Source organism: Eleutherodactylus coqui, chromosome 10 (assembly GCF_035609145.1).
Source record: "Eleutherodactylus coqui strain aEleCoq1 chromosome 10, aEleCoq1.hap1, whole genome shotgun sequence".
NCBI lineage: Eukaryota > Metazoa > Chordata > Amphibia > Anura > Eleutherodactylidae > Eleutherodactylus > Eleutherodactylus coqui.
This window is the reverse complement of record NC_089846.1, coordinates 78,287,424-78,431,602: the sequence shown is the minus strand read 5'-3', so window position 1 is coordinate 78,431,602 and position 144,179 is coordinate 78,287,424. Positions and strand designations below refer to the sequence as shown.

Sequence of the window (144,179 nt, the reverse complement as noted above, 5' to 3'; positions counted from 1 at the left end):
CTCACCGCGGCCCTTGGTCACTGCTCCACACTCTTGGCTACCTTTAGAAGCCAGGAGCAAGGAAACTTTAAATTTCCTGGGCCCTTCCCAGCTTCTTTGCTTGCGTCTGCCATGTTGCCAACGGGCGCATGCACCAATTTTGGGGAAAGGTCTGCAGATAAAGATCCCATTGGGGGACATCGCCGGAGGTCTTAGGTAAGTAATTTCACCTCACCTCATGGATTGGTTCTGTGACTGGAGGTGAAATTTTAACTTATTTTTTAACTTATACATAATCGCCGTTATCCATTGGATAGCCACAATCACGTGACCAGGGACTGCGTACCGTGGCACCCCGTGAAATCTCCAGGCTCTCGGCTACATTTGGTAGCCAGGAGCAGGGAAATTTTTAAATTCCCAGGAAATCTGCGGCTTTTGTGCATGCGTCCGCCATTTCCGTGATGGGCCTGCGCACAGAAGCCAAATTAAGCTCCGCAGATAAATCCGGGGTCCTTAGCCACATAATTTCATCCTCCCTCACGAATACGAACTGATGAGGGGAGATGAAATTTAAACTTTTTAAACTTTGGTTTTTCTTTTGTTTTTGCACTTTTTTAAACCCTTCTGTGCACACGCCCGACGTTTTCCAATGGAAGGAGGAAAAACCAGATCATCACGGGACATCGCAGAGGATGTGAGTATTTTCACCTCCCCTCATGGATCCGATCCATGAGGGCAAGTGAAACTTTACCTTTATTTTACTTTTTTTAACTTTTCCGTGATCAGCATTATCCATTGGATAGTGGCAATCATGGGCCTGGGGACTGGTCACCACGGCCCCAGGTAACATTTCCTGCTTGTCACATACTGAAGGCAGCCGGAAGCCAGGAGATTTCAAATGTCCCGTGACGATCCAGTCTTCTGCGCATGAATTGCCATTTTTCTTTTGGCGCACATGCCCAGAAGACAGCTGAGGGTCCTTTTCAGACCAGATCAACACGGGACATCACGGAGGATGGGGGTGAGTAGTTTCAGCACCCCTCATGAATGAAACTCAAGAGGGGAGCTGAAACTCTAACTTGTTCTCACTTTTTATTTACTTTAATGCGATCGTCACTATCTAATGGATAGTACCGATTGCATGACGGGGGATGGGGGTCTTGCCGCGAACCCCCATGACAGCTCCAGGTTGTCAGCCACCTCCGTCAGCGTGAAGGTGCCATGTTTTTACGTCCCTGAGGATTAAAGCCCAGAGAGCCAGGACGTAAAAAGGCAATGGGGCCGTCACTAAGGGGTTAATAAATAAAGTGCTATAAATGAAAAAAAAAATTTTTTACTTTGTGAACACATTACCCCTAATAAACCAAAAAAAAACAAAAAAAAAATTCCGTGGAAAAAATGTATTAAAAATAGTGTTGTTTGTCACAAAACAACTGCAGAAAAAATTATTTTGGCAGTCTTAGAAAAAAAAAACAGGCCATAGAACCATTACATGGGTAAAATTGCTAAAAACTGTCTGGACTCTTAGGATTGAAACATTCTGATCTTTAAGGGGTTATAATAGTGGGCATTGAGGAACAACCTGATTGTCTGGGGTAGTAAATTCCAGGGAAATGGTGCAGCTCGGGGAAAGTCTTGCAGATAGCAGTCATGAGGTTAGGAATACAGAAGATGTCAGTCTAAAGAAAGCACATGAGGTATGATGTGGAAATTAAGAACTGCATTTGCAATTACAAGTGTCGGCCACTACACAGGGGTCAGGGCAGCACTTCAACTCTAATCCCGATGTATCCTGGCAGGTGCTTCCTGGATAGCCCCTCTGAAGGAATTCTACTCATCCCGCTTGCAGCTCCAGTCCGGCTGTGCAGTGCAGAGTCTGTGACAACTGACCAGTCTTGACTGCTGATGTCTGTGCCGGGGTGAGGAGCTGCCACCACCGGACCAAGACTGCCTGTGGAGAGAGTGTAAAGCCTGAAGGCATGCTGCATGGTCAGAGGCCAATACCCCCCTATTGGCCTCTGACCATACAGCATGCGTACAGGCTCCCCCCCCCCGCCCACACACACACCCATTGCTATTGGCCCCTGGCTGGGCAGAATCCCTGGGACTACTTAGGGGGCCAGTGTTACTACTGGAGCTACTGTGGGGGTCACTATTAGGGCTCATTCACATAGGTGTAAACACATTTATACTGCATATTGGCACAACCAAAAATGGCTTACACCATGTTTTTTGGCTGCTCTGGAGATTTTATATGTGTGCAAATAGACTGCGTTTTTGAGCATGCAAAAAAGAACACAGACAGGAAATGGTCCACAAATACGCAGGTTTCCTGCACATTTGTGCCTACCCATTCACTTCAATGGACTATTTGATGGGTGATATGTGTAGTACCCCAGAGTTGGGTTCTCACAGCACTTTTTATAGCTAACTCTACTGGACTGTATATGTGTATGTATGTATGTGTATGTATTAGTGTTTTGTTACGTGTATTGGCCTTGTCTGGGTCACTGAGAGTTAATGTCTAGTCTCCTCACAAACTAAGCCTGCATGACGGTGCAGAATGTACCCTAATCTGCTCTGTCCCTCATCAATCAGCCCTAGCTAATAAAGTCTTGGGGTGCATTAAAAGAGGTATAGGGGCGAGGGACAAGAAAATATTCTCCCACTATATAAGGCACTTGTCAGGCCTCACATGGAATACTGTGTACAGTTCTGGACACCGGCGCTCAGGAAAAATGTTGCAGTGCTTGAGGGGGTTCAAAGAAGGACAACTAAACTAATAAACGGAATGAGAGGACTGGAATACCCAGAGAGGCATCAAAATTAGGATTATTCACCCTAGGAAAAAAGACGGTTAAGGGGTGATCAAATAACTATGTATAAATACATGAGGGGACAATACAAGGATCTCTCCCATGATCTGTTTATATCCAGGACTGCGACGGTAACAAGAGGGCATCCGCTAAGTCTAGAAGAATGAAGGTTTCATCACCAACACAGAAGGGGGTTCTTTACTGTAAGAGCAGTGAGACTGTGGAACTCTCTGCCTTAGGACGTAGCGATGGCAAAATCCATTGAGGAGTTTAAGAAGGGACTAGACGTCTTTCTAGAGCACGATGATATTACAGGATATACACATTAGGTGACCAGTGGGTTTGTAGTTCCAGGTCTTACAGTGAGGTAGGAACTATGAAGGTTGATCCAGGGATTATTCTGATTGCCATTTTGGAGTCGGGAAGGAATTTTCCCCCAATGGGCTAATTGGCTCCTGCCTCTTGGGGTTTTTGCCTTCCTCTGGATCAACTAGGGGTTGAAACAGGCTGAACTAGAGGGACATTGTTTTCATTCAGCCTAACATACTATGTTATTCTATAGCTAGGACTGGAATTGGGTAGTGAGTTTTCCCGTAGCCCAGGATTAGTTAGTGGCTAAGGTAAAAAAGACAGGGTGTGGGTGGAGTTAGACAGAGCAGAGTGCAGTCTAGATGTGAGGGTATATATATATATATTGCCATATGTTTTTTTATGTTTTATACCTATATGCAAGTTTTATTCAATTCCAAATGAAAAAAACTTATATGTCGCCTTACATCAGATATTCCAAGAGGCCTTGCCAGGCGAAGACAAAAACGTATCTTGAACAAAATGTATCTTAAACACAGCAAAGAAGAACCAGACATGAAGGACGCGTGTACTTGGCCGTTTTCCCAGAAGCGCTGGAACAAGATATCAAGATGTTCAACCATGTACATAATTCTCACTGTCTCAGGCCGAAAATCCGGACTGCCCATATATGGTTATAAGCCCATCACCCCTTGTTGGGGATGGGACAAAGGGTATAAGATCTCATGTAATCTGTAATAAAGCAGGTCGGCAAAGCGCAGCCATGTCCCGTGTGAGGAATTATACCAGACCTCCCTGTGTGGTGTCTCTTCTTACCGCCGGCAACGGGGCAAGTGGGGTGGGCCCGATTGGTGCTGTACTTAGAATTTTAATACCCTGACATAGAGAAGTGAAGTGAGTAGCCAAGTCAAGCCTGAGAAGAGTGAGGAGAGTTCCATCTAAGGTCGGGTACTAGATGTTAGCCAAGGAGGAGGTCTGCAAAAGTGTCAGCCAGAGGAGAGCCTTTTTCAACCTGACTCAAGGAATCGGAGATAGGGCAGACCCTGCGGAGGCTGGAAAAGAAACAAGCAGCACAACTGTGAGTTTATCTTGTCCCACAAAGTCAGAAGTCAGCATCTACAGGAGAGCCTGCGCTATTCCCTTAATTCCTCCACAAATAACCTTGCAGCACAGCGCCCACTAAACGTAGTCTGGCAGCTGCATTCCTCAGGAAAACCATAAGAAAACGATTGTATGATATTTTGCCTACTCCAAAGTATGGTAAAGAGTTTAATGTTACTAACTGCAAAGTGCATACCTTGTATTTGGTTCTCAAGAATTAAGTAAACTGTGTGCCTTCAGTTTTACTAAAGCTCTTGGGACTGGTCTCTTTATTTCGTCACGTCAAAGAACGCACTCATTCAAAGCACTGGCGTAACATCAGACATTACACAAATTGCTAATAGTTATTGACAAGAACCCTGTTGCAATCCACCTGCCACACGAGCCACCATTTTAGGCGGAGTAACAACCACCCTGACAAGGCAGGAGGTTTCAGACACACTCGGGCAACTTCCGCCGACTTCTGCTTGCTGCAGTACAGGGATTTTTGGTGTCACGAACAGGATTATACCTCCGTGCCTTATATGCTAAAGTGTGAAGAAATAGCTTTTTCCTACCCTATGTTGGATTACAAATAATGGACTTAAAAATTGAAACCGCTAATTGTTGGGACTTTTGTCTTTAGGTGCAAATCCTTTATTACTTTGAGGATGCTATGGAAATGTGTGCAAAAAATGTACTATACGTTGAAAAGGGACTGTGTGACACTTCCAGCATTTAATGGTGCAAGATGGTGGCGAACAGCAAGATAATTTGTGCTGCGCCATGTCCTTCCAAGCTGGCGCCTATTTGTCTTCTTCACCACCTCCTGAAAAGTTGGCAAACTGTTGTCACCAAGAAGATCCCGCCAGCAGTTTAATCAAAGTAGGGCGCCGTAAATCCCCCACCCCAGAGTACAGGGAGAGTTCAGTCAAGACTCACCCCTGGATGGGGACTTCCTCCAGTACCAGGCGAGCTGCAGACGGCTGAAGAGAGGAGAAGGAGGAGACCACGGAGCAGGAATGTGAGCGGAGTTGCGCTACAGAACCCAGGATCATGATGGCTACGAGGGGACCCTGCTGGTTCTTCGACGATGAGAAGGAGGTCTTGGAGCTGTTGCTGCTACCTGCAGGCCCCGCTTCAGAAGGTGTTGCCATTGAGGGAGATCAGGATGCTGCAGCGATGGGACCCTCGGACGTTGCTGTCTGGAACTGGACCATGCTAATGCCCAGACTATGGGTAAAGTGACCGACAGAAAGGAGTAAGGAACTTCTACCCTGGTGTAGGCCTTCCCCGATACCCCTACAGGCAGATGCTGCAGCAACCCTGGCTGGCACCATGGGTGCACAGTCCCAGGGAGAGGCCATTGTTCTCGCTAAGACTACTCCGCTTTAGCAGCCTTCTTCTGAGCCACTCTCTGTGCTACCATGGCCCTAAGCAGAGACTGTTGCCCCTATCAGAACCCATCATTTTAGGTGGAGTAGCAAGCACTGTGACAAGGCCAGAGGTAGCACACTCACTTGGGCTAATCCCACCGACTTCTGTTTGCTGCATATGCGCAAAATAGGTCATGCTGCATATTTTGTCACCTGATTGCATATCACATGAAAAAATATGCTCATGTGAACGAACCCATTGAAATCAATATGTCCTCTTCACTGCGTATTATGTGTGCAAAGATTGCGCACATAATACCCTCATACGAACAAGCCTTTACTATACAATTACAATTGGCCCTTTGAAGGCAACCATAAAGCTGATGTGGCCCTTGGTGAAAATGAGTTGGACATGCGAACCCTAAGGACTTAATCACATGAACGTATTCGCACTGTGTATTATGCATGCAAAATTTGCGAATGTAATATGGAGGGAATAGAACACATTAATTTCAATGACTTTGTTCACATGAGCGGATTTTGGGCGCACATTTCTTTTGTGCCACAAAATACGCAGCATGTTCTATTTCCATCAGTTTGTCTGATTTTGGTATGACTGTTATGGGGTTGAGATTGTGAACGCCGACCCTTCCGTCTGCGGCCATCTTCAGGTCGTTGCAATTTGGGGCTTCTTTACTTGTTATGATCTGAACAGCGACATCACAACACGGCAAACAAAAACTCTGCAGTTCTTTTCACCATTCAAACTTTTGTTCTTTGGAGATTTCACCCTTGTGGGACTACGCTGTGCTGTAGAAGATTATAAAACCATGGCTCCCAGCCAGACAGTGCAGAATGGATCTCCTCATACAGGTAGGTGACCTCAGGCTCTGCTGCTCGCTGGCCCCCAATGATACACCCATCAGCCCCCAGTGATACAATAAGGCCACTATCTCATGTCCTGGAATATCCCACAACACGCAGTATTATATCTTGGAAATCAGCACCAAATGCCACAGATCACACATGCAGATGTGGGTGCAGACATTTCATGCAGTAGGATATTCAGCTGTGTATTGCGGAGTACTGCAGTACATGTGAAAGTGCCCCTGATCTGTCTTCTTTATTCTTCCTGCTTATTTTCAGCAATAATGAAATTCAGATGTTTTTACTATTGCATTCCAAGAGCCATAACTTTCTTATCACTTTACCCATGAATGGAGCTGTTTTGGGGCCTTGTTTACGTGTTTTTTTGTACATCTTCATTTTGGGATAGATAAGACTTATTGATTAGCTTTAACTAATAGTAATTTCATTCTTTTGTGTGTTATCATTAGGCTTCGTTCATACACTGTGTTGGACTGAGGGGCCCGCTAGTAGAATTTATTTGGGGAGCTCCTGTGCAGCTACATGCAAATATTACCTGATCCACATTCGCAAATTCCTCGCCGCTACGTTCTCAAATACTTGAGTAGAAAGGTCGCTGCGTTGGCATCTTCCTGCCTCCAATGAAGTGTATGGTGAATGCCGCTGACCATTTATGCAGTACGTGCAAGTCCTGTGTGCTGCTCGTGTAGGGGTATAGGCACTGGCGGCCCACCCCAGCTCTGTGCCTACTGGAGGATTCCCCTGTGGACCAGCCTGTTCACACAGGACTTTGGCAGATCCATGTCGGAGTTCTACGACAGATTTGCATTTGGATCTGTGTGCAGATTAAAGCCGCTCTCACACAGGGTGCTTTTTACTGTGATTAGTGCGGTGCCCTGAATGCCGCGCTAACTGCGATACAACGCTGCTATTGATTTCAATGGGGCCTCGCAGACCAGCGCTCAATCATGGCACTTCTAACGCCACAATTTTCATGCGCTGTCTGCTGTATTTTTGCGTGTTTTAGCGCTTTTTAACATATCACAATGATGGGGGGAATTAAAAAATTTTGTCAAATGCTGTAACAAGCATTCACAATCGCAGCAGCCTTAGACTAGTTTTACACAACCGGATTTCTGTTGCGCACAGGGGATCCGCAGCAAATAGCATGAATTGAAAGGTATGTAAAATAGCTTTTTCCTTCACACTCACGGAAACAAACTGCGGAATCCACAAGTGGAGGAAAAATCGCAGCATGAAGTTAATGGAAGCCTTCGACCCGCGGGCCATCCGCAATTAACATTGCAGAGAGGTTGCAGGCACCCGCGCCATTGCTGAGTGACGGCGTGGGAAATACAAATATTTTTAAAAAATGCTCTGTACTGCCCATGGCTGATGGCGACCATCTGCGGTCATCCACAGTACAGAAAGAGAAGGTGTGCGGGGTTGCCGGCTGGTGTCAGCTGGAATCCACTGTGGGCTTCTGCATGCAGAACCCGGATCGCCCGTGTGCAGCTGGCCTTAGTCAATGTGTGGCTGCATGATACGTTTTTTTTTGCGTCAATTTTGATGTAAGCCTCAGGAATGGATGCATCAATTTTTGTTTGCAGCTCAGATGGAAAAATCTGCAGCACATGAACTACATTGCAGACCTCAAACGCATTTAATAGTAATATTTATTTATATAGCGGTAACATATTCTGCAGCACTTACAATACAGGGGAAATAAAACAAGACCACATTTACATGAAGTAATCAATTGATGGAAACAGTAGGGGTGAGGGGCTGCCAATGAGCTTACATACTACAGATAATGGGTTGATACAGAAGGTAAAGAGGATGGAGATGTGCACGGTATGGCGGGCTGGAGATGTGCACGGTATGGCGGGCTGGAGATGTGCACGGTATATTCCATATATTTCATTTTAACACTTTGACCCCCTATGGTCTCAATGAGACATTAGAGAAAATTTGATTTAATATTTTATATTTTGACTTTCTAAGAGGACTAGAATTTGTCTATCTACTCACCCATATACTATATGTCATATATATTATATATAATTTATATAACCTTTATTCGTTTATTAAATCAAATACATTACCATATTTTAAATATTTTAATAAATAAATTAATCTAACTTTTTAAGGTCCCCCCCCTTTTAATTAACTATTATATTGGAGTGGGCATATAAGTTTGTAGAAGGATTTTTTTATCACCTTATAATCAATAATATTTGGTACATGATAACTATACCTCTTATTATGCGATGGTTACATTGTTATGCAGCATGATCCCATGAGATATTGCCATTATACTGCTGCTAGTCCGTTGCTATGTGGCGGACCCCACTGTACAATACCACATTATCCTTTACGTGATAACATCTCAAATAGATAAGATTATTGGCTATTAAGCGACATGTCATGTCACCGTTGCACTATTGCTTTGAGGCTTATGGTCCCGCCTCCCAATAGACTAATACATGTCACCATGTCATGTGATCTCATGACATGGTGTCATGTGATCTCATCACATGACACACTGGAAACCCTCCGCGTCACTGGGACCACGCCGCGTCATCACGCGAAGTGCTGTTCCCACGTGACCTTACTCCATCTGGCAATGCAACTCTACAACGTCACCACGTAGGCACTGCCGTCCCCACGTGACACTGGGAGCCCGCCGCGTCATTATGCGACGTAACGCCCCCACGTGACCATATCCCATCATGCACTGCAACTCTGTGATGTCATCACGGAGGTACTTGCCGCTCCCACATGACTAGCCGGGACCGAGAAGCCATGTCTATTCATTTCATAGAGAGGTAATTACCCTAACACTACTATATAAATACTGTATGCTTTGTATATTATATATGTACTTGATGAAGGCCTAATTTGTGTAAGGCCGAAACGCGTCTACTCCTTAATAAATATTGGAACCATCAATCCTGCTGCCGACGGGAATTTGTTACGTTTGCTGGGACTAAGGACGCCTCCGTGAAGTAAGTCCATTTCTCTTTACCATCTTCAATTATTATTGTACCCATATTCTGAGCGCTGAGTTTTTTTCCCCCTTTTTTCTCCTTATTAACGGTATGGTGAGGTGGAGAGTGAGGGATGCTATACACACATGGTCAGGCCGTATAGTGGCGGAATCGGAATGACTGCAGGTGCTGGTTGATTACGGCTAGCAGGGATTGCAGTCTGTGAGACAGGGAGCATGTTATCAGGCGGAGTACAGAGGGGTTTGGTTTAGGGGATATGGTATGCCTCCTTGAAGAGGTTGTTTTTAGAGCATGCCTGAAGTTTAGCGTGTCAGTGATTGCCCGGATATTTTTTGGTAGCGTGTTCCAGAGGACCGGTGCTGCTCTGGAGAAGTCTTGGATGCGGGAATGAGAGGTTCGAATTAAAGGGGCTCTCAGTCGGATTTCATTAGCAGAGTGGAGGGCGCGGGCTGGGTGGTGAATTGAGATGAGGGAAGCAATGTAGGGTGGCTCGGCGCTGTGGAACACTTTGTGGATGCAGGTACTGAGTTTAAATTGTATTCTGTATTTAACGGGCAGCCAGTGCAGTGAGCGGCACAGGGCAGAGGCGTCCGAGTAGGGGCTGAACAGGAAGATGAGCCTGGCTGCCACATTCAGGATGAATTGGAGAGGGTAGAGTCTGGAGCAGGGGAGCAGGGGAGGCCAATCAGCAACGAGTTGCAATAATCGAGCCGAGAGTGGATGAGGACAACGGTGAGTGTTTTAGCGTGTCCATGGTGAGAAAGGGGCGGATTATAGCAATGTTTTTGAGGTGCAGCTGACATGTTCGGGCAAGAGATTGGATGTAGGGGGTAAAGGAGAGATACGAGACAAATGTGATCCTAAGACAGCAGGCGTGCTGGGAGTTATGGCGCCACACACTGAGATGAAGATGACAGGATGAGATTGGTTAATGGAGGGCGGAAACAGGAGAAGGTCAATTTTTGAGAGGTTCAGTTTTAGGTAGAGAGAGGACATAGTGTTAGAGACAGACAGTCGGTGGCATTCTGAAGGAAAGGTGCAGAGATGTCACGGGAAGAGGTGTATAACTGGGTGTCATCAGCATACAGGTGGTATTTAATTGAATGTCAAAATGATGCAGATTCCAACGTGGAATTTGTCGCAGAATCTGCATTGGAATCTGCTCATATACTAAGCGGTGTGAACGGGGCCGTATTCTATCCGTCTGTATGATTACAGTGATAACAAATATGTGGTTGTTAATGAAAGCATAAAGAAATCCTGCGGCTCTAAGCAGCAGCTGCCTTCTCGGTTCAACAGGAGACACGGTGCTTCTAGACTCGACTATGCTCATGAGCGGACGAGCCAATGATGTCATCACCAGTGCGCTCGCCTGCAGTCTGCTTATACATCATTGATGATTCATTCAGTATCAGGGCTCAGTCAGACGAGCAGAGATCTGTGAGTTTTTCTGTGCGGAAATAAAAACATACCGCATGTGCTGGCAAAAATCTGCACCTACCAAAGATAGAACATACGGGTGGCAATGGACATGGTCATGCGGATTTTTTTCCGCACGCGATGCGGTTTTTTTCCCAAGCGGAAAAATGTGCGGATCTCTGATCGTCTGACCGAGCCCTCATTCAGTCACTTACATTCGCTGTGTGAATCCCTGAACGAATGCTCTTTAAACTGAGCAAGAAGCGAATGAGCTGATGATGATGTTTGTTTTTGCCTGCATAAGATGAACAACGAGTGAGAAGCGAACAATTCTCGCTCGTCGTTGCTGCGTTTAGATCTAATGATTATCGTTCACTTTCGCTTGTTTGAATGATTTTTTTAAACAATAACAGTTCCGTCTAAAAGCACCCATAGCCGGAAGACAAGTCCATGACACAACGTGGAAGTGCGAAGGTAGAACATAGCCTCTAAAGCGCCACCTAGTGGAAGGCAGCATTCCTGCAAATCTTCCTATTTGCATATTTCCCAGAAAGGCATGGATAGCCTTATAAGCCTCCTCACACCTTGCAGGTGCTCTCCTTAAGGAGAAATGATACCTTTTCTGACCCAAAGTGTAGAAGCACATGAAACACCATGCAGTATCTGTTCTTCGTCGTGGTGCTGCTCTTTCAGTGAACCAAGTCTGTGGCGGTGAGGGTGTGTGCTGGGAATTCTTCATACTTATTCACTTTCATCAAAGTTACTTTTTGAATTTGCTGGCTGAGCACCGCTGGGGCTGGTGCGGAGAATTCTGGGCTCATTCCAAGAACTTTTTGCCATTTTTCTGTGGATGTAGCGGTATGTAGGCTTGTTTTTGTGGGAAAAGTCATAGTTATTACCCATTTGGGGGTTTCAGAGGTATTATAGGAGCATCTTTGCCCACATATTACCAATATATGTCCCAATATGAACACGGGTCTACAGAACTAACTGAAACTCAAGGTATCACAGTGATTTATAATTCTGTGAGTTGAGGTCACTAGACCCATGTTGGTCTTGGACACTTCCATAAGACAGCCCCAAAATGCACACATAACATGCTTATCTGAAAGTTGGCCTTAAAGGGGTTATAAGATTTTGAAAAAAAAAACTGCTTTTAGAAAGCTGGAAATGGTAAAACAATAGAAGGGCCAGTACCAATTGGTTCTCAACCTGCCGATCCAGCCTTGGAACATCTACAGTCCCCTTCCAATCTCTGTTTACAAGCTGCCAGTGTGCTGGATTACGGTTTTCTCCAGCAGGCTTTGGGGTATTTTGTCGCTTTCCTAATTGTGTGGAAGCAGTATGCGCACACTGACCAAGTCAAACACAAGGTATGAATCTCATGTTAAAAATGGCTCTCCGTCCAGAAACAGCCAGACAGGGCCTTTTATTGTACAGACACACAATGGGCGTGCAACAGGTTACATCAGTAACATATAGGATTCTCATTTGTCGGATCATACAGAATCCCCCACCTCTCTGCCCACCTCTCTGCCCACCCTCTCTCACGTCCGCCATAGTATGGACTTTGTATTCTTTAGCATGCAGACAACCTTATCAACATGTGCTCAGGCTGAAGCAATTCCTTTGTTGTAGAAGTTTCAGGATGGGAGTGGAAGGGGGGCTAGATAAACACTCAGTATAGGACACAGATCTACACATAAACTGGTTGAGCAACTTCTTATGTACTTAGAGCAAATACATCCCCCATCCATTGGCTAGCAAATACCATGATTAGATTGTGTGTGTCCTTTAGACTCCACAGAGCTGAAAGTCATTACAACATCAATAGACATTTTATATTAAATAATTATCATGTCTATCACAATCCCCCCTTAAAATGTCTATCCTCTAATTTTCACAGTTCTCTGAGCATGAGCCTATAACTGGAGCGCGTTGAAGGTTCGTTTTAGGGTCTTCAAGGGGGTGTAGGACTTGTCCACTCCTTCTGGGGATGCATCCAGCAAACTCATGGTGGGAGCGGCTTTTCCAGCATCAGTTTCACAGGTCTCTCTGACACAGGGGATAACACAGCAGACTAGAACAGAAAAGGTAATCATCAGTTCACATACAACAGCGACGCCCGTCTGTGCCAGGATCCTTTACCACCCGCTCATCCATGGCGAGTGCTGGTCCCAAAAGTTAGCTCTTTTTAGTCAGTGTGGTCAGCTTCTTAATGACAACTGCGTCTTTACCCGCGGGTCACGTGTCGTCTAGGATGTAGGTACAACAAGTCTCCCCTATCATCTTTCAGACACTCCCCTTTTTAGCTAAAGTCGTCTCTAAGGCCATTCTATTTTTAAAAAAGTCATAGTCGAGGTAGGTCCTATTGGTCAACTAGTCCCTATAAGGCGTCTCTAGTATAATTTATAAACCGCTGCTAATTATAATAAACATAATTCATCCAGTCAACGTTTATTTACCATAATGATCAGGAAAATGGACTTGAATCTAGTTTTAACTTGGTCTCTAATTTTTAAAACTTGTCAGGTACCCCCCCTTGGCTATCCTATGACGTCAATGTACACGTGTAGATCAAAACTACCACCAGGGGTCTCTCTTCTCGCTCTAGCATAATGTTACAATACTAGTAGCGTGCACAGGTACGCACGGCGTGGGACTCCCTAATCTTCACCCACACCAATGTCCCTCCTGGAGATAGTCCTAATGGTGAACACGTCCAAGTCGCCTCACCCTTGCGTCAGGGCTTTCCCACTGCCCGTAAGTCCCTACTCCTAGGAGGCGGGGGGATCCCTACCTTACCTCAGAGGGAGGCCATGGATTCCCTGGGCTCATTTCCGGGCATCCATACCCTCTATCTGTACAAGTTAACACCCCACAGGGTGTGCCCTCGCCGGAACCTAAGGTCTTCTGCACTATCCCTAGGCAAATGGGAATTCCACTGACAATCCATCTTAGGAGATCGGGGCAGGCACAGTACTAGTACATTTCTCCTTTTCTTTGGTAGCGTATGTGGTTGGCATTATCGGAACTGGCTCTTCATCTTTTTCAAACAAGGGAAACGTTGGTGTCTGACAGGATGTGGAGGAGCATAAGGGCTTTACTAAGGCACACTCCCCTGTCCAATTACCCTCCAGGCGGGTCCTCTACCTCATGTCTCCACAAAGCCAGTAAACGTCTCCTAAGGACTGGACCTGATTCTGCATCTATTCCCCTCCTATCATACTGTAGGAGGAGCAATACCCGTTGGTGAGTTCCCCAAAAATCTGCCTCCACCCTGCCTATTTGCCTGGCAGGTGTGGTTTCCAGGGTAGTCAGTAATACTCTCTCCGGTGCAAAACACTTAAGTAGTTATAGAGTATTCCTTCTTCCATTTCTCACGGACAGTGTAATTAGCGGAAATGTTCGTGAAGAGACTAATAAACCACTCTTCAGCATCTACAGGGAGATTTAGGGGGACCATCCCCGAGTGTAGTCGGGCACTACCGCACACGCAACAGTTAGACTTGTTGCTCCTGTTAGCATTGTACCTCATCAACTCCAACCAGAGATTCTGGTCAGAGTAGCCAGTCGCTACTGTCAAGGTGTCCTCAAAGGTAGGGTCGGCTATGATCATCATGTTCGTCAAGGTCTTTATCTTACGGCGGAGGGGGTTAATTATGGGCACGGGACTAAGTGAAGGCTTCCATTCGGCTGCATCTACCATACCCCTTATTTTAAACTTCCCTAAGGGATCTATCCTCCCGTACCGGTATGTCCCCAGACTATAAGTCTCCCCGTCCCCCGGGCTTGGATCTCCCATGGTTAATGTAAAAACCGCATTAAAACCAAGCAACATACTAAGTTCAGCCTTCCAATACCTGCTGTCCTTATTATTCTCAAGGAGGGTTATACGACTAATTAGGGATTTCCCGCTCCTATTTTTCTTATTTAAGGCACTTCGCGGTTTATAGGACTAGTCTGTTCCTGCGTCCCATCCCACTAATCCCCAATAACGGCAGTCTTCTCCCCAGACGTTATCAGTGGCGCAAACATATTGTATTCCCCGGGTATATAAGTCATATAACCAGCTGGACTGAGCTAAATCTGGCCTGCGGTGGGATCTTGCGCCTAGACACGGGACCACAGTACAATAGTCGAAGGAATATGCAGCTACTTGAGCATTGGACGAGTTATACCAGAAGGTAACCATACCCCCATATTCTTCCGACTAAGGATTCCAGTTGCCACCCTCCTCTCTCACTAGCCCTAACCAGAGTAACGTCTTTGGCACAACTAAGACTGGTCTCCCGGATCTGAAGCTTTCTTACAGTATGAAGCGTGGATCCATGTAAGTCTTTCGGCTAGTTTCACAGCTGTGGCAGTAGTCAGAAGCACCTGGTAGGGGCCATCAAATCGGGGCTCAGGAGGGTGCTTCCTGGGGAACTTCTTGACGCACACCCAATCCCCAGGCTGCAAGATATGTGTCCCAGTGTCTGCCTCTGAGTCTGGAAGAGAACACCTGTGCATAGGCTTTGGTTAGTTCTTTAACAACGGAAATCACATACTCAGTCAACACATCAGATTGTAATTGTAACCACTGAGGATAGTAACGACCTAGCCTTGGGGCTAGCCCAAACAATCTCATAGGGAGATAATGTATAATCCCCCCTGGGTTCATATCTAACACTGTATAAGGCTATTGGATGACAGTCTTTCCAAAGTGGCGTCATTTTTAAGTATCTTACTTTTTAGCGTGCCACTACGTCTCTCCACCTTTCCACTACACTAAAGGTGGTACAGTATGTAAAAGGCCTGGGATACATCCAGAGCAGACATGACATGTTACATTTACCTGCGAAGTTTATACCTCTGTCTGACTCTGAATCACCTCTGGTACCCCATATTCACAGTTTACCTCGTTCATGAGCTTCTTTGCGGTTACCTACTTGTTTACCTTGGTAACAGGGTCGGCCTCCAACCTGCAAAGACATCAACAACAACAAGCACGTAGTCATACTTCCCAACAAGTGGGGAGCTGAACGTAGTCAATTTGCAATCCCTGAAATGGGTAGAGTGGTCCCGGCAAGTGTGGTGTGGCAAATTTACTTCTGCCCTGACTTACCCATGGCATAGATCATGCTAAACCGGACAAATGATGCAGCAGCTACAGAGAACCCAGAAGTCGCCCAACCTCTTTCAAGCGTCGTCGTCATTACTGCTTTACTAGGTGGGTCTTTGCGTCCATCAGCTGGGCCATCATGGGATACAGAAACTGTGGTGGGCAAGTGCTGTTGACTGTTCACCACACGCTGTCCTGTTTCTGCTGCTCCCATATTAGTCCATTTATTCTTTCCTTCCTTGCTGGCTGGTAACTGTAAAAGTCTTTAGCATATCAAAGTCCAAATTTTTGTCAATGTCCAAAGTTTTTTTACCACTGACTCATGCTGTCAGTACCTTTCTTCTTTCTTCCACGGCTTGAGGGCCGCTGCCTTTGCTGCGCTGTCAGCGAGGGTGTCGTCTCTCGCCTCTCCAGTGTAGGAATCGGTGCGAACTCTCAACTTTGTCAGGTAGAAGTAGGGCCTCCATGCGACTCTGTACCGTTGCACCATTCTCAATTGGTTGTCCTGCTAAGGTAAAAAACTGTCTGGCCTTCTATATTGGGCCGTAATCATGAGCTATGCCAAATGCATACCAGGAGTCAGTGTAAAGGATTGCCGGTCTTACCTCTCGCCACTCTACACGCCTCAGTGAGGGCCTTCCATTCCGCTTATTGTACTGTGACATGCGGAGGCAGAGCTTCTGCTTCTAGGACATCTTGTTGTGTGACCACTGCATATCCGATGTGGAGTCATCAATCCTCACCCTGGTACCATCTGCAAAAAGCTCAACATATGCATTATCAACAGGGGTTCTGGTAACTGTTTGCATATCTGCAGTTTCTTACTGTATTAGTACTAAATAATCGTGCTGATGTTCTATTTCACATGGCTCGGAATCTTGTAGCACAAAATCATTTTTTTTTTTTTTCAAACCCAATAGCTGATCTACAACACCTAGATCATCTATGACCCAGATCACCTATGCCTCCCCCCTTTTGAACCGCAATACTCAATGGAAAAAGAGTCATTGCGTTCAAACTAGTAAACCAAGAGGCACAAAAACAAGCACTTTGTAGGTCAAGGTGACATTGTATGCAGCGAAGTCTGAGCGAAAATCTCCTTACAAAAAATTTTTTTTTTTTTTTTCCTTCAGGTCGCAGTTAGCATTTTTTTTAACACAAGGGGGCGCCACACGATTCAAATTTTACGTCACCCAGTGTAATAGTATTTCAGGGTATGGCCAGCGTTTAGCTTTTACTCTCCTGTCGGAATATAATTATAGCTTCAGTGTAGACTGACACTAGAATATACAAAAGACTTAAAGAAAAAACTAAAGAATACGGATGAATTAACATCCTACTCTGGGCAATTCAGTCCCTCTTTCTTCACATAAAAAGTAAAATTACTTCACCAAATTGCATGAAAAAGTTTGCTGGGTGACTATAGTGAAATTATTCCATCTGTAGGAGCCTTCCATAACATCATCTGTCTGAGCATCCATTGGAGAAGCGGGCAGTGGAAAACAGAGCCCCTGGGAACATGAGAGAGCGTCCCCTGTCATGTATTCCTGGCCTCTGTCCCCCATGCATCAACTCCAATCTTCCATGCACTATAAACCAGCTTAGTCATCTACTATGTCCCAAGCTGCATCTCCACAAAGGTTTGTTTCCCTGAACTTATCACACATCCAAAGTGGCCACATCTTGGAGCGTAACAAAGTCTGGTCAAACGAAACCTTTGTTCAGACAATCATGATGTTAGCACTGGATACAGTGGCATTGGGAAATATAGGCTTCCCAAATGCAGCAAAATGGCCGCCAGAGGCAGAAAGGGGCGGGGCTACAAATCTCCCAAGTGAGGCAAAATGGCTGCCGGAGGAACGGGCGGGGCCAGGGGCAGCAGCACTCCCAGGTGAGGCAAAATGGCTGCTGAGTAGCAGCACGTCCAGGTGAGGCAAGATGGCCGCTGGAGGAGGAAGGGGCGGGGCCAGGTCCTGTCCCGGATGGGGAGGGACCGGAAGTAACATCACACACCCTGAAAGTGAGCACATGGGGGGAAATAACTTCAGGGTGGGGGCAGGCCTCACTACATTTACTGCAGAGTCACACTATGTTGGATTGTAAACATTGCAAGCACGGCCGCCATTACAGGGAGGGGCTGTAGTCAACACAAAGACATTACATTGTTCATTAGCAATACACATACCCCCCCTACATGCTTTCCCCTCTTCAATCTCTTAACTACATTATACCTCCTCCTAGCAATCTAAAAAACACCTTTCTTTCTGCTAGGCTTCCTGCTCGTCTTCTGAAAACTTTCTACAGTCTATCTTACCTGTCCATACTCATTTCTGCTTATCTGTCCATGACCTAACATTTCTTTCTGCAACTTTTCCTGGTCCTTTCCCATTGTTCAGTAAACTCTGCTCCCTTCAGCAACCAGATCACAAGCTCTATGACCTTTGTCCTTGCTCACTTTGCTCAACTCTATGCTACCTGCTTATTCTATTCTATTCAAAGTTTCTGCACACAGTACTGTTTCTCTTGTAAAATCTGCTTTCTTCAAATCCTTCCCATATAACCTCTTTCCCACTCAGATTACAATGCACATTAATTCTACAAAACACAGGGAACGACAAAGTAAACAGAAAGGGTTAATTGGAAAAAGCTTTCAGTTCACTCTTATCAGCAGCCCTCCCCCCAACAATAAACACTGCACATTCTTTCTATAATACCAGACAGACGGGATTACTGGAGAATACCCACAACGGCTCAAGGTATATATATATCTCATCCACCTTTATATCAACCCAAGGTATATATCTCATCTACCTTTATATCAACCCAAGGTCTACTAGCAATCCCGAAGAGCACTTCCTGTACACGTCCTAGACAGGACATTTTAGCTATACACAGAGACAGACGATTATTTTCAATGACCAAAACCTCAATAATATTCTGGAGAAATCAGCCGTCACAAAGCACGACTATACTTCATACGTATATACCTTTCCACATATGAGAACATAACACGCTCAATCATAAAGTTAAGTATACGTATCATAAATCTTCCTAACCTCACACTAGTTTTACCTAGGAGCACGTGTCACTGGCGTGTTCCCTCAGACTTAAACAGCCGAGTCCGCCCTCCCGACACATTAACCCTCACAGAATTTATCTCTTGGTCTTGTATACACAATTTTTAACCGTCTCAGACATAACAGCATACACAGCGTACAAAATACCCCTAGACAGGTAACGTGGTGATTTTCCCGAGTGGACAGAACTAGAGTTATTACCTGTCTTTCAGTGAAGGTCCAGTCTGGCTCAGGAACAGGCAGAAAAGCAGTCAGAACCCAGCTTTGACACAGGTAGATAAAGCAATCTTACCGTGTTCTGTAGATTTTCGGGCCCCTGAGTTCTGCGTGCCATCTGCCGATCTCTGTACGTTCCAGGCTGTGACCTCACAGATCCACTCGCTCACCCAGGGACTCCAATTGTGCTGGATTACGGTTTTCTCCAGCAGGCTTTGGGGTATTTTGTCGCTTTCCTAATTGTGTGGAAGCAGTATGCGCACACTGACCAAGTCAAACACAAGGTATGAATCTCATGTTAAAAATGGCTCTCCGTCCAGAAACAGCCAGACAGGGCCTTTTATTGTACAGACACACAATGGGCGTGCAACAGGTTACATCAGTAACATATAGGATTCTCATTTGTCGGATCATACAGAATCCCCCACCTCTCTGCCCACCTCTCTGCCCACCCTCTCTCACGTCCGCCATAGTATGGACTTTGTATTCTTTAGCATGCAGACAACCTTATCAACATGTGCTCAGGCTGAAGCAATTCCTTTGTTGTAGAAGTTTCAGGATGGGAGTGGAAGGGGGGCTAGATAAACACTCAGTATAGGACACAGATCTACACATAAACTGGTTGAGCAACTTCTTATGTACTTAGAGCAAATACATCCCCCATCCATTGGCTAGCAAATACCATGATTAGATTGTGTGTGTCCTTTAGACTCCACAGAGCTGAAAGTCATTACAACATCAATAGACATTTTATATTAAATAATTATCATGTCTATCACACCAGCAATGATGTTCTATGATGCCACAGCAGTCTTGTGTCATATTTCTGGCAGCATGGCCCCCATGCTGAGTGATGCCGCTAATAGCGGGGGCACAGGACCACTACAGCCACTGATTGGCTACAGCAAACATGGTGTCTGCATATAAACAAACACGAACATGACCCTGGGTTCTGCAGTGCTGGATCGTCAAGATAGAGGACTCATGAGTAAAAGTTCCTTTATTGTTTTATCATATTTCCAACTTTTTACCATTTTTTTTGCAAAACCAACTGACCCTTTAACTCCCTAAGGATGCAGCTCCCTTTTTTTCATTTTTTTTCTCCCACCTGTTAAAAATTCATAACTCTTTTATTTATCTATCAATGTAGATATCTGACGCTTGTTTTTTGTGGAACAAGTTGTATTTTTCAGTGGTACTATTTAAAGTACCATATAATGTACTGAAAAACAGCAGTTAATGCAATTTAATGGAGAAAAGCAGCCAAAATGATGAAGAACCCCCACAAATGACCACATTTTGAAAACTAGACTCCTTAACAAATTCATCTAGGGGTGTACTGCGTATTTTGACCCCACAGTTTTTGAATGAATCTAAGCAAAACAGAAGGAAAAAATTATGATTCTTCTTTTTTTGGCAATTGTGTCGCTTTAAAAACATTTTGTTTTGTACAGCACACATATGAATGAAGACTTTGACCCCAAAATGGATCCCCCTGTTTGTCTTGTGTTCAGAAACATACTCATTGTAGCCCCAATCTACTTATAGGACACATGTCTAGGCTTATAATGGAGGGAACACCCATTGGCTTACGGGGCAAAATTGAATAAATCCTAGGCCCCATTTGCACACTTGTGAAGAAAAAATTAAAAAAATTGACTCCCTAAAAAAAGAATCCTTCCCCTTTTTTGCCATTCCCTAAATCTTAGATAAAAATAATAATGTAAAACTGTGTGGTATGTCTCAAAACAAGGGTAATTATGGAGGCCTGTTTGGGATGGGCATATGGGGCAATAAAATTGGTTATCCCTTCTTCTCACATGCTTGCTGCAAACCCAACACTTTTTTGGGGGGGTATTTCTTTATCTCAGTGGCAGGGATGGGGTGTAAAAAGTGATGCTCTATCAACCTTTGCATCTCCTCATACTTGTAAGCTTGCTGAGATGTGGTAGTCCTAAAGAGAAGGCGCTCAACAAGCTGCTCCTAGAACTGCAGGAAGGTGATTGTTCCCAGGGACTTCTTGTAAATTATATAGGCATTACAGGTAGCAATCAGAATAAGGTAGATTGCTACTTTTTTATACCATTGGATAACAAGTGCATGCACAGGAACTGAGGAAGGTACGATTGAATCAGAGAGGGTCGATGGAGCGTAAACTGTTTTTAACTTTTCCATGATCGCCATTATCCATCCATTGGATAATGGTGATCATGTGACTGGGGACAACTCACCGTGGCCTCCGGTCATGGCTCCAGACTCTCAGCTACCTTTTGTAACTGGAAGCAATGAGGTTTTAAATTTGCTGGGCAATCCCTGGCTTTTGTGTGTACATTTGCCATCTCTTTGGTGGGCATATGCGCAAAAGCCGGGGAAGATCCATGAGGATGATCGTACCAGGGAAAAATCCAGGGGCCTCCAGTAAGAAGTTTCATGGATAAGGGGAGATAAAACTTCAACTTTTTTAACTTGTTTTTTTAACTTTTCCGTGATCGGTGCTATTTATTGGATGCTAGCCCCCAGTGACAGCTCCAGGCTCTCCTATACATATATTTAACTATGTAAGCCTTAACTAAGTTCAGGAATGCTTATAGATTAGCAATTTACAATCCCAGAAACAGTTAATAAACAGCGTGTGACTAGAGAAGAGTTTTGCCCAGAGACCGACGTCACTACACAGTACGAGTACCAATAATAGAGAATTGTAACAAGTTATGCATATGTATAAGTTAGGTATCCTCTAGCCTTGTTGTCAATGATCTGTCCAAAAGAGCTATAGGTACTTTGGCTTGTTAGCAAATAAATTGAATTATTCATGATTTACACAAATACTGTGTGACCTGTGATACTCTGAGCAGCTCATACTTAACCCTGATTTGGAACACATTAAAGTATGTACATTAAAGGAGTCATCCAGAATGTAACATAGTAACATAGTTAGTAAGACCGAATGAAGACAATGTCCATCTAGTCCAGCCTGTTTATCCTCCTATGTTGTTGATCCAGAGGAAGGCAAAAAACCCCAAGAGCAGAAGCCAATTAGCCCTTTTGGGGAAAAAATTCCTTCCCAACTCCCTAATGGCAATCAGACTATTCCCTGGATCAACCCCTAATAGTTCCTACCTGCCTGTATACCCGGATTAACAATTAACCTAAGATTTATAACTTATAATATCCTTCCGCTCCAGAAAGACATCAAGCCCCCTTTTATACTCCTCTATGGATTTTGCCATCACCACATCCTCAGGCAGAGAGTTCCACAGTCTAACTGCTCTTACAGTAAAGAACCCCTTTCTATGTTGGTGATGAAACCTGCTTTCCTCTAAACGTAGCGGATGTCCTTTTGTTACCGTCGCGGTCCTGGGTATAAAGAGATCATGGGAGAGATCCTTGTATCGTCCCGTCATGTATTTATACATAGTTATTTGATCACCCCTTAGCCGTCTTTTTTCCAGAGTAAATAATCCCAATTTGGATAGCCTCTCTGGGTATTCCAGTCCCGTCATTCCATGTGTTAGTTTAGTTGCCCGTTGTAAAAAGTGATGCCCTAACCTGAAGATAGGCCATCACTATCTGATAAGTGGGGATATGCCAACTGATGCAGCTAATTGAAGAGGCCAAGGTGATGTTCTGAGCACTGCGGCCTGTTCTATGTTTACATCCAAGTACAATCCTCTTAGTGTCCTCTCAGAATGCTGTACTATTTGTAGAGGCTGTTCTAAGTATGGCAGACTTGTCCCAATGAAGTGAATAGGACAAGTCTGCAGTGCTCAACATGGCTGCTACAAAACGTGTGGCTTTCTGAGTACGAACAGGGTTGTGCTCAGATGTAAACATTGAAGCAGCTGCAGCGCTTAGAGTTGAAGCGCAGACCTCTTCAATCTGATCAGTAATGGACCCCCACTGATTAGATATTCATGGTCTATCCTCAGGGCAAGCAGTCAATTTCTACAACCCAGACAACTATATTAAGCTTTAAGCTGTGTTTAGTGCAGGTTGACCAATTTATATATAATCTCCATTTTATCACATTTGTTATATGTAGTACCCCAGAGTTGGGGTTCCACTGCACTGTGACAGCCACTTGAGTTAAATTCTGTAAATGTATCTTTAAATATGTGAAATTGTGTGTATATATCTTTAAATGTGTTAATTAAATGTGTCTATGCAAGCTAACTATACATGACCCAGGCAAATTCACCCTAACCTGCTCTCACACCTGTAAAGCATTTCCTAGCTAGCCCCATGATTGCATAGTTAGCTTTCCTCTAGCTTAGGATTGGGTAAGCGGGAGAGTATAAAAGGTAGAGAGTGGTTGGGGTTAGAGAGTCTAGTCAGAGGAGGAGAAGAGTCTGGTCCAGGGTTGAGAGAAGAAAAGAGAGAACATCTAGAATCAGCCAGTGTGGTGGGAAGCTAGAACATCTAAAGTGTGAGTACTATCAAGCCCAGTTTTTCTGAAGAGTTAGCAGAAGAGTGAGATGGAGAGAAAGAATGGGAAGGAAAAGTGAAGGAAGGAAATCAAGTCAGCAAGTAGTGTTCCATGCAATAGTTAAAGCCAGGGAGAAGAGCTGGAAGCTGATGTCACTTCCCTGATAAAATTTCAGGAGTAATCAATGTCTGAAAGTGTAATTTTAATTCATCAAAAAGTCTGGCAGTGTAATTCATCATGCATTTCAAGTGAAGTTAATTTAATCTGTGTCATTGCTGAAATGCCCAACAGTTCTCTCTCTACCTGCTAATAATGAGTTAAATTGTTTTCACCAACTAAGTCTGCTTCCCACAGTACTTCCCACCATCAACAACATCTGCACTGTGGTACCACACTGTACAACACTGGAGGAGAGCAAGAACTACTACACCCATTTTTGTGTAGCTCTCCACATTTTATATTCTATTATTTTTGTTAAGAATGGGTCCCTACCTATAGAAAGGACTGGCATCATGACAAAACAACATCTTCTCCTACCTGACTCTGCGAGTAGCAAGCATTAAGAACTGCCTAATTTACCACTGTGTTGAGACCACATTTACCACTTTTTCCAGGAGGAACAGTAGAGCCACTCAATTTCCATCGCTGCTTAACACCTCCTAGGTCTGGTTCGCTGCATTATATAGGGCTTTATAGATTCTTGAATGCTCTGTATGGTGGAATTTTCTCTGCTTGCCATACATCCTTGAACAACCATGGCTAATTTGGTTATTCATATATATAATAGATTTCCACTCCTTAACTCAAAGATAGGACTTAGAAGAGTTCAAACATGGAGCCATTATTATTTATCTAGTCTATAAAAACTTGTTTGAGAGTTTTATAATCAACGAGAAGGTCCAGTCATGTATTAATGTGTTTTCATTCATTTTTGTTTGACTTAGGCCGCCTGCAGATGGCCTGGTCGGATCTGGCTGCGAGAATTCTCGCAGCAGGACCCGACCCGAGCCCCTGCAGAGACCAGCGCGGCACCCACCTGCTCATGTGCTGGCTCCTGGGCAGCTGGCGCATGCGCAGATCGAAGCCGGCCGCCGGGGAGTGTCATTTTGAAATAGAGCATGCCGCGATTTGTTTTCTGTGCGTGATTTCACGCAGACAAATCGCAGCCGTCTGCCTAGGATTACTTTTTTTTAAAGCAATCCTATGGCAGCTTCCACGGGTGGAAATTCAGCGGGAAATCCTGCCCCGAAATTTCCGCCTGTGTGCAGGGGGACTTAGATAAGATAAGATGAATTGTTTGCCTCAATACATCCTATTATGTCTTCCAGAGTTCAAATAGCCTTGAAAATGTGGGGTTTCAGAATCGGACCCCCATCACCTATTTCATCATTAAGGGGATTTCGGACGTTCCCCAGCTGCAGACCTTGGTGTTCCTCCTTGCCCTGATCATATACCTCATAACCGTAAGTGGAAATATGACCCTTCTGATGCTTGTCTGCCTGGAGCCTCAACTTTACACTCCTATGTACTTCTTTTTGGGCAACCTGTCCTTTTTAGATGTGTTTTGCTTGACGATAACCCTACATAAAATACTCCTGTCCTACATGTCTGGGGATAAAACTGTGTCCTTCATCAACTGTATGTCACAAATGTACATCTTTTCCTCCTTGACCTGCAATGAGCTGTTGATACTGACAGCCATGAGTTATGACCGATATGTGGCCATATGTAATCCCTTGCACTACCACATGATAATGAACAGCAAGATCTGTGTTCTTTTAGCTGCAGTCTGCTGGGCATTGGGTTTCTTGGAAGTCATACCTCATATGTTAGCGATATCACGCTTCTCCTGCTACAGGTCCAATGAAATTAACCACTATTTCTGCGATATTTTGCCAATCATGAAGCTGTCCTGTAGTGACACCACACTTTTGAGACTTATTATCTTCATAGAGGGGTTGTTCCTTGTAAGTTTTACTCCTTTTCTTCTTACCTTTATCTCCTACATCTTCATTATCACCACCATCCTAAGGATACGTTCCAGCTCTGGCAGACAGAAAGCTTTCTACACGTGTTCTTCACACCTTACAGTGGTCATTATTCTCTATGTTAGTCTCGTTTGCCAGTATCTTAGGCCAAGCTCTACGGACACTTTGGACTCCAACAAACTTCTCTTTATTTAACACAGCGGCCGTGCCCATCCTAAATCCATTTATTTATAGCTTGAAAAATAAAGACGTAAAGTCAGCGGCAAGAAAACAGCTAAAATTGCTAATGACTAGAGATGAGCGAACGCGTTCGTCCGAGCTTGCTATTCGTGCGAATATTAGGGTGTTCGGGATGTTCGTTATTCGTAACGAACACCATGCGGTATTCTGGTAAATTAAACTTTCTTCCCTGAGACGTTAGCGCTTTTTTTTGGCCAATATAAAGACAGGGAAGGCATTACAACTTCCCCCTGCAACGTTTAAGCCCTATACCACCCCCCTGCTGTGAGTGGCTGGGGAGATAAGGTGTCACCCGAGTATTGAAATCTGCCCCTCCCGCTGCTCGCTATGGATGCATTCTATATGCGCTCAATGGGGCCAGCGGCAGCAGCGCTGACCCCATTGAGAACATATAGAAGACAAATCCTTCTTCTCTGGCACAGCTGTAACAGCTGTAGCAGAGAAGAACGATGTTTGCCCATTGAATTCAATGGAACCGGCAATACAGCCGACTCCACTGAATGCAATGGGCTGCCGGCGATCGCAGGATGAATGGTCGGAAAGGGGTTAAATATATAACCCCTTTCCTGCAATTCATCCAGAAATGTGTTACACTAAAAATATATACCGGCGTATAAGGCGACGGGGCGTATAAGACGACCCCCCAACTGTCACCTTATACGCCGGTAATACAGTGGAGCAAAGAATAAAAAGCATTACTTACGTTTTTAGATGATCTGCGGCGCTCCTGCAGGCTGTCACTCCCTCCTGGTCCACGGCAGACAAGCTTTCTCCACGAAAGACTTTAAATCCCTGCCTCCAGAAGCACATGTGCCTTCAGCCAATCACAGCCAATGACAATGATGTCATTGAATGGCTGTGATTGGCTGTGTTTCTGGAGGCGGGGATTTCAAGGCTTGAAATCCCCGCCTCCAGAAACACAGCCAATCACAGCCATTCAATGACATCATTGTCATTGGCTGTGATTGGCTGAAGGCACATGTGCTTCTGGAGGCAGGGATTTAAAGTCTTTCGTGGAGAAAGCTTGTCTGCCGTGGACCAGGAGGGAGTGACAGCCTGCAGGAGCGCCGCAGATCATCTAAAAACGTAAGTAATGCTTTTTATTCTTTGCTCCACTGTATTACCGGCGTATAAGGTGACAGTTGGGGGGTCGTCTTATACGCCCCGTCGCCTTATACGCCGGTATATATTTTTAGTGTAACACATTTCTGGATGAATTGCAGGAAAGGGGTTATATATTTAACCCCTTTCCGACCATTCATCCTGCGATCGCCGGCAGCCCATTGCATTCAGTGGAGTCGGCTGTATTGCCGGTTCCATTGAATTCAATGGGCAAACATCGTTCTTCTCTGCTACAGCTGTTACAGCTGTGCCAGAGGAGGACGATCTTTATGCTGACAGGGGGGGGGGGGGGGGCACTCTTGCCGCTATTGTGGCTTAATAGTGGGACCTGTGAACTTGAGATGCAGCCCACCATGTAGCCCCTCGCCTGCCCTATCCGTCACTGTGTCATTCCCATCACTTTCCTGAATTGCCCAGATTTTCACACATGAAAACCTTAGCGAGCATCGGCGAAATACAAAAATGTTCCGGTCGCCCATTGACTTCAATGGGGTTCGTTGTTCGAAACGAACCCTCGAGCATCACGGGAAGTTCGTTACGAATAACGAACACCCGAACATTTTGGTGTTCGCTCATCTCTACTAATGACGTAAACAGAGTATTACAGTCTTAAAGGGGTTGATGGTTTGAAAACTAGTGATAGCCTATCCTTAGGACAGGCCATCGGTGAGGGAGGGTCTGCCACTCAGGATCCCCACTGATCAGCAGTTTACTGTTTTCTGCAGGAAGCTGACATCTCTGTTCCCACTGCAGTGGCCAGGCTTGGTATGACAGACAAAGTTCCCATTTAAGTGAATATCTGCAATACAAAGCCAGGCTACTGCAGTGGGAAAGGAGCTGTCTGATTCCTGCAGAAATCAGCTCAGTGCACAAAGCGCATCAGTCCAGCAAACAGCTGATAAGTGGGATCCTGAGTGGCAGACTCCTGCTGATTTAGTATTGATGACCAATCCTACATATAGGCCATCAGTAGTTTATAACTGGACAATCCCTTTAAAAGTACAACTTTTCTTTTGCAGCTTACTCAAGCTCTTTTGAGCCCAAGAATAGTGCATTGTACTGTTGTGGACTACTTAGCGAACTGTATTGACATTCAATAAATTCAATGACGTTTTTCAAAGTATTAACAACCACTTGTCCATAAGTCTGTTTTTGAGTGAGTTACGTGCTCCACCCCTGATCACATGACAGTAACATCATCACAGGTCTCAACGCATAAAACATGCAGAGCCTGACAGCACCCATGGGCTAACGGGACCTGTGGTGATGTCACCATCATTTGATCAGTCACCTGGACTCTGACCTTCGCCCTTGATTGCATGACAGTGACATCATCACTGGTCATTCACTTTATTAAAAACCTGCAGAGCCAGACAGCAGCTGTGTGCTTACAAGACCTGTGATGATATCACCATCATGTGATTAGTCACCTGTGTGGAAGAAATCAGTGGTCACATGACTAGGTCTCTACCTTCAGTGTATGCAGGACTCTGCTATGTGACCTGCAGTTGATGTGTATGTAACAAAGCTGTGTGTGGCATGCACGTAGCAAATCTGTGTGCGTGTGACATGTATGTAACAAAGCTGTGTGTGTAACATGCATGCAACCGAGCTGTGTGTGTGTGTGACATGCGTGTAGCAGAGTTGTGTGTGTGTGACGTGTGTAGAAGAGCTGTGTGTGTGTGATGTGCATGTAGCTGAGCTGTGTGTGTGTGACATGCATGTAGCAGAGCTGTGTGGCGCATTGTACCACTAGAAACACTGGTACTATAATTTCCTAATAATTACTAGTACTAGTTACGAACAAGTTGTAGTGATGATAAATGCATTCTCATCTTAGAAGAAAACTAATTGTGCATAATTTTGTATTGCCATTGTATGGAAAGATGGAACATTCAGATAGCGAGATATAGTGTTCTTCACTAGAGGTTACTAGTGTGATTGAGCATGAGCAGTCACCAATGGAGGCAGATCACACAACTGCTTTGGAGCATGCAGGGGTGTCCGGGACCAAATGGCCTTGGATCCTGAACCTTCAGCCACTAGTACAGCAAACTTCATCATAAGTCACACACTACTGCAGCATGATGTCATTCGCTTATTCTGACTCCTTATGTCCTGCACTCTGCACTATGAGAGCAGGAGACGAGGGAGACTATGCAGAAGGTCAGGCTATAGTAGTGTTTGAGTTATGATGAAGATTGTTGCACTGGTGGCTGGAGGTTTGGAATGGAAGGTAGAGGTTCATGGCGGTATAAGGGGGGAGTGCTGATGTTCATTGCCCTCTGTGTTCATCTTTAATGTTAGAGGTATATAATGTGTTTTATATGTTAATGTTGCTGTAAGTTCAGGTCTGGAAGGCTCCTGGGGTGTGTCTGTTTGGGCACGTGCAACCTTGGACCCAGGGGTGTACCTAAAGGCTCAGGGGCCTGGGTGCAAAAGTTCAGCTCGGGGCCCCACCCCCCTTCGCTTTCTCACCGCATACCCATACCTAAATTGTGCTGCATACAGCTGCAAAATGAATTTCCATACATGAATTACCCCCATTAACGCATTTCCTGCACTACATGAAAATTTCTTTGCAGCTCCTTAGGCCACTTTCTCACACACAGCACTTTTTATTGCGGTACACTGCTCGTGATAATGATTTGAATGCGATTACTCAGACGTGAGCTAGGAAGCAGTGATTTTCAAGCGCTATCTGTCCTGTATTTGCATTTTCTAACGCACCACCCATCAAAATAATGGGGTGCATTAAAACTGCTTTACCATGCGTTCAAAAATGCTGCTCAAAATTGAGGTAAAAAACACATGATTTTAAGCTGTGTTTTCTGAATGCACGTCTTAGAGCAGCCTTAGGGTATGGTCACGTTTTTTTTGTACTTTTGAATCACAATTCAGAAAAAAAAACATAAAAAAACCTGCATGCGGTATTCAAAGACCACAAACATTTTTAAGAAACTACAAACACTATTAAAAACCGCACGTGTTTTTGATACATTTTTTAATTGTGTGCAAAGAGTGCAATTATATACAGGGAGATGTATAACTTATACCAGAGATAAACAGATAGATAGAGGGAAAGATTATAATATTTACCACCTCCTCCGGGCCCCTACGCTCCCCGACACTGTCAGTGCACTAGTAGCCGTACCAATCCTTCGTCTGGCAGTTGCGACCAATCACAACTGTAGTCTCTCAGTGGGAGGAATCCGTGCCCGTGAGTCTGCAGCCTGCTCCTCTGGTAACGGCCCTCTCCGTCTAGAGTGTAGGCCCACGGGCCACGGCGGTCAGACTGTGGCTAATAGGTGGCCCGCGGGCCACAGCGGTGAAGCGGCACCTGGCAGGGGGCCCATGGTCCCCCATTTGCTGAGGAGCCTGGTCCCTATTGCAACCTCTCATCGTACGCCAGTGTTGGCCGCACACACATGGGGTTCACAGGAATGTCTCCACAACATTGTCACACTTCCGTGGCTGCCCAGTCACCAGATTTATCACCAATAGAACATATATATGACCATTTGGGATGCCAACTCCCACAGCCTACGAGTTTGCATGATCTAGAGGCTCAGTTTCAGCAAATGTGATCACATAATACCATATGGAACCTGTATGCCTCTATTGCCCCCCATATCACATCTCGTATACAAGCTACAGACGGTACAACAGGATACTAGAGCCTCCATGCCTGCTCGTATCACATCTTGAATCCAAGCTGGAGGCGGTACAACTGGGTACTAGTGTCTCCATGCCCGCCCGTATCACATCTTGTACCCAAGCTGTAGGCAGTACAACAGACTACTAGAGTTCATCCTGCAAAAAAACAAAAAAAAGAAAAACAAGCACTCAGAGGATCCATTGATGGAAAAATAAAAAACATAATGTCTCCTGGAATGCAGCAACTAAAAAGCAAATCTAAAAAAATACAAATAAAAAAATGGGTGTTTAGTGTATTAAAAAAAGTGAAATCATAAAAAAAAAGAAATACTGAATAAACTTAACCACTTAAGGACACGGCCTATTTTGGGCAACGATTTTTGGCGGATTTTCATCTCCATTTTCCAAAATCTCTAACTTTATTTTTCCGTTGACATGGCCGTATAAGGGCTTGTTTTTTGTGTAGCAAACTATAGTTGTTAACAGTGCAATATTTGGGTACATTGACTATATTGTAAAACTTTTATTATTTTTTTTTTATGATCGCAGGAAGAGAAAACGCATCAATTCTGCCATAGATTATTTTTTTTTTAAAGCATTAATTATGCAGCATAAATGACACAATACATTTTTTTCTGCAGGACTTCTCTCCTGCCATGCCTTATCGCTTATTACAGCGATCTTAGGCAATGGCAATACAGGACGCCGGTATCTGGCATCCTGTTGCCATAGCAACCAGCCGGGCTCTCTGTGATAACATTGCGAGAGCCAGCTGAGGTGTGCGCTCCCTCCGTGAACCCTTTCTCCGCTGCGATCTACATAGATCGCGGCAGGGAAGGGGTTAACAGTGGGGGGCGCATCTCTGATGCCCCCTACCGTCGCAGCAGGAGGGCGGCTACTAGTGACAGACGGCTCCCTCTGCCAGATTGTGCGAGATCTACTATGATCTCGCGCTATCCCTATGACGTAAGGGTACGTCATTTTGCGGGAAGTACCCCGCTTCCATGATGTACCCTTATGTCATGGGGAGCGAAGGGGTTAAATAAACAACTTATCACACAAAAACAAGTCCTCAAAACAAACATGTCAATGAGAAAAAAAAAAGTTCTGACCCTAGGAATGCGCAAAAATAAAGACTTAAAAACTGGTTGCTCATTACTACTTAAACTACTCATTACGACTGGTCAGTGAGGTTAGAGATGGAGGGTTATTGGATGAACTCCATGTAAAACTCCTCACCTCAGTAACTTCACTAGCTTGTGTGGGACTTTCAGCAGACAGAGGGGTCCTCCTCCGGGGAGCCAGCAGCAAATGGTTAACTACCTGAGCCCGCTGGGTCTGCTGTCTCTGTCAAGGACCTCTAATGATGTCAATAGTGTTCTATTAGAAAAAGCGTCTCTACGCTTCACGATACTGTGATACGAAAAAGATGTGTGTCCAAATAGTAGAAGAAATAACCAGAGGAAGGCACTTACTGGACAGGATGTTCAGAAACCCCCTCCTTGAAGTGTCGATTCAAGCAGCTGGAGAAAAGTACACTCGAATCCACGGAGGTACCATCCAAAGCTTTAATATAGCAGGTAACGCGTTTCAGTGCTTACATTAGCACCTTTTTCAAGCCAATATTTTTTTAATAGAACACTATCTGCATTTCTCTCTCTCGGGGGGGGGGGGGCCTTCTCTGCTAAGAGAAGCCCTTCTTATGTCCTGTAGCTCTCCCTTCATCCCAGGGATTGGATACATGTGAATGGTAATTTAAGGACACAACCTTGTGGCGCAATCCTATCGTATTTCTAATGATGTCACACTCATGTGGCCAGTCATGTGACCAGCCTGTGGGAGGAGCCAATCGGGACTTCACCACGAGAAAGAATGTTTACAGAACCAGATAGAAGCCTGTTTGTTCCCTGAACGTCTCGCTGGTGGCTGCCCCAACGCTGCTAGTGGAAGAGAAGTTCCACAGCTACAGTGTTCTCTGCATTGGTATGTCAGCCTTGCCTCGCCTCCCCTCCCCTCTGGCTGCCACACACCAATCACGTGGCTGCCAGTGTAATGCCGGTCGCACTGCTCCACCTTCTACAGAATGCACAAGTGTAAATTTTGAATATTGCAGGGCTTCTGGGCCCCGGCAGAGCAAGGGCCGGGTCAACCCCTGCTCCCCCTTACGATACTCCTATGCTCGGACCAGAAACCAAAAAGGGGGCAGAGAGTTTGCTGGTTGATAAAGTTGGTAGCCATGCATAAAGCTGGAGACAGACATTTTGTGCCTACGGACTGCTTAGGTAGAACCAGTCTGTATTTCATGCCTCCACTGATTGGTGGGAGAGCCCAGGGTGGAAAACACTTCAGAGAGCCAGTATGCAGAGGAGGAGGAGAGCGAAAAGTGTGGGAAGAGAGAGGAAGTGAAGAGGAGAATCTGCAGCGAGTCGTCATTGTTCCATTAAAACAGTAAGTTAAACTAACCCGGTAAATTCAAAGCCAGGAATAGTTCAGAGGCCATTAAAACTCCAATCCAACACTTCCATCTTTCACTTCCAGTAAGCCCATTAGTTCACAAGTACTGTGGGATTCAATACGGAGTAACCTCTAGGATATTAGAGAGAGAGAGCATTGAAAAAAAGTGTATGTTATTTTCAAGTTTACTGCTTTCAACATGTTCATCAACTGCATCCTTATCAGTGCTGCTAAAACTTCTGTTTTGCTGCATTATTGTGAAAATTGAATTCCGTTCATTGAAAAGCTTAAATAAAATGGCATACTCCCAGTTTACTAGAAAAGCTAACTGGACTCATGTGAAGTTATTTCACCAGAGTTCAACTTGGAGTTCAGATTGGAGAACCATTCAGGTTTAACATATTTACTACCATTATTTGTGCCACTGTGCGACAAACAAGTAGAGCACCGTTGCTGTCAGTGTGGGGAGAGATTGCAGAGCCACCCGTGACATGCATCTTGCAATCCCCGTGGTCTCCCCCACTTTGGTTTGCTCTGTTCGGCTGTTGCATACCTGCCGCCTTTTGACACAAACAGGATAAAGCCGCCTCTGTGCTGCATACACGTGGTTGCGGTAATGCAGGTATCAACCACAACCACTCTCAAAATTCAAATTTAAAAAAATGATCATCCAAAATGTCGGATAATGGCGATAACATCGACTGGCAACCAACCAGCCACAGTAAATGCTCCAATAGTTCCGCCGAATCCCGCATTTGCTGCCGTGCCAGTTGTTGTAGTGCCTGTCTCTCTGGTCTTTAGCATCTCTAATTTCGCACCTTTAACTATGCCATATTGTTTAGGAGTGTCCTGGATACCCAAATATAGTGGTGAGCGACATACCCTCAGAGAGTTTAGAGGGAGGATGGGAGCCATATTCCACTTATATCTGCTAGCAACTTGAACAGAAAATAGAAATACTTATGGGACAGTTAGAAAGCACCACCACCAGAGAAGTTAAAACATGGCCACACGAGCACAAAAAGACTGTAGAGGACATTGTTGAGCGCTTTCAAACTATTTTCGACATGCATACTATGTCTGAAATGAAAAAAAAATATTTTTTTTAACAAAAAGCAGAAATTTGGGGAGACATTAAAAGAGTATGCATTATTTCTGCAGGGGGATATGAAGGCCGTGGTGCGTGACGATCCTAAATAGGCCACCGGTGCTGATCAGGCTCTGAGAGAACAAATCATTGAGGGATCACTAAATGAAATCCTCCGGAGCCAACTGAAAATGTTATCTGTGTAACACTCAGACAGCACGTTTCTAGAATTCAAAGAGTTGGCCATAACTATTCGGGGTACAGAGCTCCAGACCACTGACGGGGAGGAGCCTAAACATGGCATGAACCACCTGAGTGATGACAAGCTGTCCTGCCCTTGCAAGCATGACGTATATATAGACAGGCTGATCAGTCAAGAGACGCTGCTCCTGAACCGTTGTTGGAGATGCAGCGAAAGATGACTGAATTGACTCATAGTGTTGCAGCCTTGTGTTAAAAAATGAGTGAGCTGGAGAGTCCCCATCCTACATCCCGGCCATCATTACCCCATATTGAGGAATTTTTAACTGCCCTAGGTGCTACCGGCTACTTTTCTACCTTAGACTTGACCAGTGGTTATTGGCACTTAGACTTGACCAGTGGTTATTGGTGCCTATAAACGAGCAGGACAGAGAGAAAACTGTGTTCACCACCCCCCATGGGGTAATTTGAATTCAAATATATGTCCTTTGGTCTCTGCAACACCCCAGAAACATTCCAACGCTTTATGGAGAGATGTTTAGGTCACAGAAATTTTGAATCTGTCCAACTATATCTAGATGACGTCATAGTCTATTCTAAAAATTGCAAAGAACACCTCCAACCCCTCAGAGAAGTGTTCCAAATCCTCATAGACAATGTCCTGAAAATCAAACCAATTCCTAGCCCCTCCATAAGTGTCATGCATGTAATGTCGTTTGTGTGGATTCACTGTGCAAAATGTCTTGTCTCTTGTTATGTGTATTGCAGAGCTGCAGCAAGTGAGAGGTTAATGTCTGCATGAGACTGGGAGATATCTGCAAATGTATCAATTCATGTCCTGTCATGTGGTATGCTAGAGACTATAAGTATGAGTGTCTGAGAGTGGGAAAAGGTCTTCTGTTCTTCTGGGTTTCTGAGAGAGAGTGCCAGCCACATGAGGGTACCTTCAACCCTCGTGGTGAAGAATGAAAGAGAAAGAAAGGTTTCCTGAAGTTCTTCATGCCAGGAGCCAATAGAGAGTAAAGGCTCCTGCGCACTTGCGTTTTTCTTGTGCATTTTTTCACATGATATCACTGCATTTTATTCACGTGATTGTCAATGGGACTTTCTAATGTTAAAAATGCATCGCACAAAAATTTCAAAGTACCAACTTGCGATGCCTTTTTAACGTTAGAAAGTCCCATTGACAATCACATGAAAAAAAGCAGCAATATCGCGTGAAAAAAGCAAGCAAGAAAAACACAATTGTGCAGGAGCCTTAAGGAGAAGAGAGAGTGTGAGGAGAACAGAAGGCCAAGACCACCGTGCAGAGGTTAAAAGAGTGTCTGTGGAGAGTTTGCCCCTTCTCCTTCCAAGAGTGGCACTATACAGATAACGAGGATTGTAGGGTTGATATCATTCTGAGTATACTCTTGAAGAAAATTCCCCTTTCAGGAGCTGTGCCATACAGATAACCAGGACTGTAGGACCGCCATCATCCTGAGTTCCTCCCTGACCTCCTTTCTTCTGTCTTACCTGCACCAGTGTGTTTTTGAAATTGTAAAGTATAAATGTTTTCGATTAAAGTTTTGCCAGGCCCTGATCATTCCCAGGGACTGAGTTATTTAAGCACAGACCTGTGTATGGACTCTCTTTATTACCACTGAGGTTTCATTCCAGTGAGTAGGGAATGGTAGTGTCATGTTACAACCTGTATTCTTGTTATATGTATATTGGCCATCCCTCTCCTAGGGGTGTCCGGAATACGTCAAGCGATACTCTTGCCGAGGCTGCATGTGTCCCTCTGGGGAGGAGCCTGGTAAGTGCCACCGTGACAGCTTTACCCTCCCAGCTCCTTAGCGTATGCCCCATGTCCTAAATTACCCTTTGGGATGCTGCAAATACTCCACATTGTTCAATAGGATATACTACTTACTATCTTACGTTTGGCTGCCAAGCAAAATTGCCAGCAGGCCTTAGATTAGGGGTACAAATTTCTGAAGACACTAATCCTCTACCCAAAACAGAATGGGTCAAAGATCACCAGCAAAGCCTAAAAAAAGGCCCAGGAAATAGTTGATACTCTATTTGATACTCTAGTTGATAGTTCTAAGAAGGTCCACCAGATCTACCCATGAACAGTTGCCCTTGTGAGTACAAGATTAATTTTGTTCTACAAAAAGTCTTTCTTAATCCTATGGAGTCTGTAATTGTTTAATTTATTGCAACGTTTCAATTAACCAAGCATTGTACCCAGAGAGACTTCCCAGTGTGTTCTACAAGTTAAGCAACATTTAAGATATGTACCTCAAGAGACTACTTGATGATTCCTACAAGTTTGTTATTTTTGTTGTTTAATGCAATATTATGCTCACCCTTTAACTTATCTTTTTTCAGAGACACTTGACTTAGTGCTCTGCACTACTGCATTCTGCACTCTGTGTTCATCTGTTCATTTGTATGGACTCATACCTACCCTTGTGCCAAGGTAGCCACCAGTCAAATGTTTGCCAAGCAGAAAATTACTGTCTTTATTGCATGTTTCTATTTTCAGGTCTTCACATGTGTATATGGACTCTTGCACAGGACTCAAAAGCAATGTTGTGTATCTATTGCCTAACCAAGTGAATTCCTCTCTTACAAGTTGCCTACTGTAGAGTACATTTTTCTACTGCATTAATGTTTATGCAATTTCTGTCTGTCTTTTGGGAGAAGTATTATGTAGGTGTCCCATAGCTAGCTGGGACCTAAGATTCTGTCTTACACCAATGCAACTTCTAAAAAAACTTGCAAGTACACTAAAACTTTAAAATTAATGTGCTGTCACACATACGCAGTAGGTACACCTCCCTGCCCCTCACAGCTCAATACATCTGAGGGTGGCTGTGTTTTTAAGTAAGGGGAAACTGCAGTAGCCCAGAGGGTCCTCCAGAATAGTCACACTCATTTGTCCTGTCACGCCCATCTATGTGCTTCCAAGAGGCATAGAAGGTGCCGTACATCGGAGAAACCTTGTTTCCACTTCTTCCTAAGCTAAAAGCTTAGAGATTGGCATCTGCTGGTTGCCTATTGGCAGCACGTCATGCCTCCACTGATTGGTGGGAGAGCCCATGGCGGGAAACACTTCAGAGAGCCAGTATGCAGAGGGGGAGGAGAGAGAAAAGTGGGGAAAGAGAAAGGAAGTGAAAAGGAAAGTCTGCAGCGAGTCATCATTGTTGGAGGTTGTGTGTCAGGAGTGCAGCAGAGCATACAGTGATTCAACAAGTCTTCAAGGGAAGCAAGGTCCTTTCCGCTTCTGAGTCTACCAGCAGTGAGGAGAAGAGGGTTTAAGGTCATTGTTCCATTAAAACAGTGAGTTAAACTAACCCGGTGAATTCAAAGCCAGGAATAGTTCAGAGGCCATTAAAACTCCAATCCAACACCTGCATCTTTCACTTCCAGTAAGCCCATTAGTTCACAAGTACACAGAAACCTCTAGGATATTAGAGAGAGAGCATTGAAGAAAAGTGTGTGTTATTTTCAAGTTTACTGCTTTCAACGTGTTCATCAGCTGTATCATTATCAGTGCAGCTAAAGTTTCTGTTTTGCTGCATTACTGTGACAAGTGAATTCTGTTCATTGAAAAACCTAAGTAAAACTGTGTTCTCCCAGTTTATTAGAAAAGCAAACTGGCCTAATGTGAAGTTAATTTACTATCGTTCAACTTGGAGTTCAGATTGAAGAACTGGTGTCACCCGTGACAAAACCACCGTTCAGATTTTACATATTTACTACCATTATTTGTGCCACTGTGCGACAACCAAGTAGAGCACTATTTCTGTCACTGTCGGGAGAGATCTCAGAGCCACCCGTGATATCCATCTTGCAATCCCCTTGGTCTCCCCCACTTTGGTTTGCTCCGCTCGGTCGTTGCAGATCCACAGAGGGGAATCAGTTACTTTAAAGGGGGAACATGGAGGGGGCAGTGGCAGGTAGCAGCAGGATAAAAAAAAGTGTGTGCAGAGATAAATCATGACTGGAACAAGACTTTATGGCAGTCTGGGCCAGGTAGAGGAGAAAGCTGAAAATGGACAAATCCAATCAGAAGAGATGTCACCTGTGATCACAGGAGGCAACTGCACAGTACTATCCAAGTGTAGATTTGGTATCTGACTATTTGGAGTCCACTCTAGGCTCAAAGTTCAGGGAAATCACCATCACTTTATGTCCGAAATAGTGGAATCCAAATTGTTTCAGCATCACATGGAGGCAATATACAAATAAGGGCTGACACCCACTGGCGTTTTTTTCTCTCTTGCGCTGCGAGAGCAAGTGAAAACACTCGCGTTGCAGCGTGAGAAAAAAACAGGATGACGCCAGGATATCGCCAGTCTTTTCAATGGGGCCATTGGCAGCAGTGCTAGCCCCATTGAAAATATAGGGAGAATACTGCGGACTTCTGCCACAGCTGTGACAGCTGTGGCAGTAGTACAGCATGCTATCCCATTGCTTTCAATGGCATCGGTGCTTCTGCCGGTCCCATTAAAAGCAGTGGTTTGTGGAAAACCCCGCAGTATGATTTTCGGGGAAGGGCTTGAAATATAAGCCCTTCCCTGGAAATCATCACTAACTGGTAAAAAAAGAAAAAAAAATTACTCAACTCTCCGCCGCTCAGATGCGTCTCCCAGCTGGCTCCCCGACACTGCTGTCCAGCACTTTCAGCAGGCGGGGATTTAAAAATCCCCGCCTCCTGAAAGGGCTGTGCTGATTGGCTGTATAAATAGCTAAGCACTAGCTGTAATTGGCTGAGCGCTCAGCCAATCAGCACACCCCTTTCAGGAGGCAGGGATTTTTAAATCCCCGTCTGCTGACAGTACTGGACAGCAGTGTCGGGGAACCAGCCGGAGGACACGTCTGAGCGGCGGAGAGGTGAGTAATTTTTTTTTCTTTTTTTACCAGATAATAATTTCCAGGGAAGGGCTTATATTTCAAGCCCTTCCCCGAAAATCATACTGCAGGGTTTGCCACAAACCACTGCTTTCAATAGGATCGGCCGCAGCGCTGATCCCATTGAAAGCAATGGGATAGCATGCTGCACTTCTGCCACAGCTGTCCCGTGGGGATGAAGGAAACTCCTGCCACAGCTGTGACAACTGTGGCAGAAGTCCATGGTATTCTCCCTATCTTTTCAATGGGGCTAGTGCTGCTGCCGATATCCCGGCATCATCCCGTTTCTTTTCTCGAGCTGCGAGGCGAGTGTTTTTACTTGCTCTCGCAGCGCAAGAGAGAAAAAAACACCAGTGGGTGTCAGCCCTAAGGGAGATGGAATAATACCTCCACAGTGCCACCTATTGTAAGGCAGCATTTCTTCAAGCCAAAGTTAGACTCTTTATATAAGCCTTGTAACAATGACTGGGAATTAAAAGTAAAGTCAGACTCCATGTACAGACAGCTGTTTCAGGGTATTTGCCCTTCATCAGTGTTCAGTAGGAGTCTGGGTTTGCTATTGAGAGGCCTAGGACAAGGGTCAGAAACACTTTCTTTTCTCCTTAGGGAGAGCACCTGGATGGTGAGTGAGGAGACTCAAAAGGCCATTTATGTTCCTCTGGGTAATATGCAAATAAGAGAGATGGAATAATACCTCCACAGGCAATACAGTAACATAGTATGTTAGGCTGACTGAAGACAATGTCCATCTAGTTCAGTCTTTTCTCCTTAGGGAGAGCACCTGGGTGGGGAGAGAGGAGACTTAAATGGCCATTTATGCTCCTCTGGGTAATATTCAAATAAGTGAGATGGAATAATACCTCTACAGGCAATATAGTAACATTGTAACATAGTATGTTAGGCTGATTGAAGACAATGTCCATCTAGTTCAGTCTTTTCTCCTTAGGGAGAGCACCTGGGTGGTAAGTGAGGAGACTCAAAAGGCCATTTATGCTCCTCTGGGTAATCAAATAAGTGAGATGGAATAATACCTCCACAGGCAATACAGTAACATGGTATGTTGGGCCGAATGAAGACAATGTCCATCTAGTTCAGCCTGTTTCAACCCCCTCCCCCTTGTTGGTCCAGAGGAAGGCAAAAAAAATGAGCCAATTTAGTTCATTTGGAGTAAAAATATTCCTTCCTGACTCCATAATAGCGGCCAGAGTAATGCCTGGATTAATATTTGAGATCAACAACCCCTAATGTCTATATCCTGTAATATTATAGCACTCTAGAAAGACATCTAGTCCCTCTTAAACTCCTCTATGGATTTTGCCATCACCACGCCCTCAGGCAGAAAGTTCCACAGTCTCACTGCTCTTACAGTAAATAACCCCCTTCTGTGTTGGTGATGAAACCTGCTTTCTTCTAGACATAGAGGATGCCCTCTTGTTACCGTCGCAATCCTGGGTATAAATAGATCATGGCAGAGATCCTTGTACTGTCCCATATATATTTATACATAGTTATTTGATTGCCCCTTAACCATTTTTTTCCTAGGGTAAATAATGCCACTTTTGATAGCCTCACTGTGTATTCCAGTCCTCCCATTCTGTTTGTTAATTTAGTTGCCCTTCTTTGAACCCCCTCAAGCACTACAATATCTTTCCTGAGCACCAGTGTCCAGAACTGTACACAGTATTCCATGTGAGGCCTGACAAGTGCCTTATATAGTGGAAGAATAATGTTCTCATCCCTCGCTCCTATACCTCTTTTACTGCATCCCTAGACTTTATTTGCTTTTGCAGCAGCTGATTGGCATTGATTGCTCCAGTTAAATCTACAGTCCACTAGTACCCCCAGGTTATTTTCCATATCACTTTTCCCTAGCAGTACCCCATTTAGTGTGTATTGGTGACATCTGTTTCTCAAGTGCATAACCTTACATTTATCAATATTGAACTTAATTTGCCATTTTTCTACCCAAGCCCCCAGCTTATCTAGGTCTTTTTGTAGCCGTACATTGTCCTCCATTGTATTAATTATCTTGCATAATTTTGTACCATCTGCAAATATCGATATTTTACTGTGCAGTCCGTCTATCAGGTCATTGATAAATATATTGAACAGAATGGGGCCTAGTACTGAACCCTGTGACACCCCACTAGCAATGGTGGCTCAATCGGAGTACAAACCATTTATTACCACCCTCTGTTTTCTAACTCTGAGATAGTTTTTATCCAGATACACATGTTTTCACCCAGACCAAGCTGTCTCATTTTATATATCAGCCTATTATGCAGCACAGTGTCAAATGCTTTAAAGAAATCCAGCTATATAAGATAAATAGACTCTCCCAGGTCCAGCCTAGAACTTACTTCATCATAGAAGCTGATCAGATTGGTCTGACATAAGTGACGCCTTCATGAACTCATTCTGATGAGGAGTTATACTGTTGTTTTCTTTGAAGTAAACCAGGATGGCATCTCTCGGAAACCCCTTGAATATTTTCCCAATTATTGAAGTGAGACTTACCAGCTTGTAGTTACCAGGCTCTGTTTTAGACCCCTTTTTGTATATTGGAACCACATTGCACAAACCCTGGTCTCAATAGTGTCCATAAATATGAGAAATAGCAGTCTTGCTATCACGTCACTGAGTTCCCTTAGAACCCTTGGGTGTATTCCATCTGTCTGGTTTGTTAGTTAATAATAGGTCCAGAGTGGCCCTCCCTCTAGTTGGCTGCCGCACAAGTTGGGTAAGGTAATTGTCTTTAATTATCCTCAAGAACTTATCACCCTTGTGAGATTTTCAGGTTTCGTCTTCCCATATTATATTCGGATAATTAAAGTCCTCCATAATAATTACTTCATTGCAGTTTGACACCTCTTCTATTTGCCTTAATAATAAGATTTCAGTTATTTTTGTTGCTTTTGTTGGCCTATAGAAAACCCCTATCAGTATTTTGTTATTTTTTTCTCCCACCGCAATAAGTATGATTTATTATACAGACATACCCCTCCCAATTTCTGGTTTCCACGGTCTTTGCTGAAGAGATTATAGGCCTGTGAATTCACCGCCCAATCGCACTTATCATCAAGCCATGTTTCCTTTATTCCCACTGTATCATAATTTTCATCAGAAATTCTCACTTCAAGCTCATCCACTTTACTGATCAGACTTCTTGCATTCCATCCCATACAATTTTTATTGTTGTTGTTGTTCTTTATGTTCATTGTGCTACTAATGCAAAAGTTCTACTATTCTTGCCTCTGCGTTTTTGCTTTCCTCTTTTAGCCATACTTCCCAATCTAGAGAGAACTGTCATACGACATGTTGAATGTCCCATGATGAGCTCCCCCCTCGATGGCTCCCCAAGCCAATAAGGTGAAGCAAGCAGATGCTGATCTGGAAGATTATGTTGGCCATACCCCATCGGTAGTCTGACAAAGAATTTCTCTACTATCTCGTCTTTCTGTGTCCTGTCATTCAGAATGTCTTCCAGACATACACACTGATATGGAGACTGAACTTTCCGTAAATGAGGTGTGCCTGTCCAAGTATAGCAAAAAGGTAGTGTCAGCAAATAGTTGGGATTCTCTGTCACAGTTCTCATTTAAAACACATTTGTCGCCTGCTCTGCCACCTTTTTCGTCTCTCTCTTTCCCACACAATTTGTTGGGCGGTCTTTCTGGACACTATCCTGAACAGCACATTCCCCATAATTTCCTGTTACTTGTTGTATTTCACCTGAATACCCAGAAGAAGGATTTGCTGGCCAGCTTCACTACTCTATTCTGGTAGCCAAGATGATACTACTCTATTCTGGCATTACACCTAGAGGAAACAAACACACTACTCACCAGGCAGTGTGTTCTATATTATTCTATCCTGATAATATAACTAAGCAAAAAACAGCTTACCCCTTCAGCATGTGCTACACACCAGGTAGCAGAACATGATACTTCTCTGTGACAATTCAGCAGTCAAAAGGTAACACACCCAAGAGGAGGACAGGAAAAACAAACACTTCAGGGTGGACACTCACTGGCGTTATATTCTCTCTTGCGCTACGAGAGCAAGTGAAAACACTCACCTCGCAGCGCAAGAAAAATGCTAGAAAAACGCTGGGACATCGACAGTGTTTTTCAATGGGCCCAGCGGCAGCAGCGCTAGCCCCATTGAAAACATAGGGAGAATACCGCAGACTCCTGCCAAAGATGTCACAGCTGTGGCAGAAGTGCAGCATGCTATCCCATTGCTTTCAATGGGATCAGCGCTGCTGCTGGTCCCATTGAAAGCAGTGGTTTGTGGCAACCCCCGCAGTATTATTTTTCGAGGAAGGGCTTGAAATATAAGCCCTTCCCTGAAAATCATCATTAACTGGTTAAAAAAGATAAAAAAATTACTCACCTCTCTAACGCTCAGACGCGTCCTCCGGCTGGTTCCCCGTCACTGCTATCCAGCACTTTCAGTAGGCGGGGATTTAAAAATCCCCGCCTCCTGAAAGGGTTGTGCTGTGAAAGGGTTGTGCTGATTGGTTGAGCACGGGGATAAAGGAAACTCCTGCCACAGCTGTCATAGCTGACTGCTGTGGCAGAAGTTTGCGGTATTCCTCCTATGTTTTCAATGGGGCTAACGCTGCTGCTGCCGCTGGCCCCATTGAAAACACTGGCGATGTTGCAGCGTTTTTCTTGCGATGCGAGGCGAGTGTTTTCACTTGCTCTCGCAGCGCAAGAGAGAATATAACGCCCGTGGGTGTCCACCCTTACCCTGATGTGGCTATGTCAATTTAAGATATTTTCTGTCTATCTAAACAACAAAAGAGTCTGAAGAAACCCTATCTTTGGTCAGATACAATTTTTCAAATTTATATTTGCCAAATTCAATTGCTATCATCTACAGTGTTAAATCGTCACAATTTTTTGTAAATTTGCAACATAGTAACTACATATTAGACGTTCCCATCTTCTCAGGAATGTCAGTCAGAGGTTGATATGAGTAAAAGATGAAAAAGGAGAGAGGAGCAAGACCCAGTTAGAGTGGCGAAATAGTTCTAGAGTATAATGTGTTTCAAATGATGAAGGTGCTGCCAACCAGATGACGCTCCACCAAGGTGGACGTGAGTGTGGAAAAATATTGGTGTGAAGGTGCAACATTCTAAGCTACTAGAGGATTAAGGTCCAATATACAATAGTGAAAGCACTTTTTTATTATTTGACAAAATAAAAACCAGCAATTGAAAACGTGTTTTCGGGGACGAACCCCTTCGTCAGTTCGGCTGGATTGAACACGACAGGATGCCTAGGGGTGATACAATTCCAAAGGTTTTTTGGATGTGCCAGAGTCCCTGTATGTGGCAGGGAGACAGGAAGGAAAGAAGTGCTTCAGAGGTTGAAGAAGGGGGAAGAGTAAAATGTCACCAAGACCCACGCATTCAAAAGCAGCACATAGTGTATAACATAGCTTCAGTACTTACACAATAAGCTTTTTCACACAGCAATTTTCCACTGTATCACTTATTCACAATCTCATTTATTTTATAGCACTTACCTTACGAATTGTCTGGACAGCACATTCACAAACTTACCCAAAAGCATATTAATCCACTGGGCTCTGTGCATGGATCAAAGCCCTTATTTTCCAGAGTAGATGGTCAATCACAGCCTCAGAAAAAAACAGACACTTTGTAGGAAATCTTACTTTTTGTAGAGCGCGCTTTGTCTGCGATTTTTCCCAGGAGAGTAAAAAGTCACTGAATTCTTCGCTGGGACCCAGAGGAGTAGATCAAGCCCCTGTTAAGCACCTAAAATGTTTATGCAAAAATCAGTATTTGCTATACAATACGCATTTGGCGTTCAAATTCTTAGAGGATAAGCTGAGTTTAGGAGATTAATATCAAACCACACAGCATGGGATGGGATCCAAAGTAATCTGTTTATTGATTGACAGGCAACAGTTTTTTATAGGAGCACATAGTTCAATTACAATAATTCAAATGTATTATAATTCATTTATTACCAGTGGCCAAAAAACATAAACAAAATATGAATATGCAAGATAAGGAATTTAAAGGGGTTGTCCCGTGAAAGCAAGTGGGGTTATACACTTCTGTATGGCCATATTAATGCACTTTGTAATATACATCGTGCATTAAATATGAGCCATACAGAAGTTATACACTTACCCCCCTCCGGTGCTGGCGTCCTCGTCTCCATGGCGCCGACTAACGCTGTCTTCTCCTTCCTTTAGACGCGCTTGCGCTGTGCGGTCTTCTGCTTTGTTCAATGGAGCCGCTCCGGCGTGCTTGCGCCGGAGAGCTGGTCTGCGCATGCGCAGAAGACCTCGGCGGCGCGAGCACGCCAGAGCGGCTCCATTGAACAAAGCAGAAGATCGCACAGTGCAAGCGCATCTAAAGGAAGGAGAAGACAGCGTTAGTCGGCGCCATGGAGACGAGGACGCCAGCACTGGAGCAGGTAAGTGTATAACTTCTGTATGGCTCATATTTAATGCACGATGTATATTACAAAGTGCATTAATATGGCCATACAGAAGTGTATAACCCCACTTGCTTTCATGGGACAACCCCTTTAACATTTAAAATTAAAAGCAAAAACAAAGCAAGCACAGAAGAATCACACAGGATTAGCTTCTCAAAATACAAAGCTACAATAATTATAAACAATAATTGCTTACAGAGAATATTTTGTAACGTATGTGAAAATTGAAAAACATGTCAGCTAGACCTGCCGTTCAGTCTAAATGCCACATGGTTATCTTCTTGGAGCTCTGGAATTACTCAAGACTTTTTGAGTAACTATTTAATATCTATAAGTTGTCAAGAAAGAGGACAAATGAATATAACGGAAAAGGGGCATACAAGATGGCTAAAAGGAAAGAAAAGGGCTACGCATATGATAAAACGTGGAGTCAAAGTTAACAGAAATGCTGATGCACTGTTTAGATTGCCTACAGCTGTAGACTACTCTCCTGAAGAAGATCAGTGGGAAGAGGTAGAAATACCTAACTTTAGTGTCTGGCAAACTCAACAAAGTTCAGTCACAAATTACTTGTCCAACAGAGATGGCTCCTCTCCAATAGGACAGTAGAACTTTCAGAGACATCCAGGAGTATGTACTGTCTGGTTTGCTTCTCAATGAGATTATTCAAATATCACCAGCCCCTGAACCACAGCGACTCTGGAGGCAGATACAAAGACTTTTCCTTAAAAAAAACCTTTTCTTGAGAAACTCCACACATCCTGCCTCAGGCCACAGGATACATCAAATACTGATTCCCTAACGAGATTCTAGCCAAATCATTGCTGCGTACCATGACGAATCAGGGCATTTTAGAGTCCAGAAGATGGAAACCACAGTCCAAAACCATTTCATGGTTTCGGATATATTTGGTCAGAATGAAAGCTGACATAGAAAAATGGTGTCAGGACTGTTCCACCTGTGAGACAAGACGGAAAGCTAAATCTGATTAAAAGGCTGTCCTCCATCCCATCATTGCCTCTCAATCATTAGAACTCTTAGCAATTGACCATCTGAAAATCGAGCCTAATCTTTTAGGATACCGCTATGTGTTGACCATGATAGACCATTATACTAAATTCACTGTTGCAGTACCTGTCAAAGATCTGACCGTGAAAACCACAGCTGCAGTATTATGGAAGAATTTCCTGCTTACCTATGGGTGTCCCGAGAAAATCGATTTTTTAAAGACTTTTGCACTCTTTACAAATGCTGGAGACTTTGTACCACCGCCTATCATCCGCAAGGGTATGGACTCTGTGAAAAGATGAACCAGACTATTCTGGATTTGCTCTGACCCATTCTTCCAAATAGAAGAGCGCAATGGCCTAATCTTCTCCTGGAACTGATCTATACCTACAATAAAACCACCCACTGTTAAACTGGGTACACCCCCCATTACTTGATGTTCGGCTGACAGGGAAGAATACCCTCAGATCTTGCATTAGGAATTTAAGTTCCTGATGAACTTAATCCCTTACCACCTACCGAATGGGTGCAAGACCATCAACGACGCATCGAGGAGTGCATCGTTGATACCCAAATGAAGGAGTGTGACAGAAACAAGCAGACTTTAATAAGCATGCCCAGGCTATGTCATTGTAGATTGGAGATCAAGTCTGGCTCCGAAAGGAACATCGAACTGCTAAACTCGTTTCCAGCTTAGAGCTACAACCATATGTCATAACATTTATTCCATCTTCAGAGAAAGGACTGTACTGCATTACTCAGACTAACAAGAGACCTCAAATTGTTCATCGTAATCGACTTAAACTATGTCCTGGGACCATGCCACCTCCTGAGCAGACAGATTATGAAGATGAAAGGATGGACACCGACTCTCAATCCCAGTATGCCGCAAGACACTACGTATTCAACTACCTTTGACCTGGCTGATCCAGTGACCAGGTACCAGAATCTGTAGATAATACTACAGTCCCCAGCACAGCAGACTCCACAAACAATTCCACAGCAGAGTCTGCAGCAGATTTCTACTTGTCCTACGCCTACACCCAGGAGAAGACTCCCAGCAATCCCAGTGCTGGCTTCCAGATATTCCACCAGGAGCACCAGACGACAGCTACCAACTCATTATTGTGAGTACTTATCTACTACTTCATTTTTTCAGGAAAACTATTAATTTTTATTTTTTTTAAGACTTCGTCTTAGCCCAACATTTCCATTCAAAAATAATATATACTTGCAAGTAGTCCAATTCTCTTTTTAATATCAATGAACTGTCATAAACATGGTTCGGTAACCTGTTTCGTCACTCGGATCCTAATTAATGCCAAGGATGGCTGTGTTTAAGTAGGGGGGAACTGTAGTGACCTGGAGGGTCCTACAGAGTAGACATAGGATTAATAAGTCCCAGGGACCTCGCTATGAACCCTTAGGGGGGCATAGGAGGTACCCTTCAGGGGAAAAACACTGCTTTTCCCAGCATAATGGGTTAAATGTAATCTACCTAGCAACAGTGCCCCTTCCAATTGCCTGCCTGCAGCTAATTATCTAGTTGGTCAGCCTCTCCATCTGAGCGGATTTATGTGATTTGACGGAAACTAGCCATGTGACCCAAGGGAGGGAGAGCCTCGGGGACTGGTGAAGTGGGAGAAGTCGAGTGCAGCCCAAGAAAGTGAGCTAGTGGGGGAGGGGGAAGGAGTCAGTGAACGGAGAGAGCGGGAAAACAGAGAAGAGAGGAAACATGAGGAAAAGAGCAAGTAGGGTCTGGATGGGTGCAAGATCCGAGAGCAGTGATCGGACAGAGCCTGGAGCTGGAGTGGAGTATTTTTCAACCCTACAAGAAAGAACCTGAGCAAGGGTAGACCCCATTCTAACTGGAAGGAAATCAGCCACTACAACTGTGAGTTTGACTGGTCCCTACACAATCCGGGGTTAGTGTGTCCCCAGGAGAGTCTGCGCTGTTCTCTTCATTCCTCCACAAAAAACCTCCTACTTCAGTAACCACTAACTTAGCCTTGCAGTCTATCCTCTTCTTCAGGAGAAGAGTTATTAAATTAGAGTATGTCATTTGCTATGCTCAAGAAGTTATGGAAGATTTTATTGCCTGCTAGCTGAAAAGTGTGAACATTGTATTCGGTCCTCAAGTTTAAATAAACTGTGTGCCTTCGGTTTTACTGATACTTCTATGGACTTGTTTCTTCATTTCATTACCACCGCTCATACATTCAAAGGCACTGGCGTCACAACGAACATACACAAATTACCGATTGCTCTCACCAAGAATCCCTTTGCAATTCCACCTGCCGCAAGAGCTACCATCTTAGCAGAGTAGCCACCACCGTGACCCAGCAAGAGGTGGCAGACCCACTCAAACTACCGCTACTGAATTCTGCTGACTGCATGGGATCCATCATCCAGGGATATCTTGGAGCCAGGCTAGAGAATCCCAGAAAATAGAAACATCAGGAGATGCTCCATTTAGATTTTTAGGAGTACACTTTTATTTAGGTGTTCCTCTGTGGTGAAAAAGATGGGGAAGTTCTGCTCTACAGTAATCTATGTAGCTCTCAATTAATTTATTGGTAACACATCAGATTCTATTTGTGTTATTAAGATAAGATTAGAAAAGAGTTCTTTATCTAATAATTGTCAAAAATATTACTATTGTTATGTTGTTGCACTAATTGATCTGATGGGAATGTTGTATCTCTGGAGACTTCCTCCCAGGCTTACCAAAAGATTAATAAATTCTCCGCTCGGTTTGGAGATAATGTTGCACAAAGATTGATCTGAAGAGCTGGTATGTGTTGACCTTGATGAAACATGTTGCTCACATGTTACTCTATGATTGGATCAAACCCAGTAATAAACAGGACTGCAATATCAAACACAGATTATGTTGGACACAGATGAGGCTTTAGCTAAAAAAATCTGATTATGGTTATTTCTCTCACCAGATTTATCATTTAGGTCTTACGCGCACTGCTCCATAGATGCTCTGTGAGGTGCCATATGGTGCCGTAAGGAGTGATGACTGTATGATATGTACATGCCTAGCTAATGACGTATTCTGACATTTATTACTATTACTTTTACTGTTTGTTTTACTGTATTACTTTAGTCACTCTCCCGTCTTTATTTTAGCAGCCATATCAAATCAAGAAGGTTCTGTCTCAGGCATCATGAGTGGTGTGGAAGTGAGGCGGCAGTTGAACTACACTAGTTTGCGAGGACATAGACATAGGGACACCACATTTCCCCACACTGGGTGCAGCTAAATGATACACTATTTTAGGACAGTGCTGCCATACTACATGGGTGTTCATATGTTCATTGCAAGAGAATAGGACTAAAAACTGGCAGTGGAGAAGGCGCAACACTCCAGGTTGAAGCAAGTAGGAAGTGTCCAAAGGTATGGAAAACTTTTCCTTTTATTTAATAAAGTACGTGATCAGCTTATGAAAACGTGTTTCGGGGATAACCCCTTTATCAGTTCAGCTGGTGTTTAAAACATACAAGCAATTGGTGGGTCCCAAAAGGGTTAATGATGAGATCCTGTTTGCCTGTGTAGTGAGGGTCAGCCAGGGCAGGAGCAGGAAAATTTCACAGTGCTGCCATATGTTCATTCGGCACCAGTTTGTGATTCAGTAAAATTGGAGTTACTGGTGGGTATAGAAAGAGAGGCTTCTTGTAAGCCCGAAAACCTGAGCGCAGGTGGTGTTGCAGCAAACCATTAGGATGCTTGGTACTGGTGTTGAGTAGAAGCTGGGAGCCATGGAGATAGAGTTAAAGTTAAACAAAGTACCTCCTGGAATAAAGAGGCTTAAAAGAGCTTTCCAGATGTGGAACCACCACCTTTTATTTTACCCCTCTTGCCAATATTGATTTACCAATTCACTCACTGAATTATTCTTGGTTTCTGCATTCTTGGAGCCAGTCAAAATGATTCCAGTGCCCTAGAATTAATTAATTCTGGTGACATACCATTTCTTTTAAAGTACATGGAGGCAGGCATAGAGCTTGGCTGGATGTTCTATGTTGCTATTCTCCATGAGAGGTACATGTATAACACATTTGTGCTACTGCACATTCAGCTGCGCAGGAGCAGTCATACAGCGAGGAGTGGAGAGCTTCCTCACAAGAAGCCAAGTGCTTGGGTAGAATACAGGAAAGCAGTTTATTCAACAAAAAGGTATTTGGGGTTTTTTGATTTATACAAATGAAATAGGAATTCATTTTTGAATCAGAAATGAGACAACGTCTTTAGGTGAGCTGCAAGATAAATCTTGAGCCCTGCAGCACAGCTGAAGGAGGCACTGCTGGATTAAACTGGTCTAGGTTGAACTGAGATACCCGTGTAGCAGGGGAGGTTGAAATCATGCATCTTAAAACCGAGAACCACCACCACCTTACATGAAACTGTACAAAAAAAGCTGTTGTGCAACGTCATTCAAGTTAGGTGCCTCTCAGCAGTTGAGGCAAATGCACTGTGATTTCTCTAGTGGCACACCCCAATGGTCTAGTTCTTAATGGCATATCTAGTTGATGTGCCAAAAATGTCTTTGATGGAAAATACTTTTAAATATTGTTTTTCTTTTCAGCAGACAAATAAATGGATTATGATAACCAGACTATGGTGACCTTCTTCATCATTAAGGGAATTTCAAGTCTTCCAAAGTTACAGGTCTTGATTTTTCTTTTGGTTCTTCTCATTTATCTCTTCACTCTTGGTGGAAACATGACCATTCTTCTGCTAGTCGCCCTAGACCATCACCTTCACACTCCCATGTACTTCTTTTTGGCAAACTTGTCCTTCCTGGATATTTCCTCCAGCACTGTCAGTCTACATGGGATCATGTTAGCTTTTTTAACAGGAAACAACAAAGTTTCTTTTCTTTGTTGCATTGCACAGTTCTCCATTTTTTCATTCTTGGCTTGCACCGAGCTGCTTATCTTGACTGCCATGAGTTATGACCGTTACATTGCCATCTGCAAACCTTTACGATACTCAGTAATCATAAACTCTAAAGTGTGTGCTCTGCTAGCCATGGCCTGTTGGGCTACATCTTTCGTAGAAGTTATACCGTACGTTGCATTGTTATCCGAGTTCTCCTGCTATAAATCCAACATAATCAATCACTTCTTCTGTGATCTGGTGCCTCTTCTAAACCTTTCCTGCAGTGATACTACCACCTTAAAGCTCCTCAGCCTTATTGAAGGACTGTTACTTTTAAGCCTCACACCTTTCGTTCTCACCTTCACTCCATATGTATTTATCATTGCCTCCAAACTGAAGATCCGGTCTAACACTGGGAGACTTAAAGCCTTCTACACATGTTCTTCCCATCTTACAGTCGTTGTCCTTCTCTATTCAACCTTGGTTTGTCAGTATCTAAGACCAACCACGGCAGACTCTTTAGAGTCCAATAAATTGTTCTCTCTCTTTAACACGGCCGCCATCCCCATGCTTAACCCACTGATCTACAGCTTAAAAAACAGAGATGTGAAATTATCTTTTAGTAGAGGACTAAGGACTCACTCGCATTGCTGATAATCCATTCTGTTGTTCAACTCCATCCTCAAAGGTAAACAACACTGAAACCGAAAGTGCTGGATCTGACACATGCAGGATTCAAATGGTACTTAATGAACTCATTGTGGGAGAGGTAGTGTAGTGGCCCAGCGGGTCCTAGAGAACACTCACACCAACACTTGTCCTGTCTCACCTGTCTATGTGCCGTCCATGGATATAGAAGGTGCCATCTGTAGGAGAGACCCTGTGGGGAAATTGTCCGTCAAGTCAGTTCAGAGGAAAGGAGAGAGCGTTTAAGTCAGGTCTTAATCAAGTCAAATGTTACTGTATTTCTAATCGTGTTCAATTGCCTGCCTACTACTGCAACTGCATGTACCAGTTCAAAGTACCTTTGTGGAAAATTGTGAATTCAATTATACTGCAAAATATTAAAGTCAGTAAATCTGTGTAGTCCCAGATTACTAATATACTACTGGACTTGACTCATTTATTTCATCGTCATTTCACCCCCGAGGGTCCAGTTGGAGTACTGGCGTCACCGTGACAAAACAAGCCTTCCTGCCACCTGTACGTTCCTTGGGTCGCTGCTCGGCCGTTTCAGTAGCTTGTAGTGTCAGCGCTTTGTGTAGTGCAGAGAGGAGGAGGAGGTTTGAGTGGGTTCAGCTAAAATAAAGCACCTGAAGTTCTGGTTCTCGCCAAACTTGTAGCAAAGTTTGACCAGAAACAGGGTTCAACTGTTTCAGTTCACTCAACACTACTACGGATGTACCTCTGTTTCAGTAAGTTAAGCCATTTTCAGTGATTTTTGTATTCATTTATTATATGAAAATATATCAAGTTTGGAAAACTAATATGCAGTTTGCTAATATTCAGAAATTGTGTTTGGATTCCTTAAGTGGGCAATATAAGTGACTATTTACAAATGTACTATTTTTTTCTTTTCTTTCCTGGTGTGTGGGATTAAGAGGTCACAGGTATTGTTTGAGGTTATAAAACAATTATCCTATTATAACACCCTTGTTTTTTTGTGTGTTTTTGAGATGGAAAAATAAAATATTTAAAAAGTGCTTATTGTTGAAATTTAGAAACTGAAAACCCTTCTGCACTTCCTCCTGCTTACACAGCTGATGGCTCAGTACAGTGTAAGGCCTCCCTCACACGTGCGTTGCGGAAAGCGCCACAATTTAAATCGCAGCGTTTTGCCATGTCTTACTTTCAGATTTGGCTGAAAGCGCAGCACTAAACGCTGCAAAAAGCGGTGTGTGTGAGGGAAGCCTAACAGTGGAGGCTAGAGCAATTTACCTGAAGTCCAAGACAATAGAAAGATTTTTGTCGTTGCTGTGTTCAGCCCTCACTGATACATTGTGACAAACTGCAGCTGTGTGAAAATGGTTCTGTATGTCTACGTTTTTTCACGCTGTGAATGTATACAAGAATATTCCCATTTACCTTCAAAAAGCAGAGATCTTGAAAATGTGGAGAAATTGTGGCACAAAGTATACTAACTTTGTCACTGACTGTTCAAACAGCTTGTGCTGATATGATAGCCGTTGTGATAAGTAAGAAAAGTGTAGTTTACTTCATTTACCTAAAATGATGTTTATGTGCTGAAAAATCATTTTGAAGTGCCAGCCACTAGGGGTCTCTCTTCCTTCTAATTTGCTATCCACTGCCTGCTGTCAAGTGATGCTTGTTTCTAGTAACAGAGAAGATAAGTCAGAATACAGGAAGTGAAGGAGGCGGCTACTGTATTGCTCACAGAAGTTTATAGAGAGAAGAGGGGAAGGAGGAGGAGAGAGCTAACAAAGGGAAAGAAACTCACACAGACATGCTTGCAGCTAATAATGATTGTTGACTGTGTTATAGCTACTGAAATCACATTTACACTGCTTAGTGTTGTCCATAATGATGCTATACTTCTGTGTGTGTTGCAGAGAGTTAGAAAGTAGTTTTCTCCATCTGCTGTGCATAGAAGACATCATTTGGTCTACAACTACCACTGAGAATTAGTGATATAGCCTACAGCGAGGAAAATTGCTAACAAATACAGAATACAAGTCCTATTGTGGCACGAGGGCTTATAAACTATTGTTTCTCTGTTATCAGCCCAAAGGCTGAAGAATATTATATATTGTTCTGCTTATTACATATGTATCTACCAAATGAAATGTAACCTATTGCATACTAACTTAAGTTTTATTAACTCTGCTGAGCTATGTATCTAATTCTCTCCTTGTGATACTGACTGCCTAGCAATAGCTGATATACACTGTGTAATCGGTACCAAGAAGATTGCAGCTGTGATCCATCATTAACCCCCCCCCCCCCCACCATTCTCTCTCTCTTTCTCCTCCTTTACCTTTATAAGCGAAAGTAAATATACTCTTACTGGTTTCTTTGTGTGATATCAAGATAAGAGGAACCAATAAGTGGTAACTTTTAATAAGCCTGCCTACTCCCTATATAAACTTATGTATGTGATGTACTAGTCACTCAGAGATTTGTGAACATATGTGCCCCTCTGAGTAAAGTGTTGACACTGTAATAAAAAGATTCACTTCCTACGTTATCTTGGGTGTCGCATTAGATGTCAGATCATACATCAATATAATAGTCATTCCTCATGTACAGACATGTAACAGTATTATTCCTCATGTACAGACATGGCAACTGCTTCCGGAAAGTCATTTAAAAGGGACTGTCTTCATATCCTAATGATAACCCAATGTGTATGCCGGTAGGAAACCCCTCTGAGACTCTAATTTAGTTATTGATTCTTTTTATTTTTAGACTTTAATTTGCCTCCTAGATGTTATTTTCTGACTTTCTGCTGTTATCACCCAAGTACTAAATCAATTAGTTCCTGTTGCTCAGTACTGTATTCTCTGGCGTATAAGACAACTGGGCATATAAGACCACCCCCAACTGGCTTGAATGCCCCGCCTCCAGAAAGCTAATGCTACTGATTGGGTAACTCAGCCAATGAAAGCCGGTGCTGGGTTAACCAATCACAGCCATTCAATGACATCAAGCCCTGCATCCAGAAAGCAATGCTCTGTCGGCGTGGAGGAGGGAGCAACAGCCTGCAGCAGCGCTGCTGGAGGTGAGTATTGGTTTTTTTTTCTACAGCGAATTCCTAAAGCATAAGATGACCTCCGACTTTGGAGAAGATTTTCCTAGGTTAAAAAGTTGACTTATATGCTGGAAAATACAGTACTTGTTCTGCTCCTGTAGTCCTACAGGCCTTCTGGCACACATGGCCTATTGTTACTACAGATCTCGCCTAGTATGGATACTGGATGACCGCTTCTTAGTGATGAAATAAAGAAGGTAAGCAGGAAGCAGAAGGACAGGCAGAATCTCCGTGGTTCATCGTAGTAGTTCTAGGCATCTCACAGTATGATCTGCAATGATAAGGAACACAATACATTGATATTAATGGGGTTTCCTCATGTAAGCCCCCCGTACGGATGCCATCGTGGCTCATGTGGACATCATCGGGGAGCCGAGCGGTGTTAGAATGGGCTAGTGTTATGGATTCAGCATCTTCACATATTACATGGACAGCCATTCAAGGGAAATGCATTCCTTAGGCCGGCTTCACTCAGACATGAGCACATTTGCGCACGCCCGGGGACTGCATTTTGTGTGGCATGAACAATGCTTTTTTGCATGTGTATTTTACTGTACACTTTCTACTCACAGGACATGTTCATTTGTGCGCAGCAAATAGAAGCACCGCTTGAAATGGCTAATAAGCTCTAGGTGTGTTCTTTGTCCAGCACAAGTACACAGTGTTTTTCACGCATCTCATTGCGTATTGCATGTGCATTTACGCACCCTCAAAATGAGTGCGCAAAAAAAGGAAATGTGAACAAACATATTGAAATCAATGGGTTCTATTCGCTGTGTATTGCATGCGCAAGTACATCCGTGTAAAGCCGACCTTAAATAAACGCGTGTATTTCCCTGCTTGGGAACAGCTGATCGCTGGAGGGAGAGAATCTGCACTTGTGGTGACCAACACACTACACTCTAGCTTCTTGGGGAGTCAACCCCCTTAACCCTATATTATAAAGCCATTCATATATGAATTAAAGGGGTTGTCCAGCTGTTAACGTTTGGTGGTCTTTCCTTAGCATAGGCTATCAGTAGTAGATTGGCAGGGGTCTGCCACCTGCCGATCAGCTGATTGCTGTGCTGGTGAACTTCTGCACTAAGTTGATTTTTGCAGGAAGCAGACAGCGCCAATCCCATTTTATAGTATGAGTCCTCATGAACGTGGCGACACCTAATATGTGTGCATTTTTTGTGTGTGCGTATAACAGGGAAAAAACCATGGTGCATATTTTATTGTTGGTAAGACCTCAGAGCAGCTGGAATATGCTCGTGTAGGGGCTCGCTCACACAGATGGATGTGCATATTTTTCACATACGTAAAATGCACAGTGTGGAGCAAATATGCATGTAGATGTGTATTTGCTGCATATGTTAAATCCTTACAGTCTATATAGGTGTGTATTACATGCAAACTACGCACCAAAATAGGTCATGAGTGGTCTTTTTACGCTCGAAATACAAGTGTGAAAGAAAACGCAGCTATGAATTCTCCAATAGTAATCAATGGGCTTTTAGCACAGTGTATTGTGCACGTGAAAAATATGCCCTTAACACGCAGGACACATACACCCGTGTGAGTGAGTCCTTATTGGTGGAGGTTGCGTGTGATTTGGTGCGGTCAGGACAGGGACTGGGCTTGGCTTACAGTAACTGATGGGCACGGGTATGTAAAGGCACCTTATAGTAATTCATTAATTGCTAAGAAGGGGGGCGCAAATCAGAATATTTGCCTCAGGTACTGGGACTCCTAGCTATACTTTGGTGTTCTCCTTGTCAATTGGGCTTGTCCTTACATCGTCAACATTGATTCAGGTTTTAGTAAGCATTGTAAAGGCCAGTTTCACACAAGCACATTACGGGCTCATTTATGTGCTTGTCAAAAGGGCAAGTGTCCTGGTCCAATCACGTCACTAGACTCAGGGACGGGCGAGGACAATATATCTTTTATGATATTTGTGGGTAGCGTTTGGTAACAACCACATTCACCAGCATCAAATCTTAAATTGCTGGGGATTTTTAGAGCAAATTCTTCAACCTAAATTCTCAAACACATACATAAGGAGCGACCCGGCCCGATACTGCCAAATAGCGAAACATATTAACACTGCAGAACTCGAGCAGATGTAAAGAAAGAAAACAGCAATACTCACTGCTGGTCCACGTGCTAATAGTCTTCCTCTCTGAAATAGTAATAGAAGGTGGAATTCATTAGTCATATAAGGGAGAGACAGGGTTTTATTGCGGTTCTTCTGCAACCAGCAGGGATGTCTGTACAAAGAGATGCAGAAAATTCTTCTAGGTCAATCACTGTAGAAAAACTACACTGCAGTATAGAATAAACGACACTGCAGTACGGTAACATGGATGTTTTTAAGCAGAACAGGCTGTATTATGTGGAGTTTACATGCCTGATATTCTTGTGAGTTTTCTGCATTGGAAGACACTGAAATAGAATTAATTATTTGCAATGGGTGTCTTTCTATGTGCCATTAATTTTTCTTGCAGCAATGCTACAAGATAAAAAAAACGCAGCATGTTCTATTCTTTGGGCAACATCAGCCATTCTTTTGCCCGTCAATGGAAGCTGTCCAATGTGCGGCACACCCGAAACTGTCACTTCGGGTGTTCTGTAGATTCCGCAGGAAAGCAGGAGATTTTAAAAAAAGTAATTAAAAAATCTCCACTGTGCATGTGCGGTGGGCATGCCGGCTGGTGGGTCTGACCACATGCTGGCGTGCCCACCCACATGCACGGAGGAGATGACGGATGACCTGCACGCATCTGGACTGGTAAGTAATGTCCTCATGCCGTGGGCAGGGCGGGATCCCGCGGTGGGACTCCCACCCACGAAACCCGACCCGCCTGTGGACATGAGACCTAATCCTACAAAAAACAAGTCCTTATACAACCATGTCAAAGGAAAAATAAAAATGGAATGTAGGAACAAACAAATGAAAATACAAAAAACGAATAAACCTCTGTTTCTGAAGGGGTTAAAGAGGTGATAAATTTATCAACATCATGCAACATTTGATTAATTTGCTGGATTTTATACAAAGTTGCAAGATAAATGATTTATTAATTCATTATGAATAATAAATGAATAATAAATCATTAATTAATTAATGATTTATTATTCATTCTCCTAAAGATAAATGTCCCTCCAAAATCTCTCTTCTTAACACTTACTTTTGTAAATAACAACTCCAGCAATGATAGAAACAATAAGAAGACCAACAAGCACAACGATGAGCACATGAGTGCGAGTGGAATTTCGTGGTTCTAAAAGACACAAAATATGAGATGTGATTCAGCTCCAAGATATTCGCCCCAATGGGTATGTACACTTTTGCAACCTCCTTGTAGGCTCTACAGCATTAGCATATTGAGAAGGACGAAACCAGTCAGAGGGTTCAACCATTCTGCCCTTCAACAGAGATAAGGAGAGGGGTAAAAAGATTCCTCATGCATGACCAAGGGCCCTTTACTCATATTTACTATGGGACCACCACTCAATTATATGCATCCTTAGTAAACCGATATGAATAATCGTTTTCCTTCTTTTCATCTGGTTAATTTTTAGGTTTCTATCAGCCTTTCATACAACTTGCATTTACTGAATTTACATCAATAATGAGGCTTCTCTTGGAATATACAGCCTTCCTCACCTGCTATATAATTACCTATACAGGTCAAAGTGGTAAAGGCCTATCATGAAATAATGATTTTTTTCTCAGTCTTCTACCAGTTACACCCTGAGTTCAGATCACACTCACCCCAGTCCACAAGGAGCGGCTCCTCCAGGCTGCTGTGATCCACATAACAGGAGTAACGGTCGCCCTCTTGTGGTATTACTTCCGCACTGACCCTGATCTGATAGGTGCCATCAGGATTGGGGAGGACATGGGTGGTCTGATATGTAGGAACCTCGTCTGTCCTCTTCTTCATCCACTTCACATCCACAGCTCGGGGATAAAATCCATACACCAGACAGTGAAGCTTTGTGATCTCCCCTGATTCGCGTCCCATGACCTTCACCCCTGGCCGGACTGGAAGGCACATTGAAAATATGTGTCTTGTACTTATCCTGAGCATCAGTTTGTGCTATACTCCAGAGCTGCACTCATTATTCTGCTAGTACAGTCACTGTGTACATACACAGTTTTTTTAAGAAAAAGAAAATAATTCACTTAGACAGAGGGGGTTTAGATTTATCAAAAGGCCCTTCACAGAAAAAAACAATGCTATAAAAACCAATTGTATTGATAAATTTTAAAATACAGGGCTACATGACAAACAAAACATTTAGAACTAGAAGCACCCAAATGGACATAGCTTAAACACTTAATGTGATAAATAATAGGCCTGAAACATAATTAATATGGGTAATTCAAAAACAGATATCAGATCTCATCTCAAAAGTTGATCCTCAAAGTGCCTCAAAAGAAGGACTCATGATCACAGTACATACGCTCAATAAGTATGAAATGCCTTGACTAAAGGCTTGGTCTCTAAACTAGAACCAGGCCAAGAATAAACCGCAACAACTAAATGCAAATGATAGAGATACCTGATAACAAGTCAGTCAATTCCCAGCAGGTCAGTCACACTGGATGTAAAAGTGTGATACTATAAATAGTAGGAATGGATTGGCTCAAATCAAGTATCTACATTCAATCACGATGTAACTGTCTATTACAACTAATAAACTGGCTCATGGAAACATTTTGGCTCAAAACATGTAAATATATTGTGGATACATGCTATGGCTCAAATCATGTAAAAAAAGTTGAAGCTTGCTATCTACTGCGGATAATAAGCTGGCTCTCAAAAGTATTTTGGCTCAGACCATGTAGAGACGTTATGGCTCAATCTTTTGAATCAAAGTATTTAGAAATACCAAGGCTAAAACATAAAGAAATGTATGTGGCTCAGCGCGTTTCTTTAGGATAATCCTAATTCATCAGGAGCCTAAAGTTTAAAGATAGAAATTCTTCATAATTAGTTTATTGCACATAGAAGTACTTAACAAGGTCAAAGATGAAGGAGAGACCCAGTAGTAACAGACAAAAATGTCTAAGTAATTAAATGGTGAACTTGAACTTTGTATCTCAAAAAAGATATAAAAGGCTCACCATCATCCTAGGCTTCAGGAAACCACTGCTCCTTGAGAGCTCTGCATGCAGTCTTGGCCAGCTGCACATCTTAGCAGCAATAGACAATAAATCCAATCTATATATATATATATATATATATATATATATATATATATATATAAAGACGAAAGCCCTCACTGACTCACTCACTGATTCACTGACTGACTTGCCACTAATTCTCCAACTTCCCGATGTCGTAGAAACATGAAATTTGGTAAGAGCATAGATTATGTCCAAAATAGGAAAAGTAAAGCGGTCCTAACTTGATTATTTAATTCTAGCGTAAAAGAATTAGCGTCAAAATTTTACGTACATAATCTAAATCTCTCACTTCCCAATGTCATAGAAACTTAGCGGAGTTGTACCTGCAGAGTTGTACCACTTTACAAAAAAATCCAGACTGACTAGGGCATGGAGTGTGGCCCGAAGCCAACATGCATTTTCTCTCACGTAACCTTAGCTATCCGGGGCACTGCAATGGGATTTCTTTATGTACCGTCTGTGGGTGTGGGTTCCTGCTAGCAACCCATGCTGCGGGTGCCCACAGACGTCCCATAGCGGAGTTGTACCTGCCTGGCACTTTAAAAAAAACCCAGACTGACTAGGGCATGGAGTGTGGGCTGAAGCCAACATCTATTTTCTCTCACGCAACCTCTGCTATCCGGGGCACTGCAATGGGATTTCTTTATGTACCGTCTGTGGGTTCCTGCTAGCCACCCATGCTGCGGGTGCACACAGACTTCCCATAGCAGAGTTGTTCCTGCCTGGCACTTAAAAAAAAACCAGACTGACTAGGGCATGGAGTGTGGGCCGAAGCCAACATGTATTTTCTCTCACGTAACCTCAGCTATCTGGGGCACTGCAATGGGATTTCTTTATGTACCGTCTGTGGGTTCCTGGGAGCCACCCATGCTGTGGGTGCACACAGACTTCCCATAGCGGAGTTGTACCTGTCTGTCCCCAAAACACTGACAGACTTGGGTAGGGTGCAGAGTGCAGATGGTTTACTCCTTGCGTTGTCGATGAGGTATCTGACACCCAAACAGAATGAGTAGTGTGTGGACACATGGATTCCCCATTGCTATGTCACTCACAGCACCTTGGGCCACACAAGATGTTTGCTGGGACAGAGGCTGACTCAGGGCCCACTCACATACTTCCCACACCGAGTATTGCTGCATTGTGGAGATGTGTAGAAGTGCTGGGCTGGCAGCTGAGTCCCCTTTATGCCCACGTTTGCAGCACCTGACGGACGTGGCACAGGATTGGAATGAAGATCGAACGTCAATCTATTACCAATTCTCAACAGCATTGTGGGCTATCGCCCACACTTTCAAAGAGGGTCGCTGCCTGACCCTGCCAACCCTCTGCAGTGTGTGCCTCCGGTTCCTCCTCATGACAGACGCACTTATAAATAGACATGAGGGTGGTGTGGCTATGAAGCCAGCGTGTGGCATGAGGGCAGCTGAAGACTGCGCAGGGACACTTTTGTGTGCGCTGCGGACGCAGGGTCGTGGGGGGGGGGGGGGGGGGGTTGGGCAGCATGTAACCCAGGAGAAGAGGCAGCGGCGTGTCCCGCAGGCAGTGATTGTGCTTGGTTGGAGGTAGTGTGGTGCTTAGCTAAGGTGTGCCTAGCTAATGAGGGTTTGTCCGAAGTAAAAATTTTTAGGGGGGAGGCCCACTCTTGCTGCTATTGTGGCTTAATAGTGAGACCTGGGAACCTGAGATGCAGCCCTGCATGTTGCCCCTCGCCTGCCCTATCCGTATCTGCGTCGTTTCCATCACTTTCGTAGGTTTTCCAGATTTTCACCAATGAAAACCTTAGCGGAGCATGGGTCATATACAAAAATGCTCGAGTCGCCCATTGACTTCAATGGGGTTCGTTACTCGAAACGAACTCTCGAGCATCGCGCAAAGTTCGACTCGAGCAACTCGCACCCGAGCATTTTGGTGCTCGCTCATCTCTAATCAAGAAGGTAACCGTTGTGACCCATAACGAATCACTTTCTTGCTTTGAAATCATGACTTGGCTCAGTCAGTATAGAGAGGTGACAAACATGCCCAGGAACAGGCATCTGATCTGAGGCCTGGACACTTATGGACAAGCTGAAATGTTCAGGAAACTCAGTGGCTCACATGCCATCTGCAGCCTTCCTTGGCAGGGTTCTTATCCTGGCCTTTCACCAGGGGCAGCCAAAGCTCTGCCACATGTGCAGTGACTCCTCACGTTTGAGTGCCGCTTGTAAGACCTTGAAGTGCGCTCTGTGTGGGTGATGGTTATCTAGCTGGCTCCTGTGCAGAGATAACGGCATTCATTCTGCAGAAGCTGGCATTGATTAATGTTCCCAGTATTAAGTCTGATATGGCCAGATTTGCAGCTTTTGATTTTATTGGCCAACTTTTTAATTTTACAGGGGATCAGGCTGTCTGATTTGGCAGCCATACATAAACCAAAAAGGGAGTGGAGGTCAGGTCCTTCCTATTGGTCTCTTGTAGCTGAGCCATATAGTGGAATGGGGGTCCTTACCACTTTGGTTGAATGCTGACGAGTTATTGAACTAGAAATGGGAAGGTACCTGATCTTAGATGTACTCATGAAGGGAAAAGAATTAAGACTCATCAACATCTATAGTCCCTAGTCAAAAAAGGACAGTAAGAGTCTCTTCATGAGGATCAAGCCCTACCTTTTAACCAGTTATCAATTTGTCTTTGAAGGTCACAAGGACCCATGATATATGATAGGGAAGGCTTCAAAGGAAGACAGTTGACTTTCGACAGCATCTCACTTAACAGCATAGTTAGTGAAGTTCGGCCTGGCATGGGCATAACCATAGGGGATGCAGAGGATGTGGTTGCACCCAGGCCCAGGAACCTTGGGGGTCCATAAGGCTTCTCTTCTCCATACAGGAAGCCTAGTATTATGGATAAAGCATTGTAGTTGGGGGCCGTGTTACAGATTTTATATTGGGGCCCTGAAGCTTCAAGCTACGCCTCTGTGACTCCCCTATTTTACTGGTTGGCTAGAGTAGGTCTCCGTAATCAGAGATCTGGATTCGTTCCAACTTACATTATAGTTGGAACGAATCCAGATCTCTGATTATGGAGATCTTCTCTGGCCAACCAGTAAAATAGGGGCTAACCTGTACTTTACCACTTATCGCCCTTTTTTTTTTTTTGCTGTGGTTGTTGGCCTTCCTATGTTTATGTCTTGTGTGTCTTTTTGTTTTTCTTCGAATTGTTGAGGCACATTATTTTAAATTACTAATAAAAGTTAAACTTTAAAGGGTCAACACAGTGATTACACTTTGGATCCTTCGTTGATCCCAATGCCCCAGTAATTGATCACTTTTCATAGAGGCAGCAGCAGGTCTAAAATAGACAGGTTATTATTTGAAGGCAGAAACCATCTCTTTGCCAGTGTCCGTCATTGAGGTGGAATTCTTTGACCACTGTCTAATATTGTTTACTCTGAATGTTGCAGAGACCCCCCAGATGGGCAGATGGGCAGACAGAATTTGTCGCTCTTGAAGGAAGTAGAGATAAAATGATCCTTTGAAGATTTTCTGCAGAACCAGGTACCATTACTGGATCTCTGTAGTAATAAGTCAGAGTGGTGGGAGATGTTGAAGAGGAGGGCGAGAAGGTACTTCCAAGAGCTCTCCAACCTCAGATGCCTAGACAGGTACCGCCTATATCAGAGCCTGAGGAGGAAACTTTAACATCTCGTTTTGACTGGAGCTAGCAGCAAGGAGATCTCCAGGGTGAAATCTTTACTCAAGAGGTGCCAGTATGATAGACACATGCATCCTTGCTTTTTTAGCGGGATTTCGGGGAGGAACCACTCGCCCAACCCTTACGGAAACTGTAGGATGTCAGTGAATAGTAAAGTGTCCCTGAATTGATTAAGATCAGGGATTCTAAAGGTCATCAGATCCTACTATTTGCAACTCTTGGGGAAACAGTGTTCTAGATTCAGATTGAATGTCGACTTTCCTGATGTACCTGATGTTTTGAAAGAAGAGATTAGGGAAGAGTTAGTTAGACTGGTGATTGATGGGCTCCAGCTAGCACTTCTCAATATGGACAGGAAGGTTCCTGCAAAAGGGCTGTTTGATTGGTTTTGGAAGTTTGCATGCAGGTTCCTCTTGGGGGCCCAGCATTGCTCTGTTCCAGGCCGTAGCAGCTGTATTGCTGTTCTCGGTGTCCGGAAGGCAGTGGAGCAGGGTAGGGCTTGTCACTGGGAGGGGTACTTGCGGTCCCTACATAAGGCAAAATAATTTCATTGGGTTAATCAAGAGTACCTCTGGTCAGTCCTTCTGATATACAGCTGCCAGGGGAGTTGTCGATTGGTTTTGAACATTGTACACAGGGGCTGAGACTTTCCTCACTGGTTAGTGGTTGGCTTGGCTGCCCTTTTAAGGTGGGGTCTGGCGTCCATCAGGGCTGTCCTCTAAATGCCCTGTTGTATGTGTTTATGATACATCCCTTCCTTGGGAGGGTTGACTGTGGACCTACAGTGGAGGTCGGGATGGACCGGGTGGTGTTGGGGCCATCTTGAGGTGATAGCATACTATGTCACACTCTTCATGTCTTCGAGAGGGGAGGTGGAGTTTGTGGTGTCGGAAGTGGACCGCTACTCAGAGGCATCTGGGTCCAAGGTCAATTGGAATAAGTGTGAGTCTCTGGTTAGGAAGGGTAGATTCCATGTTTGATCTCCCAGACTTCCTCCAGGTGCCCCAGACTTTGAAAAAAAATTCTTCACATCAAATTTTGCCTGGGGGGTGCAAAACTGGGTAGACAGACTGGATGGTGCCAATCAGAAGGTAAAGCAGTGGAAAGATTAATCTTTGACCCTTCGGGAAAGAGTCTGATCAAAACATACCTGCTCCCTTTATTCCTCTACCTGACCGGAGTATGCACTTTGCCAGAGCCTCTCTGGACCCGGGTCTACAACCTGTTCTTCCTACTGTTGTGGGGGAATAGGTTGAACCTAATGAGGAGAAATGTTAAGTACCGCCAAAGAGACTAGCGGGGTTATCTATGGGTAACCCTGTGGTGTTTCTTGTAAACACCTCTTTCAAGATCAACATAGGTAACCTCTGGCAAAAGAGGGCTCCTCTGTGGGTCTACTCCTGAAGAGGATGGTTTTGGCCCTTCTTCCAGGAATGGGAGACAGGAGGGTGAGTGAAGGACCTTCGTATGCAGCACGGGTATCTTCTGCATTATGCTACCTTGGCTCTGAAGGTGATACGCCGGTGGGGTCTGGGGATGTGGGAGATCAGGACTCTGTCGAGGAGGCTCCTTGATGAAAGGGTTCTGTTGACCCATTTCCAGAAGCCCCTGGCGCTCAGGGACTGCCCAAGTCGGGACCTGGAGGGAGGTCTATGTTTGCTGAATTCAACCCGGGTCCCCTTGAAGTTTTGGGAGTTGGCTTGGCGCTGCTTTCACGGGAGACTGTATGTAAGGGGTAACTTGAAGAGCAGGCCTCTGATTGATAAGGGTTGCCCCCATTAGAAGTGCAGCAATGTGCTGGAAAGCATGAAGCATTTCCTGCCTCAGTGCCCCTTTATGTACACAGTGACTCCAGCAGCAGAATTGTGAGTGCAGCTCTGGAGTATAATACAGGATGTAACTCAGGAGCAGTACAGGATAAGTTATGCATGTACACAGTGACTCCACCAGCAGAATAGTGACCGCAGCTCTAGAGTAAAATACAGGATGTAACTCAAGATCAGTACAGGATAAGTTATGTATGTACACAGTGACTCCACCAGCTGAATAATGACCGCAGCTCTGGAGTATAAGGCTGCCTGTCCACGGGCGTTGTAGTATCCCGCGGGATGCCGCTGCCTGGGAGCAGGAGTCGGCAAATTGATCTTCGCTGTCAGTCTGCTGCGAATTGCCGCCCGCGAGCGGAGAATCGCAATGATTTTCTGCTTGTGGACGGGGGGGAAGTGCCCTCCATAGCAACGCTATAGAGAGCTTTCACAGCGTTCTCCGCGGTCAAATTATCGCCGCAGGGAACGCAATTCAAACGCGCTTGTGGACAGGCAGCCTAATACAGGATGTAACTAAGGATCAGTACAGTGTAAGTAATGTATGTACACAGTGACTCCAGCAGCAGAATAGTGAGTGCAGCTCTAATACAGGATGTAACTCAGGATCAGTACAGGATAAGTTATGTATGTACACAGTGACTCCACCAGCAGCAGCATAGTGAGTGCAGCTCTGGAGTATAATACAGAATGTAACTTGGGTTCAGTACAGGATAAGTAAATCTCAGGAACAGCACCTGAAGAATGGAGCTCCAGACTCCTGGTTGCCTTCTACATTCCATTATATTACCTTTCTTCTCCAGCTCTTCTTTCACGTATGTCATTATTCCCTCCAAGATGATATTACAATCTTTTTTCATATGGTACATCATTTCCCTCTGCCACGGATCCTCTGGATTGTTCATCTTCTGTGTGAAGTTATAAGCCTCGGGCATTAGCGGGATGAATCTATTGTTCTGGGTGTCGAATGTAATGAACTCTTTCATGTTGTAAGCAGATGAAAAGTACAATGAGGTGCTTTTGTCATTTCTCAACTCACAGCCGTATATTTCCTGTAAGACACAGTCAGCTGTGCGCAGCACAGCAACATGTTACATGCAGCACTCTAAATAATATCATGTATATGTGTGGATTACTACTGGTGCCACTAAGGCTGTATTTACATGGCCGATAGCAAGTTGTGCCTGAGGTCCTTGGGCGCAACTCACAAGGCACAGAACATGGACCACTCGGGCTCTGTGATATGCAAAAAACCGCACACTGCAAGCCCTATTCTCGTGTGAGGGGGTAACTGAAGGGCAGTATTATGGGATACAGGGCGTGGCTTAGAGTAAAAAGGGTGTGGCCTGTCATAAGAATTTGCGCCACTATAGCTGTCCCTCCGGCCACTGCTCAAAAGTTGGGATATTGAGTAACAGATAGAAGGGGCCAGCAATGAGAAATACTGTTTAGGAGCTGAACGGTCCCAGAAATTGCGGCTGGTAATGATTACCCCTCCAGGAAGCTCCTTACTTAGTAATGGCAGCAGGTCAGTGTTAGGCTGCTGCTCATCTTATGACCCCTTCCTGACTGCCCATAAACATCTAGGTGGCCCCTGCATGGTAAAGAAGGGGGCGTGAAGCTACTGCTCAGTAAGTGTTAAAGGGCTTTTCTGACTGGAAAATATATATTTAAATCAACGTAATTATATGGCCTTGGTCCTTAATAACAGCCAATAGTAAATATATGGCACAGGGTTGAAGATTCTGCTTCTGCAACCTGTCAGACACAGCCGAGGACCCGGAGGAGAAGACAGGAGGGGTCTACAACTGCTTCTGCCTTCTCCTTTGCAAGCTACATAGCACTCAACGAGCACTATGCAAAGAATGCAGATAGCGTCAATGCTGTTTCCTCTATGGGACCAGGCGATCACGAGATCGCCGATGACTGCTGGAATGTTGGAGCTGCAGGGTCTTAGCAGATCCAGACCAGCTTTGTTAGTGACTACTGTCATATTGGGAGAATGTTTTCCCTTGGGACTGTGGCTCCTGTGGATGCTACAATTACAGTCAAAAAGTGTGAAATTTAAAAAAAAACAAAACACTGTGAATATCCCCCAGAGGTCTTATATCATGTCACGGGGAGCACAGATGTAAGAAAAAAAGTTACAAAAAGTTTAACAAAAAATTGCAGAATAAAATAAAAATATCCTTAAAAAAAGAAAACTGGAGGGTCTGGCTAAGCTGGCCCAGGGAGAAGTCGCATAAAGAAAGAGCTCTACAGCATTGGTGAGAAAAGTTATAACACAAGAGACTCAGAATACTCCTGGAATTCATCCAGAGGAATCCCCACCAGAGACCCTCCTGAGCCGCTGGATAGTGAGGAAGGACATCTTCCTCCTCCTCTAACCACTTTTAATCACTGTGACTCCTGGGGCTGAGGTAAGTGAGGAAGCGAGGGCCGCAGCACTGAACCATATCCCAGGTCACAGCGCAGAGAAAGAGCTCTATTAATAATACTGCTCCTCCTTCCCCCTCAAAAGCACAGAAAGACAAGAGAGATCACATACCTGCTCTGGTGAATCTGCAGAGCATTGCTCCAACCCCCCAAGCCTTTGCATGAAGTTCTAAATCTATCATAGATACCAGATATCAACTCTCTACCTAAAAAATGTAGCTCTGTTGCCACCTAGTGGTGAAATCTAAAAAGACAAACAAAACAAGGCAAACAATGAAGTAAGAGAGCTACTAAAGAAAGAGATGCCTGACTACCAACTCTCTTAAAAGAGAAGCAAGGTCTATCCAGAGGTGGGACATCCCGTATGCCTGCATTTTAACAAACCTCTCCCTACACCATCACCCGAGAACAAGGGAGACTGAATCTTCTTAGCTCTGGAAGACCAAGGGTATAAAAACCCAACTGAAGTTAGCCAGGCAGAAACTGCAAAAACCATCAGTGGTAACACAGATGAGGCGGGGAGTACCTGCAAGCCCTTTCTACCAGACCTTGAACAGACCACACAAGGCAACCATCTGACGACAACGAACAATATGGCTCGACACTGTGAACCCATGATGGAACACAAGTGGACCCGAATGCATGATGTGACTCATTCAGATCCAGATAAAGAGGCCAACCTAAATGCTGGAAAACAGATCAGGCACCCAGTAACACCAACTCGAGAGGGTCAACTAAATAAAGGCACGACTACGGGAACGTTACAAAAAGGCACTCACCAATACGACAGCACAGACTCTCCCCCACAACCCACAAAAGCCCAGGAGCGGTGGGCATTGACAGATTCGTCAAAAGACCGGCAGCTCACGGGGCCTCTGTGTCCACGCTGGCACTGTCACCCAGGCTACTGCTGTGTGGCGCAGGGGAACCCCGGTCCTGGTAGCTTCCCCCGGCTGCCGCATTCTTCCTTGCCACCGCATTGCTAGGGACGTGGCGGGTGCCGCCCGTGCCGCGTCCTTCTCACCATGACGACTAGGCGCGCATCCCTGGTCTGCCCTGTTTTGCAGGGCTGGGGGTGGGCTCCCCAGCACCTCGGTGAGTCTATTCTGTTGCTGTCAGGCTCCCCACCCCAATCAGCTGCTGGGGCGGGAGCCCTGACCGCATTTAAACGCTTCTGTGTCCTTCTGTTGTGCCAGTGTTAGTTAGGCCTCTGCTGCACTCGCGTTGTGGGAATTGCCTGCCTCCCTGTTTTGACTATTTGTTTGATCCAGACTTCGCTCTCGCCTGACCCTTCTGTACCACGTACCTTTGTGATAGACATGATAATTAATTAGTATAAAATGTCTATCGATTTGCACTAGACGTATTATGTGTGTTTTGTGACTTCAGCCTAATGTGGAACTCTGCTGCATAAGGAAAGAGTTAAATCACAGTGTTATGTTACTGCTTATGTGTTCATCTTGAGTGTTTTCCCAGTCCTCCCCATCCCCCACACAGAATCTTCTTCAACAAAGAGATATCTACTTTCACTTTCAGATTTGGCCACATGTTGTTAAAGACAAAGGCTCCTACTTGAGAGAGGTGGGGAGAGGGGGAGGCGGGGGATTCTATATGATCCGACAAATGAGAATCCTATATGTTACTGATGTAACCTGTTGCACGCCCATTGTGTGTCTGTACAATAAAAGGTCCTGTCTGGCTGTTTCTGGGCAGAGAGCCATTTTGGATATGAGGCTGATAGCTTGTGTCTAATTTGCTCCACGATGTGTGCACACGATACAATTCGGAAGCGACAAAATACCCTGAAGCCTGCTGGAGAAACCGTAATCCAGAACAGTGTCGTCCTTGGGTGGGCGAGTGGATCTGTGAGGTCGCAGCCTGGAACGTACAGAGATCGGCAGATGGCACGCAGAACTCAGGGGCCCGAAAATCTACAGAACACGGTAAGATTGCTTTATGTAAATCTACCGATGTGATCTGGGTTCTGACTGCTAAATCTGCCTGTATCTGATCCAGACTGGACCTTCACTGAAAGACAGGTCTGTCCACTCGAAAAATCACCATGTTACCTGTCTAGGGGTATTTTGTATGCTGTTGTGTCTGAGATGGTTAAACACTGTGTATACAAGACCAAGAGATAAATTCTGTGAGGGTTAATGTGTCGAAAGGGCGGACTCGGCTGTTTAGGTCTGAGGGAACACGCCAGAGACTTGCTCCTAGGTAAACTAGTGTGAGGTTAGGAAGATTTATGATACGTATACTTACCTTTATGATTGAGCGGGTTATGTTCTCATATGTGAAAAGGTATATACGTGTGAATATAGCCGTGGTGTGACGGCTGATGTCTCCAGAAAACTCTTGGTCATTTAAAATAATCGTCAGTCTCTGTGTATAGCTAAATGTCCTGTCTAGAACGTGTACAAGAAGTGCTCTTGGGGATTACTAGATGGTGGGTTGTTAAAAAAAGGTAGATGAGATATATACCTTGAGCCGTTGTGGGTATTCTCCAGTAATCCCGTCTGTCTGGTATTATAGAAAGAATGTGCAGTGTTTATTATTGGGGGGAGGGGTGCTGATAAGAGAGTGAACTGAAAGCTTTTTCCAATTAACCCTTCTGTTTCCTTTGTCTAGTGCTTTGTAGAATTAATGTGCATTGTAATCTGAGTGGGAAAGAGAGGTTATATTGGAAAGATTTGAAGATAGAATGAGAAGGTTAGGCATAGACGCAGGTTGTTTAGAGAATGGGGAGCAGAGTGAGCAAGGACAAAGGTCATAGAGCTTGTGATTTGGTTGCTGAAGGGAAGGGAGCAGAGTTTACTGAACAATGGGAAAGGACCAGGAAAAGTTGCAGAAAGAAATGTCAGGTCATGGACAGATAAGATAGGCTGTAGAAAGTTTTCAGAAGATGAGCAGGAAGCCTAGCAGAAAGAAAAGCGTTTTTAGCTAGTTTTTTGGTATAACGTAGTTAAGAGATTCAAGAGGGGAAAGCATGTAGTGGGGTATGTGTATTGCTAATGAACAATGTAATGCCTTTGTGTTGACTACAGCCCCTCCCTGTAATGGCGGCCGCACTTGCAATGTTTATAATCCAACATAGTGTGACTCTGCAGTAAATGTAGTGAGGCCTGCCCCCACCCTGAAGTTACTTCCCCCCATGTGCTCACTTTCAGGGTGTGTGATGTTACTTCCGGTCCCTCCCCATCCGGGACAGGACCTGGCCCCGCCCCTTCCTCCTCCAGCGGCCATCTTGCCTCACCTGGAAGTGCTGCTACTCCTGGGCCCGCCCGACCCTCCGGCAGCCATCTTGCCTCACCTGGGAGATTTGTAGCCCCGCCCCCTTCTGCCTCTGGCGGCCATTTTGTTGTATTTGGGAGGCAAACATTCCCCAATGCCACTGTGCTAACATCATGATTGTCTGAAGTAAGGTTTTGTTTGACCAGACTTTATTGCGCTCCAAGATGTGGCCACTTTGGATGTGTGATAAGTTCAGGGAAACAAACCTTTGTGAAGATGCAGCTTGGGACATAGTAGATGACTAAGCTGGTTTATAGTGCATGGAAGATTGGAGTTGATGCATGGGGGGTAGAGACCAGGAATACATGACAGGGGACGCTCTCTCATGTTCCCAGGGGCTCTGTTTTCCACTGCCCGCTTCTCCAATGGATACTCAGACAGATGATGTTATGGAAGGCTCCTACAGACTAAATAATTTCCCCATAGTCACCCAGCAAACTTTTTCACGCAATTCGATGAAGTAATTTTACTTTCTGTGTGAAGAAAGAGGGACTGAATTGCTCAGAGTAGGATGTTAATTCATCCGTATTCTTTAGTTTTTCCTTAAGTCTTTTGTATATTCTAGTGTCAGTCTACACTGAAGCTATAATTATATTCCGACAGAAGAGTAAAAGCTAAACGCTGGACTTCCCCTGAAATACTATTACACTGGGTGACGTAAAATTTGAATTGTGTGGCGCCCCCTTGTGTTAAAAAATGCTAACTGCAACCTGGGGAAAAAAAAAAAAAAATCTAAAGGATATTTTCGCTCAGACTTCGCTGTATACAATGTCACCTTGACCTACAAAGTGCTTGTTTTTGTGCCTCTTGGTTTACTAGTTTGAACGCAATTACTCTTTTTCCATTGAGTATTGCGGTTCAAAAGGGGGGAGGCATAGGTGATCTGGGTCATAGATGATCTAGGTGTTGTAGATCAGCTATTGGGCCTTTAAAAAAAAAAAAAAATGGAATAAGATAACAAGATTCCGAGCCATGTGAAATAGAACATCAACATGATTATTTAGTACTAAGACAGTAAGAAACTGCAGGTATGCAAACAGTTACCAGAACCCCTGTTGATAATGCATATGTTGAGCTTTTTGCAGATGGTACCAGGGTGAGGACTGATGACTCCACATCGGATATGCAGTGGTCACACAACAAGATGTCCTAGAAGCAGAAGCTCTGCCTCCGCATGTCACAGTACAAGAAGCGGAATTGAAGGTCCTCACTGAGGCGAGTAGAGTGGCGAGAGGTAAGACCGGCAATCCTTTACACTGACTCCTGGTATGCATTTGGCATAGCTCATGATTATGGCCCAATATGGAAGGCCAGACAGTTTTTACCTTAGCAGGACAACCAATTGAGAATGGTGCAGCGGTACAGAGTCGCATGGAGGCCCTACTTCTACCTGACAAAGTTGAGAGTTCGCACTGATTCCTACACTGGAGAGGCGAGAGACGACACCCTCGCTGACAGCATAGCAAAGGCAGCGGCCCTCAAGCCGTGGAAGAAAGAAGAAAAGATACTGACGGCATGAGTCAGTGGTAAAAAACTTTGGACATTGACAAAAATTTGGACTTTGATATGCTAAAGACTTTTACAGTTACAAGCCAGCAAGGAAGAAAAGGATAAACGGACTAATATGGGAGCAGCAGAAACAGGACAGCGTGTGGTGAACAGTCAACAGCACTTGCCCACCACAGTTCCTGTATCCCATGATGGCCCAGCTGGTGGACGGAAAGACCCACCTAGTGAAGCAGCAATGACGACGACGCTTGAAAGAGGATGGGCGACTTCTGGGTTCTCCGTAGCTGCTGCATCATTTGTCCAGTTTAGCGTGATCTATGCCATGGGTAAGTCAGGGCAGAAGTAAATTTGCCACATCGCACTTGCCGGGACCACTCTACCCATTTCAGGGATTGCAAATTGACTACGTTCAGCTCCCACTTGTTGGGAAGTATGAATACGTGCTTGTTGTTGTTGATGTCTTTGCAGGTTGGAGGCTGACCCTGTTACCAAGGCAAACAAGTAGGTAACCGCAAAGAAGCTCATGAACGAGGTAAACTGTGAATATGGGGTACCAGAAGTGATTCAGAGTCAGACAGAGGTATAAACTTCACAGGTGAATGTAACATGTCATGTCTGCTCTGGTGTATCCCAGGCCTTTTACATACTCTACCATCTTTAGAGTAGTGGAAAGGTGGAGAGACGTAGTGGCACGCTAAAAAGTAAGATACTTAAAAATGACGCTACTTTGGAAAGGCTGTCATCCAATAGCCTTATACAGTGTTAGATATGAACCCAGGGGGGATCATACATTATCTCCCTACGAGATTGTTTGGGCTAGCCCCAAGGCTAGGTCGTTACTATCCTCAGTAGTTACAATTACAATCTGATGTGTTGACTGAGTATGTGATTTCCGTTGTTAAAGAACTAACCAAAGCCTATGCACAGGTGTTCTCTTCCAGACTCAGAGGCAGACACTGGGACACATATCTTGCAGCCTGGGGATTGGGTGTGCGTCAAGAAGTTCCCCAGGAAGCACCCTCTTGAGCCCCGATTTGATGGCCCCTACCAGGTGCTTCTGACTACTGCCACAGCTGTGAAACTAGCCGAAAGACTTACATGGATCCATGCTTCATACTGTAAGAAAGCTTCAGATCCGGGAGACCAGTCTTAGTTGTGCCAAAGACATTACTCTGGTTAGGGCTAGTGAGAGAGGAGGGTAGCAACTGGAATCCTTAGTCGGAAGAATATGAGGGTATGGTTACCTTCTAGTATAACTCGTCCAATGCTCAAGTAGCCGCATATTCCTTCGACTATTGTATTGTGGTCCCGTGTCTAGGCGCAAGATCCCACCGCAGGCCAGATTTAGCTCAGTCCAGCTGGTTATATGACTTGTATACCCGGGGAATACAATATGTTTGCGCCACTGATAACGTCTGGGGAGAAGACTGCCGTTATTGGGGATTAGTGGGATGTAACACAGGAATAGACTGGTCCTATAAACCGCGAAGTGCCTTAAATAAGAAAGATAAGAGCGGGAAATCCCTAATTAGTCGTATAACCCTCCTTGAAAATAATAAGGACAGCAGGTATTGGAAGGCTGAACTTAGTATGTTGCTTGGTTTTAATGCGGTTTTTACATTAACCATGGGAGATCCAAGCCCGGGGGACGGAGGGACTTATAGTCTGGGGACATACCGGTACGGGAGGACAGATCCCTTAGGGAAGTTTTAAAATAAGGGGTATGGTAGATGCAGCCGAATGGAAGCCTTCACTTAGTCCCGTGCCCATAATTAACCCCCTCCGCCGTAAGATAAAGACCTTGACGAACATGATGATCATAGCCGACCCTACCTTTTGTGGACACCTTGACAGTAGCGACTGGCTACTCTGACCAGAATCTCTGGTTGGAGTTGATGAGGTACAATGCTAACAGGAGCAACAAGTCTAACTGTTGCGTGTGCGGTAGTGCCCGACCACACTCGGGGATGGTCCCCCTAAATCTCCCTGTAGATGCTGAAGAGTGGTTTATTAGTCTCTTCCCGAACATTTCCGCTAATTACACTGCTTGTGAGAAGTGGAAGAAGGAATACTCTATAACTACTTAAGTGTTTTGCACCGGAGAGAGTATTACTGACTACCCTGGAAACTACACCTGCCGGGCGAATAGGCAGGGTGGAGGGAGATTTTTGGGGAACTCACCAACGGGTATTGCTCCTCCTACAGTGCGATAGGAGGGGAATGGACACAGAATCAGGTTCAGTCATTAGGAGACGTTTACTGGCTTTGTAGTGACATGAGGTAGAGGACCCGCCTGGAGGGTAATTGGACAGGGGAGTGTGCCTTAGTAAAGCCCTTATGCTCCTCCACATCCTGTCAGACAGCATTGAGGATAATGAGGTTACCCCCAATAGTTAATTTATCTCGATCCAACTTAGTCTGTGTTTTGTGGTTATCCTGTCATGTTGGTCTATCCTTGTTTTCCGCATAGGTACGGTGGTTCCTTCCAGTCTTGTCACTAGGTAGTGTAGGGCCAGGGTGAGGCGACCTGGACGTGTTCACCATTAGGACTATCTCCAGGAGGGACATTGGTGTGGGTGAAGATTAGGGAGTCCCACACCGTGCGTACCTGTGCACGCTACTAGTATTGTAACATTATACTAGAGCGAGAAGAGAGACCCCTGGTGGTAGTTTTGATCTACACGTATACATTGACGTCATAGGATAGCCAAGGGGGGTACCTGACAAGTTTTAAAAATTAGAGACCAAGTTAAAACTAGATTCGAGTCCATTTTCCTGATCATTATGGTAAATAAATGTTGACTGGATTAATTATGTTTATTATAATTAGCAGTGGTCTATAAATTATACTAGAGACGACTTATAGGGACTAGTCGACCAATAGGACCTACCTCGACTATGACTTTTTTTAAAATAGAGTGACCTTAGATATGACTTTAGCTCAAAAGGGGAGTGTCTGTAAAGATGATAGGGGAGACTTGTTGTACCTACATCCTAGACGACACGTGACCCGCGGATAAAGACGCAGTTGTCATTAAGAAGCTGACCGCACTAACTAAAAAGAGCTAACTTTTGGGACCAGCACTCGCCATGGATGAGCGGGTGGTAAAGGATCCTGGCACAGACGGGCGTTGCTGTTGTATGTGAACTGATGGTTACCTTTTCTGTTCTAGTCTGCTGTGTTATTCCCTGTGTCAGAGAGACCTGTGAAACTGATGCTGGAAAAGCCGCTCCCACCATGAGTTTGCTGGATGCATCCCCAGAAGGAGTGGACAAGTCCTACACCCCCTTGAAGACCCTAAAACGAACCTTCAACGCGCTCCAGTTATAGGCTCAAGCGCAGAGAACTGTGAAAATTAGATAGAGAGTTAGAGGATAGACATTTTAAGGGGGGATTGTGATAGACATGATAATTAATTAGTATAAAATGTCTATCGATTTGCACTAGACGTATTATGTGTGTTTTGTGACTTCAGCCTAATGTGGAACTCTGCTGCATGAGTTAAATCACAGTGTTATGTTACTGCTTATGTGTTCATCTTGAGTGTTTTCCCAGTCCTCCCCATCCCCCACACAGAATCTTCTTCAACAAAGAGATATCTACTTTCACTTTCAGATTTGGCCACATGTTGTTAAAGACAAAGGCTCCTACTTGAGAGAGGTGGGGAGAGGGGGAGGCGGGGGATTCTACATGATCCGACAAATGAGAATCCTATATGTTACTGATGTAACCTGTTGCACGCCCATTGTGTGTCTGTACAATAAAAGGTCCTGTCTGGCTGTTTCTGGGCAGAGAGCCATTTTGGATATGAGGCTGATAGCTTGTGTCTAATTTGCTCCACGATGTGTGCACACGATACAATTCGGAAGCGACAAAATACCCTGAAGCCTGCTGGAGAAACCGTAATCCAGAACACCTTCTTGTTGTCGACTCTGACTGTCTGACTTTCCACCGTGTTCGTTTTGTTCTGGTGTTGTCTATATTCGGTCCCCATGCCTGCTTCCCTAGTAAGTGTAGGAACCGCCGCCCAGGTGTCGCCATGGGGCTTAGCCCAGGGGGCAAGTAGGTAGGGACAGGGGTTGTGGGTAGTATTGGGGACTGCCCCCATGCTCGGACCCAGTCCCTGACAGCATGTCATAGACACCTCAACGGACCACAGTGGGAGATCGAAGTCCCCGAAACATGACAAAAAACAAAAGCAGGAAAGAAATACCCACTCAGAAACCTACCTTAGACCCCCACAGCCAAGTCAAGAACCATATTTAACTGAGGACCCAAACGTAAAACGAGACATGACATCTCCATATGTTTCCCTGTGCCACAGTCCATCTCAAATACCAGACCTGGGGGCCCTTAAGCTACTTTAATAGCACACAAAGAATTGAAAACTTTTATACCCATGATGGACAAGAGGTTGGGCATACTACACACCTCAATCAACTCCGCTTTAAAGCCTCCCTCACACAGACGTTTACAGAAATGCAGCGTTTTTCAATGCTGTGTTTACTGCATATTCCGCCTGGTTTCAGCGGCGCTGGAATTCCTTATGCCAGTGTTTTGGCTGCGTTTTCAGCACAGCTTAAAACGCAACAAAGAATGCTGAAAAAAAAAAAATGAATGCTCACCTAGCAGCTGCCATCTGGGTCCCAGCCACTGGTCCTGGCTTCCCCTGCACTGTCAGATGATCTATTGCTGTAAGCGAGGTTTGAGAACCCCTCCTCCAGCAATAGATTGCTGTGATTGGTTCTCAGCGCTTGCTCGATGCCCAGTCACAGCCATTCATTGACGGTCTCAGCCAATCAGAGCTTGTCGGCTCTGATTGGCTGAGACAGTCAATGAATGGCTATGACACTACCAACACCAACAAACCCTGAAAGTCAGAGAATTCAGAATTCTCATATTCCATGATTTCTCTGTATCACTTACCCAGAAACAGAAGGCCTTTACTCCAGTCTGTCGCCACCTCCATGAAAATTCCATTACATTCCTACTGCTTTTCAAAGCAAAACTGAGGGTACAGGAAAATGGACGACAACTGTTCTTTGATGACCCTCACACGACAGCCCAACACTTCCACCTTGGAACCAATGCCTAAATGCAGCAAACACCAGAAGGCTCTGATGCGCTGCGGCGTGGCAACTTAAGGGCTACACCATTCCATAGAGAGAACTTAAAATACCTATTTCCTTAAGGGACTTTGACCATGTTTTCTGGGATTTTTTTAGTTCAAAAATTGGATTTGACACCACTATGCTTCTCTCCTCTGTCAACACCTATACCTGCGCGGACCTCTTGTAGCATTTCACCTGACCCCTGCCGCTTGCTGGGATGGCAAAGAAGAAAGGTACAGCAAAACCTCCCACCATGACAGACACAAATACTGATACAGGACAGGAATACCTTACACCCGCACACATCAAAGTAGCATCGTGGACCATGGTGGGCCTCAACACTCTAATCAAGAGGAAAAAAATTCTGACACACCTCAGTTGTCTTCGCCCTGATATCATATACTTACAAGAGTCACACTGGAAACAGGACTCGGAGGCCACTCCAAAAGCCCCCTGGCTAGACTCCTGCTATAGAGCAAGTTATACGTCTAAGGGCGGGGGGTAGCCATCCTCTCCCGCAAGGGCCTGACATACTCAATAGAGGAAGAACTGGCAGACAAAGGCGGCAGATTGTTACTACTCAGGGCACAAATACACAACATAGTCTACACTCTACTGAACGTCTACATCCCTAATCAAACACCAAATTTTTCTTGCAAAACTACACTCTCTAATGCTGCAGAGCCAAAACTTCAATCTGATACTATGTGGAAACTTAAACACTACTATGCACCTGCCCCTGGACAGGTTATCACAAAATAATACCCATACGCAGGCTTCCAGGAATGTACTGCACCTTGTAGAGGCACAATCACTCTGAGACCCCAGGCGCGTAATAAACGCGGCCTCAAGGGAATACACACACTATTCCTCGGCCCACCCAAGTTTCTCCAGGATAGATTACTTTCTGTTATCGATGACACTCTTCGAGAAACTTATAGACACCACCATATTGCCCATTGAAATATCAGACATGCCCCAATAACCATATCCTTCCAGGGCAGGGACACTCAAGGAAAACAAGAACATGGTCTTTCCCAGTGCACTTATACCATTCTGAGGACTTTGGAAACTACCTTAAAATGTACTGGGCGAATTATCCTTGATGACCATATAATAAACTATACCTCATATAAGCAAAAACAAACAAGACAGTATTCTCTAAATCACAACATTATTTAATGTTGGTGCAACACCCCAGAGGGGTGACTCTGGGCACCTGGCTAACGTGAAGAGATGGGAGGGACAAGTACTGATGTGTCACAGTGGCACTTACCAGGCACTGGTCCCTGAGGGATGACACGTAGCCAAGGCCAGACCAGGATCACAGCCTAGTTTCGACGCTCCTTTGGCAGGAAGTGCCAATAAAGGGGATAAGAGGGGTTGTAGTAGATATTACTCGTGACGCCACCGTTCCCATACACTGGTATTCTATGCGGTGGATGAATGAATACAGATACTTCTGTATAGTACCTCGGATCCCCAGGAATGGTTAGGGCCCAGTATAACTTTTACTTGTAGAATAAACTGATATAAACAGGTGATACAGGTACAATTCAATTTCAGTAGTCAAAGGCTAAAGCTCAGAGGTATGGAGGATACACAAGATAAATACGGCCCTACAGTCCACGTTATCTGTATGTCACTGTCCTGGATTGGGAGCACTCCAGATGAAGAAGGGGGTAGGGGTCACTCCACAGACACTCTGGCAACAAAAAATATTCAGGAAGGCTTAGCCAACAAAGTACCTCTGTGCGGTGATCCTAATGACGGACGGCCGCATAGGAAAAGCCTGTAGTGTGAACAGGTACCTGTTTTAGAAACTGGGGTAGTGCGCTCTCTCTCTGTTGCTGGGACTGGCTCCTTTCACATGCACACTACAAAAGCTACGGGAAGTCGCTCCTCCTCCTTCATCTTCACCTACATAGAAGCTGAAGGTGCTTCCACGTGGCTCTGTGTTAGCACTCTGTAGCAGGCAAGACCTATTTCCGCTCTCAAACACTCTCATTTATAACCTCATTTATACCACATGACACAGTAGAATAGATACATTCAGCAGACAGAGCTGACAGGCAATGATTTTTATCACTGTTAACCTTTCTGACGCTGCAGCTGTGCAACACACATACAGAAAATGACATGACGTCTTTGCATAGTGCATCCACATAGAACAAAACATGTATGACAATTATGGAAAGGACCAGGATAGTGTTCTGGGCCACTACATTCGCACAATCCCCATCTCAACAGAATAAAAACATGTATAGCCAAACAAAACAAATTCTTGAATCTTATGTCCAGAATCAGGCCCTTTGGCTTACAAAAATGGACCAAAATAAATTTTACCAACAAGCCAATAGGCCAGATCATCTTCTTGCATGCCTTGCAAGCACACAATCTAAAAGAAGCCCCATATTGTCCATACAGCATCCCGTAGGGTGACCCGGACACATGGCATACGCTGAGGAGCTGAGAGGGCAAGGTGTTGGCTTGTCACGGCGGTGCTTACCACACTCCCTCCCAGAGGGACGCACGCGGCCAAGGCCAGGGCAGTGCTGGGCCTCTTCCGGACACCCCTGGCATAGGGATGCCCAATAAACATTAGGACAGGTGAAGGGGTTGTCTTGGGTGACGGAATCGTTCCAGTTCCCACCGGCAGGAACTTCGGTGAGGAACGATAAACGAGCCACAGACAGTTGTATAGTACCTTTAGCTCCCCGGGAACAGTCAGAGCTTGGAATAACTTTTACTTGAATTTCAATAATACAAGGCACAAAGGACAAATTTAGAACGTGCAGGAATGAGATGAAACCGCTCTCATGCACTCCCATTTATACCTTCTCTCACCCCATTTGACAGGATAGAATTGTTACATTTACAAGCAGACGGCTCATATTTTGCAGACACTTAACCCATCACAATCTGTAGCTGTGCAATACACATAACAGAATGACGAGACAGTTTTGCACAGAGCATCAACACAAGACATTACATGTATGGCATTTATGGAGGTGGCCAGGAAAGTATGTACTGGGCCACTACATGCATACTTGACCCAAGAACAAACACTGAAACCTCAAGACAAGAGGAAATAGAAGACCTATGTAGTGGCCCAGAACACCATCCTGGTCCCCTCCATAAATGTCACACGTTTGTCCTATGTGGATGACAAGCTTGTCTTGTCATATCCAGTGTGTGTGTGTTGTACAGCTGCAGTGCTTGAGAGGTTTACAGTAATAAAATCACTGCATGCATGTAAATGTATCAGTTTGTCTTATTAGGTGGTATGGGTGAAGTTATAAACGGGAGAGATTGAGAGCAGGAAAGGAGTCCATCTTCAGGAGGAGAGAGTGCTAACACAGAGCCACATGGAAGCACCTTCAACTTCCATGTAGGTGAAGATAGAGGAAGAGTGACATCCCGTAGCCTTTGGAGTGTGGATGTGAGAGTAGTGAGTCCCATCTTCAGAAAGAGAGAGCACTACAAGAGTTTTAAACAAGGTACCAGTTCAAACTACAGGCTTTTCGGGTACGGCTGTCCATAGTTAGAATCACCACACAGAGGTACTTTATTGTGACACCCACGCATCTGCTGTGCGGGGTGTATATTGGCTAAGCTTCCCTTTAATAATTGTCTGCGGAATGACCCCTACCCTCCTTCCTCATCCGGAGTGCTCCCAATCCAGGACCAGTGACATACAGATAACGTGGACTGTAGGGTCATATCCATCCTGTGTATCATCCCTACTTCTGAGCTCTAGCCTGTTAACGTGTTAAAGTAAATTGTACCTGCATTACCTATTATACAAGTTTATTACTAAGTAAAAGTTATACCGGGCCCTAACTGTTCCTGGGGACCCGAGGTACTATACACAAGTCTCTGTGTTCATTTCTCCGCCGCATAGAATACCGCTGTGTGGAAACTGTGGCGTCACGAGTGATTAGTACTACTACTCTGGCTTGCGATCCTGCTCTGGCCTTGGCTGCATGTCATCCCTCAGGGACCAGAGCCTGTTAAGTGCCGCCGTGACAAGTCAGCACTATATCGAGCGCCCCCAACAGACATGTCCAGAATTGAGGATTGGCAAAACTCCCAGACGCTACCCACACTCACTGACAAACAGAGAGTGACTCTGGAAGAGCCATTCTCAGAGACTGAGGTGAGGGAGGTGACTATGACATGACAGAACAACAAAAGCCCAGGCCCTGAACAGTTGCGGTATCAGTGGCACTCCCAAGAACCAAATGTGGCAGAGTGGTAGAAGTATGCAGGTCAGATGATGACCCTGATCCAAACCCAATTCCAAAGCATAAAGTAGTTGAGGACTGACAGCATATAAGGTGCACTTTTGTCCCCAGCGGGACACCTTTATTCCATTAACCAGATATAAACCAGCAGATAGCTGCGATGTTTTGACTCTGAATGAGTCTTTGTCAAGATGGGTATTACAAGATGTTACAACTACAGTTAGTCCCAACACTCACTAGGTTGTATTATGAGATCTATGCCCTAAACATTCAGGTAAGTGAGCAGCAGGAAAGCGCCACAGGGTTGATCTTCGGGCTGTAGGCTGCACGTATCAGATCCTCTGAAGTCAGGGAGAGCTGCAGATCATGTAATAAGGGATTCTCTTAAAAATAGAGAACCCCCCCGAATGAAAAATAAACAAATATATTGTTCGAAAAAGGATCTCTGTGCTTCACGATATTGCAGCAGAACAATGCGCTGCTCTACGGACGAGTAGGTCATGTGACCACCATCATGATGCGGTACGGTGATGTCATTTTTCCCGCCCTCACAATGGTGCCGTGGAATCTGGGAAAGTAATGTATATTTATATATATATATATATATATATATATATATATATATATATATATATATACATACACACACATATATATATGTGTGTGTGTGTGTGTGTGTTTGTATGGGATTGTATATCTGTTGGTTAGAGAAAGGTGCCGATAGTTGAGCACCGAAACGCGTTGCCTGTCAGAATAAAGAACTGGAACTTATCCACGATGATCCCAGTGAATTCTATCTTGTTGTGAAGTCGACACTTCGAGGAGGGGGCTATTGGTCATCATAACCCACTCCTGTCCAGTAAGTGCTGTCCTGCACCTTTGTTTTCTGGATAGATGTGTTGTTCTGCTGTAATATCGTGAAGCGCAGAGATTAGAGATGAGCGAACGTACTCGTTTAGGGCTATTTCGCAATCGAGCATCGCTTTTTTCAAGTAAAAAGATCCGGGGGGCGGCGTGGTGTAGCGGGGGGTAGCAGTGAAGAACAGGGGGGAGCTCTCTCTCCCCCCCCCCCCACTCCCTTCTGCAACCCCCGCAAATCTTTTCGCCTGAGTAGGCATTTACTTGAAAAAAGCGATGCTCGATTACGAAATAGCCCTAAACGAGTATGTTCGCTCATCTCTAGCAGAGATCCTTTTTTTTAAACATCCAGGTGAACACACCACTGGAGTACAGAACTGTCCTAATACTAAAGCCAGATAAAGACCCGATGCCGACGCAATCGTACCGACTAATTTCCCTACTGAACAGTGACTATAAGATCTTAACAAAGTTATTGGCCAAACAATATGCCCACATGTCATACACCCATCACAAAGAAGCTTTGTAAACAGGAAACAAGCCTCAAAAATTATCCGAACAGTAATAGCAGCGACAATTGAGGCTAGCCATTTGCATGCTCCTCAGATGCTTTTGCTGAGTATAGACGCAGAAAAGGCATTTGATAAAGTGTCATGGCCTTTCTTTCAATCCATCTTATAGAAGAGACTCTTTAGCCCAAATTTCTGTAACTTTGTCAGATACATACAAAATGACACCTCAACCACTCTGACAATAAACAGACACAACACATAACTGATAGAAACGTTCTGGGGAATCACACAGGGTTGGCCACTTTCGCCCTTCTTTTTAACTTATCTTTAGACCCCTTACTATTCCATCTACAACCATGTTCACCATCAACATCTTGTCACACATACCGCCTGAACATCTTGTAACTGCCTTTGCGGATGATGTAATATTTTACATCAAAGACCCAGTTAACATACTCCCAGAAGTTCCCTGAGATCTGAATGAACTGAATCTGCTGTCGGGGTACACTCTTAACCTGGGGAAAATGGAAGCATTACTAAGGGGCTCACACATCCCAAATTGGACTCACCAGTATCCCTTCCAATGGCGCACATAGTTTATTACATACCTCGGGGTCCGCATACTGAGGAAATACCATGAAATATACAAGGCCAACATAAAACTGTACATAACAGCATTGGAACAAACCATCTTAAAATGGCGGAAACTCCCACTCTCATATATAGGCAGATGTCACCTGTTCAAAATGGTGGAATTCCCATGTCTTTATATAGATTACACATCTCCCAATATACCTCACCCCCCGAGGATGAGAAGAAGGGCGGCAAATGCAGAATCCCGTTCAATATTTTAAGACAAAACAAAATGGCCGAATAAACCTCCCCAATATAAGAATATACAACATTGCAGCGACAACCATAGATTGGTTACAACAAACATCTATTTTCACGGATATACAAATAGAACAGAAACGCATCCCTCAGATCGCTCTACTCAACTTCCTACACTTAACACCAATCAATCCTGAAAGAACACAGGGACAACTCCCTACTGATGTCTACATGGAAGGCATGGCAGAAACTTCTTAGAGCCGCCTCTCTACACCCAAACTTCTCACCATATCTAACACTGATAAACAACCCACACTTTCAGACAAATACATCGTACAGAGAATTCTGACCTTGGCACGGGGGGGGGGGGGGGGGGGGGGATTAACTGACGTTGGGTGCTTTTTTCTGTACTTACAGGCAAGGAGCTAAGTGGACAAAGTATTGTTGTAAATACCTCAGAGCGAATGGCTAGGGTCAAATCAGTCACAATTAAAACATCCAACTAATGCACGTAAACACATGACTAAACTCTGCCACTCCTTAAACACACAAATAGATCACGAAGCCTCTAAAACAGCACTCACTAAATGTACCAAAGATATACCTGAACTGGCAGTATCACAACTACTAAAAGCACTAAAATATAGCCTATGCCCCCTCCCTTCGAGCAGATATGTCAAGATGAACCTACAACTCTGCCACAGAGCATATGTAACCCCCAGAGAGGCCATAAAATGGGAACATATCCTGATGGTAGGTCCTTCAGGTGCTGAGAGGAGGGGGCAGGCCTCCACCACTGTTTGTGGGATTGCGCTGTGGTCCAGAGGTTTTGGGCCGGGGTGCATCTCTTTACCATCACAAACGTAACCTCAGCAGCCCCATTTGATCCTATTTGGGCAATTTTTGGATATATAGACCCGGACAAACTGAGATGCTTACCAGGAAGCCAAAAGCTCTTACACATTGTGGCCATGGCCAGGGTCAAAACAATCCTGCAGACATGGATTGATGCAGCCCCCCTCCCTTCAAACTATTTCTAGAGAAGCTCTCCTTCCTTATGTGGATGGACTGGGTTGAGGCCTCTCTTCAGAAAGAGTCACAGGTGAAAAGGTTCTTTGAGGTATGGAAGAGCTGTATAGACATGCTACCAAACAGAGTAAAGTGGGCCATAGAGTAATTCTTTAGAATGTCCACAAGGTATATGGCGAGACCCATGTCAGGGGACTCCCAATCCAGGGTAGTATGATGTGACATAGGAGGTGCAAAGAGGGTCCGCATGTTGGCTTAGAGATGCACGATTGAGAGCTATAACTCATTCTCACCTGAGCATATGCAAGAGAAGCAGCAAGTCGAACTATTAACAAGTAAGGTGTCAACTTGGTTAATTGTCATATATACTATTGAAATGGATCAAGAATTCGAAGTCTGTTCTTCCCCCCTCCTCCTCATCCTCTCTCTCCCCCCTGCTCCACCTTTTTTCCTTTCCCTCTATCCCGTGACCCCCCCTCCCCCCTCTTTTTTTTCCTTCCATACAATACAGGTTGGAAAACTATGAAAGACACAGTTGAGATAGAAATGCAAAAAAAATTTCAGTGAAAAAAGGTATTAAAAAATAACCCTGTATGTGATAAAAAAAATTCTGCAAAAATAATCTTGTCAGTTAAAGACAAAATATTTGGGTCAGAAGCGGTGCTCCAATGGTGTATGGAAAGATGGAGGACGGAACTTATGTGGAAAGGCACTCACCGCAACTGATCCGGTCCTATGATTAAGTGACCGGTCAGTTTGTTGGTCCAAAGTAGCCTTTCAAATCGAATATAGAGTGATATACGTTGGCGGTCCTAGAACATCCCCTCAGGGAGAGCAGCAGCGAGCAACTCCAAAACAACAGTGTTGAGGAGGAAAGAAATGTGTATTCATAAATAGGAAAAAACTCACTTTATGCGCTCCGTCAAACCGTATCAGAATAGAATATCTATTCTGATACGGTTTGACGGAGCGCATAAAGTGAGTTTTTTCCTATTTATGAATACACATCTTGTCAGTTAAGGGAAGAAAATGAGGGCCATAAAATCACCACATGGGTAAAATTGTCAAAAAGTGCTGAGTCCTTTCCTGCTAAGAATCCCCATTACACCTGCTTCCACCAGCGCCCCTAAATTTACATTCTTGAGCCTGCTTTGTTTACAGCTCGCTTCAGGGATGGACAGGAGATTTCTTATTAAGCCACGATTTTTAGCGCTGCATCGGCACCTTCATCTAGCTTCATCTGGAAAAGATATAAATCCTCAGCTGGGGCAAGAGGTGGGGGATATAAATACTGAGCAGGTTTGGGGGTATAAATACTGAGAAGGGCAAGAGAGGGGTATAAATACTGAATGGGTGCATAAAGACAGCCAAAAATATTGAGCAGGGGCTTAAATAAGCATTATAGCATTATAACTGGGCGGGGTACATAAGGAAACGTTATTACTAGCCAGGGGGACAAGGGGGCACTTTACTGTGTAAAATGCAGTAAAAGCAGCGCTTACTGTGGGGCCTACAGAGGGCACAAATAAGTGAATATTATTACTGTTTGGGACACCATTGGTACTATTATTACTATTTTGGGTACTATGGATGGGAAGATCATGTAGAGATGTTGATAACAAATGGAGGAAGATGGAAAAGCAAGAAGCCACAGATGTCTATATGTCAAAGTTGCAGAGACGTATTGTGGCTGAGAGAAGTCATCATGGTGGTCTGGATCAGACAGAAAAAGTGAACAACTCCAGTCAGAGAAGACGTAACCCGTGATCACTCGATATAATGGTACTATAATCAGTTATATGTAGAGATGAGCGAGCGTACTCGTCCGAGCTTGATACTCGTTCGAGTATTAGGGTGTTCGAGATGCTCATTACTCGAGACGAGCACCACGCGATGTCGAGTTACTTTCACTTTCATCTCTGAGACATTTGCGCGCTTTTCTGGCCAATAGAAAGACATGGAAGGCATTACAACTTCCTCCTGTGATGTTCCAGCCCTATACCACCCCCCTGCAGTGAGTGGCTGGGGAGATAAGGTGTCACCCGAGTATTTAAATCTGCCCCGCCCGCGGCTCGCCACAGATGCATTCTGACGGAGATCAGGGAAAGTGCTGCTGATGCTCCTGCTGCTATAGGGAGAGCGTTAGGAGTTATATTAGGCTTCAAGAACCCCAACAGTCCTTCTTAGGGCCACATCTGACCGTGTGCAGTACTGTTGAGGCTGCTTTTAGCAGTGTTGCACAATTTATTTTTTTGCATATCGGGCGTGCAGAGCATTGCGTCCTCAGTCTGCAGTCATTGCACAGAGTATAGGGCCAGTACTGGTGAGGCAGGGACAGTGGTACAGGGAAAGAGATATACAGGCTATATAGGCAGTGGGCTTTTTCAAAAAAATTGGGGAAAAATACTATATTTGGGCTGCCTGTGACCATCTTCAGTGTACTGCGTGTCTGCTGGGGGTAGTAGTCCTAATTAATACGCAGCTAAGCGTTACAGCAGGCTTGCGCAAAATTGTTTCCTGGCCCTGCTGTCTCCGTTACATCACCACCGTCATCCCGCCAGAGGGAAACAGTATACATAATATACGCTGCCTACAGTATCTGTCTGCTGTATCAGCTTAGCATTTAAAAAATAGAAGCAAAATGCTTAAGGCCTACTAGTGGCCTTTGGCCACTTGACTGCTTCTGCGCTGTGAATTCCACTAGCTCAGTCATATGCACCTATGTCTCAGTGCAGGCGTGCACAAAATTGTTTCCTGGCTCTGCTGTCTCTGTTACATCACCGCCGTCATCGCGCCAGAGGGAAACAGTATACATAATATACGCTGCCTACAGTATCTGTCTGCTGTATCAGCTCAGCATTTAAAAAAATAGAAGCAAAATACTCAAGGCCTACTAGTGGCCTTTGGCCACTTGACTGCTTCTGCGCTGGGAATTCCACTAGCTCAGTCATACGCACCTATGTCTCACTGCAGGCATGCGCAAAATAGTTTCCTGGCTCTGCTGTGCGTTCCATAAGCGAAGTCAGCCTCCAACCACAGGCCAATAAGCGGCACATTTAATTACAGCATTCTGTTTCTGCTCTACTCGTAATACACCATGCTGAGGGGTAGGCCTAGAGGACATGGACGCGGGCGAGGACGCGGAGGCCCAAGTCAGGGTGTGGGCACAGACCGAGCTCCTGATCCAGGTGTATCGCAGCCGACTGCTGCGGGATTAGGAGAGAGGCAAGTTTCAGGGGTCCCCAAATTCATCTCACAATTAATGGGTCCACGCGGTAGACCTTTATTAGAAAATGAGCAGTGTGAGCAGGTCCTGTCGTGGATGGCAGAAAGTGCATCCAGCAATCTATTGACCACCCAGTCTTCGACGCCGTCCACAGCTGCAACTCTGAATCCTCTGGCTGCTGCTCCTCCTTCCTCCCAGCCTCCTCACTCCATTACAATGACACATTCTGAGGCTGGGGACTTCCGGCAACTGTCTCAAGAGCTTTCAGTGGGTGAGGAGGACGATGACGATGAGACACAGTTGTCTATCAGTGAGGTAGTAGTAATTGCAGTAAATCCGTGGGAGGAGCGCACAGAGGATTCGGAGGAAGAGCAGCTGGACGATGAGGTGACTGACCCCACCTGGTTTGCTAAGCCTACTGAGGACAGGTCTTCAGAGGGGGAGGCAAGTGCAGCAGCAGGGCAGGTTGGAAGAGGCAGTGCGGTGGCCAGGGGTAGAGGCAGGGCCAGACCGAATAATCCACCAACTGTTTCCCAAAGCGCCCCCTCGCGCCATGCCACCCTGCAGAGGCCGAGGTGCTCAAAGGTCTAGCAGTTTTTCACTGAGAGTGCAGACGACCGACGAACTGTGGTGTGCAAGGTTTGTCGCGCCAAGATCAGCCGTGGAGCCACCACCACCAGCCTCACCACCACCAGCATGCGCAGACATATGATGGCCAAGCACCCCACAAGGTGGGACGAAGGCCGTTCACCGCCTCCGGTTTGCACCACTGCCTCTCCCCCTGTGCCCCAACCTGCCACTGAGATCCAACCTCCCTCACAGGACACAGGCACTACCGTCTCCCGGCCTGCACCCACACCCTCACTTCCGCTGTCCTCGGCCCCATCCAGCAATGTCTCTCAGCGCAGCGTCCAGCCGTCGCTAGCGCAACTGTTTGAGCGCAAGTACGCCAGCACGCACCCGCACGCTCAAGCGTTAAACGTGCATATAGCCAAATTGATCAGCCTGGAGATGCTGCCGTATAGGCTTGTGGAAACGGAGGCTTTCAAAAACATGATGGCGGCGGCGGCCCCGCGCTACTCGGTTCCCAGTCGCCACTACTTTTCCCGATGTGCCGTCCCAGCCCTGCACGACCACGTCTCCCGCAACAATGTACGCGCCCTCACCAACACGGTTACTGCCAAGGTCCACTTAACAACGGACACGTGGACAAGCACAGGCAGGCAGGGCCACTATATCTCCCTGACGGCACATTGGGTGAATTTAGTGGAGGCTGGGACCGAGTCAGAGCCTGGGACCGCTCACGTCCTACCCACCCCCAGAATTGTGGGCCCCAGCTCGGTGCTGGTATCTGCGGCGGTGTATGCTTCCTCCACTAAACCACCCTCCTCCTCCTACGCAACCTCTGTCTCGCAATCAAGATGTGTCAGCAGCAGCACGTCGCCAGCAGTCGGTGTCACGCAGCGTGGCAGCACAGCGGTGGGCAAGCGTCAGCAGGCCGTACTGAAACTACTCAGCTTAGGAGAGAAGAGGCACACGGCCCACGAACTGCTGCAGGGTCTAACAGAGCAGACCGACCGCTGGCTTTCGCCGCTTAGCCTCCAACCGGGCATGGTCGTGTGTGACAACGGCCGTAACCTGGTGGCAGCTCTGCAGCTCGGCAGCCTCACGCACGTGCCATGCCTGGCCCACGTCTTTAATTTGGTGGTTCAACGGTTTCTGAAAAGCTACCCACGCTTGTCAGACCTGCTCGGAAAGGTGCGCCGGCTCAGTGCACATTTCCACAATTCCAAGACGGACGCTGCCACCCTGCGGACCCTGCAACATCGGTTTAATCTGCCAGTGCACTGACTGCTGTGCGACGTGCCCACATGGTGGAACTCTGCGCTCCACATGTTGGCCAGGCTCTATGAGCAGCGTAGAGCTATAGTGGAATACCAACTTCAACATGGGCGGCGTAGTGGGAGTCAGCCTGCTCTATTCTTTACAGAAGAGTGGGCCTGGTTGGCAGATATCTGCCAGGTCCTTGGAAACTTTCAGGAGTCTACCCAGATGGTGAGCGGCGATGCTGCAATCATTAGCGTCACCATTCCTCTGCTATGCCTCTTGAGAAGTTCCCTGCAAAGCATAAAGGCAGACGCTTTGCGCTCGGAAACGGAGGCGGGGGAAGACAGTATGTTGCTGGATAGTCAGAGCACCCTCATGTCTATATCTCAGCGCGTTGAGGAGGAGGCGGAGGAGGGGGAGGAGCATGAGGAGGAGGGGGAAGAGACAGCTTGGCCCACTGCTGAGGGTACCCATGCTGCTTGCCTGTCATCCTTTCAGTGTGTATGGCCTGAGGAGGAGGAGGAGGAGGAGGAGGAGGATCCTGAAAGTGATCTTCCTAGTGAGGACAGCCATGTGTTGCGTACCGGTACCCTGGCACACATGGCGGACTTCATGTTAGGATGCCTTTCTCATGACCCTCGCGTTACACGCATTCTGGCCACTACGGATTACTGGGTGTACACACTGCTCGACCCACGGTATAAGGAGAACCTTTCCACTCTCATACCCGAAGAGGAAAGGGGTTCGAGAGTGATGCTATACCACAGGACCCTGGCGGACAAACTGATGGTAAAATTCCCATCCGACAGCGCTAGTAGCAGAAGGCGCAGTTCCGAGGGCCAGGTAGCAGGGGAGGCGCGGAGATCAGGCAGCATGTACAGCGCAGGCAGGGAAACACTCTCTAAGGCCTTTGCCAGCTTTATGGCTCCCCAGCAAGACTGTGTCACCGCTCCCCAGTCAAGGCTGAGTTGGCGGGAGCACTGTAAAAGGATGGTGAGGGAGTACGTAGCCGATCGCACGACCGTCTTCGGTGACGCCTCTGCCCCCTACAACTACTGGGTGTTGAAGCTGGACACGTGGCCTGAACTCGCGCTGTATGCCCTGGAGGTGCTTGCTTGTCCTGCGGCTAGCGTCTTGTCAGAGAGGGTGTTTAGTGCGGCTGGGGGAATCATCACGGATAAGCGTACCCGCCTGTCAACCGAGAGTGCCGACAGGCTTACACTCATCAAGATGAACAAAGCCTGGATTTCTCCAGACTTCTCTTCTCCATCAGCGGACAGCAGCGATACCTAAACAATGCGTAGGCTGCACCTGCGGATGGAAGCATCGTTCTCTATCACCATCAAAAACAGGGACCTTTTAGCTTCATCAATCTGTGTATTATATTCATCCTCCTCCTCCTGCTCCTCCTCCTCCTGAAACCTCACGTAATCACGTCGAACGGGCAATTTTTCTTAGGCCCACAAGGCTCAGTCATATTACTTTAGTAAACAATGTTTATATGTTTCAATTCTCATTAAAGTGTTGGATCTTGCAACTGAACCAATTTTTATTTTAACTGGGCTGCCTACAGGCCTAGTTACAAATTAAGCCACATCAGCCAAAGCGATTAATGGGTTTCACCTGCCCTCTTGTTTGGGCATGGGCAATTTTTCTGAGGTACATTAGTACTGTTGGTACACCAATTTTTTTGGGCCCTATCCTACAGTGTAATCCTAGTAATTTTTATGGGCTTCGCCTGCACTCATGGTACAGCAAGGTGTGTGGGGTTGGCCTACACTTTTGCTACATAAACATATTACCAGTCTGACTGGGGCATGCACTGTGGGCCGAAGCACACCTGTATTGTATGTGACGTTAGCTCTGCTGAGCAGGGCACTGCAATGGGATATATTTATGTACCGCCGGTGGGTTCCAGGGAGCCACCCATGCTGTGGGTCCACAGAAACTTCACATTAGGGATTTGTACCTGCCAGTGTCTATGTATTAAAAAACCCTGGTCAGACTGGGGCATGCAGTGTGGGCCGAAGACCACCTGCATTTAATCGGACGTTACCTCAGCTGTGATGGGCAATGCAATGGGATATATTTATGTAACGCCGATGGGTTCCAGGGAGCCAGCCATGCTGTGGGTCCACAAGGATTTCACATTAGGAATTTGTACCTGCCAGTGTCTATGTATTATAAACCCCGGTCAGACTGGGGCATGCAGTGTGGGCCGAAGCCCACCTGCATTTAATCGGACGTTACCTCAGCTGTGATGGGCAATGCAATGGGATATATTTATGTACCGCCGGTGGCTTCCTGGGACCCACCCATGCTGTCGGTCCACACGGAGTTGTAACTGCATGTGTCCACTTCTAAAGAACCCCAGTCTGACTGGGGCATGCAGTGTGGGCCGAACCCACCTGCATTAAACCTGACGTTACCTCAGCTGTGATGGGCAATGCAATGGGATTTATTTATGTACCGCCGGTGGGTTCCAGGGAGCCACCCATGCTGTGGGTCTACAGGGACTTCACAATAGGGAGTTGTACCTGCCTGTGTCTACTTATAAAAAACCCCAGTGTGACTGGGGCATGCAGTGTGGGCCGAAGTCCACCTGTATTTAATCTGACGTTAGCTCTACTGTCCAGGGCACTGCAATAGGATACATTTATGTACAGCCGGTGGGTTCCAGGGAGCCAGCCATGCTGTGGGTCCACAAGGATTTCACATTAGGAATTTGTACCTGCCAGTGTCTATGTATTATAAACCCCGGTCAGACTGGGGCATGCAGTGTGGGCCGAAGTCCACCTGTATTTAATCTGACGTTAGCTCTACTGTCCAGGGCACTGCAATAAGATACATTTATGTACAGCCGGTGGGTTCCAGGGAGCCACCCATGCTGTGGGTGCACACGGAATTCCCTTTGTGGAGTTGTACCTGCCTGTGACTATTTATAAAAAACCCCGGTCTGACTGGGGCATGCACACACCTTGACAGAATGAATAATGTGTGGCACATGGGTCCCCCATTGCTATGCCCACGTGTGTAGCTCCTGATGGAGGTGGCACAGGATTGGATTTCTCATTGCTTCTGTAAAGCATTGTGGGCTATCGCCCCGCCACTTTTAAAGAGGGTCGCTGCCTGGCCCTGCCAACCCTGTGTGCCTGCCGTTCCTCCTCATGGCAAACGCACTTATAAATAGACATGAGGGTGGTGTGGCTATGAGGCCAGCGTGTGGCATGAAGGCAGCTGAAGGCTGCGCAGGGACACTTTGGTGTGCGCTGTGGACACTGTGTCGTGCGGGAAGGGGGGGGGGGGGTTGGGCAGCATGTAACCCAGGAGAAGTGGCAGCGGAGTGTCATGCAGGCAGTGATTGTGCTTAGTTGGAGGTAGTGTGGTGCTTAGCTAAGGTATGCCTTGCTAATGAGTGTTTTTCAGAAGTAAAAATGGTTGGGATGGGGGGGCACTCTTGCCGCTATTGTGGCTTAATAGTGGGACCTGGGAACCTGAAATGCAGCCCAACATGTAGCCCCTCGCCTGCCCTATCCGTTTCTGTGTCGTTCCCATCACTTTCTTGAATTGCCCAGATTTTCACAAATGAAAACCTTAGCGAGCATCGGCGATATACAAAAATGCTTGGGTCGCCCATTGACTTCAATGGGTTTCGTTACTCGAAACGAACCCTCGAGCATCGCGAAAAGTTCGTCTCGAGTAACGAGCACCCGAGCATTTTGGTACTCGCTCATCTCTACTTATATGGTCTGCAGAGCACCTATGTAGAGCTGGTGTTTACTGTTATATGGTAAATGTTCATGCTCAAGGGGGTGCTAATTCAAAGATTTGGTACGGGGCACAGCCTTTTTCTAGTTATGCCTTTGAGCATTGGCCTTCTTGGTTAAGGGCACATTTATTGGAATATAGTGTCCTCCAGTGGCAAGGAGTAAAAATGCAGCACAATACTTTAAAGCACAAACAGCAGCCACTAGTGACAGAATCCTGACACGTACTGATCTGGAATGCATTTGTCTATCCCTGGTGTAGACATATAATGTCCTATATAGTATGGCATGTGCAATATGTATATATACAAGGTCTCTTACCTTTGTGATCTTCGGACTGGTTGAAGTCGCTCTTTACTTGCATTACTCTCTTTTGGAATGCAGCCTCATTTAATTTATTGAACTTTGTTATGCTTTCCCAGAACTTGGATGTCACATTTTTCATTATTCTCTCAGCCACATGACCAGTCCTGTTAGTACTACTACTGTAAAAACTGATTTGCAGATCATCCACATATCCAATAGCAAAGAGCTCAGGAAGCCTAGGTCCTAAGACTCCCGAGTAAAAATAGCGCAGAACGTGATCATCTGGAAAAGACATGAAAATTACCACATATACACCGTTAACTACATGTATATGTACAAATGAATAAATAATATTATATTATATGTGCTTTTTACAAAACAGGGCCACCCTTGCTCATAGGCTGTGTCTGGTATTGCAGTGCAGCCCCATTCAAGTGAATAGAAATGGACAACAGTTCTTGGAATTAAGAAATACAATTTTTCTAATCTCAGCTTGTATACACCCATTGTCAATAACATTCCTCCAAAAGGAGTGTGTGTGTGTATGTATATATATATATATATATATATATATATATATATATATATATATATATATATATATTTATAGTCATTGTCAGTAACATCACTCCCCTGGAAGGAGAGTATAATATACACCCATTGCTGGTAACATCCCTGCCCTAGAAACATATTTATATACACTTATTGTCAGTAACATCCCCCCTATATCAGCTGGGTAGATCAGCTAATATATATGTATATTAGCTGATATACCCAGCCACGCCCGAGTTAATTTGATACACGTATTAATGTGTTGTTTATACAGAAAATTTAATGAAGTCAAATTTACTTTGACTTCAGCAGTATAATATATAATAACCAATCACAAAGCAGCTTTCATGCTACCTCAGAGGTATAATATATAACAACCAATCACAGTGCAGCTTTCATGTTACCTCAGCGGTATAATATATACAAACCAATCACAGCACAGCTTTCATGTTATCTCAGCAGTGTAATATATAATAACTAGAGATGAGCGAGCACCAAAATGCTCGGGTGCTCGTTGCTCGAGTCAAACTTTCCGCGATACTCGAGGGTTCGTTTTCGAGTAACAAACCCCATTGAAGTCAATGGGTGACTCGAGCATTTTTGTATATCACCCATGCTCCGCTAAGGTTTTCATTGGTGAAAATCTGCAAAACCCAAGAAAGTGATGGAAACGACACAGAAACGGATAGGACAGGCGAGGGGCAACATGCTGGGCTGCATTTCAGGTTCCCAGGTCCCACTATTAAGCCACAATAGCAGCAAGAGTGGCCGCCCCCCCCCCCCCCCTAACAATTTTTACTTCGGACAAACCCTCATTAGTAAGGCATACCTTAGCTAAGCACCACACTACCTCCAACTAAGCACAAGCACTGCCTGCGGGACACACCGCTGCCTCTTCTCCTGAGTTACATGCTGCCCAACCCCCCCGCATGACCCAGTGTCCACAGCGCACACCAAAGTATCCCTGCGCAGCCTTCAGCTGCCCTCATGCCACACGCTGGCCCCATAGCCATAACCACCCTCATGTCTATTTATAAGTGCGTCTGCCATGAGGAGGAACCGGAGGCACACACTGCAGAAGGTTGGCAGGGCCAGGCAGCGACCTTCTTTAAAAGGGGCGGGGCGATAGCCCACAATGCTGTACAGAAGCAATGAGAAATCCAATCCTGTGCCACCTCCATCAGGAGCTGCACACGTGGGCATAGCAATGGGGAATCCATGTGCCACACAGTATTCATTCTGTCAAGGTGTCGCATAGCTCAATCGACACTGCAAGGGGAAAGCCGTCTGCGCTCTGCCCCCTACCCAAGTCAGTCAGGAACTAAGTTTGCACCAACAGCATAGGTGGGTCCTAGGAAACCCAAGAAATGAACAAAAAATTGATCTGAGCGGCCAAACATGGCAGACTTGCACCACTCCCACGGCATAGCCCTCGGCCCACAGATTCAGCAATCCTAGGCAGGAAGCGGACTTTCACTGCACCCAGGACATAGGCCTCTGCACAAACCCTCAGCAATCGCGGGCCTACAGCAGACTCCAATGCTAGCGTAGCTGTGAACGTCTCATTAGCACTGTATTGCTCCTGTAGTTTGTCCCAATACAGTGCCCCGGATAGTAGAGCTAACGTCAGATTAAATACAGGTTGGCTTCGGCCCACACTGCATGCCCCAGTCAGACTGTTTTTTTTTATAAGTATACACAGGCAGGTACAACTCCCTAATGTAAAGTCTGTGTGGTCCCAAAGCATGGGTGGGTCCCAGGAAGCCACCGGTGGTACATAAATAAATCCCATTGCATTGCCCAGCACAGCTGAGGTAACGTCAGATTAAATGCAGGTGGGCTTTGGCCCACACTGCATGCCCCAGTCAGACTGGGGTTCTTTATAAGTAGACACATGCAGTTACAACTCCGTGTGGACCGACAGCATGGGTGGGTCCCAGGAAGCCACCGGCGGTACATAAATAAATCCTATTGCATTGCCCAGCATAGCTGAGGTAACGTCAGATTAAATGCAGGTGGTCTTCGGCCCACACTGCATGCCCCAGCCTGACGGGGGTTTTTAATACATAGACACAGGCAGGTACAACTCACTAATGTGAAGTCCGTGTAGACCGACAGCATGGGTGGCTCCCTGGAATCCACCGGCGGTACATAAATCAATCCCATTGCAGTGCCCAGCACAGCTGAGGTAACGTCAGATTAAATGCAGGTGGTCTTCGGCCCACACTGCATGCCCCAGCCTGACCGGGGTTTTTAATACATAGACACAGGCAGGTACAACTCACTAATGTGAAGTCCGTGTAGACCGACAGCATGGGTGGCTCCCTGGAATCCACTGACAGTACATAAATAAATCCCATTGCATTGCCCAGCACAGCTGAGGTAACGTCAGATTAAATGCAGGTGGGCTTCGGCCCACACTGCATGCCCCAGCCTGACCGGGGGTTTTAATACATAGACACAGGCAGGTACAAATCCCCTATGTGAAGTCCCTGTGGACCGACAGCATGGATGGCTCCCTGGAACCCACCAGCGGTACATAAATAAATCCCATTGCATTGCCCAGCACAGCTGAGGTAACGTCAGATTAAATGCAGGTGGGCTTTGGCCCACACTGCATGCCCCAGTCAGACTGGGGTTCTTTATAAGTAGACACATGCAGTTACAATTCCGTGTGGACCGACAGCATGGGTGGGTCCCAGGAAGCCACCGGCGGTACATAAATAAATCCTATTGCATTGCCCAGCACAGCTGAGGTAACGTCAGATTAAATGCAGGTGGTCTTCGGCCCACACTGCATGCCCCAGCCTGACGGGGGTTTTTAATACATAGACACAGGCAGGTACAACTCACTAATGTGAAGTCCGTGTAGACCGACAGCATGGGTGGCTCCCTGGAATCCACCGGCGGTACATAAATCAATCCCATTGCAGTGCCCAGCACAGCTGAGGTAACGTCAGATTAAATGCAGGTGGTCTTCGGCCCACACTGCATGCCCCAGCCTGACCGGGGTTTTTAATACATAGACACAGGCAGGTACAACTCACTAATGTGAAGTCCGTGTAGACCGACAGCATGGGTGGCTCCCTGGAATCCACTGACAGTACATAAATAAATCCCATTGCATTGCCCAGCACAGCTGAGGTAACGTCAGATTAAATGCAGGTGGGCTTCGGCCCACACTGCATGCCCCAGCCTGACCGGGGGTTTTAATACATAGACACAGGCAGGTACAAATCCCCTATGTGAAGTCCCTGTGGACCGACAGCATGGATGGCTCCCTGGAACCCACCAGCGGTACATAAATAAATCCCATTGCATTGCCCAGCATAGCTGAGGTAACATCAGATTAAATACAGGTGGGTTTTGGCCCACACTGTATGCCCCAGTCAGACTGGGATTCTTTATAAGTAGACACATGCAGTTACAACTCCATGTGGACTGACAGCATGGGTGGGTCCCAGGAAGCCACCGGCGGTACATAAATAAATCCTATTGCATTGCCCAGCACAGCTGAGGTAACGTCAGATTAAATGTAGGTGGGCTTCGGCCCACACTGCATGCCCCAGGCTGACCGGGGTTTTTAATACATAGACACAGGCAGGTGCAACTCACTAATGTGAAGTCCGTGTAGACCGACAGCATGGGTGGCTCCCTGGAATCCATCGGCGGTACATAAATAAATCCCATTGCAGTGCCCTGGACAGCAGAGCTAACGTCAGATTAAATACAGGTGGGCTTCGGCCCATACTGCATGCCCCAGTCAGACTGGGGTTTTTTATAAGTATACACAGGCAGGTACAACTCCTTAATGTGAAGTCCGTGTGGACCCACAGCATGCGTAGGTCCCAGGAAGCCACCGGCGGTACATACATAAATCCCATTGCATTGCCCAGCACAGCTGAGGTAACGTCAGATTAAATGCAGGTGGGCTTCGGCCCACACTGCATGCCCCAGTCTGACTGGGGTTTTTTATAAGTAGACACAGGCAGGTACAACTCAATAATGTGAAGTCCGTGTGGACTGACAGCATGGGTGGCTCCCTGGAACCCACCGGCGGTACATAAATAGATCCCATTGCAATGCCATGGACAGCAGAGCTAACATCAGATTAAATACAGGTGGGCTTCGGCCAAGAATGTTTTCATTGTTGGAGGAGGACAGGGATGTTTTTGAGCAGTACGTGTCCTGTCCCCGTGTCCCTGGTTATATGCATCTTACCAGTAACCGCGTTAGTGGAATAGTGGTCGCGACTGTGGACCTATTAGCGTGGTTTTATTCCGTTGGTTTTCGGAATGTGGCCAGGATTAAGTGGGCCGTGGTGGGGGGCTTTCTTATTGTGTCGTCTAACGTGAAATTCTTGGACTGCCGCCAGACGGACCACTGCGAAAGCATTTGCCAAGAATGTTTTCATTGTTGGAGGAGGAGGACGGGGAAGCTTTTGAGGCAGTACGTGTCCTGTCCCCGTGTCCGTGGTTATATGCACCTTCCCAGTGACCGCGTCGCTGAAAAGTTGTCGCGCCTGGGGAACCTATTAGCGCGGCCTCGCCACCATCATGTCTTTGGGAAGCCTCCGTTTCCACTACCCTGTAACATTGCAGTAGCAGCAGTATAGGCAGAGCCGAGAATTAGTAACATTTCAGCGGTAAGAGTATGCACAAACCCCTGTAACATTTCATTGGCAGCAGTGACGACAGACCCCACTAACATTTCATTTGCAGCAGTATACACAGACCCCAGTAACATTTCAGGAGTATCTGTATAGACAGACCCCAGTAAATGTTCAGTAGTGTAAGTCTAGACAGACCCCAGTAACATTTCAGTTCCAGCAGTATTGACAGACCCCAGTCACATTTCAGTAGTATCAGTTGCGACATGCCCCAGTCACATTTCAGTTCCAGCAGTGCAGACAGACCTCAGTAACAGTAACGTTGAAGCAGTATGGGCAAAGCAGCAGATAAACATTTCCCTGGCAGCAGTGTAGGGAAAGCAAAGTATTTGTAACATTTCAGTAGTAGCAGTATAGTCAGACCCCAGTAACATTAACGTAGAAGCAGTATGGGCAGAGCCCACTATTAGTTACATTTCTGTTATAGCAGTATAGACCTGCCCCAGTAACATTTCCGTTGAAGCATTATGGGCAGAGCCCAGTATTAGTAAAATTACAGTAGTAACAGTATACACCAACCAAGGTAACATTTCAGGGGCAGAAGTATCGGCAGACCGAAGTAACATTTCTGTTGCTGAAGTATAGTCAGACCCCTGTAGCATTACTGTGGCAGAAGTATAGGTAGGCAGAACAGAGTTACATTTCTGTAGCAAAAGTGTAGGCCGACCCCAGACACAGTGGTGTACCATGAGTGCAGGCGAAGCCCATAAAAATTACTTTGATTATATTGTAGGTGAGGGCCCGAAAAATTGGTGTACCGACAGTACAAATGTACCCCAGAAAAATTGCCCATGCCCAACCCAGAGGGCAGGTGAAACCCATTAATCGCTTAGCGTACTGTGGCTTAATTTTTAACTGGGCCTGGAGGCAGCCCAGTCTAAAAAACAATTGGTTCAGGTGGAAGTTTCAATGTTTTAATGAGAATTGAAACAGATAAATATTATTTAGAAAAGTTATATGAGCCTTTTGGCCCACAGAAAAATTGCCCATTCGCGGTGATTACGAGAGGTTTCAGGAGGAGGAGCCGCAGGAGGAGGACGAATATCATACACAGATTGACAAAGGTCTTTAGGTAGCGCTGCTATCTGCTGGTGGAGAAGAGAAGTCTGGGGAAATCCAAGCTTTGTTCATCTTTATGAGTGTAAGCCTGTCGGCGCTGTCAGTTGACAGGCGGGTACGCTTGTCCGTGATGATTCCCCCAGCTGCACTAAACACCCTCTCTGACAAGATGCTAGCTGCAGGGCAAGCCAACACCTCCAGGGCATACAGCGCGAGTTCGGGCAACGTGTCCAGCTTTGACACCCAGTAGTTGTACGGAGCAGAGGCGTCACGGAGGACGGTGGTACGATCGGCTGCGTACTCCCTCATCATCTTCTTACAGTGCTCTCTCTGACTCAGCCTGGAGTGGGGAGGTGTGAGACAGTCTTGCTGGGGAGCCATAAAGCTGGCAAAGGCCTTGGAGAGTGTTCCCCTGCCTGCGCTGAACATGCTGCCTGATCTCCGTGCCTCCCCTTCTACTTGGCCCTCGGAACTACGCCTTCTGCCACTAGCGCTGTCAGATGGGAAGTTTACCATCAGTTTGTCCACCAGGGCCCTGTGGTATTGCATCACTCTCAAACCCCTTTCCTCTTCGGGAATGAGAGTAGAAAGGTACTCCTCATACCGTGGGTCAAGCAGTGTGTACACCCAGTAATCCGTAGTGGCCAGAATGCGTCTAACACGAGTGTCACGAGAAAGGCATGCTAACATAAAGTCAGCCATGTGTGCCAGGGTACCTGTACGCAACATATGGCTGTCCTCACTAGGAAGATCACTTTGAGTATCTTCCTCCTCCTCCTCAGGCCATACACGCTGAATGGATGAGAGGCAAGCAGCATGGGTACCCTCTGCAGTGGGCCCAGCTGTCTCTTCCTCCTTAGGCTCCTCCCCCTCCCCCTCCTCCTCCTTCTCCACGCGCTGAGATATAGACAGGAGGGTGCTCTGACTATCCAGCGACATACTGTCTCCCCCCCCCCTCCGTTTCCGCCCGCAAAGCATCAGGCTTTATGCTTTGCAGGGAACTTCTCAACAGGCATAGCAGGGGAATGGTGACGCTAATGATTGCAGCATCACCGCTCACCATCAGGGTGGACTCCTCAAAGTTTCCAAGGACCTCGCAGATATCTGCCATCCAGGCCCACTCCTCTGTAAAGAATTGAGGAGGCTGACTCCCACTTCGCCGCCCATGTTGGAGTTGGTATTCCACTATAGCTCTACGCTGCTCATACAGCCGGGACAACATGTGAAGCATAGAGTTCCACTGTGTGGGCAGGTCGCAAAGCAGTCGGTGCACTGGCAGAGTAAACCGATGTTGCAGGGTGCGCAGGGTGGCAGCGTCCGTGTTGGACTTGCGGAAATGTGCGCTGACCCGGCACACCTTGCCGAGGAGGTCTGACAAGTGTGTGTAGCCTTTCAGAAACCGCTGAACCACTAAATTAAATTTGTGGGCCAGGCATGGCACGTGCGTGAGGCTGCCGAGCTGCAGAGCCGCCACCAGGTTACGGCCGTTGTCACACACGACCATGCCCGGTTGGAGGCTCAGTGGCGAAAGCCAGCGGTCGGTCTGCTCTGTCAGACCGTGCAACAGTTCGTGGGCCGTGTGCCTCTTCTCTCCTAAGCTGAGTATTTTCAGCACGGTCTGCTGACGCTTGCCCACCGCTGTGCTGCCGCGCGACACCGACTGCTGGCGACGTGCTGCTGCTGACAAGTCTTGATTGCGAGGTAGAGGTTGCGTTGGAGGAGGAGGAGGAAGGTTTAGTGGAGGGGTCATACACCGCCGCAGATACCAGCACCGATCTGGGGCCCGCAATTCTGAGGGTGGGTAGTACATGAGCGGTCCCAGGCTCTGACTCGGTCCCAGCCTCCACTAAATTCACCCAATGTGCCGTCAGGGAGATGTAGTGGCCCTGCCCGCCAGTGCTTGTCCACATGTCCGTTGTTAAGTGGACCTTACCAGTAACCGAGTTGGTGAGGGCGCGTACGATGTTGCGTGAGACGTGGTCGTGCAGGGCTGGGACGGCACTCCGTGAAAAATAGTGGCGACTGGGGACAGAGTAGCGCGGGGCTGCCACTGCCATCATGTTTTTGAACGCCTCAGTTTCCACCAGCCTGTAGGGGAGCATCTCCAGGCTGATCAATTTGGCAATGTGGACATTTAAAGCTTGAGCATGCGTGTCCATGGCGGCGTATTTGCGCTTTCGCTCCAACGATTCTCTTAGCGACAGCTGAACGCTGCGCTGAGAGACATTGCTGGATGGGGCCGAGGACAGCGGAGGTGAGGGTGTGGATCCAGGCCAGGACATGGTCCTGCCTGTGTCGTGAGAGGTGGGTTGGATCTCAGTGGCAGGTTGGGGCCCAGGGGGAGAGGCAGTGGCGCAAGCTGGAGGTGGTGAACGGCCTTCATCCCACCTTGTGGGGTGCTTGGCCATCATATGCCTGCGCATACTGGTGGTGGCTCCCCGGCTGATCTTGGCGCGACAGAGGTTGCACACAACTGTTCGTTGGTCGTCCGCCGTCTCAGTGAAAAACTGCCACACCTTAGAGCACCTTGGCCTCTGCACGGTGGCTTGTCGCAAGGGGATGCTTTGGGAAACAGCTGGTGGATTATTCGCTCTTGCCCTGCCTCTACCCCTGGCCACCCCACTGCCTCTTCCAACCTGTCCTGCGGCTGCAATTGCCTCCCCCTCTGAAGACCTGTCCTCAGTTGGCTTATCACACCAGGTGGGGTCAGTCACCTCATCGTCCAGCGGCTCTTCCTCCGAATCCTCTGTGCGCTCCTCCCTCGGACTTACTGCCCGTACAACTACCTCACTGATAGACAACTGTGTCTCATCGTCATCGTCCTCCTCACCCACTGAAAGCTCTTGAGACAGTTGCCGGAAGTCCCCAGCCTCATCCCCGGACCCCGGGAACTTTCCAAAGGTTGGGCATCGGTCATGATAAACTCCTCCGGTGGGAGAGGAACCATTGCTGCCCAATCTGGGCAGGGGCCCGAGAACAGTTCCTGGGAGTCTGCCTGCTCCTCAGAATGTGTCATTTTCATGGAGTGAGGAAGCTGGGAGGAAGGAGGAGCAGCAGCCAGAGGATTCAGAGTTGCAACAGTGGACGGCGTAGAAGACTGGGTGGTCGATAGATTGCTGGATGCACTTTCTGCCATCCACGACAGGACCTGCTCACACTGCTCATTTTTTAATAAAGGTCTACGACGTGGACCCAAAAATTGCGATATGAAGCTGGGGACGCCAGAAACTGTCCTCTCTCCTACTCCAGCAGCAGCCGGCTGCGATTCACCTGGACCAGGAACTTGTCCTATGCCCACACCCTGACTTGGGACTCCGCGTCCTCGACCGCGACCGCGTCCACGTCCTCTGCCCCTACCCCTACCCCTCAGCATGCTGGATTAAGAATCGAGCGGTGTAAAAATGTTTGTGAATTATTGCCGCGCAGTTGGTGGCTGCCAGCAGTAATATAACGCAAAATGAAGCCAGAGATAAATTATAAGGAAGGCTGCACTTAGGCCTTGCTGTGAACTATGCAGTTTGGATGTATGTGAAGTCCCACAGGCCACGCAGGCTAATGCACTGGGTCACCGGTAGCCGTAAAAAGGATTTAAAAAAAAAAATCTCCTTATTTTTCTATGCAATGCAGGCTGAGGCTATGCAGTGTGTATTGCACTTTTAATCTATGGGCGTCGGGCAGACCGTGCACTTGTGAGACAGCACACGTATAACACAGAGTTGTTGTAGAAAATGTGTGGTTTCTTGGCGTACACTTAGAGGCAGACTGAACTGAGGCAACGCAAAGTGCGGACAGAAAAATATTTAAATGAAGGCTGCACTTAGGCCTAGCTGTGAACTATGCAGTTTGGATGGACGTGAAGTCCCACAGGCCACGCAGGCTAATGCACTGGGTCACCGGTAGCCGTAAAAAGGATTAAAAAAAAAAATCTCCTTATTTTTCTATGCAATGCAGGCTGAGGCTATGCAGTGTGTATTGCACTTTCAATCTATGCGCGTCGGGCAGACCGTACACTTGTGAGACAGCACACGTATAACACAGAGCATTGTAGAAAATGTGTGGTTTCCTGGCGTACACTTAGAGGCAGACTGAACTGACGCAACGCAAAGTGCGGACAGAAAAATGTTTAAATGAAGGCTGCACGTAGGCTCTGCTGTGTAATACAGAGGTACTACAACTCCCAGCAACCACGGAGTTAAATGCACGCGGTCACAGGTTGCCCTAAGAAGAACCGTTGGGGTTCTTGTATACAGGATTCTACATTACCACTGTCCCTGCCTGACCAATAATGCCCCTATACTCAAGTACAGACTGCAGCCTGAGAACGCTATAGCCTGCATGCCCGGTATACATTAAAAAAAAAAAAGTGCAAAACTGCTCACAGCAGCCACAACAGTAATGCACCAAGTGAGCTGTGGCCCTAAGAAGGACCATTGTGGTTCTTGAAGACGCTAACACTGTCCCTATAACAGCAACAGCAGCAGCACTTTCCCTGATCTCTCTTAGCATGTGTCTGTGGTGAGCCGCGGGCGGGGCTGATTTAAGTACTCAGGGATCACTTGATCTCCCAGCCACTCACTGCAGGTGGGTGGGATAGGGCTGGAACATCACAGGAGGAAGAAGAAGTGTGTTTCTATTGGCCAGAAAAGGGCGCAAATTTCTCAGGGAAGGAAATGTAATTGAGTCGAGTGCCGCGTGGTGCTCGTCTCGAGTAACGAGCATCTCGAACACCCTAATGCTCGAACGAGCATCAAGCTGGGACGAGTGCGCTCGCTCATCTCTAATAATAACCAATAATAGCACAGCTTTCACGTTACCTAGGCAGTATTATATATAGCAACGAATCACAGCGCAGCTTACATGTTACCTCTGTGACAATGGGACTCTCCGCAGAGATGAAGAAATCCTCTGCCACAGCTGTCACAGTTGTAGTAGTCACGATGTTCTCTGTATGTCAATAGGGCCGCCACAGCTGCCACCGGCCCCATTGACCAAAGGTGAAACGCCTGGATGTGACAGTACGTCTTGCAATGCACAAATCTGGCACAATTTTCGTGGCTGTGTGAAAGCAGCCTAAGACATTAACAACAGGTTTTCACATAGTCAAGGAAAGGAGTCCTGATGAGAAGGCTTACGCCAAGGGGCTTCATCATGTTTGTAAATTAGCATGGTTTAGGTATCGGTACGGGTACAGATGGAGGGGGCCCGGGGGGGGGGGCCCAGCTGAACTTTTGCACCTGGGCCCCTTAACCTTTTTCTGCCGTGATGCCTGCTTTGGTCACGCGAATTTTTCTACGCATAACTGATTCGTTCAAAAATGAGTGTGGCAAAACACCCGTGTGACTGAGCCCTGACAATGAGGTTCATCAATGAGTGGAACAGGTTACCACACGAGATGGTGAGTTCTCCTTTAATGGAAGTGTTCAAACAAAGGCTGGAGAAATATGTGTCTGGGATTATTTAGTGAATCCTGCACTGAGCAGGAGGTTGGACCCGACGACCCGGGAGGTCGCTTCCAACTCTACCATTCTATTATCCTATGATTCTAGTAATATCGCTCTCCTAGAATCTATCTATCTATCTATCTATCTATCTATCTATCTATCTATCTATCTATCTATCTATCTATCTATCTATCTATCTATCTATCTATCTATCTATCTACCTATCGACGAAAGCCCTCACTGACTGACTCACTGACTCACTGATTGACTCACTGACTGACTCACTGACTCGCCACTAATTCTCCAACTTCCCGATGTCATAGAAACATGAAATTTGGCACAAGCATAGATTCTGTCATAAATAGGAAAAGTTAATGGGTCCCAACTCGATTATTCAATTCTAAGCGCAAAAGAGTTAGCGTCCAAATTTTACGTACGGAATCAAATTCTCTCATTTCCCAATGTCATAGAAACTTGAAATATGGCACGAGCATTGATGATGTCATAAATAGGACAAGTTATTGGGTCCCAACTCGATTATTCAATTCTAAGCGCAAAAGAATTAGCGTCCAAATTTTATGTACAGAATCTAATTCTCTCACTTCCCGATGTCATAGAAACTTGGAATTTGGCATGAGCATTGATTATGTCATAAATAGGAAATGCTAATAGGCCCCAACTCGATTATTCAATTCTAAGCGCAAAAGAATTAGCGTCAAAATTTTATGACATTTTGATTATGTCATAAATAGGAAAAGTTAATGGGTCCAAACTCGATTATTTTATTCTAAGCGCAAACAATTTAGCGTCCAAATTTTACGTACGTAATCTAATTCTCTCACTTCCCGATGACTTAGAAACTTGAAATTTGGCACGGGCATTGATTATATCATGAATAGGAAAAAATAATAGGTCCCAACTCGAATATTCAATTCCAAGCACAAAAGAATTAGCGTCCAAATTTTACGTACGGAATCTAAATCTCCAACTTCCCGTTGTCGTAGAAACATGAAATTTGGCATGAGCATTGATTATGTCATAAATAGGAAATGCTAATAGGCCCCAACTCGATTATTCAATTCTAAGCGCAAAAGAATTAGCGTCAAAATTTTACGTACAGAATCTAATTCACTTCCCAATGTCATAGAAACTTGAAATTTGGCACGAGCATTGACTATGTCATAAATAGGAAAAGTAAATAGATCCCCACTCGATTATTCAATTCTAAGCGAAAAGAATTAAACGTCCAAATTTTACGTACATAATCTAATTCTCTTATTTCCTGAGGTCATGGAAACTTGAAATTTGGCACGAGCATTGATTATGTCATAAATAGGAAAAGTTAATAGGTCCCAACTCTATTATTTAATTCTAAGCGCAAAAGAACTAGCGTCCAAATTTTACATACGTAATGTAATTCTCTCACTTCCCGATGTCATAAAAATTTGAAATATGGTGCAAGCATTGATTATTATGTTATAAATACTAAAAGTAAAGGGGTCCCAACTCGATTATTAAATTCTAAGTGTAAAAGAATTAGCGTCCAAATTTTACGTACGGAATCTAATTCTCTCACTTCCCGATGTCATAGAAGCTTGAAATTTGGCACAAGCATTAATTATGTCATAAATAGGAAAAGTTAATGGGTCCCAACTCGATTATTCAATTCTAAGCACAAAAGAGTTAGCGTCCAAATTTTATGTACGTAATCTAATTCTGCCACTTCCTGATGTCATTTTATGTAAAGAAAACATCGCATGGTTACCTCTACGTGGGGTTTCCTGGGTGATGCAAAGAACAATGCAAAATGGTGAACATATTTTTTTCCTCGATATCTCTAAAGTAACCACGACTTTATAAGATTTTCCGTGTGAACACCAGATAAGCACCAGTACCAAATTAACTCAGGCGAAGTGGGTATATTAGCTAGTCTATATGTATAAAGATGAAAGCCCCCACTGACTCACTCACTGACTAACTCGCCACTAATTCTCCAACTTCCCGATGTCGTAGAAACTTAAAATTTGGCACGAGCATGGATTGTGTCATAAATAGGAAAAACTAATGGGTCCCAACTCGATTATTCAATTCTAGCACAAAAGAATTAGCATCCAAATTTTACGTACGGAATCTAATTCTCTCACTTCCTGATGTCATAGAAACTTGAAATTTGGCACGAGCATTGATTGTGTCATAAATAGGAAAAGTTAATGGGTCCCAACTCGATTATTTAATTCTAGAGCAAAATAATTAGCATCCAAATTTTACATACAGAATCTAATTCTCTCACTTCCTAATGTCATAAAAACTTGGAATTTGGCACGAGCATTGAATATGTCATAAATAGGAAAACTTAATGGGTCCCAACTCGATTATTCAATTCTAAGCGCAAAAGAATTAGCGTCCAAATAGTACGTACAGAATCTAATACTCTCTCTTGAAATTTGGCACGAGCATTGATTATTATTAGAGATGAGCGAACGTGTCCGTTACGGACACATCCGCACCCGGACACCGGCTTTGCCGAACACTGCAGTGTTCGCGCGTAAAGGTCCGGGTGCCGCCGGGGGGCGGGGAGATGCGCGGCGGCGCGGGTGGCAGTAGCGGGGAACAGGGGGGAGCCCTCTCTCTCTCCCTCTCCCCCCCACTCCCCGCCGCACCCCCCCGCGCTGCCACGGCGGCCCCCGAACTTTTTCGCCCGAACACTGAAGTGTTCGCAAAGTTCGGTGTTCGGGCGAAAAAGGGGCGGGGCCGAACGTGTTCGCTCATCTCTAATTATTATATCATAAATAGGAAAAGTAAATGGGTCCTAACTCGATTATTCAATTCTAAGTGCAAAAGAATTAGCGTCAAAATTTTACGTACGGAATCTAATTCTCTCACTTCCTGATGTCATAGAAGCTTGAAATTTGGCACGAGCATTGATTATGTCATAAATAGGAAAAGCTAATAGAATAGAATAATCGAGTTGGAACCTATTAGCTTTTCCTATTTATGACATAATCAATGCTCGTGCCAAATTTCAAGCTTCTATGACATCAGGAAGTGAGAGAATTAGATTCCGTACGTAAAATTTCGACGCTAGTTCTTTTGCGCTTAGAATAGAATAATCGAGTTGGAACCTAAGCGCAAAAGAACTAGCGTCGAAATTTTACGCACGTAATGCAATTTTCTCACTTCCCAATCTCATAGAAACTTGAAATTTGGCACGAGCATTGATTGTGTAATATATAGGAAAAGCTAATGGGTCCCAACTCGATTATTCAATTCTAGTGCAAAAAAATTAGCATCCAAATTTTATGTACGGTATCTAATTCTCTCACTTGAAATTTGGCACAAGCATTGATCATGTCATAAATAGGAAAAGTTAATGTGTCCCATCTCGATTATTCAATTCTAAGCGCAAACAATTTAGCTTCCAAATTTTTTGTACGGAATCTTATTCTCTCACTTCCCTGTGTCATAGTTACTTGAAATTCGGCACGGGCGTTGATTATGTCATAAATAGAAAAAGATAATGGGTCCCAACTTGATTATTTAATTCTAAGCGCAAACAAATTCAGCGCCAAATTTTACGTACGTAATCTAATTCTCTCACTTCCCGATGTCATAGAAATCTGAAATTTCGCACGGGCATTGGTTATGTCATAAATAGGAAAAGTTAATGGGTCCCAACTCGATTATTCAATTCTAAGTGCAAAAGAATTAGCGTACAAATTTTACATATGTAATTTAATTCTCTCACTTCCCGATGTCATAGAAACCTGAAATTTGGCATGAGCATTGGTTATGTCATAAATAGGAAAAGCTAATGGGTCCCAACTCGATTATTCAATTGTAAGTGCAAAAGAATTAGCGTCCAAATTTTATGTACGGAATCTCTTTCTCTCACTTCCTGATGTCATTTAATATAAAGTAAACGTCCCATGGTTACCTCCACGTTGTGTTTCATGGGTAACGCAAAGAACTATGCAAAATGGTGAACATATTTTTTTCCTCGGTATCTCTACAGTAACCACGACTTCATAAGATTTTCCATGTAAACAGCAGATAAACACCAGTACCAAAGTAACTCGGGCGAAGCCGGTTATATCAGCTAGTATATATATATATATATATATATATATATATATATATATATATATATAAAGACGAAAGCGCTCACTGACTCACTCGCTTACTGACTGACTCGCCATTAATTCTCCAACTTCCCGATGTTGTAGAAACTTGAAATTTGGCACGAGCATTAATTGTGTCATAAATAGGAAAAGCTAATGGGTCCCAACTCGATTATTCAATTCCAAGCGCAAAAGAATTAGTGTCCAAATTTTACGTACGGAATCTAAATCTCTCACTTCCCGATGTCATAGAAACATGAAATTTGGCACGAGCATTGATTGTGTCATAAATAGGAAAAGTTAATGGGTCCCAACTCGATTATTCAATTCTAAGCGCAAACAATTTAGCGTCCAAATTTTACGTACGGAATCTAATTCTCTCACTTATTAATGTCATAGAAACTTGAAACTTGGCATGAGCATTGATTGTGTCATAAATAGGAAAAGATAATGGGTCTAGAGATGAGCGAGCACACTCGTCTGAGCTTGATGCTCGTTCGAGTATTAGGGTACTCGAGATGCTCGTTACTCGAGACGAGCACCACGCGGTACTCGAGTCCATTCTATTTCCTTCCCTGCATGTTTAGCGCCATTTTCTGGCCAATAGATATGCAGGGAAGGCATTACAACTTCCTCCTGTGACGTTCCAGCCCTATTCCACCCCCCTGCAATGAGTGGCTGGTGAGATCAAGTGACCGCCGAATACTTAAAGCGGTCCCGCCCGCGGCTCGCCTCAGACACACACTGGCAGAGATCAGGGAGAGTGCTGCTGCTGCTATAGGGAAAGTGTTAGTGTATGTTTCCTTTCTTCAAGAACCCCAATTGTCATTCTTAGGGCCACATCTGACCATGTGTATTCCTGTTGTGTCTGCTGGGAGCAGTTTTGCACCAAAAAATTTTTCTGTCATCTCGGGCTGTACAGCTATAGCGTTCTTAGTCTGCAGTCAATTATACAGAGTATAGGGACAGTGCTGGTGAGACCGGGACAGTGGTAGTGTAGAATCCTGTCTACAAGAACTCCAACGGTCCTTCTTAGGGCTACCTGTGATTGTGTGCATTTTACTGCGTGGCTGCTGGGAGTTGTAGTGCATTACTATTGCAGAGCCAGACCTTTTTGCAGCCCTCCGTATAATTTTTTTCTGGCTGCAGTTTGCGTTACATTACCGCTGTCAGCCTCCAACTGTACGCCAATAATTCCATAATTTCTTACACCGGTCTGTGTGTGCCGTGAACTTCACGCACAGCGTACGGCCACAGCCACTGATAGAGAGAAAGTCATATACACGCTATATAGCCTATATTCTTTAAAAAAAAAAATTTCAATAAAAGCTCCTTCTTACCGCTACCTCTGACCGTCTGAAATTTACTGGGTGTCTGGTGGGAGTTGTAGTGCTTCACTATTGCACGGCTAGGCCTGTTTGCAGCCTTCCGTATTCTTTGTTTCTGCCTGGAGTTAGCGTTACAATACCGCTGTCAGCCTCCAACTGTACGCAAATAATTCCATAATTATTTACACCGCTCTGTGTCTGCCGTTAACTTCACGCACAGCGTACAGCCACAGCCACTGATAGAGAGAAAGTCATATACACGCTATACAGCCTATATTCTTTTTCCAAAAAATTAAAATAAAAGATCCTTCGGTGGGCTACCTCTGACTGTCTGAAATTTACTGGGTGTCTGGTGGGAGTTGTAGTGCATCACTATTGCATGGCTAGGTCTGTTTGCAGCCTTCTGTATTCTTTGTTTCTGCCTGGAGTTAGCGTTACAATACCGCTGTCAGCCTCCAACTTTATGCCAATAATTCCATAATTTTTTACACCGGTCTGTGTCTGCCGTGAACTTCACAAGAGATGAGCGAACGTACTCGTCCGAGCTTGATACTCGTTCGAGTATTAGCGTGTTCGAGATGCTCGTTACTCGTGACGAGTACCACGCGATGTTCGAGTTACTTTCACTTTCATCTCTGAGACGTTAGCGCGCTTTTCTGGCCAAATGAAAGACAGGGAAGGCATTACAACTTCCTCCTGTGACGTTCAAGCCCTATACCACCCCCCTGCAGTGAGTGGCTGGCGAGATCAGGTGTCACCCGAGTATAAAAATCGGCCCCTCCCGCGGCTCGCCACAGATTTGTTCTGACATAGATGAGGGAAAGTGCTGTTGGTGCCGGAGCTGCTATAGGGAGAGTGTTAGGAGTATTTTAGGCTTCAAGAACCCCAACGGTCCTTCTTAGGGCCACATCTAACCGTGTGCAGTAGTGTGGAGGCTGCTTTTTGCAGTGTTGCACATTTTTTACTTTTGTATATCGGCCGTGCAGAGCATTGCGCCCTGCAGTAATTATACATACTCCAGGGCCAGTAGTGGTGGTGAGGCAGGGACAGAAGACATATATTTATTGAATATAGGCAGTGGGCCTTTCCAAAAACATTTGGGAAAAAAAATCTATTTGGGCTGCCTGTGACTGTCCTCAGTGTACTGGGTCTGTGCTGGGTGTAGTTGTCCTCCTAATTCATATGCAGCCAGCTAAGTGTTACAGCAGGCTTGCGCAAAATTATTTCCTGGGTCTGTGTTGGCTGTTACATCACCGCTGTATTCCTGTCCACAGTGCAACAGTCTGCAGTTATTTTACATACTCCAGGGCCAGTAGTGATGAGGCAGGGACAGAAGACATATTTATTGAATATAGGCAGTGGGCCTTTCCAAAAAACATTTTGGAAAAAAAATCTATTTCGGCTGCCTGTGACTGTCCTCAGTGTACTGCGTCTGTGCTGGGTGTAGTTGTCCTCCTAATTCATACGCAGCCAGCTAAGTGTTACAGCAGGCTTGCGCAAAATTATTTCCTGGCTCTGCTGTGCGTTCCGTAAGCGAAGTCTGCCTCCAACCACAGGCCAATAAGCGGCACATTTAATTACAGCGTTCTGTTTCTGCACTACTGGTAATACACCATGCTGAGGGGTTGGGGTAGGCCTAGAGGACGTGGACGCGGGCGAGGACGCGGAGGCCCAAGTCAGGGTGTAGGCACAGGTCGAGCTCCTGATCCAGGTGTATCGCAGCCGACTGCTGCGGGATTAGGAGAGAGGCACGTTTCTGGCGTCCCCACATTTATCTCACAATTAATGGGTCCACGAGGTAGACCTTTATTGGAAAATGAGCAGTGTGAGCAGGTCCTGTCGTGGATGGCAGAAAGTGCATCCAGCAATCTATCATCCACCCAGAGTTCTGCGCCGTCCACTGCTGCAACTCTGAATCCTCTGGCTGCTGCTCCTCCTTCCTCCCAGCCTCCTCACTCCATTACAATGACACATTCTGAGGAGCAGGCAGACTCCCAGGAACTGTTCTCAGGCCCCTGCCCAGAATGGCCAGCAATGGTTCCTCTCCCACCGGAGGAGTTTGTCGTGACCGATGCCCAACCTTTTTGAAAGTTCCCGGGGTCCGGGGGATGAGGCTGGAGACTTCCGGCAACTGTCTCAAGAGCTTTCAGTGGGTGAGGAGGACGATGACGATGAGACACAGTTGTCTATCACTCAGGTAGTAGTAATTGGAGTAAGTCCGAGGGAGGAGCGCACAGAGGATTCGGAGGAAGAGCAGAAGAACGATGAGGTGACTGACCCCACCTGGTTTGCTACGCCTACTGAGGACAGGTCTTCAGAGGGGGAGGCAAGGGCAGCAGCAGGGCAGATTGCAAGAGGCAGTGCGGTGGCCAGGGGTAGAGGCAGGGCCAGACAGAATAATCCACCAACTGTTTCCCAAAGCGCCTCCTCGCGCCATGCCACCCTGCAGAGGCCGAGGTGCTCAAAGGTCTGGCAGTTTTTCACTGAGAGTGCAGACGACCGACGAACAGTGGTGTGCAACCTGTGTCGCGCCAAGATCAGCCGGGGAGCCACCACCACCAGCCTCACCACCACCAGCATGCACAGACATATGATGGCCAAGCACCCCACAAGGTGGGACGAAGGCCGTTCACCGCCTCCGGTTTGCACCGCTGCCTCTCCCCCTGTGCCCCAACCTGCCACTGAGATCCAACCCCCCTCTCAGGGCACAGGCACTACCGTCTCCTGGCCTGCACCCACACCCTCACCTCCACTGTCCTCGGCCCCATCCACCAATGTCTGTCAGCGCACCGTCCAGCCGTCGCTAGCGCAAGTGTTGGAGCGCAAGCGCAAGTACGCCGCCACGCACCCGCATGCTCAAGCGTTAAACGTGCACATAGCTAAATTTATCAGCCTGGAGATGCTGCCGTATAGGGTTGAGGAAACGGAGGCTTTCAAAAGCATGATGGCGGTGGCGGCCCCGCGCTACTCAGTTCCCAGTCGCCACTACTTTTCCCGATGTGCCGTCCCAGCCCTGCACGACCACGTCTCCCGCAACATTGTACGCGCCCTCACCAACGCGGTTACTGCCAAGGTCCACTTAACAACGGACACGTGGACAAGCACAGGCGGGCAGGGCCACTATATCTCCCTGACGGCACATTGGGTGAATTTAGTGGAGGCTGGGACCGAGTCAGAGCATGGGACCGCTCACGTCCTACCCACCCCCAGAATTGTGGGCCCCAGCTCGGTGCTGGTATCTGCGGCGGTGTATGCTTCCTCCACTAAACCACCCTCCTCCTCCTCCTCCTCCTCCTATGAACCTCTGTTTCGCAATCAAGATGTGTCAGCAGCAGCACGTCGCCAGCAGTCGGTGTCGCGCGGCACGGCAGCACAGCGGTGGGCAAGTGTCAGCAGGCCGTGCTGAAACTACTCAGCTTAGGAGATAAGAGGCACACAACCCACGAACTGCTGCAAGGTCTGACAGAGCAGACCGACCGCTGGCTTGCGCCGCTGAGCCTCCAACCGGGCATGGTCGTGTGTGACAACGGCCGTAACCTGGTGGCGGCTCTGCAGCTCGGCAGCCTCACGCACGTGCCATGCCTGGCCCACGTCTTTAATTTGGTGGTTCAGCGCTTTCTGAAAAGCTACCCACGCTTGTCAGACCTGCTCGGAAAGGTGCGCCGGCTCTGCGCACATTTCCGCAAGTCCCACACGGATGCTGCCACCCTGCGCACCCTGCAACATCGGTTTCATCTGCCAGTGCACTGACTGCTGTGCGACGTGCCCACACGGTGGAACTCTGCGCTCCACATGTTGGCCAGGCTCTATGAGCAGCGTAGAGCTATAGTGGAATACCAACTCCAGCATGGGCGGCGCAGTGGGAGTCAGCCTCCTCAATTCTTTACAGAAGAGTGGGCCTGGTTGGCAGATATCTGCCAGGTCCTTGGAAACTTTGAGGAGTCTACCCAGATGGTGAGCGGCGATGCTGCAATCATTAGCGTCACCATTCCTCTGCTATGCCTCTTGAGAAGTTCCCTGCAAAGCATAAAGGCAGACGCTTTGCGCTCGGAAACAGAGCCGGGGGAAGACAGTATGTCGCTGGATAGTCAGAGCACCCTCCTGTCTATATCTCAGCGCGTTGAGGAGGAGGAGGAGCATAAGGAGGATGAGGAGGAGGGGGAAGAGACAGCTTGGCCCACTGCTGAGGGGACCCATGCTGCTTGCCTGTCATCCTTTCAGCGTGTATGGCCTGAGGAGGAGGAGGAGGAGGAGGAGGATCCTGAAAGTGATCTTCCTATTGAGGACAGCCATGTGTTGCGTACAGGTACCCTGGCATACATGGCTGACTTCATGTTAGGATGCCTTTCTCGTGACCCTCGCGTTACACGCATTCTGGCCACTACGGATTACTGGGTGTACACACTGCTTGACCCACGGTATAAGGAGAACCTCTCCACTCTCATACCCGAAGAGGAAAGGGGTTCGAGAGTGATGCTATACCACAGGACCCTGGCGGAAAAAACTGATGGTAAAATTCCCATCTGACAGCGCTAGTGGCAGAAGGCGCAGTTCCGAGGGCCAGGTAGCAGGGGAGGCGCAGAGATCAGGCAGCATGTACAGCACAGGCAGGGGAACACTCTCTAAGGCCTTTGACAGATTTCTGGCTCCCCAGCAAGACTGTGTCACGGCTCCCCAGTCAAGGCTGAGTCGGCGGGAGCACTGTAAAAGGATGGTGAGGGAGTACGTAGCCGATCGCACGACCGTCCTCCGTGACGCCTCTGCCCCCTACAACTACTGGGTGTCGAAGCTGGACACGTGGCCTGAACTCGCGCTGTTTGCCCTGGAGGTGCTTGCTTGTCCTGCGGCTAGCGTCTTGTCAGAGAGGGTGTTTAGTGCGGCTGGGGGAATCATCACAGATAAGTGTACCCGCCTGTCAACTGACAGTGCCGACAGGCTTACACTCATCAAGATGAACAAAGCCTGGATTTCCCCAGACTTCTCTTCTCCACCAGCGGACAGCAGCGATACCTAAACAATACGTAGGCTGCACCCGCGGATGGAAGCATTGTTCTCTATCACCATCAAAAACGTGGACCTTTTAGCTTCATCAATCTGTGTATAATATTCATCCTCCTCCTCCTGCTCCTCCTCCTGAAACCTGACATAATCACGCCGAACGGGCAATTTTTCTTAGGCCCACAAGGCTCAGTCATATAATTTTTGTAAACAATTTTTATACGTTTCAATGCTCATTAAAGAGTTGAAACTTTCACCTGAACCAATTTTTATTTTAACTGGGCTGCCTCCAGGCCTAGTTACCAATTAAGCCACATTAACCAAAGCGATTAATGGGTTTCACCTGCCCTCTTGGTTGAGCATGGGCAATTATTCTGGGGTACATTAGTACTGTTGGTACACCAATTTTTTGGGGCCCTCGACTACAGTGTAATCCCATTAATTTTTTGCCCACCTGCATAAAAGCTGACGTTACATCAGCTGTGTTGGGCACTGCAATGGGATATACTTATGTACCGCCGGTGGGTTTCAGGGAGCCACCCATGCCGTGGGTCCACACGGAGTTGTAACTACATGTGTCCACTTCTAAAGAGCCCCAGTCTGACTGGGGCATGCAGTGTGGGCCGAAGCCCACTTGCATTAAACATGACATTACCTCAGCTGTGATGGGCAATGCAATGGGATATATTTATGTACCGCCAGTGGCTTCCTGGCACCCACCCATGCTGTCGGTCCACACGGAGTTGTAACTACATGTGTCCACTTCTAAAGAACCCCAGTCTGACTGGGGCATGCAGTGTGGGCCGAAGCCCACCTGCATTTAATCGAACGTTACCTCAGCTGTGATGGGCACTGCAATGGGATACATTAATGTACAGCCGGTGGGTTCCAGGGAGCCACCCATGCTGTGGGTGCACACAGCATTCCCATTGCGGAGTTGTACCAGCCTGTGTCTATTTATAAAAAAACGCGGTCTGACTGGGGCATGCAGACACCTTGACAGAATGAATAGTGTGTGGCACATAGGTTCCCCATTGCTATGCCCACGTGTGCAGCTTCTGATGGCGGTGGCACAGGATTATATTTCTCATTGCTTCTGTACAGCATTGTGGGCTATCGCCCCGTCTCTTTTAAAGAGGGTCGCTGCCTAGCCGTGCCAACCCTCTGCAGTGTGTGCCTGCGGTTCCTCCTCATGGCAGACGCACTTATAAATAGACATGAGTGTGGCGTGGCATGAGGGCAGCTGAAGGCTGCGCAAGGACAATTTGGTGTGCGCTGTGGACACTGGGTCGTGCAGGGGGGGGGGTTGGGCAGCATGTAACCCAGGAGAAGTGGCAGCGGAGTGTCATGCAGGCAGTGATTGTGCTTTGTTGGAGGTAGTGTGGTGCTTAGCTAAGGTATGCATTGCTAATGAGGGCTTTTCAGAAGTAAAAGTTGTTGGGGGGGGCCCACTCTTGCCGCTATTGTGGCTTAATAATGGGACCTGGAAACTTGAGATGCAGCCTAACATGTAGCCCTTCGCCTGCCCTATCCGTTGCTGTGTCGTTCCCATCACTTTCTTGAATTGCCCAGATTTTCACAAATGGAAACCTTAGCGAGCATCGGCGATATACAAAAATGCTCGAGTTGCCAATTGACTTCAATGGGGTTCGTTACTCGAAACGAAACCTCGAGCATCGCGATAATTTCGTCTCGAGTAACGAGCACCCGAGCATTTTGATGCTCGCTCATCTCTAAACTTCACGCACAGCGTACGGCCACAGCCAGTGATAGAGGGGACGTCATATACATGCTATATAGCCTGTATTCTTTTTCCAAAAAATTAAAATAAAAGATCCTTTGTTGGGCTACATCTAACCATCTGAAATTTACTGGGTGTCTGGTGGGAGTTGCAGTGTATCAGTATTGCACAGCTAGGCCTGTTTGCAGCCTTCCGTATTCTTTGTTTCTGCCTGGAGTTAGCATTACAATATCGCTGTCAGCCTCCAACTGTACGCAATTATTCCATAATTATTTACACCGCTCTGTGTCTGCTGTATTCGTAATTCACGATGCTGAGGGGTAGGGGTAGGGCTAGAGGACGTGGACGCTGGCGAGGACGCGGAGGTCCAAGTGAGGGAGTGGGCACAGGCCGAGTTCCTGGTCCAGGTGAATTGCAGCCGGCTGCTACGGGATTAGGAGAGAGGCAAGCTTCTGGGGTCCCCAACTTCATATCACAATTTATGGGCCCACATGGTAGACCTTTATTACAAACAGAGCAGTGTGAGCAGGTCCTTTCGTGGATGGCAAAAAAGGCATCCAGCAATGTATCGACCACCCAGTCTTCTACGCCGTCCACAGCTGCAACTCTGAATCCTCTCCCTGCTGCTCCTCTTTCCTTCCAGCCTCGTCACTCCATGAAAATGACACATTCTGATGAGCAGGCAGACTCCCAAGAACTGTTCTCGGGCCCCTGCCTTGATTGGGAAAAAATGGTTCCTCTCTCACCTGAGGAGTTTGTTGTGACCGATGCCCAACCTTTGGAAAGTTCCCAGGGTCCGGGTGATGAGGCTGGGGACTTCCGGCAACTGTCTCAAGAGCTTTCAGTGGGTGAGGAGGACGATGACGATGATACACAGTTGTCTATCAGTGAGGTAGTAGTAAGGGCAGTAAGTCCGTGGGAGGAGCGCACAGAGGATTCGGAAGAAGAGCCGCTGGATGATGAGGTGACTGACCCCACCTGGTTTGCCTGGTTTGCTAAGCCAACTTAGGACAGGTCTTCAGAGGGGGAGGCAAGTGCAGCAGCAGGACAGGTTGGAAGAGCCAGTGGGGTGGCCAGGGGTAGAGGCAGGGCCAGAGCGAAGAATCCCCCAACTGTTTCCCAAAGCATCCCCTCGCGCCAAGCCACCGTGCAGAGGCCTAGGTGTTCAAAGGTGTGGATGTTTTTCAGTGAGAGCGCGGACGACCGACGAACAGGGGTGTGCAACCTGTGTCGTGCCAAGATCAGCTCGGGAGCCACCAGTACCAGCCTCACCGCCACCAGCATGCGCAGGCATATGATGGCCAAGCACCCCACAAGGTGGGATGAAGGCCGTTCACCGCCTCCGGGTCGCACCACTGCCTCTCCCCCTGTGCCCCAACCTGCCACTCAGATCCAACCCCTCCTCTCAGGACACAGGCACGAGCGCCTCCAGGCCTGCACCCACACCCTCACCTCTGCTGTCCTCGACCCCATCCAGCAATGTCTCTCAGCGCAGCGTCCAGCTGTCACTAGCGCAAGCGTTGGAGCGAAAGCGCAAATACGCCGCCACGCACCCGCAAGCTCAAGCTTTAAATGTGCACATTGCCAAATTGGTCAGCCTGGAGATGCTGCGGTACAGGCTTGTGGAAATGGAGGCTTTCAAAAACATGATGGCGACAGTGGTCCCACGCTACTCGGTCTCCAGTCACCACTATTTTTCCCAGTGTGCCGTCCCAGCAGTACACCAGCACGTCTCCCGCAATCAATTGCGCCCTCAACAACGCGGTTACTGGGAAGGTCCACTTAACCACGGACACGTGGACAAGTACTGGCGGGCAGGGCCACTATATCTCCCTGACGGCACATTGGGTGAATTTGGTGAAGGCTGGGACCGAGTCAGAGCCTGGGACCGCACACGTCCTACCCACACCCAGAATAGTGGGTCCTTCCTCGGTTCTGGTATCTGTGGCGGTCTATGCCACCTCCTCTATACCTTCTTTCCCCTCCTCCTACGCAACCTCTACCTTTCAATTAAGAAATCTGACTAGCAAGTCGCCATCAGTCAGAGTGGCACGGCAGCACAGCGGTGGGCAAGCGTCAGCAGGCCGTGCTGAAACTCCTCAGCCTAGGCCCCCGAACTGTTGCAGGGTCTGACAGATCAGACCGAGCTCTAGCTTTCGTCGCTGAGCCTCCAGCCGGGCATGGTCGTGTGTGACAACGGCCGTAACCTGGTGGCGGCACTGCAGCTCGGCAGCCTCACACACGTGCCATGCCTGGCCCACGTCTTCAATTTGGTGCTTCAGCGGTTTCTGAAAAACTACCCACACTTTTCAGACCTCCTCGGCAAGGTGCGCCAGGTCTGCACACATTTCCACAAGTCCACCACGGTTGCTGCCACCCTGCGGACCCTGCAACATCGGTTTAATCTGCCAGAGCACCGACTGCTGTGCGACGTGCCCACACGGTGGAATTCTACGCTGCACATGTTGGCCCGGCTATATGAGCAGCGTAGAGCAATAGTGGAATACCAACTCCAACATGGGCGGCGTACTGGGAGTCAGCCTCCTCAATTCTTTACCGAGAAGTGGGCCTGGATGGCAGATATCTGCCAGGTCCTTGGAAATTTTGAGGAGTCTACCCAGATGGTGAGCGGCGATGCTGTAATCATTAGCGTCACCATTCCTCTGCTATGCCTGCTGAGAAGTTTGCTGCAAAGCATAAAGGCTGACGCTTTGAGGTTGGAACAGGAGACGGGGGAAGAGAGTTTATCACTTGATAGTCAGAGCACCGTCATGTCTATATCTCAGCGCGTTTTGGAGGAGGAGGAGGATGAGGAGGAGCAGGAGGAGGAGGGGGAACTGACAGCTGGGCCCACTGTAGAGGGTACCCATGCTGCTTGCCTCCCATCTGTTCAGAGTGTATGGCCTGTGGAGGAGGAGGAGAAGGATCCTGAAAGTGATCTTCCTAGTGAGGACAGCGATGTGTTGCGTACTGGTACCCTGGCACACATGGCTGACTTCATGTCAGGCTACCTTTCTCGTGACCCTCGGGTTAGACGCATTCTGGCCACTACGGATTACTGGGTGTACACCCTTCTTGACCCACGGTATAAGGAGAACCTCTCCACTCTCATTCCCGAAGAGGAAATTGGTTCGAGAGTGATGCAATACCACAGGGCCCTGGTGGACCAACTGATGGTAAACTTCCCATCTGACAGCGCTAGTGGCAGAAGGCGCAGTTCCAAGGGCCAGGTAGCAGGGGAGGCGTGGAGGTCAGGCAGCATGTACAGCGCAGGCAGGGGAACACTCTCCAAGGCCTTTGCCAGCTTTATGGCTCCCCAGCAAGATTGTGTCACCACTCCCCAGTCAAGGCTGAGTCGGCGGGAGCACTGTAAAATGATGGTGAGGGAGTACATAGCCGATCGTACCACCGTCCTCCGTGATGCCTCTGCTCCATACAACTACTCGGTGTCAAAGCTGGACACGTGGCACGAACTTGCGCTGTATGCCCTGGAGGTGCTTGCTTGCCCTGCCGCTAGCGTCTTGTCAGAGAGGGTGTTTAGTGCAGCTGGGGGAATCATCACGGATAAGCGTACCCGCCTGTCAACTGCCAGTGCCGACATGCTTACATTCATAAAGATGAACAAAGCCTGGATTTCCCCAGACTTCTCTTCTCCACCAGTGGAGAGCAGCGGAACCTAAAGATTCTTTTCGCTGCAACCGCGGATACAAACATTCTTCTCTATCACGGGAAAAAGAGGGACATTTACCTTTGTCAATCTGTTTATGATATTAGTGCTCCTGCTCCTCCTCCTCCTGAAACATCATGTCATCACGCTGAACTGCCAATTTTTTTTGCGGCCCAAAAAGCTCATCTAACTATTTTTAAACAATTTGTCAACGTTTCTAACTAAAGCATTGAAACTTTTACATGAACCAATTTTTTTTAACAGGGCTGCCTCCAGGCTCTGTTACAAATTAAGCCACAGCGAGCTAAAATATTAATGGGTTTCACATGCCCTCTCGGTTGAGCAATTTTTCAGGGGTACATTTGTACTGTTGGTACACTAATTTTTGTGTCCTCGCCTATACTGTAATTCAAGTAATTTTTCTGGCCTTCGCCTACACTCATGGCACACCAATGTGTCAGGGGTTGGCCTACACTCTTGCTACAGAAATGTAACTCGGGTCTGCCTTCCTATACTTCTGCCACAGTAATGTTACAGGAGTCTGCCTATATTTCTGCAGCAGAAATGTTACTTTGGTCTGCCTATACTTCTGCTACAGAAATGCTACTGGGGTCTGCCTACACTTCTACTACAGAAATGGTATTAGGGTCTGCCTATACTTCTGCTACAAAAATGGTACTAGGGTCTGCCTCTGCTTCTGCTACATAAATGTTACAGGGGTCTCCTTATACTGCTGCTACAGAAATGTTACTGGGGTCTGCCTATACTTCTGCTACAGAAATGTTACTGGGATCTGTCTATACTGTTACTACAGAAATGTTACAGGGGTCTGCCTATACTGCTGCCACTTAAATGTTACAGGGGTCTGCCTATACTGTTGCTACAAAAATGTTACAGGGGTGTGCCTATACTTCTGCTACAAGAATGTTACAGGGGTCTGCCTATACTTCTGCTACAAGAATGTTACAGGGGTCTGCCTATACTGCTGCCACGGAAATGTTACAGGGGACTGCCTATACTGCTGCCACAAGGATGTTACTGGGGTCTGCCTATACTGCTGCCACTTAAATGTTCCTGGGGTCTGCCTATACTGCTGACACGTAAATTTTACAGGGGTCTGCCTATACTGCTGCCACAAGGATGATACTGGGGTCTGCCATACTGCTACCACTTAAATGTTCCTGGGGTCTGCCTATACTGCTGCCACAAGGATGTTATTGGGGTCTGCCTATACTGCTGCCACTTAAATGTTCCTGGGGTCTGCCTATACTGCTGCCACAAGGATGTTATTGGGGTCTGCCTATACTGCTGCCACTTAAATGTTCCTGGGGTCTGCCTATACTGCTGCCACAAGGATGTTATTGGGGTCTGCCTATACTGCTGCCACTTAAATGTTACTTGGGTCTGCCTATACTGCTGCCACGTAAATTTTACAGGGTTCTGCCTATACTGCTGCCACGTAAATTTTACAGGGTTCTGCCTATACTGCTGCCACAAGGATGTTACTGGGGTCTGCCATACTGCTGCCACTTAAATGTTCCTGGGGTCTGCCTATACTGCTGCCACAAGGATGTTATTGGGGTCTGCCTATACTGCTGCCACTTAAATGTTCCTGGGGTCTGCCTATACTGCTGCCACAAGGATGTTATTGGGGTCTGCCTATACTGCTGCCACTTAAATGTTCCTGGGGTCTGCCTATACTGCTGCCACAAGGATGTTATTGGGGTCTGCCTATACTGCTGCCACTTAAATGTTACTTGGGTCTGCCTATACTGCTGCCACGTAAATTTTACAGGGTTCTGCCTATACTGCTGCCACGTAAATTTTACAGGGTTCTGCCTATACTGCTGCCACAAGGATGTTACTGGGGTCTGCCTATACTGCTGCCACTTAAATGTTCCTGGGGTCTGTCTATACTGCTGCCACGTGAATATTACAGGGGTCTGCCTATACTGCTGCCACAAGGATGTTACGGGGGTCTGCCTATACTGCTGCCACAAGGATGTTCCAGGGGTCTGCCTAAACTGCTGCCACTTAAATGTTACAGGGGTCTGCCTATACTTCTGCTACTGAAATGTTACTGGAGTCTGTCTATATTGTTACTACAGAAATGTTACTGGGGTCTCCCTAGACTTTTGCAACATAACTGTTACTGGGGTCAACTTATACCTTTGCTACAGGAATATTACAGGGGTCTGTGCATACTATGGGTGCACTAAGTTTTCCCATCGCGTTGTTCTACCTATCTGGCCCCCCAAAAAACCCAGACTGACTAGGGCATGGAGTATGGGCCAAAGCCAACATGTATTTTCTCTCATGTTACCTCAGCTATACGGGGCACTGCAATGGGATTTCTTTATGTACCGTCTGTGGGTTCCTGGGAGCCACCCATGCTGTGGGTGCACACAGACTTCCCATAGCGGAGTTGTACCTGCCTGGCACTATGAAAAAAAACCAGACTGGCTAGGGCATGGAGTGTGGGCTAAAGCCAACATGTATTTTCTCTCATGTTACCACAGCTATCCGGGGCACTGCAATGGGATTTCTTTATGTACCGTCTGTGGGTTCCTAGGAGCCACCCATACTGTGGGTGCACACAGATTTTCCATAGCTGAGTTGTACCTGCCTGCCACTTTTAAAAAAACCCAGACTGACTATGGCATGGAGTGTGGGCCGAAGCCAGCCTGTATTTTCTCTCACGTTACCTCAGCTATCCGGGGCACCGCAGTGGGATTTCTTTATGTACCGTCTGTGGGTTCCTGGGAGCCACCCATGCTGTGTGTGCACACAGACTTCCCATAGCGGAGTTCTACCTGCCTGGCCCTATGAAAAAAACCCAGACTGACTAGGGCATGGAGTGTGGGCTGAAGCCAACATGTATTTTCTCTCACGTTACCTCAGCTATCCGGGGCACTGCAATGGGATTTCTTTATGTACCGTCTGTGGGTTCCTGGGAGCCACCCATGCTGTGGGGGCACACACACTTCCCATTGCGGAGTTGTACCTGCCTGGCACTATGAAAAAAACCCAGACTGGCTTGGGCATGGAGTGTGGGCCGAAGCCAACATGTATTTTCTCTCACGTTACCACAGCTCTCTGGGGCACTGCAATAGGATTTCTTTATGTACCGTTGGTGGGTTCCTGGGAGCCACCCATGCTGTGGGTGCACACAGACTTCCCATAGAGGTGTTTTACCTGTCTGACCCCAAAACACTGACAGACTTGGGTAGGGTGCAGAGTGCAGATGGTCTACCCCTTGTGTTGTCGATGAGGTATCTGACACCCAAACAGAATTAGTAGTGTGTGGACACATGGAGTCCCCATTGCTATGTCACTCGCAGCACCTTGGGCCACACAAGGTGTTTGCTGGGACGGAGGCTGACCCAGGGCCGGCTCACATACTTCCCATACAGAGTATTGCTGCATTGTGGAGATGTGTAGAAGTGCTGGGCTGGCAGCTGAGTCCCCTTTATGCCCACGCTTGCTGCTCCTGACGGAGGTGGCACAGGATTAGAATGAAGATCGAACATCAATTTCTCATTGATTCTCTACAGCATTGTGGGTTATCGCCCCCCCTCCCTTTTAAAGAGGGTCGCTACCTGGCCCTGCCAACCCTCTGCAGTGTGTGCCTTCGGTTCCTCCTCATGGCAGACACACTTATAAATAGACATGAGGGTGGTGTGGCTATGAAGCCAGCGTGTGGCATGAGGGCAGCTGAAGGCTGTGCAGGGACACTTTTTTGTGCGCTGCGGCTGCAGGGTCGTGTGTGTGTGTGTGTGTGTGTGTGGGGGGGGGGTTGGGCAGCATGTAACCCAGGAGAAGAGGCAGCGGTGTGTCCCGCAGGCAGTGATTGTGCTTGGTTGGAGGTAGTGTGGTGCTTAGCTAAGGTATGCCTTGCTAATGAGGGCTTTTCAGAAGTAAAAATTGTTGGGGGGGCACTCTTGCCGCTATTGTGGCTTAATAGTGAGACCTGGGAACCTGAGATGCAGCCCTGCATGTTGCCCCTTGCCTGCCCTGGACATGGACAACTGTATGTGGCCAGCTCACGTCTCGGAAAAGCTTCAGATTTATTCCTGTATGCACCAGACGGAAAAACAAAAAATATCGTGGATCCACAAGCACTTGAATAAATAAATAGGATTAAAACGACACTTTGAAATGTTTTCCATATGGAAATGAATAAGTTTCAATAAAAATCGCACAATGTAAATTCAATGTTATCACAACAAGTTTCTGTGAATTTCCTTTCTTCTGAGATCGCAGCAAAGCGAGACGGGTAAGCTAGTTTAGAATAAAAGAATAATAAAACCCCAAAAATATATTTGGTATCGCTGCGTCCAAAGAAGTCAGTTCTATCAAAGTAATGCATTATTTATCCCGCATGATGAACGTCATCAGAAAAAAAAATGATGAATGCCTGACTTGCGCTTTTATAGTCACCCGGTCTCAAAGAATAAATGTAATAAAAAGCGATCAAAAAGTTGTATGTACTCCAAAATGGCAGCAATAGAAACAGATTCTGGAAAGCATTGGATCTATGTAGATGCGATTTTAAATCGCACCTATACATTCGCCTAAAAATCGCTTGTGTGACTGCACCCTTAGGGGTTAAAACTAATTTTTACACTTTTTTTTTAAGTCCTCAGAGGCAACAAGAACTTACAATGATTTGATCGCTCCTGCAGTATGAGATAATACCAAATTGTTACATTGTAGCGATCTGGCATAACTTGATAGGCAATCTGCAATTGCAGCCCTGAGGACTTTCAGAAGGCCCCTGGCTGCCATAGCAACCAAACAGCACCCCGCAATCTCATCATGGGGGCCAATCTGCACTCCAATCAGGGCAGGATGTAACTGTATTGGATTAACCCCTTAACAGCACAGGATGTAACTGTACATCCTGTGTCATTAAGAGGTTAATCAAATACATAGTGGCTGATTTTGCTTGTTTTTCTGCACCTTTTCCCTATTTCTAGCCACCGCCACAGGGTAAAGACTGTATATCACAGGGTAACTGGAGGGCAGCGGCTAAAAAATGGGTGACTCCCTATAAGACAGGACCAGTTGACATGTCTGCTGATTCCTGGTTCCTCTCAGTGTGAACATTTGACCCCTACAGCCCCCCAATATGGGAGAGATGGGGGATGGGTAGGGCGAGTAGGACTTTTCGCCACTCTGGCCTTTTTTTTTCTTTGGACAGACGTATTCAGACGGACATTCACTTTAATTCACAGCCTGAAATATATCAGAGATATCTCACTGTGGTAAAATAAAGCCTTAGAGTGGAGTGCCGGCCTTCTGACATACGTGTGAGGCATGGCGTTGATCGCCACACCAGTAATATGTTCATGTCAGGGTTAGCCTGGAGTTTTTTTTTTAATTTCTGGCCACTAGACATCAGCACTCTGTGGGTACCTAAAGAGTCAGCTCTGATCCCATATACTCCATCATCTGCATCGGCGATGCACAACCTTTCTTGGTCCAAGGCCACAATAGAACTTGAAGGGGTATCTAAGGCATTCACGGCATATCAACAGTCTAATACATGAGGGTTCCACTCTTGACTCTCGCTGATCAGGAGAATACTTGCCACCCCTTGGGGCAGTCTAGAAAGGAGGCTCGGCTGTTTGTACTGTAGTCTTAGTGAGCTAAAGAAGTAGGGACTCACAAAACCTGTAGTGGACAGATGCACTGAGCAGCCCTTTCTCATCATCTGCCAAGCAATGAGAAGACCTTAAATACTTGAGGCCACATTTGGCCTCAGCTGCAGGTTGTTGGTGATCTCCACAAACAGCCTATTATTACCGTAAGGTGTGACCTAGGGAACAATGGAGTAGTGTTTCTATAATTGCCCCTGACATACCTACAAGGATACATAATGTGTTCGAAGGTTATTGCAAAAGCGGGGATCTTCCAAAAGTGCCACCGCAGGTCACAAACATGTGGTTGGTTCTGGCAGTACGCCACCTGTTAGAGCTTTCGAAAAAAAGACTTCTAAAAATAATTTAGTCTACGGAGACATTATAGGAGCATTTGAAGAAAAGATATAACTAATCAATTAATAACATTTTATTACTCTCAGTATACACATGGAACAGTTTTTAGCTAGTGATAGCCCGGCGCCGAAAATTATTTTATCTTAACCCATAAGGGACCTTTTACATGGAACAGAATAGGCTGCCGAAGCAACAGAAGCCGCTGTAAATTCCGCCCCCAAATCAGCAGGATTGAAAATGGTTTAAAACCTGCCTGCAATTCCGCATCAAGATCCGCAGTTAGACCTACAGATTTTGGTGTGGAATTCTGCAGCTGTGGATTTGGCTGCGTCCTGCGGCATAATTCAATCCGGAGAGAAAGGTCTCTTAAGAAGCTCTTGTGCTCTTACCTTACTGCAACAAAATCCATTGTAAAGAAATGTACTGTAAATAAAGCGCCCTGACAGCACGGCCCACCGTCACGGCAAAAACACCTGACATATTATGGAAATCCAACCGTCTTCTTCACTTGACTTCAATTTAATAAAATGTTTAAAAGCATGCATAACACGAGGGACCATCAGATGGCCGTGTATCTGGGGCATGCACTGTCTAAGTATTCCACAGACATCACACAGCCCCATAATAGCCTATGAGGCTACTCACATAGACCGATGATCAGTGTGGGAGAAAAAATACTGCATGTCCTATTTTCGAATATTGGGTGTCCATGTGCTATACAATGCATTCTATGGCTTCCTGGGTGCAACTCGCATATTGCTGTCAGAATACGGCTTTAGAAAGGACTTTTTATTTTATTTTACACACATTGTGAGATTTCTGTAGTTAATGAAACTTTGTAAAATTCTTAAGAAATACGAAAAATAAATCTTCCTCTGTCGGTATAGAAAAATGTGTCCCTCAGACTCAAGAGATTTGCCAGCACTGGTCGACCCACTGAATATTGCTACAAACCTTTTAAAGGATATTCCCATCTTAGCAAGTTATCATCTAACCATAGGATAGAGGATAATTAGTGGGGTTTGACTGCAGGGACCTCCACTAATCCCGAGATATCATCTATGATATATCTGTAGTTTTCTCACAGCAGTAGCTGAACAGGCTCACCACCACTCCATTGACTTCAATGGGACCCTTCCGAGAGAGCTGAGTTTAAGTGCTCGGCAATCTCCAACGGGTCGCATTGAAGTTAATGGATTGGTGGTGCACCTGCCTGTCACTTAATAGGATACTTGCAAAACAGCTTCTGTTCTTGCAACCTGAACTGGTACATATGTTCGAATACTAGGAGCACCCTGGGCAGGACCATCAGACCGAGACCCGGAGTGCCCTATGCATGGTGACCAGAGTTAAATTAGACATCACATACAGTAATATATAAGACACTCGTCGCATGCTGAGTTTTATATGATGCCCTTTACACCCCGGGCTGTAAAATATACACTGTGACAGTAACACCTCTTATAACATACAGTAACAGATCTCACTACTCACCAGAACAGACATTAGAGAAGTGTAGGAGGATGATGAGGGTTATGCTCTGCATCCTGTGGGATATGGAACTGACTGATAGCATCGGATGCTTCACGTGAAATACAAGCCACGCCTGCAGCCGGCGCTCTGTCTGTGCACAGGAGGGCGAGTCCTGCTCAGGACGTTTAAGATTCTCTCTTGAAGGAAAGTAAATAAATAGGGGCTTATTTACACATACGCATTTGCGCATGCAAAATTTGCACTTGCTATATGCAGTGAATAGAACCCAATGATTTCAGTGGGTTCGTTCACATGAGCGTATTTTGCTATTACATCTCATTCATGCAAAAAAAAATGTGTGGCATGTTCTATTTTTGTGCATATTGCGCATGAACATATGAAAATAGCGCATATTAGACTACTTTAACTTAATTGCCCATTGAGATCAATGGGAGTATGCTTGCATGTTTTTTGGGCATGCAAATACACACGACATGCATGTGCAAAAAATACAGTAAAACGCACAGGCGCGTGCAAAAATGCAACAACCGTTGCGCCAATGTGCACATTAAGGCAATTAACAAAGACATATGGTCCCAACAACATCAAATGTACTTTCAAAGTTCCGATTTTTATTCCTCCATGTTAAAACAGCTGGCGCAACGTTTCAACCTCTAGATATAGGTCTTTATCAAGGTTTGTTGGGACCATGTGTCTTTGTTGGATGAAGTTACAGTCTGGATCCTGGGCCATTGCATTTTTTTCCTCACCTAGAGAAGGTTTTTTAAAACACTAGGAGATTGTCTTTATTTTCATTTGCTGCTGATTACTCAATTCTTTTTATAAATGCCATTAAGGCAGTGTGAAGTCAGCTTTGGGAAAGCAGAGGCGAAAATGAATGTGAAACCAAGAAGGATAAGGAACGTGTGGAGAAATCAGAGCTTGTGGAAGCTTCGGGCAGCAACAGAGAATTCAAGGGACTCTCCAGAGAAACACACGAACGCCGGCTTCACACAGGCGGATGTGCACTTGTAAAAATGACATGCGCAATACCCAGCGAATAGAACCCATTGATTTCAATGTGTTCGTTCACATTTCTGTATTTCGTGTGTGGATTTTGATTGTGTAAGAAAAAAAAAAAATGCAGCATGCTCCAAGGTCCTCATAGAAGTAAATGGGGGGTGCACAAATACGCACACAATACAGAAGGATATGCATAATACGCTGTGTAATTCCACTGGAAAAGAACATCTGGAGCTCATTAGACAAATTAGCAATTTATTTTGGTGAGCCTTTGTGTCCCACGTGCAGAAGAATTGCAGCAAAATACAACAATATGCGCCCAAAAAAGCCTCGTTCATGGCTTAAACAGATGGATGTGTTTTTTTTCCTCGTATACAGCAGTGATAACCACGGTCGTACAACGGGACAAAACCAAACCACTGATTTCATTAGGAGGGCAGTGGTTTCGTTTTCACTGTGGAAATTTCTTAGCCGTGATTTGTGCGAAAATATAGGACCTGCGCCATCTTCCCCACACATGTTGAATTGATTGTGTGGGGAAGATCAGGCAGCCGCTATCTTTTCACCTCTTTTTTTCCAAACTCCTGCACTTTGGTGCACAGTTTGAACTGCCGGCGTAGTTGTGCCCACGACAATGTGTATTCATCTTCATCTTCACTCTAGCCATCTGCAGAAATGCAACAGAAATTCGGCTGTTCAGACATCCTGTGGAAGGCGGTGCAGTTGTGCCAACCTTTTTGCACTATGAAGATGAATACACAGTTCAGATGTCTGAACAGCCGAATTTCTGTTGCATTTCTGCAGATGGCTAGAGTTGGGGCTCCTGTAGATTTGCAAAATCACTTGCACAAACCGCTGACAATCTAAGCCATTAATTTCAATGGGTACCCTCATATGTAGCATTTTTGTGCTATATTTTCAAGCCCCAAAATTTACGCAACATGCTCTATTTTGAGACTCTATATGAGTCTCTGGAGGTAGGCAAACGATGCTCGACACTCGTCCCTGCACACACTTGCTCTTGTGCTGCTGCACTGAAGCTGGTATTGCTGGCTTACAGCGGGGCAGCTACAGGAGATTTCACTCCTTGCTCTCCCCCACCCTCTCCCTTGATTTAACATAGCGTCTGATCAGTACTGAGCTGCTGCTATTTACACTGAACGATCATCGTTCAGCTTATCGTCCATTGTTTATGCTGCATAAAGGCAGGGATGGAGGAATCCCCTGCCATAGCTGTCACAGCTGTGTCACGGGAGCTCGATGTACTCCCAATGTACTCAATGGGGCTGCGCCAGCCCCATTGATATCAATGGGCGATAGCGCAGATTTTTCTTAGCGCTGCGAGGCTTCAGTGAAAATATCGCAAGTGAGTAGGAAACCATTGAAAATCATTGGTTTTATAAACATGCATTTTCACTCACTCTCACACCGCAAGACAACATATCGCTAGTGGGTAAGAGCCGTTAGGCTGGACATAATCCAGGATTCACAAACATTGCTATGGGGCACTTACATAATTCTTATCCCAAAGACTAAAGAAGACTGAAAAGAGAATACATCAATGTAGCTAGACAAAAAATAGAAGAGGGCGACTAACAGGCTTAAAGAACAATCGGCAATTGGAATGACCATCATTTCCCCTGAAAAAACTATGTGAAAGGTGGTAGCTAGAAGTCAACACCCCAACCGAGTTGATTAGAAAAATGACAATGAGGCTATATCATATATCCCCTGAGACAGACAAGATAACAGTCAGGCACTGGCACAGAGGCCAAGTGGAGTAGATGCATATAAACCTCCTAACATCATTTGTATACAATCATTCAAAGCTACACAAACTCAGTGGGAATGCAAACTTTATTTTTAAACTCCTATCACACTCCCGCACATTACTTGAACATTGCATTAAACATTTTTAGGAAGGAAATTATGCAATAGAATTTTTTAGAAAAACAAAATATGCATTTTTCCTTTAGCTATGCAATGGGTCCATAATAACATTTTAGTCCTTTTGGGCTTAACGGAAAAACAGAACAAAGTCTCTGAAGAAAAATGTCCAATGGCTACATGGAAGTCTATTAATACCAGGTTACCTTGGTGTAAGGGACAGTGGCCTCCTCTGCCTCCGACTCAGCACTAAATCTTGGGTGAAGAATCTTTTCTTCTCTTTGCATTTCTCTGCAGCCGACTCAGTCTTGTCTCTCTGGTGACTTCTTTAGAGGGCTCAGAGGGCTAAAATAGCAGGAAATCTGTGAACACTCAGACGTGGGTTTACAACTTTTTCTCCAGGTCTGAGAAGATGGTGGAGGCACTTCTCCCTCTTTTGGAATAGGCACACAGGAATCATCCTGTTTGTGACGCTATAAGCAAAGTCTGAGGAGCGGGTCCACAGCCGAAGAGATAGCGCGGTAGATTGCAGCTTTGTCACGGGGTTCTACCATCTCCTTCCCTGAGGGTAGCACGAGACCCAACCAAGTTACTGCTGGGGGAGTTTCACAGGGTAACCCAAGAAGTGGTTTACCTTAGGTCCGTTTTGTCACTTGTGAGGCCATCATTCTGTCCTCTGCTGTGAATCTGGATGGTTGAATAAAGTAGTCCACACACAGGGAAACGTTTCAGAGCAAAATCGGGAATGGTCGGCAGTGCTTGTTTACTTGTAACAAAGGTTAACAGTCCAAACAGTTTACATAAACCATCAGGACACTGGTGCAGGCAAATTAGTGGTGTGACAGGGAGGAATAACAGGATGACAGACGAGTCCACAGTCCAAGTTATCTGCGGGGGTCCTGCTCCCAGCCACTCTCCTTTCTCTCCAGCTCTCTACCGGTTAACACTCACATTGAAGGAAAGAGCACTCAGCGCTGCATGGCAGTTCCTCACACTCTTGCAGTCCTCCCCATTAATAGCAGGAAGGCATGGGTGAATTGGGCCATCCTCGGGCTCCTCACAAGAGAAGGCACAGTCTTGCCTACTCAATAAAAGTTCCTTGCTTCCTTCAGACTGCTGCTAGACTGTGGCTTAGACTTTCTTAGACTCATTCACTCACCTCTGCAGGAAGACTTCCTTGTACACACACACACACACACACACACACACATATATATATATATATATATATATATATATATATATCATGGTCAAATGACACACAACGAGATACATTTTTCATACATAACCCAGACAGTAACCCATTCAGTGCTGCAGAGGTGCAATACACATTAAATTCATGGTCATAGAAGACACTGACAATACATAGGCACAAGACAAACACATTCATACTTATGGAGGGGCCTCGTTAACTCTGGGTCACTACACTGGAGTGGGGCCCGCAATTAGTGTAGGCCGGACATGACTAGGGTGGTAAGGGAATGAGGGAGCACTGAGGGTTAATAGGGGGTGGGTATGGGGTTGAGAGGCAGGAGGTGATAGGGCGTTTTGAGTAGGAAGGAGGGGAATTAAATGATTAGGGGGCATTAGAGGTTATAAGAAGGTAGGGCTGAGGAGAAGGGAGCATTTTAGGTAGAAGCAGCTGAACTTAGTAGCAGCAGAAGTGCATGGACAGTTAGTTTGCCATGGCTGATGTGGAGCGTGTCCTGGGGAAGCTGTGGGCACCTGCCGGCGTGCACGGAACAGGCTGGCTGTGCGACCGCGTGGCTGGGGTGCTTAGAAGTGCTCTGACAGGGGCCAGAGAAGCAGCTCGTGAGCGGCCACCGTGGAGGAGCAGGCCATTCACGTGCCTGGTAGCTGAGAAGGAGATTCCACATGCCTCGTGCCACCTAAAGAGTCCCTCTGGGGGCCCTCTACTTTGTCCCCTCATCTCTACACCTAGAGGCAGGGGGTGGCAAGGCAGGAGGAGTTTGTGCAGGCCATCGGTCGTGGCGGTAAGCAGAGGCTTTGGAGACGTTTAGCTCCCCAGGTGATGTACCGGCCGGGAAGAGGACATGGCAATGCGAATGGCAGGGTGAGACAGCGGAGGACTGTAGCGGCAGTGTCAGGCAGCAGTCGGGTGGAGGAGCAGCGCCACGGTTGGATCCCCTAAAGGCTGGGCCAGCCGGGGGGTGAACCAGACGATAGTAACAGAGCAGCAGCAGAACCACAGTGAGCTCTATGGAGTGTACCAGGCGGCGGATGCGCCATGCGGAAGGGCGTAGGTGGGGGGCCCCGCGGCTGCGGTCGGCAGTGACTGTGCCAAGTCAGCACGGGCAGCACTCCGGCCCAGGATGAGTGAGGGGTCTAGAGAAGATGACGGTGGCAGGCAGCACGCTGGATGACCAGGAAGAATTGGGAGAGGCCAATTCCAGGAGCGAAGCTGAGCTGCAGTATTTGGGGGGCCAGGTAGTGGAATCACAGCCCCCATGCAGTCTTGTGAGCATGATTCCATGCTTTGTTCATTTTCAAATGTTGTTGAGGGTACTGAGGGGCATTGTCAGGGACGATTTTCAGTTGTTGTTTCACTGTGAGCAAGGTAGGGGGTAGATCCATCTCCGGTAACAGCGTGGCTTCCTCCGCTAGCGTCCAGCAATGTATCGACAGGTAGCAGGATGAGTGGTGGCCTGGTGGGCGGCAGCACGCAGCAGTTTTCAGGGGTGACAGTGGGAGTGCAGACGGCGAAGGATGGGGATTCCATTTATTTAGATGACAATGGAAAAGGGGAGGTGTCTGCTTCGAGGGGCTGCTGTGGGCACACTTGAAAAAGGAGGTGAGGGAAAAGATTTGGCAGGATGAATATGTTGAAATTTTTCCCTCCTTCCATTAGACAAATTTAATTTGGACAAGGGTAAAAGATCGGAATCTAAAAAAAGAGGATGAAGAAAAGCGGTGGTGTCGGCTGATTCTGCAGACCTTTACTAATTGATTACAGATCTTCACAATTATAGCAGTTGATAGGGGAGAAGGCACCCAAGAACTGTTCAGCCCTATTTTGTTACCTAGACTCTATCAGCGAAGCGTATAGGACGTACCGGGAACAACTGTGATATCGGTATGATTAGCAGTTTCGGCAGAGGAAAGCGGTTAAGCCCAATATTTGGTGGGATTGAAGGATATTGGACTCTGGCTGAAGGTGATGGCACTTGGGGCAGCTGGCTCATTTGGTGGCTACAACGTGGCCAGTTCCTCTGGATCGTCGGCAGGATACAAGCTGTGTCTTTGCTGGCAGTTTAATGAGGGGCAGTGTAAGTTCGGTGCAGGGTGCAAGTTTAAGCACTGCTGCTCCGTTTGCAATTGGGGATCGCATGGCACGTCCTGATATTTTAAGCGTGGAAAGGGAGAGGGCAGAGTAGTGCTGAGCAAAGGGATGACTCCGGTGAAAATTCTAGAGATGCGTCATTTCTAAATAGGTATATGGACGCAGAAAAGGCGCATTTTTTAAGGGTTGGGATTTACGGAGGGTTTACAGATCCCTCCTCAGGAGCACTGGGTGTCGTTTTCGGTTAAGAATTAACAGTCGGCGTTAAGTTATCCGACCATTGTCAATGAAAAACTCGCAAAGGAGGTGTTGTTGGGCAGCATGGCAGGTCCTTTTTGTTCCCTTCCCATCCCAAAGTTGGTGGTATCCCCATTAGGGGTTGTACTGATGAAGGAGCTGAATAAGTTTCAGCTCATTCATCAATTGTCATAGCTGAAAGGGTTTTTGATAAATGATGGTGTTGATCCTGAACTTTGTCCGATGGTTTAAATATGGATTGATATGGCGGTTAAATGGGTGCGTCGTTGTGGAAAAGGAACGTCGCTGGCTAAGACCGACATTGAGTCAGCTTTTCGGTTACTCCCGGTTCATCCTGACAGCGTTCACTTGTTATGTTTTGGGGATGAATTTTATTACATGGATCAGTGCCTGCCCATACGTTTCATGATTTCGTGTACGTACTTTGAATCATTCAGTAGTTTTCTGGAGTGGGTAGTACACAACGTTTTGGGTTTGAAGTTGGTGATTCACTAACTAGACGACTTTCTGTGTGTGGATCCTGCGGATTCTGGTGTTTGTGCTTCACTTTTAGCCACGGTGCAGTGGGTGTTCAATCATTTCGGAGTCCCACTGGCTCCTGAAAAGACGGAGGGTCCGGTGACATGCCTTATTTTTCTGGGTATCACAATTGATATTCAGAAGATGGAGTGCCAGCATCCGGAGGACAAGCTGTATTGGCTATGGCAGGATTTGATCATCGCTCATTGAGCCAAAAAAATTCTTACAAAATCTGCAGTCGTTATTAGGTAAACTGAACTTTGCATGCAGGATAATGCTGATGGGGCAGGTCTTTTGTCGAAGGCTGGTGAGCGTGACAGTGGGGGGTTAAGTATCTGCACTATTTTGTGCGTTTATCGGTGGGCAGTTGTTACGATCGTGTGGGCAGGCAAAGCACGGGGCCCACAAGATCGCGACCAAGGGGGACACACACGGGTTTCAAGCAACTGGCCCTGGCTATAAGGAGGTAGACCTGGCCCTACCTAAGCGGGGACATTGCCCCTATAACCGCAGCCCAGCGGTCTTCGGATCTGGGCCCTAGCTGATCCTAGGAGCCACGCACCAGAACAGGATGCATTCACATGCCACATGACAGACCCAGAATACACACTATACAGCATGCAACCACTAGTAACAGATTGGAAGCTGAATATAAATACCAGGTATTGGTTGACATATTGTACAATATGTGGAAGCTAGCAGGCCACTTCACAGCTCCTGGTTATACTGCTAGTCCCTACACTAACCAGGAGTCCAGCAGAACCGGACAGAGTTCACACAGCACGCTGCAACAGGACATAACACAGATTGCAGGACACACAGCAAGCCAAGACAAAACTGACAGAATTTAAATGTACAAACGGTCATAAACCAGATCACACTGCAAACCTCACCAGACAAGCATTCATGACTACTCACCTGAGGGGCCATGCATTGACTGACCAGGAGCTGGGTTTATATGTGAGCACTAGAGATGAGCGAGCACCAAAATGCTCGGGTGCTCGTTACTCGGGACGAAATTTTCGCGATGCTCGAGGGTTCGTTTCGAGTAACGAACCCCATTGAAGTCAATGGGCGACCCGAGTATTTTTGTATATCGCCGATGCTCGCTAAGGTTTCCATTTGTGAAAATCGGGGCAATTCATGAAAGTGATGGGAACGACACAGCAACGGATAGGGCAGGCAAGGGGCTACATGTTAGGCTGCATCTCAAGTTCCCAGGTCCCACTATTAAGCCACAATAGCGGCAAGAGTGGGCCCCCCCCAACAACTTTTACTTCTGAAAAGCCCTCATTAGCAATGCATACCTTAGCTAAGCACCACACTACCTCCAACAAAGCACAATCAGTGCCTGCATGACACTCCGCTGCCACTTCTCCTGGGTTACATGCTGCCCAACCCCCCCCCCCCTGCACGACCCAGTGTCCACAGCGCACACCAAATTGTCCCTGCGCAGCCTTCAGCTGCACTCATGCCACGCCACACTCATGTCTATTTATAAGTGCGTCTGCCATGAGGAGGAACCACAGGCACACACTGCAGAGGGTTGGCACGGCTAGGCAGCGACCCTCTTTAAAAGAGGCGGGGCGATAGCCCACAATGCTGTACAGAAGAAATGAGAAATATAATCCTGTGCCACCGCCATCAGGAGCTGCACACGTGGGCATAGCAATGGGGAACCTATGTGTCACACACTATTCATTTTGTCAAGGTGTCTGCATGCCCCAGTCAGACTGCGGTTTTTTATAAATAGTCACAGGCAGGTACAACTCCACAATGGGAATTCCGTGTGCACCCACAGCATGGGTGGCTCCCTGAAACCCACCGGCTGTACATTAATGTATCCCATTGCAGTGCCCATCACAGCTGAGGTAATGTCATGTTTAATGCAAGTGGGCTTTGGCCCACACTGCATGCCCCAGTCAGACTGGGGTTCTTTAGAAGTGGACACATGCAGTTACAACTCCGTGTGGACCCACGGCATGGGTGGCTCCCTGGAACCCACCGGCGGTACATAAATATATCCGATTACAGTGCCCAACACAGCTGATGTAACGTCAGCTGTAATGCAGGTGGGCTAAAAATTAATTGGATTACACTGTAGGCGAGGGCCCCCAAAAATTGGTGTACCAACAGTACTAATGTACCTCAGAAAAATTGCCCATGCCCAACCAAGAGGGCAGGTGAAACCCATTAATCGCTTTGGTTAATGTGGCTTAATTGGTAACTAGGCCTGGAGGCAGCCCAGTTAAAATAAAAATTGGTTCAGGTGAAAGTTTCAACGCTTTAATGAGCATTGAAACGTATAAAAATTGTTTACAAAAATTATATGACTGAGCCTTGTGGGCCTAAGAAAAATTGCCCGTTCGGTGTGATTATGTGAGGTTTCAGGAGGAGGAGCAGGAGGAGCAGGAGGAATATTATACACAGATTGATGAAGCAAAAATGTCCCCGTTTTTGATGGTGATAGAGAACAATGCTTCCATCCGCGGGTGCAGCCTACGTATTGCTTAGGTATCGCTGCTGTCCGCTGGTGAAGAAGAGAAGTCTGGGGAAATCCAGGCTTTGTTCATCTTGATGAGTGTAAGCCTGTCGGCACTCTCGGTTGACAGGCGGGTACGCTTATCCGTGATGATTCCCCCAGCCGCACTAAACACCCTCTCTGACAAGACGCTAGCCGCAGGACAAGCAAGCACCTCCAGGGCATACAGCGCGAGTTCAGGCCACGTGTCCAGCTTCAACACCCAGTAGTTGTAGGGGGCAGAGGCGTCACCGAAGACGGTCGTGCGATCGGCTACGCACTCCCTCACCATCCTTTTACAGTGCTCCCGCCAACTCAGCCTTGACTGGGGAGCGGTGACACAGTCTTGCTGGGGAGCCATGAAGCTGGCAAAGGCCTTGGAGAATGTTCCCCTGCCTGCGCTGTACATGCTGCCTGATCTCTGCGCCTCCCCTGCTACCTGGCCCTCGGAACTGCGCCTTCTGCCACTAGCGCTGTCGGATGGGAAGTTTACCATCAGTTTGTCCACCAGCGCCCTGTGGTATAGCATCATTCTGGAACCCCTTTCCTCTTCGGGAATGAGAGTGGAAAGGTTCTCCTTATACCGTGGGTCGAAGGGTGTACACCCAGTAATCCGTAGTGGCCAGAATGCGTGTAACGCGAGGGTCACGAGAAAGGCATCCTAACATGAAGTCAGCCATGTGTGCCAGGGTACCAGTACGCAACACATGGCTGTCCTCACTAGGAAGATCACTTTCTGGATCCTCCTCCTCCTCCTCTGGCCATACACGCTGAAAGGATGACAGGCAAGCAGCATGTGTACCTTCAGCAGTGGGCCAAGCTGTCTCTACCCCCTCCTCCTCATGCTCCTCCCCCTCCTCCTCCTTCTCAACGCGCTGAGATATAGACATGAGGGTGCTCTGACTATCCAGCGACATACTGTCTTCCCACGCCTCCGTTTCCGAGTGCAAAGCGTTTGATTTATGCTTTGCAGGGAACTTCTCAAGAGGCATAGCAGAGGAATGGTGACGCTAATGATTGCAGCATCCCCGCTCACCATCTGGGTAGACTCCCCAAAGTTTCCAAGGACCAGGAAGATGTCTGCCAACCAGGCCCACTCTTCTGTAATGAATTGAGGAGGCTGACTCCCACTACGCCGCCCATGTTGGAGTTGGTATTCCACAATAGCTCTACGCTGCTCATAGAGCCTGGCCAACATGTGGAGCATAGAGTTCCACTGTGTGGGCACGTCGCACAGCAATCGGTGCACTGGCAGATTAAACCGATGTTGCAGGGTCCGCAGGGTGGCAGCGTCCGTCTTGGAGTTGCGGAAATGTGCGCTGACCCGGCGCACCTTTCTGAGCAGGTATGACAAGTGTGGGTAGCTTTTCAGAAAGCGCTGAACCACCAAATTAAAGACATGGGCCAGGCATGGTACGTGCGTGAGGCTGCCGAGCTGCAGAGCCTCCACCAGGTTACGGCCGTTGTCACACACGACCATGCCCGGTTGGAGGCTCAGCGGCGCAAGCCAGCGGTCGGTCTGCTCTATCAGACCCTGCAGCAGTTCGTGGGCCGTGTGCCTCTTCTCTCCTAAGCTGAGTAGTTTCAGCACGGCCTGCTGACGCTTGCCCACCGCTGTGCTGCCGTGCCGCGCGACACCGACTGCTGGCGACGTGCTGCTGCTGACACATCTTGATTGCGAGACAGAGGTTGCGTAGGAGGAGGAGGAGGAGGAGGAGGGTGGTTTAGTGGAGAAAGCATACACCGCCGCAGATACCACCATCGAGCTGGGGCCCGCAATTCAAGGGGTGGGTAGGACGTGAGCGGTCCCAGGCTCTGACTCTGTCCCAGCCTCCACTAAATTTACCCAATGTGCCGTCAGGGAGATATAGTGGCCCTGCCCGCCTGTGCTTGTCCACGTGTCTGTTGTTAAGTGGACCTTGGCAGTAACCGCGTTGGTGAGGGCGCGTACAATGTTGCGGGAGATGTGGTCGTGCAGGGCTGGGACGGCACATCGGGAAAAGTAGTGGCAACTGGGAACCGAGTAGCGCGGGGCCGCCGCTGCCATCATGCTTTTGAAAGCCTCCGTTTCCACAAGTGTATACGGCAGCATCTCCAGGCTGATCAATTTGGCAATGTGCACGTTTAATGCTTGAGCGTGCGGGTGCGTGGCGGCGTACTTGCGCTTGCGCTCAAACAGTGGCGCTAGCGACGTTTGGACGCTGCACTGAGAGACATTGCTGGATGGGGCCGAGGACAGCGGAGGTGAGGGTGTGGGTGCAGGCCAGGAGACGGTAGTGCCTGTGTCCTCAGAGGGGGGTTGGATCTCAGTGGCAGGTTGGGGCACAGGGGGAGAGGCAGTGGTGCAAACCGGAGGCGGTGAACGGCCTTCGTCCCACCTTGTGGGGTGCTTGGCCATCATATGCCTGCGCATGCTGGTGGTGGTGGCTCCCCAGCTGATCTTGGCGCGACAAAGGTTGCACACCACTGTTCGTCGGTCGTCAGGCGTCTCTGTGAAAAACTGCCACACAGTAGAGCACCTTGACCTCTGCAGGGTGGCATGGCGCAAGGGGGCGCTTTGGGAAACAGTTGGTGGATTATTCGGTCTGGCCCTGCCTCTACCCCTGGCCACCGCACTGGCTCGGCCTGTGCCCACACCCTGACTTGGGCCTCCGCGTCCACGTCCTCTAGGCCTACCCCTACCCCTCAGCATGGTGTATTACCAGTAGGGCAGAAACAGAACGCTGTAATTAAATGTGCCGCTTATTGGCCTGTGGTTGGAGGCTGACTTCGCTTATGGAACGCCAGGAAATAATTTTGCGCAAGCCTGCTGTAACACTTAGCTGGCTGCGTATGAATTAGGAGGACAACTACACCCAGCACAGACCCAGAACACTGAGGACAGTCACAGGCAGCCCAAATAGATTTTTTTCCCAAATGTTTTTGCAAAGGCCCACTGCCTATATTCAATAAATATATGTCTTCTGTCCCTGCGTCACCACTACTGGCCCTGGAGTATGTAAAATAACTGCAGACTGTTGCACTGTGGACTGGAATGTGATGTAACAGCCAGCACAGAGCCAGGAAATAATTTTGCGCAAGCCTGCTGTAACACTTAGCTGGCTGCGTATGAATTAGGAGGACAACTACACCCAGTACAGACCCAGAACACTGAGGACAGTCACAGGCAGCCCAAATAGATTCTTTTCCCCAAATGTTTTTGCAAAGGCCCACTGCCTATATTAAATAAATATATGTCTTCTGTCCCTGCCTCACAATATATGTCTTCAGTCCCTGCCTCACCACCACTACTGGCCCTGGAGTATGTATAATTACTGCAGGGCGCAATGCTCTGCACGGCCGATATACAAAAAAAAAAAGTGCAACACTGCAAAAAGCAGCCTCCACACTACTGCACACGGTTAGATGTGGCCCTAAGAAGGACCGTTGGGGTTCTTGAAGCCTAAAATACTTCTAACGCTCTCCCTATAGCAGCTCCGGCACCAACAGTACTTTCCCTCCTCTATGTCAGAACAAATCTGTGGCGAGCCGCGGGAGGGGCCGATTTTTATACTCGGGTGACACCTGATCTCGCCAGCCACTCACTGCAGGGAGGTGGTATAGGGCTTGAACGTCGCAGGGGGAAGTTGTAATGCCTTCCCTGTCTTTCTATTGGCCAGAAAAACGCGCTAACGTCTCAGAGATGAAAGTGAAAGTAACTCGAACATCGTGTGGTACTCATCTCGAGTAACGAGCATCTCGAACACGCTAATACTCGAGCGAGTATCAAGCTCGGACGAGTACGTTCGCTCATCTCTAGTGAGCACAGATCCAGGGGATTGGCTAGCAGGAAGTACCACACCCAGCCAGCTCAATCATTAACCCTGAGAGTGCTGTGCTGCTGGAATCACAATAGTACAATATGTCTCAGCTGCACACGTAACACCAGTTTGGATGTTTGGTTGACGTTTCTTGGAAAATAGAATGGAAAGTCCTTGTTCATGGCGAAGACAGTTGACAATTTCGATTGTGAGTTCCTGGGGCCTTCTTTAGAGGACATTGGTGTGTAGAGGCATGGCCGGTTCATTGGGTCGAATCTGGGTTAGTGAAGAATTTGGTTCTGTTGGATCTGTTCCCATCATGTTGGCAGCGACAGTATGGGGAGAATAGTTTTGGAATAGAAAAGTCAGATTCCACTGTGAATATTTAGGGGTGGTGCAGGCAATTCTGGTTGTGGAAAATTCTACAGCGGATTCTCTTTTTCATTTCTAGTGGGATCGGTTTCGCTCACTGGTACCGGACGCGGACAAGGAGAGTTGTCAATGGCTGTTTCAATTCTGGAGTATGGTCAACGTGCAGCGGGGCATCTGATTCAGGCTTCCCTGGCATCAGGGACTTGGACAGGATATGAATCAGCATGACATGAGTGGGAATGTTGGGTGTTGGCAGTGGGTGATGTGCAGTCGGAGGAGGATCAGGTGGGAGCTCTGCTGTGATTGTTAGGTGAGGC

General features: G+C 46.4%; 2 protein-coding genes and 1 pseudogene across 2 annotated transcripts; 2 read left to right on the top strand and 1 right to left on the bottom strand.

Annotated features, from left to right (window-relative positions):
* Positions 1–21,150: 21,150 nt before the first annotated feature.
* LOC136581095 (olfactory receptor 6C1-like) lies at positions 21,151–47,742 on the top strand (annotated as a pseudogene).
* A 3,630-nt stretch (positions 47,743–51,372) lies between these two features.
* Positions 51,373–52,369, top strand: LOC136581094 (olfactory receptor 5AR1-like). Its single transcript, XM_066582083.1, has one exon. The coding sequence runs from the start codon at positions 51,431–51,433 to the stop codon at positions 52,367–52,369; it is 939 nt and encodes a 312-aa protein (XP_066438180.1). The 5' UTR covers positions 51,373–51,430.
* Positions 52,370–55,023: 2,654 nt separating this feature from the next.
* LOC136580650 (class I histocompatibility antigen, F10 alpha chain-like) lies at positions 55,024–130,279 on the bottom strand. The gene is made up of 7 exons (XM_066581383.1): positions 130,203–130,279; positions 95,152–95,418; positions 66,973–67,251; positions 59,248–59,520; positions 58,661–58,753; positions 57,622–57,651; positions 55,024–55,755 (listed from the first exon to the last, which is right to left on the bottom strand). Exons 1-7 carry the CDS (start codon positions 130,252–130,254, stop codon positions 55,721–55,723), a joined length of 1,029 nt encoding a protein of 342 aa, XP_066437480.1. The 5' UTR covers positions 130,255–130,279; the 3' UTR covers positions 55,024–55,720.
* Positions 130,280–144,179: the final 13,900 nt, after the last annotated feature.

Coding starts and splice junctions, on each gene's coding strand:
- LOC136581094 (XM_066582083.1), top strand. CDS start 51,431: ATGGATTATGATAACCAGACTATGGTGACCTTCTTCATCATTAAGGGA.
- LOC136580650 (XM_066581383.1), bottom strand. CDS start 130,254: ATGCAGAGCATAACCCTCATCATCCTCCTACACTTCTCTAATGTCTGT. Junction 95,419..130,202: donor CTTCTCTAATGTCTGTTCTG/GTGAGTAGTGAG, acceptor TGTCTTTTCCAG/ATGATCACGTTCTGCGCTAT. Junction 57,652..58,660: donor TGGAGTTGTTATTTACAAAA/GTAAGTGTTAAG, acceptor TTACTATTTCAG/AGAGGAAGACTATTAGCACG.